General features: G+C 41.0%; 2 protein-coding genes across 4 annotated transcripts in view; one reads left to right on the top strand and one right to left on the bottom strand.

The window, feature by feature from the left end:
• Positions 1-17,622: 17,622 nt before the first annotated feature.
• Positions 17,623-72,142, bottom strand: tasp1.S (taspase 1 S homeolog). 3 transcript variants are annotated; one of them, XM_041564181.1, is made up of 14 exons: positions 71,988-72,142; positions 67,750-67,938; positions 65,147-65,214; positions 63,419-63,487; positions 60,802-60,922; positions 57,342-57,426; positions 55,134-55,213; positions 52,281-52,387; positions 45,135-45,254; positions 40,356-40,434; positions 34,431-34,541; positions 31,368-31,478; positions 31,158-31,231; positions 17,623-19,355 (listed from the first exon to the last, which is right to left on the bottom strand). In XM_041564181.1, the coding sequence occupies exons 2-14, from the start codon at positions 67,892-67,894 to the stop codon at positions 19,248-19,250; spliced, it is 1,278 nt and encodes a 425-aa protein (XP_041420115.1). In that variant the 5' UTR covers positions 67,895-67,938; positions 71,988-72,142; the 3' UTR covers positions 17,623-19,247. The 3 variants fall into 3 exon arrangements, with proteins under 3 accessions (XP_041420115.1, XP_041420117.1, XP_041420116.1); XM_041564182.1 differs by lacking the exon at positions 17,623-19,355 and adding an exon at positions 30,225-30,368; XM_041564183.1 differs by lacking the exon at positions 34,431-34,541 and having other exon boundaries at positions 18,878-19,355.
• Positions 72,143-113,513: 41,371 nt separating this feature from the next.
• The window catches only part of LOC108717374 (ADP-ribose glycohydrolase MACROD2), a 1,335,613-nt gene continuing 1,320,300 nt past the window's right edge, over positions 113,514-128,826 (top strand). Inside the window, exons 1-2 of the mRNA XM_041564180.1 lie at positions 113,514-113,808; positions 118,462-118,575. Of these exons, the coding sequence (XP_041420114.1) occupies positions 113,763-113,808; positions 118,462-118,575 (160 nt within the window). The 5' untranslated portion in view covers positions 113,514-113,762. The remainder of the gene's footprint in view (positions 113,809-118,461; positions 118,576-128,826) is intronic.

Genomic DNA, 128,826 nt, shown 5'->3' with positions numbered 1-128,826 from the left:
GTCTGTATTTTATTTATCTGTATAGCTGTGTGTGTGTGCCTGTTCTTGCTATTCAGTACATGCAAAGAAGCAGAATCTAACGGTTTAACACATTATGGAGACTAGTAATTAATCCCTAAGTACAGGGCTCTGTTGTAACTGAGCGGGAACGATCGGAAAATTAGAATTTAATATAAGCTTCCTCATACTGAAATAAGAAACTTTCTAAATACAATCAATTAAATATTCTGCATTGTTTCTGAAATAATCAAGTTTATCTTCACTATTCCTCTCTCAGCATCTGTTTCTCTTCATTCTCTCTTCATGCAGCAGTTGGGTGTCAGTTATTCATTGACAGTTAGATCCAATATATCTTATAGGGGGGCTCCTTTTGCCTAGAAGGTGTATTAGAGGTCACTCTATTAAAATCACCAGACCTCATGTCTCTCTACATGCAGGATTTGTGCAAAAGACAGTTATTTTGTTAGATTTTGTTTGTACAGGAATCAGTTATTTGGGTGAGCTCTTATACATCTTCTAGGCAAAAGGAGTCCCCCCCCCCCTAACAAAATAACTGCCTTTACACAAAGTCTGCATGTAGAGAGACAGGATTTCTGTGAGCTCTAATACATCTGCTAGGAAAGGAAACCCCCCTATAAGATATATTGGATCTAACTGTCAGTGAATATCTGACACCCAACTGCTGCATGAAGACAGAATGAAGAGAAAGAGATGATGGGCGAATCTCGCTTCGCAGAGAAATTTTGCAAAACTCCGAATTTTTTTTCGAAACAACGAAAAATTTGTTCTTAGATCTACCAGGCAGCTGTTATCTTGTGTTAGGGAGCTGCTATCTGGTTACCTGACCATTGTTTTGTTGTTTGGCTGCTGGGGGGAAAGGGAGGGGGGTGATATCACTCCAACTTGCAGTACAGCAGTAAAGAGTGACTGAAGTTTTCAGAGCACAAGTCACATGACCAGGGGCAGCTGGGAAACTGACAATATGTCTAGCCCTGTGTCAGATTTAAAAATGAAATATAAAAAAATCTGTTTGCTCTTTTGAGAAACGGATTTCAGTGCAGAATTCTGCTGGAGCAGCACTATTAACTGATGCGTTTTGGAAAAAAAACATGTTTTCCCATGACAGTATCCCTTTAAACCAAGGGGCCCCTATAGGGCAAATTTCTTCTGTATACTGCCCTGAAAAAAGACCACGGGCAAGAAGAATGCGCTCGCTATGGGGGGATATGAGTTTTGCCACTGTGTGTGTGTTTAATTTTGTGCCTTACTACTTTACATACACAGTATTTAGTGAAGGTGTGTTATACTTTTTATTTTCCCTTTCTTTCATCTGATGTGACTCATATATAGAACTAATAAAAGGACCAGTAATATCTGAATAAAAACACCAACACATTTTATTAATGAATGATTTGCTTCTCCTGTTTCGCATATAAACGCAGGCAGAAATAACAGCCCGGTGTAGCCTTAGTACTGCACAATGTATAAACTAGTACATGGAAATGGCTTCAAAAGAAAAATTTTCTCATGGTCGAGTGGAGATGTTACGGGGGTTATTTATCAAGCTCCAAATATCCGAACCTTCAATAATTCGTAGTTTTCTGAGCAAAAAAAAAAAACGACGAATTATTCAATTTGTATTAAAGTCCGATGGTCTAAAAACTCAGAATCCGAAACCCCGGCATCGAAAAGCTCTCAAGGTTCTGTATAAGTCAATGGGGAAGGTCTCAGTGTCTGTGCTGATGCTCATACCGATATCAGGAATTCGATGTAAAAAACTCTGACAAAATCATCGTTTTTGCGGAAAACTCCAAACAATTCAGAGTTTTTGGGGAAAGCTCCGGGGTTTTGGACGACCTTCTTTTTCGGGGCTTTTTTCTCCAAAAATAAGGTCCATTCGGGAATTCTGAGTTGCTCGAAGTTGGATATGAGATAAACTCGGACCTTCATAAAGAACCCCCTGCGAGTCTGTATATTCATTCATGTTACTGGTCCTTTAAAGATTATAGCGTCTCTGTGGCCATTGACTTTGGTTTCCACTGAAACCTACAGCTGCTCAAAGTCACCGCACCTCTATGTGAAAGTGGATTTTTGTTGCTATTTCTTTTATGTTTCCAACACTATCACTGAGAGCCTTTATATGCAGAATAAAACAGAGAAGGTCTGGTCTTCCCAATAGAACATGCAAACTGGGGCCACGGCACAACACTCAGGGAGAACAGAAATAAACCAAGTGCCATTTAAAGGGGACCCGTCACCCAAAAAAATTATTCCAAATCCTATTTTATCACATTAGTCAAGCAAAATGAACTTTAATTACACAATATAAATTATTTGAATCTTGTTTCCTTCAGTCTGGGAATTCATAATTATAACAAGCAGGCAGGATCCATATTGTGGGACACTGTTATTAAGACAAGTCTTGTATCATCTCAAAGTCTTGTTTGTGCACCAGAATGGGGGACCTGATGTCCATCCCCATGTCCTGGTTACACAATTAAATGGTGAAGAGAACGGGGGAATGTGGGGAGAGCAGTGACATGTAGGAAGTGCTGAATGGAAAGTGAAAGTAATTGCCTAAGGCATAGAGGAGGGGCAGACAATATTTGATTGACAGCTGAGATTTTTAAATGAGCTTACAACAGCTATGAATGCTTTAATAAAAAATAGAAATTATATTTCATGTTTAATTTGTAAAGGACTTTTATTATACAGATTTTTGTGTCTGGGTGACAGGTCCACTTTAACTGAATAGGAAATGTGCTGCCCAACATGATTCTTCATGTAAACCATAGTCTCGTGCTCTGAAATATACATGTACATAAAGTAATGTTATATAAGTATATGGTGATATTATATTATATTCACATTCATGAACCAACAGACTTTGCCTTTCCTGTAGCCGTATGAACAAATTCTGATGGAAACTGTCCTGTTGCTTCATTTAGGCTCCATTCAAAGATGATCACGGGCTTTGTGTGTCCTACCCCGGAAGTTATTGTTGCTTTGCACCGAGACTCGTTTATCTACGAAGGTCACTTGCTGTGAAGCTTTATAAACTGCTTTATTTTTCTCAAATGATTCTTTTTCAGTGTAGAGTGTGTTTTAATCCGTTACTAAGCAATTGAACCACTAATTCAGTTGATCCGTTTACAGAATGTTGTGGTTGGCTATCTCTTAAAGGAGAAGGAAAGTCGGTTTGCACTTGGGGGTGCCAAATGGTAGGCACCCCAAGGGATTGTATTGATTTACCTGAAACCCCGGGCCAGTGCTTCTATCAGCAGAAAACTGCACCGGCCCAGGGTTATACCAGTGAGCACCACAAAGCGATCCTCTTCCGGCTTCTTCTTTCTTCTAATTTCCCAGGGCGAACGCATGCGCAGTTGAATGAAATAGCGACTTTTTAGTTCAAGTTGGGCTTCTCGTTCTACTGAGCATGTGCAGCCGCAAGAAGGAAGAGGATCACTCCGTGGTGCTCACTAGTATAACCCCGGGCTGGTGCAGTTTTCTGCTGATAAGAGCACCGGCCCCGGGTTCTTCTAGTGAGCACCACTGAGCGATCCCCTTCCTTCTTCCTCTTTCTTCTTGCGGCTGCTTCTGCGCAGTAATACAAAAAACTGAACTGAACTTTTAGTTCTACTGCACATGCGTCTCAGGTAAGTCAATACAATCACTTGGGGGTGCCTAACAGGCACCCCCAAGTGCAAGAACACTTTCCTTATCCTTTAAATCAGTGCCAATGTCTCCATGCAACAGCTTAGATATCCATTATATCATGTATTGGGGGGTGTACGATAATAACATGATGATGTCCTACATCCAAGGCACTGAACTCTTGACTTGACAGGAGGCCATAAAAGTCTCTTGATGGATCAATGTCTAGACCTCCAGTTGTATAACCTTGCCCTAAATCTTAGATCTTTTCTGAAATTTCAGAACATTTTAAGAAATTCGTAAATTTTTGGCACTGGAACATTACAGAGAGTGTCAAGTTTTTTTAGCTGATTCTAAGAATTGGGCTTATAGTAGGAGAATAGTAGAAGAATAGTTGGGGAATAGTAGCTACTATTTGCAGATGACTAGAAATATGTTCTGTTGTTTCCTACAGGGGCAGAACCGGTGACCTACAGATAGGGCCTTATTTCTATTTAGGCACAAAGGGTCTTTATCTATAATAATTGATTATTAGATACTCTTTTTTGCCTATGAATAAAAATCTCCCGCCAGAGACTTTCTGTGTAAATCCAGTGGTGGAGTTGGGGGGGAGGAGTTAAGGGGTTACCTGGCGATGTTTTTTTGCAGAAGTGATGCCATTTTGGTCTTGTGTCTTTTTAGGGCAGAGACACACGATCAGATTTGGGGAGATTAGTTGCCCGGCTATAAATCTCCTCTTCTTAAGGGCAACTAATCGTGCGGCCAGAATGTAAATCTAGAATATAAAAGTCCTCCGAGTGCCATCTTGTCGCGATTCACAGGAGGGGAAGGCAGTTCGGTGAGATTAGTCGCCCTGAAGAAGAAGAGCCAAGCAACTGAGCTCCTCGAATCTGACCGTCTGTCTCTGCTCTTAAAGGGGGTTGTTCACCTTCCAAACACTTTTTTTCAGTTCACTTGATTTCAGATTGTTCACCAGATATAAAGTTTTTTTTCAATGACTTTGCATGTTTTATTTTTGACTGCTTTTCCTAGCATATAAACATTAGCCTTCATTTTTTTTCATTCTTTATGGTGTTTGAAGTATTTTAAACCTCATCAGTTTGAAATGAAAACGTTTTAGCAGGTTGCTAGGTTTCCTGACCCTGACATTTGTTTGAAGGCCAAATAGAAGGATGAATCAGAAGGACCTGAATAAAAAGTAATAAAATATAACATTAAAATATCTATGATCACAATCCAAATGACAATGGGTAAATAACTAACGTTCCACCAATGAATAACAAACCAGAATGTAAAGTCCTGCACGGGTCCATTTTTTGAAATCCGTACCCGACCCGAACCTGCAACTTGAAATTTGACCCGCATGTTCCCGATACCCACAATAGGTCAACTAACCTTCCAACCCGGGGGACACATGAAACCGGAAGTGATGTCACATTTGCCCGGATGTGACATCATTCTAATGTCGAAACTTCCCAAAACAATTTGGAAGAACCACAAGGGTGGGTGTGCCAAGGAATTGGGGACTTTTTGCCCGAAACCCGACCACTTTGCGAGTATTCTGAGGGTACCAGACCTGATGCAGGACTCTACCAGAAGGTTGTGGAAACCCTCTCCAGATGTCTTCATCCTAACTCTATCAGCAATTTGTTTTGTAGGTCTCGAGGGTTGTGAGTTCAGCAATAAATGATGAATACTGTATGTGCCAAGTTTTTGTCGGTTTTATGAATTTCAGATGTGCCCTGTTATATTGCACATATGTAAATAGGATATGCTTTTAAAAATTTGTATTACAATGTTTCAAATTAATAAAGATACTGATTGATTTCCAGCTTGCTGCGTGTGGCTGCTACAAGAACTTCTCAGGTACTGATTATTCACTGCACTGTGTCCAGACATGCATTAATTAATGAACTAAATTACCACTCTGGGTCCAAACGTTGAGCATTTATACGGTTTGCTGGTGAAAACCAAGTTAACCGGTGATGGATGGGCCATACTTTACTGCTGATCTGGTTGACTTGCTCAACAATGCAATCTGACTCTGATCTCTGTGTGAATCCAAAGTGCACAATATGATGATAAGTAACTTACCTTTAATACATACTTACGACCAACTATTATATTGGTTCATTGCTATTATAATGTTTTTTTCATAGGTTTAAAGGAGAAGGAAAGCTGCTGAGGCAGTTTATTGCCAATAGATTAGCCACAATAGTACAAGCTATAACACTTTATTTATTTTGTAGAATACTTTACCATACCTGAGAAGCTCTCTGTTTGTTTAGAATAGCAGCTGCCATATTTGCTTGGTGTGACATCACTTCCTGCCTGAGCAGGAGGGGGAGAGAGGAGCAGCTGAGCATGCTCAAGCCCTAGCCCTGGAGGTTTAAGCTGAAAACAGGAAGTCTGATACAGAAGCCCATGAGTACACAATAGAAGGAAAGAAATGTGCTGTTTCTTTTGACAGAGGACTCAGAGCAACATTACTTTGAGGGGTTACTGGTGTATTTATATAGACCTTTCTGATAAATCTTACTTAATTTTCCTTAAGGCAGGGTGCTCCATATCTCAGAAACATGTTTTATCCAGAAACACCCAGGTCCCAAGCATTAGGACTAAAAGATATCATAGCAAAATCACATACTGTACCTCCCAACATTTTGGAAATAGAAAGAGGGACAAAAAGATTTGCCGCCCTCCACCCCCTAATAACGATATCCATTTTACAAAATTTGGCAGGTTATGAAAGTTTGAACACATTTCTGTGGTGTTTATGTGTTTTTCTAATGAAGGCGAATTTCCCTTTAAGCTGCAAGTCAGTTTCCCCAAGAGACCTGCTTATCTTAAACTGTTACAAAATTATTTAAGTATCTAGTCTGGGCTCTCTGCCAAAAAACTTTGGGACTGCGGGTTGAGCTGTCAAAATCGCGAAAAAAGGGACAGTTGGGAGGTATGAAACCATCAATGGAACTATTCATTTTTAGGTCTTTTAGTGGTCCTAAATACAGGGAATTGCCATAGAACCTTTCCCCTGGTGACAAATCGAGGCTTATCAAATTAAAATGTAATTTACTACCATATCGATAATATACATATATTTATTATTAGATGGACTTGCACTCCCAGATTGCTAGCATATGAACTAGAAATAAGCGTGTGGTTCCAATGTCATGGAAACAGAGATAAAGGGACAAGTGTGGCCTTGCTCCGAGTGCCTGGATGTTTGTTGCATTTTTTTTTCGCTCAAGCTTGTAGAAAATGTGTGGCTAAATGTCAGTTGACCTTGGTGTTATATTGAAAATGTTGTTGTGTCTGGGTTGGGTTTTTGGCCTTGAGTATTGAGTATAATCCAGAAAGCTCCAAATTACAGAAAGGCTGTCTCCCATAATTTAAATAATCTAAATTACAAATAAAATCTATTATACAGGTCCCGAGCATTCTGGATCCCATACCTGTACTATAACTCCTGGTAGGGCTTACCCCGTCTCATCAACTAGCGATGCACTGACTCCAGGATTTGGCTCAGGATTCAGCCAACTCCCAAAACAGTGGATTAGGTGCATCCCTACTCCTAACAGTGTCTAAAGGTGACCATAAACTGGCCAAGACTTAATGCAGAGTCTGAAGAAGCAGTGTCTTAATGTGACCATATACTGGCCAAGACTGAAAAAGCAGTGTCTTAATGTGACCATAAACTGGCCGAGACTTAATGCCAAGTCTGAAGAAGCAGTGTCTAAAGTAAACTGGCCGAGACTTAATGCAGAGTCTGAAGAAGCAGTGTCTTAATGTGACCATAAACTGGCCAAGTCTGAAAAAGCAGTGTCTTAATGTGACCATAAACTGGCCGAGACTTAATGCCAAGTCTGAAGAAGCAGTGTCTAAAGTTGACCATAAACAGGCCAAGACTTAATGCCAAGTCTGAAGAAGCAGTGTCTAAAGTTGACCATAAACTGGCCAAGATTTAATGCCAAGTCTGAAGAAGCAGTGTCTAAAGGTGACCATAAACTGGTCAAGACTTAATGCCAAGTCTGAAGAAGCAGTGTCTAAAGGTGACCATAAACTGGTCAAGACTTAATGCCAAGTCTGAAGAAGCAGTGTCTAACGGTGACCATAAACGGGCCAAGACTCAATGCCAATTCTGAAGAAGCAGTGTAGAACGGTGACCATAAACTGGCCAAGACTGAATGCCAAGTCTAAAGAAGCAGTGTCTAAAGGTGACCATCAACTGGCCAAGACTTAATGCCAAGTCTGAAGAAGCAGTGTCTAAAGGTGACCATAAACTGGCCAAGACTTAATGCCAAGTCTGAAGAAGCTAGGATGTTAATTGAGGAGACCACCAAATGTAGGATTCACAGTGGGATTTGGCAGAGATTTAGCATTTCTTGTTTGATGTAGGTAAATATTACATGGCCAGTGTATTAGCCACCGGCCAGTGGTAGAATAATTGATGCATGGCCCTGCACTTGTCCCCATCTGTCCCCTCAACTGCCATTGAATCTGAACCCGTAAAAGTAATTTAAGGTGAACCCCCAAAGCTTTTAAAGGTTGGGACGACAGAAAGCAACAATTGAAATAAGCAAATGAGGTTCCAACTCAGTGTTCAGCCAAATCGTCAATCCATAAGATGACAGTTTCAGTGCATCCCTCATTATTGACCTGTGTATGAGACCAAAAGAAAAGCCTCCATGTGGGTCTGTGGCCAAGTCTTGGGCCACCCTGTGATCCATGTAACCCTTGGCTTTGGGGTCCCAAACTCGTTTAACTCATGAGCCACAGTCAAATGTAAAAAGAGTTGGGAAGCAACACAAACATGAAAAAAGTTCCCAGGGGGACAATATAACTTATATTGTATGTGATTGGCTGCTTGGTAGGATTAACAGCTTACGATTGGGCAATACACCTGGTTCAATGTAACCAAAACTTGCCTCCAAGCCTGGAATTCAAAAATAAGCGCTGAGGCTACTGCAGAAATACAATGTACAATAACATAGTCCTGCCGACCTCCTGTTTCTATGGCAGTTCATTAGGTGCTTCATGAATTTGCAGCTGTTCGTTTGTATTAATTGAATGGGAAGTATCAGTGTGTGTCGAGTCTGCTCTTGTGATGTGGGGGGTGACCTGAAAACCAGGGTTTTATTTTACAGAGTTGTGACATTTGGATTGATATAAGGCTCATGGAAACATTCATTGATGGAGTAGGAAGATTTGATTCAAGAAGTATATAATCCCTGATGTATTTTTGCAACATTGTGGGTTCTCATTAATTTGAGGACGTTCAGCGGTTTCTTTATTATGAAAGTAGCCAATGGATGGCGCTGTATAGAGATAGTATATAAATGTGTTCACTTCATACATTTAGGAGCTTGAGGAAAGGTTGTTGTCGGCCTGAAACGTCGCTGTATTTCTGTCCTACTAAAGCCCTTTTGCCAATAAAGGATTTTTAAGCAAATTGACCGGATGTGTGACGTTGTCTACCTGGCACAATAGAGTTTAGTATTCAGGTGGAAGTGGCTGCCTGAGACGCGCACCCCAACTGCAAGAGTTTGCTGACTCCTACTACACTCTGAAAACAAGAGTGGCCGGGGGTTGTCCAACAATTAGGAGGGTTGAAATGTGGCCAATCATTGAGGGTTAGAATTGGGTCGGACTGGGGAGGTTCACTCGTCCTTTGCCCCAAATGATTTTGTCTCTTGAAGACATGGGAGTAGTTTACAGAGTGTGATGTTTGGGTCAGGTGTTGGTGCTACAATCAACAACATTTTGTGGGTTAGTCGGGAGTGGGTCAAGGTTTTACGGGTTAAGGTCCGGTGCGGATTAAGGTTTATGGGTAAGGGTTGGGTGTGGGTTAAGCTTTATGGAGTGTCGGACTGGCCCATAGGGAAATCAGGAAAACTCCCGGTGGATCAGGTGTCAGTGGCCCCTCCTGCTGCTAAACATTTGGCCTATTTCATGGTCTTTCCTTATTTCCTTAATAAAGAGACTAAATAGATGGAATAATAGATTATAGTCTGCAAAGAAAAGAGACTCGGAGAATAGAGGAGGAGTGAGGAAGAATAATAATAATAATCCTGAGAGTGGGGCCTCTTGTCTAAGGTTTTTTGGTGGGTCTCTGGTGTCCCAGTCCAACACTGGGTTTCTGGGTGTGGGTTGAGGTTTCTGGGTTAGAGTTGGGTTGAGGTTGTTCCTGAGGAGAGATCTGGCTGGTACACATACTTCCCAACTGTCCCTTTTTCGGAGGGACAGTCCCTCTTTTGACAGCTCAACCCGCAGTCCCTCATTTGTACTGGAAAGTCCCTCTTTTCTCTGCACTGAACAGCCAGAAAAAGAAACAAAGTTTCTCACTTAATTGGCTTTTAGCAGAGAGCCCAGAACAGCTAACAGGTGCAAATAAGATACTTTGTAACAATTTTGAGACACAAAAACACAGTTTAGATAAGGAGAAATATTTTCAAACTTTCATAACCTGCCAAATTTTGTAAAACAAACATGGTAATTAGGGGGTGTGGCCACAGAAATGGGTGTGGTCAAAAAATTGCTGCGCTACGTGCGGGAAATAATTTTTGTCCCTCTTTTTACTTCCAAAATGTTGGGAGGTATGTGGTAGTGCAGTGATGTCGGTAGAAGAGAGTAAAGTCTGTATTGAGACATGTGAGGAGGAGCTGAGACCAGAGGTTCCTGCACATTCAGACTGAGAGAAAGCTCAGGACAAGCTCATATGAAGCTGCTGGACAGTGGCGTAACTAGTTGTTACTGGGCCCCATAGCAAATTCAATTTAGGGCCCCAAAATATTTATAAGTTGGCCTATTTTACCAAGATATATTAAAATTGCTAATTAATTAGGGTCTCACTGGGCCCCTACACTCCTGGGCCCCCCTGCAACCGCAGGGTCTGCTTCCTCTGTAGTTACGCCCCTGCTGCTGGAAATGACAAATATCCCCAGTAGTTTCCTTGGGAACAGAAAGAGGGAATGACGTCGGAGCCCCGGGGCTGATGGGTAATTACGTGTCACGTGTAGGGAGAGAAGTTTGTGGCAGAGAATGTTGGCGGGGCTGACTGACTATAAGAAGTGACTCGCGGTGATTAGAGGGGGAGGCGGAGCCAAGGGGACACACAAGGGTACTGGGGGCGTGGCTATTCCTCTCGGGTTGGGGGAGGAGTATGACAGCGGGAGATGCGGAGGAGACACATAATGTTACACTAACTCTTCCCACGTGAGACTCTGGGGTAGGACTGAGACAAGTGCGGGGGGGCGCCGGGACAATAAACCGGTGACCAATGGACTGACCCCGCCCCCCCGTACTTTGGTTCAGTCCCACAGGTGCTGCTGCTGGTCAGTTACTGAGGCTCCTCCGCACAAGTCTCTCCTCTGGACCCGGAGACCGGGGGTTTCAGTCCCAGTGACCCGAGCGGGCGGGAGATTAAAGGCGGAAGTGTCCGGACGATGTTGCGACTGACGGCGGAGCTGCTCGTGGGTCTCTTACTCCTCCCTCTGTATCTCACTGTCACCCGACCCAGTCCTGACCCTCCTCCTCCTCCTGATAATGTCACTCACAGACAAGCGCAGCTCAGTCTCACCTTTACACTCACTTCCCCTCCTTTCTACTAACTGTCACTTCCCCCCCTTCCACTAACTGTCACTTCCCCTGCCTCTGCTTAACCAGCTCATCTGCCTCTTCTGCTCTGTATTTGTGTTCCGCCTGCTGTTGGTTATTCAGCATTCACTGGAAGGCTACAGTGCTCCGCAATATGTTGGCGCTATATAAATACATGTTAATAATAATAAAGGCTTTGCCAATGGAGTGATTGCAGCACTGCAGTAAAGCAGCCCTTAAAGGACCAGTATCATCAAATTTTTATTTTCAAAAATTGGTTAGTACACAACGAAAAAATAACACCAGCACAAATTAAAATTTTAAACAGCAAAGCCTTTATTAGGAAATAACTTACAGAAACTGCATTGTCATTCAGCTTGTTGGAGGATTTTTGGGCTGCACGCTGCTCCAGGGGCTGCCGGGCTTAGTCCTGAAGTCAGACGCGTCTGCAAGTCTGAATCGGGGGGTGGGAATTCCACACAGAGGAACTTTCAGGGGCCCCCCTGGCGAACAACTTTTGGTGCCCTCTCCATTTATATTAATTAGTGGAAATGCCAATAATAAATATACACTTTTTCTTTTTGAAGTAAGAATAACCTATATATGGAATATATGGAAAAGTATAAAACTTGTCCTACCCATGTGCAGTTCTATTTATCATAATAAAAGAGAATCACTGCCAGAGGGAAAAGGGAGGTGGCAGAAGGGACAAAGAAAAATTATGAGAACACAAAAGAAAAACATAGACAAGCATACAATAGGGAAGCAATTCCATGTATAATACCCCCCACAATTCATATTAGAATGGCACAGAGGCAATTCCATGTATAATACCTCCCGAAATCATGGTAGAATGGCACAGAGGCAATTCCATGTATAATACCCCCCCGAAATCATGGTAGAATGGCACAGAGGCAATTCCATGTATAATACCTCCCGAAATCATGGTAGAACGGCACAGAGGCAATTCCATGTATAATACCCCCCCGAAATCATGGTAGAATGGCACAGAGGCAATTCCATGTATAATACCCCCCGAAATCATGGTAGAATGGCACAGAGGCAATTCCATGTATAATACCCCCCCTGAAATCATGGTAGAATGGCACAGAGGCAATTCCATGTATAATACCCCCCGAAATCATGGTAGAATGGCACAGAGGCAATTCCATGTATAATACCCCCCGAAATCATGGTAGAATGGCACAGAGGCAATTCCATGTATAATACCCCCCGAAATCATGGTAGAATGGCACAGAGGCAATTCCATGTATAATGCCCCCCGAAATCATGGTAGAATGGCACAGAGGAAATTCCATGTATAATGCCCCCCGAAATCATGGTAGAATGGCACAGAGGCAATTCCATGTATAATACCCCCCGAAATCATGGTAGAATGGCACAGAGGCAATTCCATGTATAATACCCCCCGAAATCATGGTAGAACGGGCACAGAGGCAATTCCATGTATAATACCCCCCGAAATCATGGTAGAATGGCACAGAGGCAATTCCATGTATAATACCCCCGAAATCATGGTAGAATGGCACAGAGGCAATTCCATGTATAATACCCCCCGAAATCATGGTAGAATGGCACAGAGGCAATTCCATGTATAATGCCCCCCGAAATCATGGTAGAATGGCACAGAGGCAATTCCATGTATAATGCCCCCCGAAATCATGGTAGAATGGCACAGAGGCAATTCCATGTATAATGCCCCCCGAAATCATGGTAGAATGGCACAGAGACAATTCCATGTATAATACCCCCGAAATCATTGTAGAATGGCACAGAGGCAATTCCATGTATAATACCCCCCGAAATCATGGTAGAATGGCACAGAGACAATTCCATGTATAATACCCCCCGAAATCATGGTAGAATGGCACAGAGGCAATTCCATGTATAATGCCCCCCGAAATCATGGTAGAATGGCACAGAGGCAATTCCATGTATAATGCCCCCCGAAATCATGGTAGAATGGCACAGAGGCAATTCCATGTATAATGCCCCCCGAAATCATGGTAGAATGGCACAGAGACAATTCCATGTATAATACCCCCGAAATCATTGTAGAATGGCACAGAGGCAATTCCATGTATAATACCCCCCGAAATCATGGTAGAATGGCACAGAGGCAATTCCATTTATAATACCCCCCGAAATCATGGTAGAATGGCACAGAGGCAATTCCATGTATAATGCCCCCCGAAATCATGGTAGAATGGCACAGAGGCAATTCCATGTATAATACCCCCCAGAAACAATAGTAGAATGGCACAGAGGCAATTCCATGTATAATACCCCCCCGAAATCATGGTAGAATGGCACAGAGGCAATTCCATGTATAATACCCCCCGAAATCATGGTAGAATGGCACAGAGGCAATTCCATGTATAATACCCCCCGAAATCATGGTAGAATGGCACAGAGGCAATTCCATGTATAATACCCCCCGAAATCATGGTAGAATGGCACAGAGGCAATTCCATGTATAATGCCCCCCGAAATCATGGTAGAATGGCACAGAGGCAATTCCATGTATAATGCCCCCCGAAATCATGGTAGAATGGCACAGAGGCAATTCCATGTATAATACCCCCCGAAATCATGGTAGAATGGCACAGAGGCAATTCCATGTATAATACCCCCCGAAATCATGGTAGAACGGGCACAGAGGCAATTCCATGTATAATACCCCCCAGTATTCATAGTAGAATGGAACAGAGGCAATTCCATGTATAATACCCCCCGAAATCATGGTAGAATGGCACAGAGGCAATTCCATGTATAATACCCCCCGAAATCATGGTAGAATGGCACAGAGGCAATTCCATGTATAATACCCCCCGAAATCATGGTAGAATGGCACAGAGGCAATTCCATGTATAATGCCCCCCGAAATCATGGTAGAATGGCACAGAGGCAATTACATGTATAATGCCCCCCGAAATCATGGTAGAATGGCACAGAGGCAATTCCATGTATAATGCCCCCGAAATCATGGTAGAATGGCACAGAGACAATTCCATGTATAATACCCCCCGAAATCATGGTAGAATGGCACAGAGGCAATTCCATGTATAATACCCCCCGAAATCATGGTAGAATGGCACAGAGGCAATTCCATGTATAATACCCCCCGAAATCATGGTAGAATGGCACAGAGGCAATTCCATGTATAATGCCCCCCGAAATCATGGTAGAATGGCACAGAGGCAATTCCATGTATAATGCCCCCCGAAATCATGGTAGAATGGCACAGAGGCAATTCCATGTATAATGCCCCCCGAAATCATGGTAGAATGGCACAGAGACAATTCCATGTATAATACCCCCCGAAATCATTGTAGAATGGCACAGAGGCAATTCCATGTATAATGCCCCCCGAAATCATGGTAGAATGGCACAGAGGCAATTCCATGTATAATACCCCCCAGAAACAATAGTAGAATGGCATAGTGGCAGATTCATAAATGATACCCACTGAACACTTTTTTTTTATGTACAACAGCCTTCCCTACAGTTGCCCAAAAGCACAGGGAGCATGTGCTGGGCCACGGACACTTCTAACAAAATCCAAGATGGTGACCCCCAGTGCATAACTTTGAAGGCCTGGATCTTTACTTGTTTAGAGATGCCGATGAAGTACATTCTGTATATAAAATGTGGCTTCGGTTTTTTTGGTTTTAGGGTTTAGTTCTCCTTTAACATAGCCTCTGCTTTTCTATCTGTAGGGTTTTTAAGCCCAAGTTATAGTTATCTTCTAAGGCAATGGTAGAGCACCACTGGGGAATTAACATTAGACAGGGAATCCCAACTTTTATCATGAGTAGGATAAAAATAAAAACAATCTTTCAGGGTTGAAGAACTTTCTTCCTACCTCAAGTAATCTTGATGTAATATAGTTCCATTCCATATACAATATAGCTAACGACCACAATCTTCTATTGAACACCGTGAGATATCTGTCTGGATATGTCATTTTAACTCTAATTTCCGTACGCCATTTCCTAGCAACCTGTGTGGGGGCGGCTGCGCGCCCTCCAATTCGTCCAATTGCATCCAATCGGAGCGTTCGGTGACGTCATGTGGCGCGATTGGTCTGTTTGACGGCGTTCTCGATTTAACCTGGTAATGAATGAATGGAGTGTTTGTATTATGCTGCCTGAGTTTGGTTCGTTTCCGCGTCCGGGATGCTGACTGGGGGTGTAGAGTGGGTTATATAAGGACAGTGTTGAATGCCCAGCGGTCTGTATAATTAACGGCCAGCACCATCCACAGTCGGAACTGGCTGCGCATTCTACTGAGGAAGCCCCCTGTACCCCTGTACCCCCCGCGACTGCGGGGTCTGCTTCCTCGGTAGTTACGCCACTTGAAATGCCTTACTGGTTCTTTTGGCAAGAAAAAGTCTTAGGGGCCGATTCACAAAGGGTCGAATATCGAGGGTTAATTAACCCTCGATATTCGACTGGGAATTAAAATCCTTAGACTTCGAATATCGAAGTCGAAGGATTTTAGCGCAAATAGTGAGATCGAACGATCGAAGGATTATTCCTTCGATCGAACGATTCGAAGGATTTTAATCCAACGATCGAAGGAATAATCCTTCGATCAAAAAAACTTAGGAAAGCCTATGGGGACCTTCCTAACATTGAGTTCGGTAGCTTTTATCTGCCGAACTAGGGAGTCGAAGTTTTTTCTTAAAGAGACAGTACTTCGACTATCGAATGGTCGAACGATTTTTAGTTCGAATAGTTCGATTCGAAGTCGTAGTAGCCCATTCGATGGTCGAAGTAGCCCAAAAAACACTTCGAAATTCGAAATTTTTTTACTTCGAATCCTTCACTCGAAGTTAGTGAATCGGCCCCTAAATCTCACCTGGCTTTACTCCCGGTGACCCCGCACAATATTGTTTTTCCTGCCTAAAATGTAAACGTCAGTGGTCATTTTTCACCACCATCTCTGCCATTTTGTCTTAACATTTCTGAATGTGATTTGCTGTCATTACATTTCTGTAGTCACCGATCAGGCCAATTCTAGATTTAATCCTTCCTTCCTTCTAAAGTTCTGTCTTGTATAAAAAAGGACATTAACTCAAGGGATGAAACATAATTCTGTCTCTTTATAGGTCCCTGGTGAGGCCTCATCTGGAGTATGGGGGCAGTTTTGGACTCCAGTCCTTAAAGGGCATGTAAAGTGTAAAATAGAATAAGGTTAGAAATGCTGTATTTTGTATACTAAACATAAACATGAACTTACTGCACCACAAGCCTAATCAAACAAATGATTTATGCTTTCAAAGTTGGCTACAGGGGGTCACCATCTTGTAACTTTGTTATACATATTTGCAAGACCAAGACTGTGCACATGCTCAGTGTGGTCTGGGCTGCTTAGGGATCATCATAAACAAAGCTGCTTGAGTTCTGCATGGCTGGGAAGTAAGGCGGGGGCTCCCCCTGCTGTACATAAGTATGATTGTTTCCCTGCAGAGCAGTTAGGGACCGTCTGACAATTCCTATCCACAGCAGTAAATGAAGGGACAATTTCACTGCATACAGTCAGGTTTCTTATAAAAACGGTACACATTTTTTAATTAAAGTATATTGGAGATAGGTTTCTTTTTCATTAAAGAAAGTAAAAATGGTATTTTATTTTTTTGCCTTTACATGCCCTTTAAGAGGGATATAAATGAGGTGGAGAGAGTGCAGAGACTAAGTGCAACTAAACTGGTTAGAGGGAGGGAAGAGTTAAATTATGAGGGGAGACTGACAAGGTTGGGGTTGTTTTCTCTTGAAAAAAAGAGGTGCAGTTTTCTGCTGATAGGAGCACCGGCCCGGGGTTTCAGGTAAGTCGATACAATCACTTGGGGGTGCCTAATATTTGGCACCCCCAAATGCAGGATTCCATTCTTCTCCTTTAAGTATGTAACTATGTAAGTCTGGACAAAGATTCAAGCACACAGAGAGCCAAGCAGCTTCAATAAACAGCATTTTAGTATTTCCATAAACCATAGTATTTCACCAAACAGGTCTAAATATTTCCAGAACACAAAGAGGCTTGACTACATATATATATATTTTGGCTACAATATACAGAATGATTGTCCCTTCCAATAGCAGAAACATCTATTCCACGTGGAAGGGGTCAGATATACATTTACAAATACTAATTCATGTTTTGCCCAGGGCCCCCCAAGCACAAAAGCCAGTCCTGTTCTCAGCTCATATTTAATGTATCTGTCCATATGTATTCAGCATCAGTCAAGGCAGGGGCACAACTGAGGGGGATCATTTGACAGACGTTTCTATATAGTTCATACATAAATTCAGCTTATTAACTCCGCGGCACTTGAGAAAAACCATAACATATGTTAACAGTCCTCTTTATTTAGACTTTTAGAAAATATCTTTCAACGGAACAGAAGGATTATACGGAGTTTACAGTACATAAGCTTTGATATATTTTATACCGTCATACTATAGTATTTTTACTTACTTTTGTCTCTTACAGAAAGATAACAGTGAACGGGTTAAAATACAGGGAAATTAAAGTGACTGCTCATAAGTATCTATGCAAGCAAATATATTTGTAGGCCACACGGAGGGTTCGATTGGAAGCCCATGCTACGATAAACAAAGTCATATATTTATATATATATATATAAATGTAAATTCAAGTACATAATAAGAGTTGATTTCATAGGTAAAATTATATAATATCGATTAATGCCACAAAAACAAGAAGCACCTTATTTCAATTCTAATTAAAGGGGTTGTTCAGCTTTAAATTAACTTTTTGTATGTTGTAGACTAGAGAGGGATATTATGAGATAATCTACAATTGTTTATTATTTGTGGTTTTTGAGTATTTTTTTATAAAGCAGCTCGCCATTTCAGCAATCTGGTCGCTATGACCCGGGTTACCCTAGCAACCACGCGTTGATGGGAATAAGAGACTGGAATATATATAGGAGAGGATTGAATAGCAAGATGAATAATCTCCTACAAGGAAGGCAGGAGGAAAAATCGTGCGTCACACGATGGATCTTCGCCCTGTCGCCGTTTCAGAAGAGGAGCGCAAGCGGAGAATCGGTAAGATATTTCTTCATAAATTTAAAGAATTTAAAGTTAAATGGGTCTTGGTGTTTTTTTATGTAGAAACGATTTTTTTTAAAAAATATTTTTTTACGTTACCGGTCATTTAACAATTAATTTAAAGGTGAACCACCCCTTTAAAAAGCACTAAATACAGAGAAAATTCTACTCATCTACAAGTCCTGCTGGAGGGTTCAGACCATGCACAAAACAAAGCAACTTATAATTGTATATTTTACACCTCCAGAAGACAATCTTTGCAGAGAAAATGATAAAGCATAGTAAAAATAGTGGGAAAGAAACTGAAATATAAGTCAGTTAGGGATGTACGGAATCCAGGATTCGGTTCTGGATTTAGCCAGGATTCCGATTCGGCCAAATCCTTCTGCCCAGCTGAACCAAATCCTAATTTGCATATGCAAATTAGGGGCGGGGAGGGAAATTGCGTGACGTTTTGTCACAAAACAAGGTAAAAGGTAAAGTAAAAAATGTTATCGCCATCCCACCCGGATTCGGATTTGGTTCGGTATTCGGCCTAATCTTTCACGAAGGATTCGGGGGTTGAGCCGAATCCAAAATAGTGGGTTCGGTGCATCCCTAAAGGCAGTAACTATCCATAACTTAAAATATACAGTGGAAGGAAAGATTAAAATGGGTTAATTCACGTTGTATTGCACTGGTCACTGACAGTTATACAGTCTATTGTAATTACGCATATTATAAATAAAGCCATTATTGTGTAACGATGAAGGGGTGTGGCCTTACAGCTAGCATGCTGATTAGCTTTCACAAGTGCCTATTGTATCGCTGGGTTTTGCTAGAACAGAACAACCAACTGTTTTCGGAACTGCAGCAAGATTTGCGAAATAACTAAACCTATTTCCTAGTAGAGTGCGTTCAGGGAAGCGGTGTGGTTGGATTAGGGTTCCCCAGTCTGCAGACCCCGCCTTCAATGGCGACTGATTGGCCAGCGACAGCACCTGGAGGTAGCCTAGAAATGTGCGTCTGTGGAGGAAGGAAATAAGAGTATTAATAAGTATCTTACATTCAGCATGTTTTATCACTGACTGCAGTTACACCCTCAATATTGCCATTAAAGATGTTGACTATCTCCCCGAACTGCCTTCCCGCTGGCTAGAATGTAAATCGCCGGGAGAATGGCGCTCAGAGCGATTCGTTTTCTGAAGTGGCCCAAAGATTCCTTGTGAGGCAACTTCAGACAACTTCGGAAAACTAAGCGCTCCAAGTGCCATCCCACTGGCGATTTACATTCTAGCTGGTGGGAAGGGGAGATTAGTCACCCCGAAGAAGAAGAGGAGATTTGGTGCCGAGCGACTAATCTCCCCAAATCTGACCAGGTGTCTCTACCCAAAATCAGTGTTTGGGCTACTCAGCTCAAATAATAAAAATCCTGAAATTTTGCACATGAAAAAAAAGGCATTCTAAGCAATACATATTAAATAAAAATGTTCAGTTATTCTAAATATTTTTTCCTCTTAAAATCAGAATCTGCCCTGCCATTTGGCTTCTCAACTGAAAAAAATGGACCAGCTCCAAATTAAGACTCCAAATCCCACAATGCCTTGCATGTTTCTTCACAGGTCTGTCGATTACAGAACAAGCAAGGCATTTTGGGAACTGGAGTGCTGATTGGAGGAGAGCTGGCTTCTGCTAAATCATTTAAAAGGGATTGAACCAGGTGGACAATATCCCCACGTACTTCACACTTAAAGGAGAAGGAAACCCTTTTGCAAAAAACTTCTCCTTTAAGGGAGCCATGGATGCACAGATAGTATCACACAAAACTTTGTTTTGTTTACTTTGGTGCGTTTATGGCAGGAGACGAGCCGAAGACTCAGATTTCGGTCGGCTCGTCGATCAGGTTTAAACATTTTGATCGGGCACCTTTGGTCGCAGGAAAGATCATAATTGTAATGTCTATGGCTATCATTAGACCTCAAACATCTAAATTAGAGTTGCCACCTTACCAGCCGATGATGTAGGTGGCGGCACAGAGTTGGGTTGTGATGTTTCAGTGGAGGGGTAATCATCACGTTCCAGGGGCTGGTTTGGCCAAGTAAAGGCTGCTACACTTTGGCTTAGGTGAGTAGGCAGGTTTTGGGAGAGCAGGGATAGGGTTTTTGGGCAGAGAGGAATTATATATTTATGGGCAAATGCACTGCTGCTAAATTGGCTATACCGCCCCGGTAGTGATGTCTGGGCTGGCCCAATACCCGTGGGACAGGACCCGCTGGTTTAGCCGCAGGTTGGTCAGGTTCAGGCCGACCTCGCACCCCAATTTGCGGGTGGCTCTTCCTTCTGCCTTACACTGCCTGCTTCCGACTTCCGGTTTTATAGCCACACACCTGCTCACTCTGCCACTTTTGTGGCATCATCGTGGGGCAGGACGGTGCAGGTCTATAAAAGGAACCCAGAAGTCAAGATCAGGCAGGCGCGGGTGGACGGAGGCCAGGTCGGGTGCGGGTTTTACCCGAACCGCACATGACTACGCTCCGGCCTTGGCTGGTATCTTAACAACTAGGGGCAACCCTATTAAGGATGACGTATACTCCATCTTGTAGCTATCCTGCAGGGTGTGCAAACCCCAGAATGCACTGAAAGGTGAGTTTGCTGCTCTTTAGATCCCACTATCAGACTATGCCTATGAACTATAAATTTGGTATGCAGGGAGCCCTGCTTCAGTTTCTTGAACTAAGCAGGCAAGGAACTGATCATTTGGGGACCTTGTGATCCTCTTGCAAACAGTGTATTTGCCATGCGACTATGCACAAATCTCAACAATGCCCAGGAGTAAAAGGTGACAAATCTTCTAAATGTTAATATTTCAGAAGGAACCGAGGGTATTTCAGTATTTATGTTCCATGCCAGTGGTAAAGATTCCTCAACTGCTTCCTAGCGGCTCAGCAGCCTTTTGGGTGTAGGTCTCCATGTCAGCAGGGCTCCTCAGATGCCTGGTGTTGCAGATCTCATTTCCAACTTAAAAGCAGAAAGGCAACATAACCACTCTTGTCTTGAGTTGTGTGCTGTGGGTCAGCCAAATCATTTCTGGCACTGCAGCCGTTTGCAGGCCTACAGATGTATATCACACAGCATTCGCTTTCCAGATTGTGTGAGAATTCCAAAGGGACATCTATGAACAAGGGGACTCGGAGCATATGACCCCCCATTGGGGAGAGCAGAGTTAAGAGGTTTATTTATGTGAGACCACTAATCTGAGTATGTTCAGTGGCAGAGAGTTAGAAAATCAGCAGCCAGAACAAATCACATGAAACTGGAGGAATGTGACCATTATACACCAGCTATAATAGGCAAATACTCTTCCAAAACTCAAACCCTTGACCTAAAAACATGCAATCAAAGTCAAATAGTCACAATGTGCCAAAAATAGACAAAAGTCAGGTTTCTGTGGCACATAAACACAATTAAAATGAGGACTCTGAGCACAAAGTGTCTATCCTACTAATTGGACATACAAGTTACTGCACATCTCTGTTCTAAATTCTAAATAAAATAGCAGTTCCTCCAAAATAGGACTGAAGAACTGGAGGGCCATAGGGCATTGAAAATTGAATATAATCCAGCCGATGAACATGCGGCATATTGTATAATTAGGCAGTTTCTTGGACAGCACTGCTGTAAAACAAAACATAGTTTATTCCATACAATCTGAGCGATGACAACATGAGTTTACAGCCTGATGACAGAAATCAGAGGCACAGCCAGTGTCACGTGACTGATTTCTGTAGCTCTTACAAGAAACAATTTACAATGTACGTATGCGCCAAAACTATTTTGGGATTCATCGGAACAACAAATCCCTTGTGGAAGATTCAGCCCTTCTGAATCCAATCCCTAATTTACATATGCAAATTAGGGCCAGGAAGGGTGAAAGAGAACGACGTGTGCAGCGTGGTTAAAATAGTTTTTACTTCCTTGTTTGTGTGACGAAAAGTCAAGCGATTTTAAGGATTTGGATTCGGTTACATTGGGCACTTGAATTCGGCCAAATCTGATAAAAAAGGCCAGATCTCCGAATCGTATCTTGGATTTGGTGCATTCCTAACTCAATGGCTACAGCAGACCAATGTTACTCAACATGGGAGTTTTAAAGGTGACCATGCATGCACCGATATTATGGTACAAAAACTAGGTTTCGTACGATATTTAGTGCGTGCATGGTGGGAGACCAGGTGATTCATATTGGCAAAAGTCTTGGATAACCGTTGTCTCACTAATTGGACAAATTGCTAAATTTTATTTGGGTGCATTGAAGGCACCCGGACATCAGTAAAACATTACTGCTGAATTGTCTGATAGAATTCTTTTGTTTCTACTTGCATATTTGAGGATAATGTAAGTAGAGAAATCGAATGATCGATGGTTTCGGGAAAGATCATAGTTGTAACATGTATGGTCGCTTTAAGGGTGAAAACAAACTAGATTAGTCGCCCCGCCTCTTCTAGCAGCTCCTCTGAATGAATTCCTCCCCAGCGGTTAACATGTGAATCACCACTTGGGAAGCATCGAGAAGATAGGGTAGAGGTAGGGCTGAAGTGAGGGTCACTCGAGGAGTGAGAGATATGATTTGGGTCAATAGTGCAACTAGAAGAGAGCAGAAAGGCTTAACACTGTACATGTCCCACGCCAGGGTAGTGGATAAAGAGATCTCAGGGATCCCCCCATTAAATTTGCATTCCCCTTTCCTTTGACGCAAAGAATAGTTAAGCATGTCTGCTCAGGAAAGTGTCCTGCGAGTAACAGCCCATCAAACACTGTTGTTCTGACTTCCTTAGAAGGTTAACAGCCCATGTTGTCAGGACTGTAGGATACAATGATAGTCTTGTTCTGCTCTACAAAAATGAATGCAAGCATTATAACAGATCACCAACCTCAGACAGACACTTTGCACACATTTCCATATATTGGTCTCCTGTGTTCACCACTACAAAGTTCCCCTGTTCTGAATTACTCGATTAAGATAAAGGCCCCTAGAGAGGCTGCTTGAAAGGAGAAATGCTCAGCACGTCAATGAATTCTGACACAAATGAAAAACAGCAATAGAAAAGTCAATACATAAAGCAGGAATGTTTGGCGGGTGGATTCTGTATTAAGACAAAATCATTTTGATACTCCTTTTAAGCCAAAGCTGTTGCTAAATTCCCAGGAGAGGCCTCCAATCCATTGACCTTACTAGGTAAGCAAAGGATATTTCATAACCAGAATCCACACTAGGTTCAACACTATGTCCTACAGGCCAGATTTTTCAACAATGCATTTAAATTAGAACCTACAGAAGAATTTCAATCGGCAAATCCAGTTTTTCCATAAAGGCTGACAAATGATTTACTGTGGGCCTCCAGGAACAGAAGAGGGATTCAGATGTTAATGCTACACAGTTGGATAAAAAAACAAACATTACTTTGTCAGATTTTGGCTTCATGAAATTGTATGTCAAATGAGAGGTCCCTGACTTATTTCACACTCTTTCTATTGTTTAAAGCTGTTGGGCCCATCGTCTTACAGTTGATCATGATGGCACACCTATTCAGGGCAATGATCACATCAATACCTAACCGCAATCATCTGGATGACTTCCAAAGACTGCATCTGATCCATTATTGACCAATCTGGTCCACTTTGTGTATTGTCAAAATGATCTGGGGTCTGTGGCTTGTATCCGGCTAATCCCAAGTTCCATTTTTAGCTTTCAGACCATATGTCCCTTTCAGCATTCACAGAATGCATTCTGAATCTTCCTCTGGCATTATTGAGCCCAAACACAAAATAAACTTTCATTATTGTGAGAACAGGCAGAAAATCTGTTAACGCAGGGGGAGAAGAGACTGCAAACGTGTCCCAGTTGCTTTGAAAACAGTGAACTAGAGAAGTCGGTCACAAAGGTCACAGTCAGGCACAATGACTTACTTTGGTATGAAATCCAGTTGCATACTGCAGCCTCAAAACTTGAGATATATTTGCCCCTTGCTACTTGGAAAACCCGATTCTATTTTCAGCCCAGCGCCCTCCTTGCTTTCCTCCACTACACCAAAAATTCCGCCTTTCATGACATTATATATTATGCCGTTAATCAATAGAAAGCATCAGCCAGGGCAATGGCGGGTTTACACTTTAAACAGCTTCGGCTCAAAGAAAGAATAGATTGTAAGGGATTAACCATCTTCAAGGAAGGTCAAAAACATGATATTAAAAGTGGATGGAGTGGAGCAGCTGTTTCCGTCATCCCGGTCAAGATTATCAGCTGGAGAATTTACTAGCAATAAGGTGCACCAGATGTCGAAAGATAAAACTAGGAATCTCACAAATTCAAGACCTGTAGCCTGTAAGCTGATGCATTGCTATAGCTGAAGGCACAAACTCGCAATATCTGTAGGAATATGTTTACCAACAGAACTGCCTTAAAAGCTAACATCACACAAGTCAGTGTCTCCTCCAGAAGAATAAAAACAACTTAAAAAAAACCATTTCTCCTCCCAATAACTACCTCACACAGCATGGTAATATCTTAAATGCCAAAATCCACATGTACTAATGTTGCCAGAGGCTTCTATAAAGTCAATGGTTGAAGGAATGGGTGGCAAAAACTCAGGGCAACTGAAAGCATTCCACATGACAATCTATTATTTAAAAAAGGCTGTCCAGAGTTTAGGGTTACCACCTAACCGGATTTCACACGGACAGCCAAGCTTTTGGAAGGAAGGAAGTTTTTGGAAGTTCTTGTCTGGATTTCCAAATTAGGAAATCGGAGAGGACATTGAAGTGAATGACATGGCGATCAGCCAATCACTTATCCACGTCAGCAGTCCCGCCCCTGACATCACAAGCCCGCCCCCTGACATCACAAGCCCGCCCCCTGACATCAGCCTGCTCCCAGCGGCCTGCCCCCACCCTGCCCGTTTTCTCAAAAAGTGGAAACCCTACCAGAGTTCAATTCTTCAATAAAGCCAATTGGGGTCACCAGAACTCCAAGGAGTTCTAGAGCAGTTGCTAGACTGCAGTCCAAAAATTATTAGGTGTGACTCTACAATTCTTCCTGTTGATGGGTCATACCATCGAATTGTTCATGATATCTCTTGAAGAATCAGGAATGTTAAGTTCGACTCATTAAGAATATTGAGCTCAACCAAAGTATCTAACCTCTCATTCTCACACACGTATTCTGCATTGTTGTGCCTTCCTATTGTCTCCTTTGGGTGCTACTGGCACAAGTTCTGCTTAGTGGAGAAAGTAAATAATTAATAATTAACTGTAACAAACAGGAGACATGAGTGAGAAGAAGATATTGGAATATGCACAGGGCTGCGTGTTCCTCACATGGGCATTTTGGTGCTTTTAAGACTGAGGTCTTTATTAAGGTTTTCCCTTTCGTGTGATCACTTTTGTATTATCCCTTTCATAAGATTCAATTGACATCAACACGAGTCAGTGGGTAGCATGGTGCATTGATGGAGACCATTACTTAAAATCACAGTGTTTCATTGTACAGGTATAGGATCCCTTATCCGGAACCCCAATATCCAGATAGCTCCGAATTACGGAATGGCTGTCTCCCATAGACTCCATTTTATCTAAATAATCCAAATGTTTAAAAATGATTTCCCTTTTCTCTATAATAATAAAACAGTCGCTTGTACTTGATCCCAACTAAGATATAATTAATCATTATTGGAAGCAGAACCAGCCTATTGGGTTTATTTAATGTTTTAATTAATTTCTAGTAGACTTAAGGCATGAAGACCAAATAACAGAAAGATCCGTTATCCGGAAAACCCCAGGTCCCGAGCATTCTGTATAACAGGTCCCATACCTGTATAACTTTATTTCCAATCAGGTACCCGACTGGGAGCCTTGTATTAGTGTTGCATGAATGTTCTGCCCACTGCTTTTTTGTATTAAGGCATTGACCCTCAGTGATATAATAATAATAATAATGATAAAGCCATGTGTGGGAACCCAACTGCAAAATGTTTAAAATTGATTTCTGCAACGTGGTGATGGGGGTGGGAAAGGGTGTTTAGCAGGGCTGGGGTCCGTAGCTATCCCACAAAACATGGGAACATTTTTGGATTGTTACATTTCCTTGAGATAAATACATGTTTAATAAATATTTAGCATTTCTTTTCACTCCATTTGGGCTTGAAATCGCCGTGCATTTACACGAAATAGATTTGTTTTATGGCAATTCATGGTAAATGTCAGTTTACAGTAGAACAAATATTATGACAGCCAGAATAGCTTTTAAAGGGGTAGTAAACCCCTTGTGAAAAATTGACATTTTGCATGATGAATAGTGGAATGCAATCACATTGGGGCCCATTCACTAAGCTCAAGTGAAGGAATAGAGGAAAATAAATGAAAAATAGTTCGAATTTCTAATGTTTTTTTTGGCTACTTCGACCATCGAATTGGCTACTTCGAACTTCGAATCTAACGATTCGAAGTAAAAATCGTTTGACTATTCGACCATTCGATAATCGAAGTACTGTCTCTTTAAAAAAAACTTTGACTCCCTAGTTCGCCACCTAAAACCTACCAAGGCCAATGTTAGCCTATGGGGAAGGTCCCCAAAGTCGAAGGATTTCAATTAGGCAGTCGAATATCGAGGTTCAATTAACCCTTGATATTCGACCCTAGGTAAATGTGCCCCATTGTGATGATTCAAGTTGTTTTGTAAACATGTTAGTAATTGAGAAAAAAAAAGAGACCGAGTTAATAGCAATACGTATACAATTAACCTAAAAACCTTGGAACATTTGTAATGAATGTATATTGCAAAGGTGCTGAGCATTGTTTTTTTTATGAGGCAAAATTATATATTTTGGGTTATGATTTCCTTTAAAAGAGAATTAATGGTACACAAAGATTCAGGGGCATAATAAAAAGCCCGGTCAATAAAGGTAAATCCCTTGTACTCACAGACTTTTTAGACTGCAGGGCTGATTACAATTCAAGATCACTTTTTTTTTTTTACATTTGTGTTTTTGCAGCAAAAAAAAAAAAAAATATAGGTGGGATTAAAAAACTCAAATGAACAAATTTAGCATCTAAAAGTGGCAGAGCAGCTGTAAAATTTCCAAGTTCTAGCTATTTTAAAATTTGAGTTTTCAAAAAAAAAAAAGATATAAATAAATAAAGTAAATTTTGCAAAACGAATAGTAGAATGCAATCAAGTTTTGTTGATACAAGTTGTTCCGTAAACATGCTAGTAATATACCAGATCCTCGCGTTATCATTTCTACCCATACATGTTCAACAGGCAAGTAAGTGCTAAGCAATTAAAAATATGTAATTTTATGAAAATTCGGTAAGAGAAAACTTCCCAGCATGAGCAGCGCCGGATTTCATTTTCGGCCGCCCCTAGGCCACGCGGCCGCACGGTCCTAGCGCCCACCTTCCCAGCTGGTGTAGTTGAACGGGGACGCGAACGTCCCCATAATGCGGCTGGGCGGCATGCCGCCCCTATTTTTTGCCGCCCTAGGCCCAGGCCTTTGCGGCCTTGCCGCAAATCCGGGCCTGAGCATGAGCTAAAAAGAGGGGCAGGTGCGTAACTATAGAGGAATCAGACCCAGCGGCTGCAGGGGGCCGTAGGAGGTATGGGGGCTCCACGAGGCCCTGATTTATACATAGTTTCAATAAAAATTGGTAACACAAGTCAACCTCTAAACATTTTAGGGGCCTGAAAAATAATTTTCTGTGGGAGCATTGCAGCGGAATATAAACAAGATGCTTAAACAATACTGTAAAATAAAGAGATTTACCATCAATGCCACTTCTTTTACTGGTAGTCAATTCATTTTAATGCTTTATTATTAAAAGGAAACAAAAGCAAAATATGTATAAATTAGGTTTATCTGCAGCGCTGCAAAGTGTGAAATTCATCACCTACAGCATCTGGTCTTAATTCCATTTTTATATTAGAAAGATATTCAGTGCTTTGCAGGCTGGATACGAAAAGCAATTTGACCTAGAAAGACTTATAAAAAAATACGTTTTTTTTACCATAGTTAATTCTCTTGGAATAACAACCCCAGGCCCACCTCAGAGCCACTTGGACAGAGAATAAATGCAATATGGAAATACATTATTATATACATCGATCTCTTTATTTATTCACTCACACTTCTAGTTCAGACTCCCCAAAATAACATCAACAGCTACCTTGGAAGCCAGCGAGTGAACTTGGCCCTCACTATACAGTAATGATGGAGAAACAGCTATGGTAATAGTAACATATAACTTTGAGCAAAGTCAGCAGTAACTAAAGTTTAAACTTTGGGGTTCACATCTATGAGCCTACAGCGCATGCCTAAATGTGCACACCCTTAACTCTTGGGGGATTTCTGGCACATAGCCAAGCAATAAGTGCAGTTTTTCAGCATCCAAAATGTGCTGAAAAAGTCTACCTCGGCTTATACTCGAGTCAGCGGTCAGTAGCTGAGATTGCAGTCACTTTTAATCATTCCTATACCAACAGTTCGCTTGGGGAGAGACTGCAATATCACACAGCGCCCTCTGTTGATTATATGAAAGAATAACAGTGACTGCAATATCACACAGCGCCCTCTGTTGGTTATATGAAAGAATAACAGTGACTGCAATATCACACAGCACCCTCTGTTGGTTATATGAAAGAATAACAGTGCGCCCTCTGTTGGATATATGAAAGAATAACTTAGACATCAAAAAAGAAGGACGGCACTCCGGTACATGGAATATGCTTTTTATTCCAGGTTCATACAAGGATCCAACGCCCTACGCGTTTCGGGAATCACTCCCTTAATCATAGAAAGAATAACAGTGACTGCAATATCACACAGCGCCCTCTGTTGGTTATATGAAAGAATAACAGTGACTGCAATATCACACACCACCCTCTGTTGGTTGTATTAAAGAATAACAGTGACTGCAATATCACACAGCACCCTCTGTTGGTTATATGAAAGAATAACAGTGACTGCAATATCACACAGTGCCCTCTGTTGGTTGTATTAAAGAATAACAGTGACTGCAATATCACACAGCACCCTCTGTTGGTTATATGAAAGAATAACAGTGACTGCAATATCACACAGCACCCTCTGTTGGTTGTATTAAAGAATAACAGTGACTGCAATATCACACAGCACCCTCTGTTGGTTATATGAAAGAATAACAGTGACTGCAATATCACACAGCGCCCTCTGTTGGTTATATGAAAGAATAACAGTGACTGCAATATCACACAGCGCCCTCTGTTGATTATATTAAAGAATAACAGTGACTGCAATATCATACAGCGCCCTCTGTTGGTTATATGAAGGATTAACAGTGATGGCAATATCACACACCACCCTCTGTTGGTTGTATTAAAGAATAACAGTGACTGCAATATCACACAGCACCCTCTGTTGGTTATATGAAAGAATAACAGTGACTGCAATATCACACAGTGCCCTCTGTTGGTTGTATTAAAGAATAACAGTGACTGCAATATCACACAGCACCCTCTGTTGGTTATATGAAAGAATAACAGTGACTGCAATATCACACAGCACCCTCTGTTGGTTGTATTAAAGAATAACAGTGACTGCAATATCACACAGCACCCTCTGTTGGTTATATGAAAGAATAACAGTGACTGCAATATCACACAGCGCCCTCTGTTGGTTATACGAAAGATTAACAGTGATGGCAATATCACACAGCGCCCTCTGTTGGTTATACGAAAGATTAACACTGATGGCAATATCACACAGCACCCTCTGCACATGGTAGTGGGACAATGCACACAGTAATCCGTTTGGCAATTCTCTGTCACCATCAACTTTGCAAAGAAGTCCGGTTGATCGCTGGGGGGTCGCTTTGGCAGAATGTGCGCTGCTGAATGTGCGCTGCTGTGGATTCTATTGGCAAAATAAGACATCAAACTAATGATAGATTGGACAAGTCTTCTTGCAGTCTGAGATGAGGCCTTCTGATTTATTGATCGCTTTGGGAGAGCTAAATGAAACCAGAAATATCAGCTCGATACTGTAATTTAACATGAGTATCACGAAGAGCTTCTCTTATGCCCAATAAAATATTCTCAAGGAACAGGACCTACTACCTCATATTGTCCTGTCCTTGCCATGCTGTTTTGGAAAGATGGAATGGGGATGTCTGACTGCTTTAAACACTTAAGATTGGAACAAATCCAGCATTCCATCTACAGCTAACTGATCTACAGAGATTTTCCCAATCAAGGGCAACAACTCTCAAGAGGATAGTAGCAAGAAGTAAGATAAACCTGCCAACCACAATGATTCAGGTAAAAAAAATCCAAATGATATTGCACTGAGCCTTCCCCGATGTCCTCTCCCAACAGGTGTCCATGAGTCCCTACACTATCCAGCTGTTGGCCCAGTAGGCTTTTTATTGTCAGCTTTGGCGCATACAATGTGAGTTTTCAATAACACTGGGTTTCTCAACACAAAGTCTTTGATACTCAATACAGTCATAAGTTGCCCTAAATTATTTATTTTTGATGTCACATCAAATTCTCTGCTCTGCTTGTATTTCCCACAAAAACCCTTGTATTTTTACAATTCAATGGCCACAGGACATTCCATGTTGGTGTTTTTTTTTTTGCTGGTGCAGAGATGCCTAAATCCTGCCACTGGCCTTCAGTCAGAAAACACTCAAATGTAAGCTTTCTGGGTAAAATAACTATTTCAAATAAAGGCAGGTTAAGTTTGGGTACTTTACCACATGTATATATATATATATATACAGTATATTCAGTATTCTTACCTTGGCTTTGCCATCCTGCGCTGACATGTAACCAACACACATACTCTCTGTTGTATGACTCCATAGAAATTCCACTGTAAAAATAACATCACAACAAAGTATGTTATATTTAAGCACCAGTGCAAAATGCTAGTTACATCTAGAATAGAATTATTTCCCAAGTCTGATACAAACATCATGACCTCCATGTAAGAAACAGACACCATTTACCTAGCAATGCCTGCTTTTCATCTGCAGAGCTGGGTTTTGTGGAACACCTGCATGATCGAAGTACAATAACTCCACCAAGAATGCTCTCTTCATTTGCTAGGAACGGTGAACCTAAAGAGAACAAAAATATGTCTTATATCAAAAGTGCTTCAGACAAATGGAAAGTTTGGTTGTGTCTTAAACTGTGTGTTGGTTTATATGCAGCCTGGATATCTGCATTATTAATTAGCACCTAGGAAATGGGTGAGTGCGTATTATTAATTTCTTGAGTTTTCAGTTAATATTTTACCATGTTAATTTTTTTTGCTTCTATGGCATTCTTGAATTTCAGCCTTTATTATAGCAAAAAAAATAAATTAAGGTTTAAAAAGTATTGACCTAGACCCAGCATATAGTACACTTCCCAATCCCTAATGGGGCTTCTTGAGATTTTCTTGGGTGTCTTCTTCTCCAGGTAGGCCCTTCAAGGTAACCATCATCTATTTTATAAATGCATGATATATACTGGGAATTCAGATACAACAAAAACAAATTGCTGCTGGGGAGAATCCAGTGTTTGGATGAACAGCACTCAAGATACCCACAAGTCACATGAGAACATTGCACAACTTTTTTTCAGGGAAGATCTGTGTTTCCAAAGATGCCCCAGTAGCTCCACATCTTCTTTTCTGCTGATTGACTGCACATGCTCTGTGCTGCTGTCACTTACTGAGCTTAGGAACCCACTCGCTGAATATTAAATAATTCAGATTATTGGTACATGGCAGCACAGGAACCACTGCAAATAGCATCAGAATTTAATAATAAGCCCGGTAGCAAAACCTCATTTTCTGCTGGATAATTAGTGATGAGCCCTAAGCTTAGCTTCTCAACAGCCAATCAGAGCCCACTGAGCATGTGAGTGTCACAGACACTTTCCAAGATGGTGACCCCCTGTGACAAGTTTGAAGTCCTGGATCATTGCTGCTATTGACAAGCTGAAACTTAGGTTCAGTATCAAAAAAAATTGATTTTTAGGGTTTAGTTTTACCTTTAAAGGTATAATTTGTTTAAGATACGGCGTGACGTCACCACACAGTGCAAAATTCGAAAATTGGTGCCAAATCTCCTTTTTAAGCCCTGCTCTTCCTGGTAACAGTGATCCTGCCTAAGTTTTATATATTATTGTGTTTGAATTCCTGTTTTTTTTACTCCTGCCTGATTTTTGACTCCGATTCCTGCCACCTGCCTTGACCCTTTTGCCTGATCTTCAACTACGTCTTGCCTAATCCTTGCCAGTACTTTGTTTTGAACTTGTTACTGTTTCTGCAGTACTCCTTGTAGATTTCGCAGCAGAAAGCCCAGGGCCCCAAAAGGGCGTTGGAGAACACCAGAATCCACAGGGGTGCCCCTGTGCATCCGAGTGTACCCACAGCTTCTAAGGTTCCTATCAGATGAGTATGTTACACCTATCTTCTGCCTGCAAATGAAAAAGCCTTTTAGTTGCCAAAAAGAAAACACACATGGCAACTAAGGCAATGAAGGTACAAGACAAAAGTTTACACTGACCCCTAACGCTTTCATCTATTCTAAATGGATTTAAAACACAGTGGAATCAGAATGATAAGTTTAGCTGAACCTTAGTGATTTCCAGGACATAGGCTGCCAAGAAATTTGAAAAGCTCAGCCTTACAAAAGACGGAAGGAAACGGTCTTATGAGATGTGGTGTAAATACATGTGTGGAGGGATCTCAATAATATGGCTCTGTTCATCTGGTTTCTCCTCCACAGCACAGGACAAGCCAAAACTATGGATCTCATAGGCAGGAAAATGCCAAGGGATAATCCATAATACCCTTAAAAAAAATACTGTAAGATCCATTGGATTCGGGGGATCAACTTTTTATATCCAAGATGGGGAACTTATTTGTTCACAACAGCTTAGTAGACAAAGAAGGGAGAACTATATGAATAACATACATGCACAGAGCTGTCAACTTGCGAAGATTTTTTTCTGAAGACCCCAAAGTGATGTCACGGAACCGTCAGCCCCCCTCTCCAATCGCTCCCCCCCCCACAAATCACATGCACAAATCTCTCTTGGTGCCGCAAATCTCTATCCGCACTTTCTCTAAAACACATGCTGAATATTTACTGAGCATTTGCATTCGGATTTTAAAGAGAATCTGCATGAAAAATCAGGGGAATGCTTAAAATTTGGGAGAACGTGGTAGGATGACCGGGGGAGAGGGTCAAAATCGGGTAACTCCCAAAAAATAAGGGGGGGGGGTTTGACAGCTCTTTATGCATATGTACAAACATGAACATCAATCAGGAACAAATTGGGGTACAATACGTGTGTTTTATCCTACAGAAAGGTCATCTCCCAAGGAGTCTATTGTAAGTAGTGATGAGTGAATCTGTCCCATTTCGCTTTGTCGAAAAAACTGAAAAAAATTGCGAAATTTTGCGAAACACATTGAAGTCTTATGGCAACTTTTTTTGTCCTAAGTCAATGGGCGTTTTTTCTTATGGCGACTTTTTTTGTCCTAATGCATTAAAGCATTAAAGTCAGTAAGTGTTTTTTTCTTATGGCAACTTTTTTTCCCAAATGCAATAAAGCCAATGTGTGTTTTTTCTTATGGCCTTTTTTGCGGCGGATTCTCGCTGCAGTTTCGTGGAAAAATTCCCAAATGGCGAAATTTGGTGTTTTGCTGTGAATCCATGGCTGGTGAATAAATTCGCTCATCACTAATTGTAAGCAAATAATTATATTATTTTAGTAATCTATATTGCTGGCAAAACAATCCTACTTGGTTTAATTCATGTTTATATGATTTTTAGTAGACAATTTATGAGGATCCAAACTGCTTCTTATCCCAAATACCAAACATTTTGGATAACAGATCCCACACCAGTACAGGCTGACAAATGTATTATTTCTTATTCTTATCTATTTTTCAGGAATTCTTTTTCGAGTATTTTTCCCCCCTACAAAAATCTTCTTACAAAATGTTATTAGGCAAAAGGATATATTGATTTTTTTTTTTTTTTTACAAGCAGACAGTTGTATCTTGCTCTTACCAATGAATTTATTTTGCATAGACTCTAGCAAAGCTTGGTGAGCATCTTCAGCCTGCAATGCAAGCGAACATTCTCTGGCCAATATGGTCCGTACAAGGTGCTCTCCACAGCCTACAACATAAAATGTCCTACAGGTTAAGAATAATACTTTCATGCACAGAATAATTTATACAAAATGCCATAATAAGATCATTTCTATACGCACTGTAACACATAAATTAGAACCATCCATCCATTAAGTATGCATTTCTATTTTTTATACAGCTCTTCTTGCATAAGCAGCACAAGATATTTTAAAGTACAAAACTGGGAGCATAAATATTGCAATAAATAAATATACACACTGTCACAAAAATGTGCAATGTGCTATGAGAAAAATAAAAAAAATAGATCAACTAATGTATTACCGTATATACTCGAGTATAAGCCGAGGTACCTAATTTTACCTCCAAAAACTGGGAAAGCTTATTGACTCGAGTATAAGCCGAGGGTGAGAAATGCAGCAGCTTCTGGTAAGTTTCAATCAAAAAATTGTGGGTTTCTGCTCCCATTGGAGGTGCCGGCGTCTCGTTTTTGGATGCCGGCGAATATTCTTGGAGACTATTCTTGGACGCCGCCAACTATTCTTGGACGCAGGCGACTATTCTTGGACGCCGGCGACCATTTTTGCGCTTGACCCGAGTATAAGCCGAGGTAGAGTTTTTCAGCATATTTTGGGTGCTGAAAAACTGGGCTTATACTTAGAGTATATACGGTAGTTTAGAACACCCGGAGTTGTTTCAGAAAAACATAAGAAGGTGAAGGTAGAAATAATTGGAAGAAGTTTTTATTTCTGGGGAACAATCTGAAACCAACTGAACTGTAAAAAGTGTTTGAAGGTGAACAACATCTTTAATATTTATGAACACGTGATAAAGTTGCTACAAATCCTATTCATTGAGTTGACATAGGTGTACACTGTCCCCCTACTTATTGATTTGTGTTCTTTATAAAAGAAGGCTTCTTCAGTGATGTAATATAAGAAATCCAGGCTTTCATAACTCAGTGCCTACTTTGCACCAAGGTCCATTGTCACAATGGTGATTATACCTCAAGAAAAAAAAAGTAAAAACTTCTAGGAACCCTAAACCTTCTTCCTTGTACCAAGACATCATTCCACATTGACGCAATATATTTAATGGTAAAAAAAAAAATAAGCACCTGCTTTGAGAGCCACTGGTTGGTGATCACTGCTCAAAAGTATATTTTAAAAAAATGTTGTGTGGCTTAAAAAATGTTGCACGGAAAATCGTCCATTGACTTCAATGAATTTTTTTCCATTTCGCAAATTCTTTGGTGAAGCGAAACGGGTCAGATTCACTCGTTACTACTCACCAGAAATCATTAGCAGAAAGTGAATGGACAGCAGTAGAGACATGGGAGGCTACTGGGGGCCTTTTCAGAGGAACAGATCTTCAATGCTAGTGTTAGACTTGGTTTAGTACACAACATAAAGAGGCCAATTTCTTTTCAATTTCTTTCTTTTCAATTTCTTTCAGCATTAGCAATTTCTAAGGAAGCTCTGTGTCAGTAATCAGGCAGGGTTTCATGCCAATGGACCTCAGCAATCTATGTTATTTTATCCAAATGGCCTTTTGAAACAAAGAAAAACTTAAAACACCTAAAAGCTGCTGAAGTCTTTCTCCATTTCAAAACTGGTTTGCATGTTTTACAGACTAGGAAAGCAAAAATAATAGAGAAATGGATTAAAATGTGTTTCCATTTTGATGACTCAACGGCTAATCGCAGTCACTGATAATGTATATATGATTCAGAAGACTTTTACTCAAGAGATGGATAAATCATGCGTCATCGGCCACTGCCCGTTCGGTGTCCTATGTAACGTAGAGTGCGACACCCTATCTTCAAGACACCCTGACACTGCCTGTTTTGAAGATAGGGTGTTGCACACCTGTGGGCTGGGCTGTCAAAATCAAGACTCTCCCAGGGAAAATGGGACAGTTGGGAGGTATGTAATAGCCCTTTGGCATTGTGACCCAATTATACCCCTTATACAGGTATGGGACCCATTATCCAGAATGCTCGGGACCTGGGGCTGGTGAACTACTAAGGTTCCAAGTGGAGAAGAAGGCTGTTTCTTAACCACAATTGGATTTCAACAGCTTAATTTGTACATATTAATGAAGAAAAAAAAAAAAAGACTACTTTTCAGGGCAGAGCCATATGGTCACCTGGCGACAAATCTCCTCTTCTTTGGTGCGACTAATCTCCCCGAACTGTCTTCCCCTTGACTAGAATGCAAATTGCCGGCGGGATGGCACTCGGAGTGACTCAGTGACTAATCACCCCTGAATCTGACCGCGTGTCTCTGCCCTAAACTGGAACATTACTAAATATTCTCTGGCAAGGGAACAACATGTACTTTTGGTTATAATTCAAAGATCCACAGACAGAACAAGGGAGTCACAGAGACAGTCACAGAGGCCACTTGTCATCTTAATGAAAGCAATTAAACTAGCCAGTCATACACAACATCAAAAGGTAATGACTCTGGAGAGACAATCTTTCTCTATTTACATCAATATTGATCAATGATTCAGAGAAAACAAGTGTCTACAGACAAAATTAAAGATTGAGTCTTGACCTTGTAGCAATGCGTCATGATAAACTGAAAGCCCTGACCCTTCTTAGGCTTGCAGATTAGAGGGCTGGATAATAGTAATTCAAATACAAGTATGGGATGTGTTATCCGGAAACCCATTATCTAGAGAGTTCCGAATTACAGAAAGGTCATCACCCATAGACTCCATTTTATCCAAATAATCCAAACTTTTAAAAATAATTTCCTTTTTCTATGTAACAATAAAACAGTAACTGATCCCAACTAAGATATAATTAATCCTTATTGGAGGCAAAACCAGCCTATTGGGTTTATTTCATGTTTACATGATTTTCTAATAAATTTAAGATATGAAGATCCAAATTACAGAAAGATCCATTATCAGGAAAACCCCAGGTCCCGAGCATTCTGGATAACAGGTCCCATACCTGTATAAGGGGTATAATTGGATCACAATGCCAAAGGGCTATTACATACCTCCCAACTGTCCCATTTTCCCTGGGAGAGTCTTGATTTTGACAGCCCAGCCCACAGATATAATTAATTCTACTTGATATAATTAATCCTTATTGGAGGCAAAACCAGCCTATTGGGTTTATTTATGTTTATATGATTTTCTAGTAGACTTAAGGTATGAAGATCCGAAATACTGAAAGATCCGTTATCCGGAAACCCCCAGGTCCCAAGCATTCTGGATAACAGGTCCCATACCCTGCGTGAAGACAGAAGTACCGTAGCTTTCTTCATGGTGCAAACTCCTACAGGCCCTGGGTTTTTGGTAAGTCGCTACAATCACTTGGGGATGCCAAACGTTTGGCACCCCCAAGTGTCTCCAGCCTTTCTTTCTCCTTTAAAGCCTCCATTTTGTGTTAGGAGCCGTGTACCATGCCTAATTACTGTTGCCCCTGTATGGCGCACACTATCTCTTCACTGATGGATATACATAGCTAGACTGAGGCACCATAAATATGTGTAATGTGTGTGTACAAGAGACTTCAACCCTTTCTCCATTGCTGACAAACTGCCTTGGCTTAGACTTGTGAAATGTACCAGTTTTCTTTAACCCACTCACCCTAGGCTTATACTCGAGTCGATACATTTTCCCAGTTTTTGTAGGTAAAATTAGGTACCTCGGCTTATACTCGAGTATATACGGTAATGCTGCTCTGAGTCCTCTGTCAAAAGAAACAGCACATTTCTTTCCTTCTATTGTGTACTCATGGGCTTCTGTATCAGACTTCCTGTTTTCAGCTTAAACCTCCAGGGCTAGGGCTTGAGCATGCTCAGTTTGCTCCTCTCCTCCCTGCTGTAATCTGAGCCCAGGGCTATGAGCAAGCAGGGAGAGACTCAAGCAGGAAGTGATGTCACAACAAGCTAATATGGCAGCTGCTATCCTAAACAAACAGACAGGGTCTAGAGCTGTTTACTCAGGTATAGTAAAGCATTCTGCAGAATAAATATAGTGTTATAGCTTGCATTATTGTGGCTAAACTATTGGCAATATACTGCTTTCAGGTGTGTGAATAGCAGGAGAGCACCAATGCTAGAACGTAGGTACTACTTATTGTGACATTTTTTCTGCTGTGCATTTCATTGACTGTGTAAGGATATTTTCTTTGGCAGTAAGACATGGGCAAAATTGTAGTTCTTTTCTTCAGGTTGTTGTTAATGATGGCGGGGGATTAATAAACAGAACAATTGGACAGCTATAGTGATGTAGGTATACAGTCAGCATAGCATTGGGTCTTATATTGTTTGAGATAATGCAGCAGAAGGTACCACTAAAACATCTAGTACCTGGTTAGTTAAAGGGATGCTGTTACAGAAAAATTTATATATTTTTTTTTTAAAAAAAACATCAGTTAATAATCATTCTTCAGCAACAGTCTGCACTGCAATCCAGTTTTCAAAATAGCAAACAGATTGTTTTATATTTTACTTTGAAATATAACATGGGGCTAGACATGCTGTTAGTTTCCCAGGTGTACTCAGTCATATGACTTGTGCTATGGTAAACTTCAGTCACTCTTTACTGCTGTACTGCATATCACCCTCAAACCTCCCCCCCAGCAGCCTAACAACAGAACAATGGAAAGGTAAGCAGATAGCAGCTCCCTAACTCAAAATAACAGCTACCTGCCACCTGCACTGCCAAAAATTGGCCCATGCCCCACCTAGTGGTAGATATAAGAATATCACTTGAAAGTAGGGATGCACTAAATACACTATTTTGGATTCGGCCTCGAATCCTTCGCAAAAGATTTGACCCAATACTGAACCGAATCCAGGGGAGGGAAGGAGAAAACATTTTTTACTTCCTTGTTTTGTGACAAAGTCACACGATTTCCCTCCTCATCCCTAATTTGCATATGCAAATTAGGATTAACATTCGGTTCGGCCGGCAGAAGGATTCGGCGGAATCAGAATCCTGGCTGAATTGCGAACCAAATCCTGGATTCGTGCATCCCTACTCGAAAGTAAAAATTCAATTCCCACTGCGACTTTTCCAGTTACACTGAACAATAGCCTGTCTGAAAGCGGTTCCATTGTGAAGAGCTGGCTCTGTCTGAAAGCACAGAAACAGGCAAAATGACTTGAGATAGCCGTCTACTTGCCAATTATACAACTAAAAAAATATACTTGTTTGCGTCAGGAATAAAATGTTATATTGTAGCGTGAATTATTTGAAATGTAAACAGTGCGCGTTAGAAATAAAACAACATCATAAAAATCATGACAGAATCCCTTTAATGCACAGATTTACCCCGCTATACGACGCTGATCAAAGGAATCACAAGAGACGTTTGAGCTCAATTTCCTTGCGACTTTATTTGGCACAGACCCTGACAAAGTGCCAGGAGAGAAGGCACGAAACGCGTAGGTTTCCTCACCAACCCACTGCCACAAGTTCACTAGATGTGCCAAATAAAGCCGCAAGGAAATTGAGCTCAAACGTCTTGTGATTCCTTCGATCAGCGCCGTATAGCGGGGTAAATCTGTGCACTATAGTTACCTCCTGAACGAGGTGAGGAGGATCCCGCGAGAGCTGCTACCGAGGGGAGAGACGCTGCGCTATCAAGAAGGGTGAGCTCCGATACATTTTCTATACTTAACTTTGTGCAGAATCCCTTTAAGCAAGCATTATAATACTGTATCAATAGATAATTGTATATAGTGCATTTGTGGATATAGTCACAATACAGTAATCATACATAAACATAAATAACAGACGTGGGCAGATTTTATTTCACTTGTACATCACTGAGGTTTAAGTAAATGTTGAATGGAAGAATGGAAGAATATACCTGAAGTACTCACAGCTGTAGAATAAGGATTGTGAACTCCAGTGTTTTCAGCCCAGCAGCCACATCCATAGAGAGCGGCCTATAAACAAGATGCAACAAGGGCAGCAGTTAGACTACCGGCTAAAAACAATGGCACATTCTCTAGCGAAACATTGACAAAAGAGAGACAAGCTAAATATTTGGATATTAAACTATATGTAAGTATTCCCTTGTAAATCTTCTCATCTGAAACATACAATCACCTATTATAGGCTCACATTCTGAAAGCATCATAAGGGAGACTGTTGCCTATCAAGCAAATTACCCCCAGAAGTAATAAAAGGCATGAAGTTTGCCAAGGTGAAGTGACCTACCAATAAGATATTTCCATTTTAAACAGGTGACCAATAGATTCCTTCTGTTGATCGGGCCCTATGGGTCACTGTACCTAGGCAGACTTATTGGCGTTCATTTATAAACACTGGTCAAATTTGCACCTGGGCAATAACCTATAACAACCAATCAGTGACTGGGAAAGAAGACAATGGATTGGTGACCATTGGTTACTGCCCAGATGCAAATTTGCCCAGTGTTTAAAAATGACCTCTAGTGTTTTTAATTAAATAATTTCATAAATTCTTTATGTCTGGTGGGATGATATTTCAAGGCATTCAAGCCCGAGCCCTATGGAATGCTTACCCACGGTGCTCGGACCCTAGGAAGTCAGCAGTTCCTCAACACAGTCAAGAACAAAGGAAACCGGTACCGGCACACAGGGCGAATTCAAGAAGGGGACTAGCCCCTTACGTGTTTATTAGTCAACACAACGTTTCAGGGGCAGTTCCCCCTTCGTCAGGTGATGAAGGGGGAACTGCCCCTGAAACGTTGTGTTGACTAATAAACATGTAAGGGGCTAGTCCCCTTCTTGAATTCGCCCTGTGTGCCGGTACCTGTATCCTTTGTTCCATGATATTTCAAGGCCACAGCCGCCAAGAACATCTACTGAGATGATGATTGCTGATCTCTTGCTATAACTTGCCTGCCAACTTGACAACAGAATACATATGAGGAGCGATCATATCCTTACACCTCTAAAGTAGAAATCTGAAGGACACAATGAATTAAACATTACCTCTCAACCCATCAAAGTATCTGTGAGTGGCATGTGATACCACTCCGTGAAATGTAGGTTGTCCACATAGGCCAGTCAATTGTAGTGAACACCATGAAAAGACCAAGTTCACTTGGTGAAGTTCAGAAGCAACTCAGAAAGAAGAGAGAAGAAACCCTAAAAACAGATTACAGAACTCTAGCCTTAATGGAGAACCAAACCCTTAATTTAAAAAAAAAAACCCCTAACCCCCTACCCTACATAGACCCCCCTGCCCCTAATTGTTTACTTACTCCTTGGTGCGGGTACAGGGCATCGGAGTTCACAGCAGCCATTTACCTCTCTTCAGTAACCTTTGGGTCTTCTTTCGGCACTTCTGCAATTTCCGCGACTTTCTTCGCATGCACAGTTGTCACGAAACAGAAGACTGCTCCAACTGCGCATGCACCAATATCTCTTCCCAAAGATTACCGAAGAGAAGAAGATGGCACCCGTGAACTCCAATGCCTTGAATCTGCACGAGGGGTAAGGTAAGAGTTAGGGGCATTTACCAGGGGTAACAGCTAGGCTGGGGGAGCATAGAGGAGGGTCTATGTAGGGTAGGGTTTTTTTTAATTAAGGGTTTCGTTTTAACTGCCACACAAGGAAAATAAAGGCAACAGTCCTATCTCAAAGCAGTTGAAAGGCACGCTAAGCAACTTTCTAAATTGAATTTTGTATAAGCAGAACACAGGCATATTAGAGTGGTTTAAACCCAAAGGCCAAAAGTGCATCCCCTCAACAACTCCTTGGTGTTTAAATGTTTGACAAAACAAAACAAATATAACATCAATCAGAAGAAAGAGAAGTTGAGCAGCGCTGACATGAGAGCAATGGTGGCCATAGACTCAAAGATCCGCTCGTTTGGCGACATCGCCAAACGAGCGGATCTTTCCCTGATATGCCACTAACGGCATGGCTATATCGGCCGTATGGCCGAACGATCGAATTACGATGCGCCAAGGGGCTCCGACGGGTCGGTCGGTTAAAAATCAAACCTTCCCGATCGATATCGTGGTGGCCAGATATCGATCGGGAAGACCCGTCAGAAGCCCCCATACACGGGCAGATAAGCTGTCAAATCGGTCCAAACGACCAATATCAGCAGCTTTATCTGCCCGTGTATGGCCACCTTAAGTATGTGTTCACATATCCATTACTATTCTACAGATTTCTCTTTTATCCTGCACAGGTGGGAAGCCATTAAAGTAAGAGATCATCAATAATGAGTAAAAACCACACAACACTGCTTGAACGTCAAAAACAACGGCATACTTGTATCCAAAACCACTCACTTTCTGAGCTCCTTCTGTGCTCTGCAAGGTTTTACCACTTCTTGACAGAGTGAGCAACACACGTACAGCATTACTTGTAGTATACACATGCATTTTATTCTTATTATATTTAGCCATTTTTTTTCTGTAATTTGGATCTTTATACCTTAAGTCCTCTAAAAAGAAATCATGCAAACATTAAATAAACCCAATAAGCTGGTTTTGCTTCCAATAAGTATACATTATATGTTAGTTTTGATCAAGTACAAGCTACTGTTTTATTGTAACAGAGAAAAATGAAATAGTTTATACAAGTCTGGATTATATGGATAAAATGGAGTCATTCGGAGATAGCCTTCCGAAAATTCAGAACTTTCTGGATAAAGGGTTTCCGGATAACTGATCCCATACCAGTACCTTTTCTAACTTAACCCCCAACAACTTCCTTATGCCCACTTTTTTGGCTGCTTTTTCTTCTGACTTGTGCTTTATCTCCGTTTTGCGATTACCCCTATTCTGTTTTCCACTTTTGGCTCCCATTTCACTTTATTTTGAGCTTATTTACTGCTTCTGATCTCCCGCTGTTACAGTCAGGCCAACGCACTCGTCTCTGACTAATGTTTCTCTGAACTCGTAGGTGTGGCAGCGATCTAGAGGTATGTCCTTTATCTGGTTAAATATGAACTTTTCAGAGAGAAACCTGTCATATGGCAAAGAAGAAAGCCAGGACTTGACCTTTTCAAATCTAGTTCAGTAATTCGAATTAGTGATTTTTTATTTGGGAAAAGTTCCGCTCACATTAAAATCATAAATTATATTATATCATTATATAAAATCATTATCATTTCTGCCTTTGGCTCTCTCATTTCTCCAACATGTCAGGCAGAATAGGAGCGTGGGCTGCACTTCTACACTGCCTCTGGGAAGGACATAGCTTTAAAGGAAAACTATGCCCCCGACAAATGTCAGTTTCCATGAAAATATATTGCATAAAACACCCTATGTATACAACCCTGCTTCATCTAAATAAACCATTTTCAGAAAAATGTGTTTTTTTCAGTATGTGCCATTGGGTAACCCTAAATAGAAAATTGTCATTTTAAATACTAAGGATGGCCCCCTGGGATTATGATTCACAGTGCACATGAATCAACCAAGGGCATGCATACATGTTAGGTCACATGAGCCAATGAACAGACAAAGCTCTGTATTTTACTCCTACACTTCCTCCTGTTACAGATAGAGCTGCAGTATTTCTGGTCAGGTGATCACTGAGGAAACACACAGACCATTCCTAAACGGTGGCTTAAAGGAGAAGGAAAGTCATCTTGCACTTGGGGGTGCCAAATATTAGTCACCCCCAAGGGATTGTATTGACTTACATGAAACCCCAGGCCGGTGCTCCTATCAGCAGAAAACTGCACCGGCCCGGAGTTATACCAGTGAGCACCACAGAGCAATCTTCTTCCAGGTTCTTCTTTCTTCAAATTTCCCAGGGCAAACGCATGCGCAGTAGAATGAAATAGTCGACTTTTTAGTTTGGCTTTTCGTTCTACTGCACATGAGTAGCCGCCGAAGAAAGAGGTCGCTCTGTGGTGCTCACTGGTATAACCCCGGGCCGGTGCAGTTCTGCTGATAGGAGCACTGGCCTGGGGTTCCGGGTAAGTCAATACAATCACTTGGGGTGCCTAACATTTGGCACCCCCGAGTGCAAACAGGCTTTCCTTCTCTTTTAAAGTTAATGATGTAAAAGGGCAATATTTACTGATTTAAATCTGAAGATATAGTTTTCCTTTACGAGGACAATAATCACAGTTGTCCGACACGTTCCTATAAAAATCATATCTAGGAGCTGCTGCAAGCAGAATAATTTCAACTAAAAGCTCCCCCAAAGCCGCCACCAGCCCCGCGAACCTTCGTTGACCCGACCCTCTGACACTGCTAAATTATCTTCTCTGTTGAGCGATCCTTCCATAGGCTGATGTCCTGTTTTAATTTGTAATTAGCCTATGGAAGGGTCGCGCGTCACTGAAACAAAAGAGAAGATCATTTAGCAGTGTCAGAGGGTCGGGTCAACAACCGTTCCTGGGGTGGCTTTGGGGAAGCTTTTATTTGAAAATATTCTGCGTGCTGCAGCTTATAGATATGGACACGTTCCTATGATTTTAATAGGAACGAGTCGGTATCGCATTAACGTCAGAAGTGCCCTGTCGTCTACTTTATATAATATTATGGAGAGGACTCATCCAACAAAAACCCTGTATATGTAGGGGCAGGAGCCCCATTCTTGGTAATTCAAAGATGCCATTTGCATCTTCAGTTCATAAAGTGAAGCATGAGATGATGTAGGCTTTAATAAAGAATATATTCATTCACCTGGCCAACTCTCCCGGGATGCTTCATGGCTAATCCTCCACTGGAAACAGCAGCAGCGACATTCCCATCCTGATCTACAACAATTGCTCCAACAGTGTCCAAAGTCCTTGAGTCATTCTCCTGTGGAGTAATAACAACCGGTGTTTATAAAAGAACATTAACAAGGAAAGTCAGCCTGAGCAGAAACGTATGCATTTCATTTTCTGCTGGCAAAATCAAAAGTACCGTATATATACTCGAGTATAAGCCAAGTTTTTCAGCCCCCAAAATATGCGTCCAAGAATAGCCGCCGGCATCCAAGAATATTCGCAATGGGAGCAGAAACCCTCAATTTATTGATTGAAACTTACCAGAAGCTGCTGCATTTCTCACCCTAGGCTTATACTCGAGTCAATAAGCTTTCCCAGTTTTTGGAGGTAAAATTAGAAACCTCGGGACGGCTTACACTCGAGTATATACGGTATGTCATATTTTTGCATTGTTTATCTTGGTATATAATAGATAGCCCAGCTCACGTGATAAATACTTTTCATAGCTGCATTTTCACAATTTATAGAATACACATCATTATGCTGTGACATTTTAAGTTCATAGCTTTTTCAGAGAAATGTGATGCTTAACATCCCAACAGTTAGAGCTTGGCAATACATACCTCCCGACAATTTGGAAATAAAAAGAGGGACAAAAAGATTTGGTGGGCGGAGAAGGAGGCGATTTTCGACCACTCCCATTTTTGTGGCCACACCCACTAATTCCCATCTGTTGCAGGTTACGTAAGTTTGAACAACATTTTTCTAATGAAGGTGAATTGCCCTTTAAGCTGCAAGTCACAGTTTCCCCAAGAGGCCTGCTTATCTTAAATTGTTACAATTGTTTCTTTGCTTATCTTAAAGGGTTACAAAAGTATCACCTGCCACATATTCTGGGCTCTCTGCCAAAAGCCAATTAAGTTTTAGAAACTTTGTATCTTTTTCTGGCTGTTCAGTGCAGGAGATCAAAGAGAAAGTTATGACTATTCAGTAACATTTCGGGAATAAGGGATGAGCGGTCAAAATCGGACCAGTCCCTGGCACTCCGAAGACGTGAATCCCTGGTGCACAGTGAAAGAGGTATTGGCCACCTCACAACCAACATGGGAAAGGGATCAAAGTCACCGGCAAACAGGGAATAACGCTAGCAGGGTGAACCCTTGCAAGAATTATTGCGGGATGCAAAGTTTTGGGGGAAAAACTCCTTTGTCAAGCATGGGTTTTTGCTCCGAAACATTGCATTGCGCAATAATTCTTGCAAGGGTTCGCCCTGCTAGCGTTATTCCCTGTGTGCCGGTGACTTTGATCCCTTTCCCAATATACCTAGGACATGGATACATACCTCAGTGCCTCTGCTCCTGTTTACTGCAACATTTCATTTCCTCTTGAGTAACTTATATAAGGAGGCGCCGCACTACTCACTTCAATGAATACAGAATATGAGAAATGTGTTTGACAATCCTATACTTTTTTTCATGGAAACATATGGGTGCAGATTTACTAATCTCAATTGAAGGATTCGGACAATAAAAAATTCGAATTTCGAAGTTTTTTTTTGGGTACTTCGACCATTGAATGGGTCAAATTCGATCGAATCGAATGATTCGAGCGATTCAAAGTAAAAATCGTTTGACTATTCGACCATTCGATCCGACCCTTAGTAAATCTGCTCCCTGGTGTTGTTAAGCCAAACATCCAGGGAACCCGAGTGCAAAGCAGCAGAACTGAAGGAGGATCACAAGTGCTGGTGAGAACCCTTTTTATGCATTAATCAACCACTGCACATATCTTCACTCAAGGGTCAAGTAGGGCTCCTTCTATCCATGAGAGAGGTTGGAGAGATTACACACAGACTCAACCATGCTTCTAAATGCAATCCTGCCTTATTCTCTCCAATTCAGTTAAACTGATTCAATAACAGTGGAATAGAGAAGTCACCAGAGTCAAGGTAGAGTAAACCACGGAGAGGTGGCCAGTTTAGTCATTTGCCAAACTGGCCGTCCCAGTGATTATCTGTCCTCTGATTGAATTACATGGGGTGTTCCTATTCCATCCAGACCAAAAACAAATCTGCTATAATCACAACATTTTTGTACACATGTACCCACAACCTACAATGAACAAATACAAAAACCTAAGGTTGACACTGATGTTGGCTTATGTATTGGTGTGAACCAACTAGAGTTTGATATTATTTTTAGCGGAAAAAGGAACTAAAATATTCTGAAAGCTTGCTATGATTATCTTAGTTAGCCAATGATGGTATCACCTTTATACCATTTTCGTTGTTTTTTTTTGTTTTTTTTCAAATGGGTAACCCTGTAACATTTTGACGGTACGACAAGTTTACCTGTCTGCTGCCCTAATCACTCATATCAGCAACGTTGTTCAACCCATTTAATTGCATATTAAAGGAAAACTAAAAAATACGTGTGCCCTTGGTTTGTGTGTAAGCACAGTTTATTGTATGAGCAGGGGGAGGACCTTTGTACTAAAAATGGCAGTTTTCCTAGTTTGTGTTATCGAACGGCACATACCGTATATACTCGAGTATAAGCCGACCCGAGTATAAGCTGAGGTACCTAATTTTACCTACGAAAACTGGGAAAACTTATTGACTCGAGTATAAGCCTAGACACAACTACAGCCCTGTCTCCCAGCAGCGCACATTCTGCCAAAGCGACCCCCCAGCGATCAACCGGACTTCTTTGCAAAGTTGATGGTGACAGAGAATTGCCAAACGGATTACTGTGTGCATTGTCCCACTGTCCCACTACCATGTGCAGAGGGCGCTGTGTGATATTGTCATCACTGTTAATCCTTCATATAACCAACAGAGGGCGCTGTGTGATATTGCAGTCACTGTTAATCCTTCATATAACCAACAGAGGGCGCTGTGTGATATTGCCATCACTGTTAATCTTTCATATAACCAACAGAGGGTGCTGTGTGATATTGCAGTCACTGTTATTCTTTCATATAACCAACAGAGGGTGATGTGTGATATTGCAGTCACTGTTATTCTTTCATATAACCAACAGAGGGCGCTGTGTGATATTGCAGTCACTGTTATTCTTTCATATAACCAACAGAGGGCGCTGTGTGATATTGCAGTCACTGTTATTCTTTCATATAACCAACAGAGGGCGCTGTGTGATATTGCAGTCGTTATTCTTTCATATAACCAACAGAGGGTGCTCTGTGATATTGCAGTCACTGTTATTCTTTCATATAACCAACAGATGGTGCTGTGTGATATTGCAGTCACTGTTATTCTTTCATATAACCAACAGCTGGCGCTGTGTGATATTGCAGTCACTGTTATTCTTTCATATAACCAACAGAGGGCGCTGTGTGATATTGCAGTCACTGTTATTCTTTCATATAACCAACAGAGGGCGCACTGTTATTCTTTCATATAACCAACAGAGGGCGCTCTATTCTTTTATATAACCAACAGAGGGCGCTGTTTGATATTGCAGTCTCTCCCCAAGCGAAATTTTGGTATAGGAATGATTAAAAGTGACTGCAATCTCAGCTACTGCCCTCTGATTTGAGTATAAGCCGAGGTAGACTTTTTCAGCACATTTTGGACGCTGAAAAACTCAGCTTATACTCAAGTATATACGGTACTACAACAAAAGTATATTTATTTAAAAATGATAATTTAGACTAGGAAACAGTGTTTTACATATACAATATATGTTTTATGTTCAGGGTTATTGTTTCCCTTTAAGCACTGCTTTCTGATCATGACTATTAAAGTAACATTTGATAATCTGCCATCCAATGACAAGGCCACATTTTCATCTTATGATAAGAACTACAACATAAACCAGGGGTAGGAAACCTTCATTGCTTTCGAGATGGTGAAAATTTACAATTACGGGTATGGGATCTGTTATCCAGAACGTTCGGGATCAGGTTTTTTTCTGATTAAGGGATCTTTCTGTAATTTGAATCGCCGTACCTTAAATCTACTAAAAAAAAATTATTTAAACATTATGTGGGTTATTTATCAAAATCCATTTTTTTCTGATTTTTTAAAATAAAGAAGTCAGACCAAACTAGAATCCACGACGTGACCTTATTTATTATTAAAAAAGCACAATATAAACCAATCAGGGACAAACTCAATAAAATCAAGCGAAAACCCAGAACGCAACATTTTTTCCTGAAAAGCCCGAATTTTTCGGATTTTTGCCCAAAAAGTCAGATTTTCTGGCTAATTTCAGCGCAGACAAAAGAAACTTCCAAATAGGACAGGGACCTCTGTGGATTATGAAGCTACAGCCCAACTTTCACCAGTTGAGGGGCAAGGAAAAATCATTCAGTGGTCTAGACACAGAGATCTTGACATATACAAGGACTTCTGCTGATGACCAATGTATAGTTCTCCATAACATTATTTCTCTGGCCTTTAGGACATTCATTTTGAATGAAAGCCATACCTAAAGAACTGGGACACTATTATTTGCATGGCGAAGCTAAAGAACAACACTATAGCCCAACTTTCACCAGTTCCCGGGAAAGGAGAAAACATTTAATGGTCTAGACACAGAGATCTTGACATATACAAAGGCGCCTGCTGATGATACAGCAAAGCTGAGTTCACAGCTTACATGGCCAATGCTGACACAACTGTGTAGTTCACTTCCTATAAAGTAAAGTTATATAACAACTAGGGTTGTAATACATGTGATTTTTTTAAATTTGACTTGTAACCAAAACTATTGGCAAAATTAAGTCATCTGTATAAATATGTTCCACCTTAATGTCCATTTTTACCTTGTGGATTTTACCAAAATTCCTAGATTTGGTGCAACCCTGGCACCTAACTATACATTCACAAAGGGCACCACCACAAGTTACCTCTTATAATTGAGATAAATCTGTTTTCTCCTGCAGGAATCATTTACTCTATAAATCTCATATTAACACAAGCATGCATTTAAACTCTCTTTACATGTGTACTTGCTTCTATACACACTCCTCTATACCTGTGCCAAAATGATCTGCCACTGCTTTTCTATATAAGCTGGCCATAGACTCAAAGATCCGCTCGTTTGGCGACATCGCCAAACGAGCGGATCTTTCTCTGATATGGCTATATCGGGGGCAATTTGAACGTTCGGTCGTATGGCTGAACGATCAAATTACGATACGCCAAGGGTCAACGACGGGTTGGTCGGTTAAAAATCAAACCTTCCCGATCGATATCATGGCCAGATATCGATCGGGAAGACCCGTCGGAAGCCCCCCATACACGGACAGATAAGCTGTCAAATTGGTCCAAACGACCAATATTGGCAGCTTTATCTGCCGTGTACGGCCACCTTAAAGGAGAAGGAAAGGTTAAAACTAAGTAAGCCTTATCAGAAAGGTCCATCTAAATATACCAGTAAACCCTCAAAGTAATGCTGCTCTGAGTCCCCTGTCAAAAGAAACATCACATTTCTTTCCTTCTATTGTGTACTCATGGGCTTCTGTATCAGACTTCCTGCCTTCAGTTTAAACCTCCTTGCCCTGGGCAAGAGCATGCTCAGTTTGCTCCTCTCCCCCCACCCCTCCCTTCTCTACTGTAATCTGAGCCCAGAGCAGGGAGAGACTCAGGCAGGAAGTGATGTCACACCATGTTAATACTGCAGCTCCTATCCTAAACAAACAGAGAGTTTCTAGAGCTGTTAACTCAGGTATGGTAAAACATTCTACAGAATAAATATAGCATTCTAGCTTGCACTATTGCAGCTAATCTATTGGCAATAAAATCCCTCCGTAGGTTTCCTTCTCCTTTAAGATGTAAGGTGCAAAGAACAGAGCAGTCATTGAGGACAATCATTGTTCTTCACACTCCTTACTGTTGTCATTACTTTTATTTCTGTTGTCTGCTCATTAGGAGATGGTGATACAAAAAGATGTGGAGACTAGGTAAAACAAGTTTGGTTTAATTGTCATAATCATTAGTTTATTATCCTAAGATAAGGCAGTGGAAGTTGAACAACCTGTGGCATGTCAGCTTTATGCAAAAACCAAAATGAGCCTTCTATGCACTTAACTGCAACCTCTTTTTCTGCCAGAGACGCCTGTAAAACATCACAGGGGTTTGTTGCCAAAACATTGGAAGTAAAGTAGATGAGGATCTGCTAACAATGTTTCTTAGCATTGCTCCAACATGCAAAATGGAGATTCTGAATTTAGTTCCTAGTTACTACTCTAACATGACTCAGTTGGACGCAGATTTTTCATGATCTACTTTGTCATGTTGCATAAAATGATCTGGAATATATATCCAGCCATTTCATTGATGGCTTTAGTACAGAAAATAGGATTTAATAAGAGCAGAGAAGCAACATAACAAACGCTGATTATTTTTTCTGAAAATAAAATGTGTTTCCAAGGAAGTCACCAGTTACATCAGGTTATGCTCCAACATTACGAATCCAGGATTCGGTTTGGGATTCAGCCTTTTTCTGCAGGATTCGGACGAATCCTTCTGCCAGACCGAACCAAATCCTATTTGCATATGCAAATTAGGGGCGGGGAGGGAAACTGCGTGAATTTTTGTAACAGAACAAGGAAGTGAAAAATTTTCCCCTTCCCACCCCTATTTTGCATATGATTCGGGGGGTTCGGCTGAATCCAAAATAGTGGATTTGGTGCATCCCTAATTTTGATATATGTTTTCCTAAATAGTACAAAACAGTGGAAATGAAAGAGTTTGAGAGTTAAATAGCATCAATGTGTCTTCAAAGAAAATGAACCAACAAATTTTATATCCTAATATAAGGCCTAAAAAAAATGTAATCAAATTTATATATATGTTTTACAATGAGCCACCGTTGTGATGCTTTGTGTGCTCACTGAGTAAACACTTGAAAGCAATGAGCAAAGAAAAAAAAAAAGTGTGCAAATAATTGTGTGTAAGTAAATTTTTTAAAAACAGGCTTTATTTATATGATAAAACATTTTACATGCGGCCTGTTTCATATGATGTATTTCTTATAGAGAACTGCCATAATTAATGAGAATAATAATAACAATAGTGGGCATTTTGATCACCACTACCTATTGCCATGGTCAAAATGCCTGCAGAGACTCTTTTTGCAAAAACACCAACCTTTTCACTTGATTGTCTTCTTTTTTTGTACTGAATAAAATCCGTCTCCACCTTTTCAGCAAGCTCCAGTTTTCGTTTGTTACGCTTGAATGCTGCCAAACTTAACTCTTCACAAGAACAACAACAACAAAAAAAAAATATTAGCGAATTAGAGGCTATTTGTGTTTTAAAAAGAAAATTAACTAACACTTAGGGGCTGATTCCCTAACTTCGAGTGAAGGATTCGAAGTAAAAAAACTTCGAATTTCGAAGTAATTTTTGGGCTACTTTGACCTTCGACTTCGAATCGAAGGATTCGAAGTAAAAATCGTTCGACTATTCGACCATTCGATAGTCGAAGTACTGTCTCTTTAAAAAAAAACTTTGACCCCCCTGGTTCGCCATCTAAAAGCTACCGAAGTCAATGTTAGCCTAAGGGGAAGGTCCTCATAGGCTTGGCTAAGTTTTTTTGATCGAAGGATATTCCTTCGATCGTTGGATTAAAATCCTTCGAGTCGTTTGATTCGAAGGATTTAATCGTTCGATCGAAGGAATAATCCTTCGATCGTACGATCGCACTATTTGCGCTAAATCCTTCGACTTCGATATTCGAAGTCGAAGGATTTCAATTCCCAGTCGAATATCGAGGGTTAATTAACCCTCGATATTCGACCCTTAGTGAATCAGCCCCATAGACAATGAACCTCATATTAGACAATTTAATTTAAACAAGGAGAATAAATGCTCATGAGTAAATATAGTTCATACAGAACATAAGATGTATAAGAACAAATTATTAAAGCTCAGAGAAAGAGGTGGTCCAATATATTAGATTCAATGTTGTTTATCTTTTGTGAAATGTTGTTATTTTATCTATAATGTATAAGAAATAATGTCATTGGTGTGCCTTTGCTTTTAGACACGCCAATGCATAAAATTCTCCAATTTACACAAATATGTGTAGGGTTCGATGACTTAAGAATCAAGAAAAAAAAGGGATACATAATATAAACGTAAATAGAATATAGTGAAAATCAGAAATGATATTTAGGCCAAAAAAATTAAAAGAAATAAATCAGAAATAAAAACAGAACAGTAAACAGTCAAAGGCAAATGTGGAGGAAAAGGAACATGCAACAAAAAGCAAACCTTCTACAGAAACTGAACGAAAAGACTGGAAATAAAACAAAAAAATCAAGCAGGATAAAAAACGGAGAAGAAAGGGAGAAAGGCAACAATATTTAAAGGCAAAATAATGAAATAGAAAGGATTCCGAAAATGGCCAATGTAAGAATGAAAACTAAAACATTACAAAAGCCATGGTCATGTTTTGTTAACATATTATCTGTCCAATGATAGTTTTTTACAAGTCATACTGCAACACAACAGATTTTGTCACATGAAAAGACTGATTTTGGGATGATCCGATAAACCCATCTACTTATTCTTAATGAGGTTCTTTCTGAAACTGACAATATGTCTAGCCCCATGTCAGATTTCAAAATTGAATATAAAAAAATCTGTTTGCTCTTTTGAGAAATGGATTTCAGTGCAGAATTCTGCTGGAGCAGCTCTATTAACTGATGTGTTTTGAAAAAAACATGTTTTCCCATGACAGGATCCCTTTAAAAAGAGGGAGGGGGACACCAAAGACCAGAACTGAATCTAGAGGGCTTGCTTACAAAAGTTTATTTTTGACTGTGAGCTTATTTCCAAGGACAAAATACAAATACCTAATACAGCTCTTTCCTAAAACAGAGCTTTTTTCAGATGAAATGTGGCAGCCAACTCTACGGGGCAGATTCACTAACCTGCGAAAAGTCGCCAGCGACCACATCGCGCCCATCGTCACACTTCTCCAGGTGAAAGTTCGCTCAGACAACACTAATTCACTAAAATGTGGAGTTTCGGCATGGGCGCCGAACGCTGGCGACATTTCACTATCGTTACTTCGGCAATGCGAGCAATTCAAAACGAAGATCCGCTAGCGTTCATTTCTGCCTCCCTAGAGGTCTTGCGCTCAGGTTAATTTGCATACAGCAGGAAATTTAAAGTTGTATGGACGTCTTTATTATATATGTTGCTGCAATTACTTAACATTTCCACTGTTAATTACACAACCTTAATAAAGACATTAGAGTAAATATATTGCCCTACACATAGTTAATGTTCCATATGTTAGAAAATGTATGGGGGAACCCAGTTACCCAAAAATAAATTTTAAAGGACCTTTGCAGGCTGATTATCACTCTGAAAAAAAGAAAAGACGCCAGCGTTTTTTGGAAGCTTTTTCCACTAAAAAATATGATGTAAGTAACAGAAGATTGAGGAAGATCTATACACTCTATTGCACTTCTCCTGGTCTAAGCTGGCGAAGGTAAGTTGGGCGAAAGAGCTAACGTTCAGTAAAATCTGTATCTGCAGAGTAACGTCCATTTGCCAGAGCAAATTGTCGCCTGGCGATACAGTGCGAATGAGCGCTAGCGTCTATCTCTTTCGCTAGCGAATTGGCGCCTGCGCCCATTAGTAAATTGGCAATGTCCCTGCAGGCGGTAACGTTGGTGAATTGTTGTCAATTGCCGCCGAGCTATAAGGCACTTGTTGATATAAGCAATAGGCTTGTGAATGTGATGAGCAGCGTATAAATATGAGTCCCAGGACAAAAAAAAGTCAATTATAAGACTTTATTTGAGCCATAATAATGATGTCACAATGACATCATAATCATCTGGATAAACACCTCCTCAAAGTACTAATACCTCCATACAAGAACTGTGTTTGCCATTACTTACAGTGGCTGGGCTCTTGTTAATTCAAGAAAACATTAAAACACTGATACAGAATATTTACATTCATCTCTATAGAAAAACTCACTTGTGGCCATTATGTCTTGGGGGCATGTTGGTATCCCGTGGTCTACGGCCCATTTAAATGCTCCGTCTCCAACCAGAAAGCTGCAAATAGAAAGAACAATTGTTCTGTTTGTAAAGAAGCCTTTTTGCATTAACAGACAGAGATGTACATGACATTATCTTGATGAAATAAATGGCTGTATACGCTATACAATTGCCAGCATACTGATCACTATAAGCAATCTCTTTATTAAATTGGCGTAATTAATGTAGTTCTATGAAAATAACATGGCACGGGTATCTGTTGTCATTCCAATTTAAGCTGGGCATACACATTAAAGGGGAACTATCATGATTTAATATAAGCTTCCTTTATTGAAATAAGAAACTTTCTAAATACAATCAATTAAATATTCTGCATTGTTTCGGAAATAATCAAGTTTATCTTCGTTATCCCTCTCTCAGCATCTGTTTCTCTTCATTCTCTCTTCATGCAGCAGTTGGGTGTCAGATATTCATTGACAGTTAGATCCAATATATCTTATAGGGGGGCACCTTTTGCTTAACAGATGTATTAGAGCTCACTCAAATAACTGATTCCAGTGCAAACAAAATAACTGCCTTTTTTGCACAAATTCTGCATGTAGAGAGACATGATGTCTGGTGAGTTTAATAGAGTGAGCTCTAATACATCTTCTAGGCAAAAGGAGCCTCCCCTATAAGATATATTGGATCTAACTGTCAATAAATATCTGACACCCAACTGCTGCATGAAGACAGAATGAAGAGAAACAGATGCTGATAATGAAGATACAGTAAACCTGATAATTTTGGAAACAGTACAGAATTTTTAATGGTTTATATTTAGAAAGTGTCTTATTTCAGTATGCCAAAGCTTATATTAAATTATCATTTTCACGATAGTTCCCCTTTAAAGACAGTGGCATAGCTACCAGGTGTCCGATCACACCGAGGACTTTGGCCACCTACATTCTGGACCAAGTTGGCGTAATCCAAATGTTTGGTCCCCAGGCCAACGATCGGATCTTATTTGGCACCTATACAGGCCCATCGGGAGAGTGCCGCATTAATGTGCGAATGACGTCCATGGCCAATGGGATTTCCAAAACTGCCCAATTGATATCTTAATATTTTCAGCTTGATATCTATGGGGAATACAGTGCATAAGAGCCCATACACTGGAGACACCTGCTGAGTAGCTTAAAGGAGAACGAAACCCCCCCCAATTACAAAAGCCCCCTTAACAGCTTGCCATCACCCCACTTCTCTCTCCATTCCCACCCTGTCCATTATTAAAAAAGACACCCCTGAAAAAAAACCTGACCCTAAAATGCAAAGCAGCGAAGTGGAGTTCCTGGGCACCATCTTCTGGTCGTTCACATTCTCTTCTGTTCTCAACAAAAAACGGGCAGAAGATGATGCCCAGGAACTGCGCTGCTTTGCATTTTAGGGTCAGGTATTTCTTCAGTTGCTTCTTACTGACTAATGCACTGTGGACGGAGAGAGAAGTTCTCCTTTAAATTGGCTTGTTTCACCTGCATGGAGAGCTCCTTTGACCGTATGTTGTCCACATACAGCACCCCCCCCCCTCAAATCAACTCCAGGGCTTTTATCTGCTTCATTGATAATGACATAACAAAGGAATTGCCCCCACCTGCCCATGAAATAGCCTTTGACTCAATGTTTCCAACTACTTTTGAGCCCCTGAAATGAAGTGATTGTGTTAAAAAAAGGCTTTAGTTCCTCACATTTTTATACAATCTTTTTGTTCAACCCACCGAATTAAAGCTGAAAGTCTGCAGTTCAACTGCATCTGAGTTGATTCATTTAAAATTCATTGTGGTCATGTACAGAACCAAAATTAGTAAAAAGTTGTCTCTGTCCAAAAATTTATGGACGTAACTGTATTTTATTGTTTTAATGTAGTATGCCGACAGAATCCTTTATTGCCCAATACTTTTACTTTTTGTGTCAAAGTCATCTGTTAGGAAAAAAATGCTTTTGAAATTGGGATTATCAAAAACATCCATCCTAGCATCAATGGGAAAGCAATTAATAGTTCTCACATGAGCCAGAGGACAAGAGGTTCCAAGGCCAATCTATACTCACACTTGGGCTATTTTAAGATCCGACCAGTGTTTAATAACAACGTATTATACAAATCACGTGTATTAAATGGGAAAAAAATTAGATTATACAATGGTATTACCAAGGGGGAATCCTGCCAGCTGAAAGTTTTCCTTTCTGTCCTTCACAAAGCAACTTGTTTGCTGCCAAAACAGGATTTTTGATTCCTTTAAGAAAGAATGTGGAGTTAATATAACACATTAAAGGGATACTGTCATGGGAAAAAAAAATAATTTCAAAATGAATCAGTTAATAGTGCTGCTCCAGCAGAATTCTGCACTGAAATCCATTTCTCAAAAGAGCAAACAGATTTTTTTATATTCAATTTTGAAATCTGACATGGGGCTGGACATTTTGTCAATTTCCCAGCTGCCCCAAGTCATGTGACTTGTGCTCTGATAAACTTCAACCACTCTTTACTGCTGTACTGCAAGTTGGAGTGATATCACCCCCCCCCCAGCAGCCAAACAAAAGAACAATGGGAAGGTAACCAGATAGCAGCTCCCTAACACAAGATAACAGCTGCCTGGTAGATCTAAGAACAGCACTCAATAGTAAAATCCAGGTCCCACTGAGACACATTCAGTTACACTGAGAAGGAAAAACAGCAGCCTGCCAGAAAGCATTTCTCTCCTAAAGTGCAGGCACAAGTCACATGACCAGGGGCAGCTGGGAAACTGACAATATGTCTAGCCCCATGTCAGATTTCAAAACTGAATATAAAAAAATCTGTTTGCTCTTTTGAGAAATGGATTTCAGTGCAGAATTCTGCTGGAGTAACACTATTAACTGATGCATTTTGAAAAAAAACATGTTTTCCAATGACAGGATCCCTTTAAATATGACATCATAATCCTGAAAATCATAAACATAACTTCAGCTGTGGTTGAGTTTGGGGTATGTGCTACTGCTTATGCACTATCCACAGAAAGGTATACAGGTAGGGATCCATTATCCGGAAACCCAGAATGACATCAATTATGGGAAGGCCACCTTCCGTAGACTCCATTTAAATCAAATAATTCAAATCATTAGATTTAATAATGTAATAATGTACTAATAAAACAGTACATTGTAGTTGATCCTAACTAGGATATAATTAATCCATATTGGAGGCAAAACAATTCTATTGGATTTATTAAGGTTCGAATGGTAAATTCGATTCGAAATTTTTGTTGGTCAAAACTCACAAATTTGAATTGTAAATCACCAACTTGAATTTGATTGTGAGATTTATTACATCTTGACCCTGGAAACAGTTCTAATTGACTATTCTCCACCTAACACCTGCTGAGTTCATTTACAAGTTACAATGTTAATTGCCTTCCTGACATTCAAGTTTTTTTTTTTTGGAGGAAAACTCGATTCAAGTTTGTTTTGAATTTTCAGGTTGATTCACATAACTTAGAAATTCGACCTTTCCTAAATCTGCCCCTTATTATTTAAATTATTTTTAGTGTTTTTTCATTTAGAAATACCTGAGTATTCTGTATAACAGGGCCCATACCTGTATATGAATACATTAAAGGGGACATTCTATCCTTAGAAATAATTTCAATTTGTTAAAAAAAATTATTTTATTAAACGTTTGTGAAGATCCAGGTCATGGTATATCTGTAGAAATAAGTCACATCAACTGGACCGGCTGTGTTTTTCTTGAAGACATTTCACCCGTAACCCAACTGGCTTTCTCAATTTTGGAATGAGAAATTGTGAATTTTTTATGTCTGAGCGACGTGTACCCTTTAAATAAAACCATGTCCAAATTCAATGAGAAATGCCTTCTCACATTTAGGGGAAGATTTATCAAGGGTCAAATTGGAAAATCGAATTCAAAATGTAAAATTTTTATTCCCAAAACTTGCAAAATCAACTAGGGAGTTATCCAAATTTGATTTGCGATTTCAAGAAATTTGACTTTGATTTTCAAGATTTATCACACTCAGGCTATTTAATAACTCAAATTCGACTTTTCACCACCTAAAACCTCCAGAATTGCTGTTAAAAGTCAATGGGAGACGTCCAGGGATCAATTCTGAGTTGTTTGCAAACTTTCAGTTTCGGAAAAAAACTTGAATCGAGTTTTTAAAACTCGTTTCAAAGTCAATTCAAATTCGATTTGAGTTTTTTCGGGTCGATTTCGAGTTTTCAGGGTGATTAGAAATTTAATTTTAATAATAAATTTCGCTAAGTGAGATTTTGAGTTTATGGGAGTTTTAAAAAAACTCAAATAAATTCACACTTCAACCCTTGATAAATTTACCCCTTAACTTCGCAAATGGACTAAGGGGGGGGGGATAATTAAGAAAAATCACAAAGATTGCTCTAATAACTCATATCAAACAAACAGATGGCTAGTTAACATTATTATTCGACAACACTCCTGTAGCCGCCTCCAATAGATCATAATATTCACTGTGTGTCAGAGATTTCAAAGTTGAAACCTATAGTACATGCACTCATCCAGCGTTCTGTGGCCCAGCTGATACAGGCATAGACTAGGCTGTCTAAAGATTTCTGGTACACATAAGAATGGTGGGACAAGTAAGGAATGCTGTACACTATACAGCATATTAGATGTGGGTCTTACTAGCATTTTAATATTTAAAGGACATGTACACCCCCTCCACAAAAATGTAACCAGTGAACAGCCTCTTTGAAAGCTTTAGATAAGTGCACTCTGGTTGTTAAAAGGTTAACAGTAAGGCTGCAGCATCCCCTTTATCACTTAAAAATCTTTCTCCTCCTCTAACCCACTCGTTCCCCTCCCTCTGGAATTTGCTTTGGCTGTTGACTTATGAGCATGCTCAGTTCTACTCAGCTCAGATTTCTAAACACACCCTCCAGTCTAACAGCCAATGAGGAGTTAGCATTGCTGCTCTAGCTGTCTGGTCCTATTTTTTTCTCCTAACCACCTCACCTGAGCTCACCTTAACCATTACAGTGCTCAACCCCAGCAGAACTTTGTATCAAAGTATGTTGTGCCTGTGTAACCTGCAATCTATGAACTCTACAGCCTACATGTCTCAATGTTACTGATGATGTGTTAGAGGGAAAATGGCCACCGAGTGAAAGCTGCTATCTGTTTTAGGAAAATGTGATGGCGCTGGTAAATGGAGGGGGTATATGTAGTACAAATGATGTGGTTTGGGTGGGGAAGATGTGCCCAACTTATATACATGGTAGGAAAATGTAGACTTTACATGCCCTTTAAAATGAATCCAAAGGAAAATCTTACAACAAATCTTACACTTGCACTTGTATATAATACACAATGAATACCCTGTAAATGATTTCCTTATAAACAGTGCTTAGGGATGTCAGTTATAATCGCTGTGATGGTGTCATATGAAACATATTATAACAAATAATCCTCCTCCTACTGTGAAATATGAGGAAATGAGAAGTTCCACGACCTGTATAAAAGCAACCAGCCTTGACATGGCCAGGGAACTCCTCGGTAGCTTACAACATCCTAATATTTTACAATATGACCCACAACTTTCCATAGATATAAATATTATTGTATTTTTAAGTCATACCACTTAGGGACCCCACTGCTCCAAAACTTAGAGATTTGCCATCCATTATACTTGCGTCGCATTCTATTTTGCCAAGTAGATTCAAGTTTGAGCCCATTCCTGCATTTGTAAATGGCGAGTCCTGCAAGCAGAAATACAGTATAGGAATCAATACAAACAGGTTCTCATTTCAGGACATTTATATAGTTAACACTAGGGATGCACCGAATTCGGATTCTTGTCTCTGGCCGAACCGAATCTGAATCCAAATTTCAATCTGTAAATTAGGGGCGGGAAATGAATCACATGACTTGTCATCATAAAACAAGGAAGTGAAAAAACGTTCACACTTTTTCCTTTCCCACCCCTAATTTGCATATGCTAATTAGGATTTGGATTCCATTCGGTATTCGGCCGAATCTTTCAGAAAGGATTCTGGGATTTGGCCTAATCCCAAATAGTGGATTCAAATACTTCAATGTTCTCTTAACCTGCTGAACCAAGATGCAGTCTTTTGGCCTAGAACATGAATTACAGGTATGGGATCTGTTATCTGGAAACCCGTTATTCAGAAAGCTCCGAATTATGGGACATTTTTTAAAATGATTTCTGTTTTTCCTGTAATAATAAAAAAGAACATTGTATTTGGCCCAAACAAAATATAATTAAACCTTCCTGGAGGAAAAACAATCTTATTGGGTTTAATAAACGTTCAAATTGTTTTTTAATAGACTTAAGATACGGAGATCCAAATTATGGAAAGATTCCTTATCTGGAAAACCCATGGTCCCTAACATTCTGGATAACAGTTACTGTAGTTTTATAATAAACATTTCACTATTTTGTATTACAGTATTTGGATGAACTAATGCAAAGGAGTTTTTTGGCCAAACTTCAGAGGATTTGAACAATGAAATACTGTATAAATATCACTACCTTTATTCATTTATTTTATATAGAGCTACAGTTTATGGGGTAAGTTTACTAAGTGGTGAAAATTCGCCAGTGATAGCTTTGCACCCATCGCTACACGTCGCCAGGTTACATTCGCACAGACAACACTAATTTACTTAAGTGTGAAGTTGGGTCCAGGGCGCCGAACGCTTCGGCAATCAAAGCGAAGATGCACTAGCGTTTAATTATGCCTAGTACAGCATTAGAGATCAGCCTTATATTGTGACATTTCTATTCTATGTGTACTGTATATTGTGAGTGGCTCCCTAAGCTCAGTAAGTGACAGCAGCACAGAGCATGTGCAGTGAATCAGCAGAAAAGAAGATGGGGAGCTACTGGGGCATCTTTGGAGACACAGATCTTTACTGCTAAAGGGCTGTGGTTGCCTTGGGCTGGTACAGAAGCTCAAAACATCATGTACAATATTTCTACCTACTTCTTTAGTTTAACTTTCCTTGTCCTTTAGGGAAACTGTCTTAGGGGCAAATTTACTTACCTTCGAAGTTGCACCAGCGTTGACTTCGCCAGGTGTAGATTCGCCAGTGCTGTGCAAAGTCACGAAGAACCGATCGTTTGCGAAGTTGCGCTAGCGATGTTACGATCATCGGTTCGAAGTTACGCTAGCGATCGGAAATTTGCATACAGCGCGAAATAGAAGTTTGAATGGCCGTATTTGCTTCAGCAAATAAATAACACTACACAAGTCCAGGGAAACTTAATAAAATTATATAGAGGTGTTCTAATGCCCTACACGTGTGCCCACGGTATAGTTTAGGTGCCATATGTTAACAAAAGTAGGGGGGAAGGAGGGTACCCCCAAAAAAAATGTCAATCTTTTTCAGCCTATCACCCTATAAAAAGTAAAAAACTTCAGAGTTTTTTGGGACTTAGAAAAATTTAAAATTTTTTTTTTTTTTTTTTTTTTTTTACAAACTCCTATCTACTCTATTGCACTTCGCCTGGTCTGACCTGAGGTAACGTTCTGAAAAAAAAAAAATGTAGTAAATTTGCGTAGTTTCGCCCCTTCGCCAGAGTGCAACTTCGTCTGGTCTATCTACTTCGCTAGCGAATTTTTGCCAGGGAAACTTTTAGTAAATTGACAAAGTAGCAAAATGACGTAACGCTGGTGAATTTTCGCTAGCGTTAGCCACTTCGCCAGTTAATGAATTTGCCCCTTAGATGGCGCATAACTTTTATTTGTAAGGAATATGTTTTCAATAAACAGTGCATTCGATTGTTAACTCCGACCAACTTGCTTTCAAAATTACTCAAAAGAGTAGTTGGTGTAAATGATCAGTGATATGGTTTACCGATACAATAAATCATATCTCCAGAAATGCAATTGTTATAGTTTCATAGTACCTGTTATCCAGAATACTCGGGACCTGGGGTTTACCGGATAAGAGGTCTTTAAGTAATTTGGATCACCATATCTTAAGTCTACTAAAAAATTATTTCAACGTTAAATAAACCCAATAGGCTGGTTTTGCTTCCAATAAGGATTAATTATATCTTAGTTGGGATCAAGTACAAGGTACTGTTTTATTATTACACAGAAAAAGGAAATTATTTTTAAATATTTGATTAAAATTGAGTCTATTTGCGTAATTTGGAGTTTCAGGATTACAGGTTTCTGGATAGCAGATCCCATACTCGTATACAGTGCATAACCAGTGGCACTTACCTCCAACTCAACCAGAGCTGCAGTTACCGCATCAGTTGCAAGGTCACCAGCCTGTAACTTTTCAATAGCCTGTTTAAGAGAAATAATAGGAAGGCAGATGTGAGAGAAATAGGGCAAGTAAAATAAAGAGGTCGTTTATACCTGAGCAACAAACACAAAATGCAGCAGTGATGTTGATTCCTGGTGTGAGAATTTTGTAAAATAATAGCATACCCTTACTGACAGCAAATATACAGTGTAGATTATACAACAATAACCTACATGCTACAAGCAGTAAAATACATTCATAGAATGGGATCAATGTTATTGTTACAAGCATCATGGAAACATGTGCCCTTTGAGAAATCATGGACCTCCTAATATCACGTATGAGCATACAAGAATCACAGCTACCTGCCCTTATATGGCCACATAACCCAAGGCAAATTCTAAGATCCTTACATTTAAAAAAACGATGTATTATTCTATATATTTACATAACAGTCCCATTTTATACATAAATTTAAAGCACTAAAATAATTGCAAACTTCTTGTATAGTACCTGTAAATACTATGGCTTCATTAGAAATGGGACACTTCCCCCTACTGCAGACAAAGTATAAGAAAGCAGTATGTCATTTATGAATGGGATCCCTTAACCAGAAAGCTCCAAATTCTGGGAAGCCCATAGAGTCCATTTTAAAGGGGGTCACCATCTTGGAAAGTGTCTGTGACACTCACATGCTCAGTGGGCTCTGATTGGCTGTTGAGAAGCTAAGCTTAGGGCTCGTCACTAATTATCCAGCAGAAAATGAGCTTTCCTGGCTGTAATATAAGCTGATGCTACAGGTTTGCTGATTATTCAATTCTGATGCTAATTGCACTGGTTTCTGTGCTGCCATGTAGTAATTATCTGTATTAATTACTAATCAGCCTTATATTGTGACATTTCTATTCTATGTGTACTGTATATTGTGAGTGGGTCCCTAAGCTCAGTAAGTGCAGAGCATGTGCAGTGAATCAGCAGAAAAGAAAATGGGGAGCTACTGGGGCATCTTTGGAGACACAGATATTTACTGCTATGTTAATACATGGACCAGTCAATGATGAATTCTCCCCAAGCCAAAATTAGTATATATGCCTGGGTGCAGAAACATCAAATTTTCTCAATACCTCCAGAAGTATCAGAACTCTTAGGCCTTATAAATGAATAAAATTGATCTTTATTTACAGAACTTCAGTCTGACGTTTTGGCCCCATCCAAGGCCTTTTCTCTCTGACATTGAGAAAGGCCTTGGAAATAAAGATCAATTTTATTCAATATATATATATATATATAATCCAGTAAATGGACCCGCACTCATTCATATTAGTGAAATAAATGTGTTTTTATTCACAGGTTCATTTCCAACGTTTCGGTCCTCTCTGGGACCTTTTTCAAGGAGAGGACCGAAACGTTGGAAATGAACCTGTGAATAAAAACACATTTATTTCACTAATATGAACGAGTGCGGGTCCATTTACTGGATTATAACATTAAGCTTTGACCAACGCACCACCATCGACAGAATTATACCCGGGAGGAGTGTGTTCACTATACCGACATATTATATATATATATATATATATATTTATATATATTTAAAAAATACAATGCTCAAACAAAGCTGCAAATCATAATATGAAATGGTTTACACATTTTTTGCCGTTAGCAGATAGGCAGAAAACAAAGGAAGAATAAAACACTACCTTTTTACACGCACGCTTACAGACATGTTTATACTCTTTTGCCTTTGATTCCGAGTGATAACCTGCACCTAGGTGAGAGGAAACAAGTAATTAAAAGTACAGCTTATACAAGGTATTATGTAATGGCACTGTACTAGCAAATGAAATCTTCAAGATCATCACTCACTCTGCATAACGTTCCTCTCCAAAGCTTGTGGGTCCTTTGCAAACTATCAGCAACACATTGGTTGAGTTTGGTGTTTTTTTAGCTCACGCCTTTTTAGCCAAAATGTTGCCCTAAAAATGGTCTCCAGAAGTAATGTCAGCACAAGAACTTATTGTGGGCAGCAGGGCAGCCATCAGGGGGGGACAGGGGGAGAGTTGTAGGGGGCCCTAGGGTAAGGGGGGCCCCGGCCACGGCACACTTACTTGATTAGCCGGGCCCCCATCTTTCTGAGAGCTGCTGACTTTGGGAAGGCATGGACGTTTAAGGGGCCCTGGCCACCAATTTTCTTATAATGTGGGGGGGGGCCTGGCCACCAATTTTTTTTTCTCATGTGGGGTCCTAGCCACCAATATTTTGTAATGGGGGGGTCCTGGCCACAAATGTTTTTTTTTATGGGGGGCCCTGACCACCAATATCTTTTATTTTTTATTAACATGTGTGAACCCTAGCCACCAATATTTGTGGTGGGGGGTGGACCTGTGGGGTGGGGAGGGCAGACCTGTAGGTGGGGCTTGCGGTGGGCGCAGCCCAGGGGGCCCAGGAAATGTTGTCGTATGGGGGCCTGTGATTTCTGATGGCGGCCCTGGTGGGCAGCATAGGGTTTTTATGGGTGATCAGAGGCAATCAAACCGAACATTACCATGAGCTAGTGATGCGCATATTGACCCAAAACCCATGATGACCCGCAATTTGACTACTGGTTGGGCGTGCTTGTGTTTCTGAAGCAAACACATCACTTCTACCAGTGCAGGGCAACACCGCATTATATTTTTATTAATTGAAATCACTTGCATTTGTCGATGTTACTGTTCCTTTAGGCAAAATCTAGATGATTTTAATAGTTACTGGAGACAAAACAATTGTGGTGAACAAAGCATTGCACTCACTCTGTTTATCTTATGTGGACATGCATGGCTTGTAGGTCTTATACTTAACACACAAGTGATCAATTTGGGAGTTTTACTTTGAAAGCAGCAAGTAAGTTGCAGGTAAAACTTAGTCCCTGTGTAAAATGTATAATGAAGCAATAGAATTCTTAATGAATCAGATAAAATTGAGCGTAGGACTGGCCAGATATGGGATGACTGTGACGTAGTTGTTCAGCTTAAATATATTGTAATATATGGACAAACAATCCCTGTGTTGTTTAAAGGGTAAGGCATTTTTCAGTAGCAGTAGCACAAAATGTCTCTGTCTTAAATATATTGATAATGGGTTGAGTGCCGAGTGCTGTATTTGTTTATAAAGGTAATTTAGCTCCTCGTGACTGTAGAGTATTAATGAAGGATGCAAAATAGCGACATTATTTTCCAGTAAATAAGTACTTTATTCTTCTACCCTCAGCTCAGATTATAGACTCTCCTTCGCAAGGGCTGAACTGTAACATTTAATACTGATTAAGCTGTCATTGAACACTGCTGTGGAAAATAAAGGTAATTACAATGATACTTAATAACCCGTTATCTTGCTTTTGCATCTGTATGCCTCAACATTAATATCCAGTTCTACTTAAACATGCAGCTGGAGGACAACTAAACATACAGGGGAAACAAAGCAGAAATTAGTGGTTTTAATCTATCCAAATTGAAAGTTGTGGTTCAACTGCAGCTCCCACCAATCTCAGAATTCTGCTGGAAGGCCACTGATAACAGAGCATCATTTAAATAATTTATTTCTCTGCATTTGTAATTACTATTTGTTTGCTTTAGAAGTGCTAACGCTCTTTAAATTAATTTTTTTATTTTTTATTGGTGGAGGCAAACTTCGGGCGACTTCGGAAAGCCGAAGTGATCCGAGTGCCGACATTCTAGCCGGTGGGAAGGTATTTCAGTGAGATTAGTTGCCCTAGAGTCCTGCGTGGAACCAATTGTTAAACCCCAACCACAATGGCAACCCCCGTACTTAGCAGAATGGATCAGACCCGCAAGTACCTTATCCGCAACCCGATCCACAACACGCTGACCATCAGGAAACAGGAAGTGCTGTCGTTGTAAACCGGAAGTGGCATCATTGGAAGTAGCCGTGATCAGAAAAAGGATTAAAACTTGGTATTGAAAAGACCCGCGAACCCGGAGAACCGTCGACCCAGGTCTATACTCGCTCCCGAAACTTCCATCTGAAACCCGCAGGGTTCCGTAGGTTTTTGCTGGTAACCCGCAGGTACCTGACCCGCTGCAGGCCTCTAATTTGCCTGAAGAAGAGGAGATTTGTCACTGGGCAACTAATCTCCCCGGAATCGTCACGTCTGCCTTACACAGCATTGCAGGGCCATAAAGGGAAATTAAATCCCCTGATTTCCCCCAAATGTAACGGAGATGTAGCCCAGTCCTATACTAGACTGATAAAAAGGTCTACCTATACTTGGCTAAATAAGTCATTACAACGGGAGCCAATTTACCTGCATGCACCAATACGAAGCCAACCCGTTTTTCCCATTGTGTTTTGCTGCTGTCGGTCTCTTTGGATGGTTCCACCTCCTTGCGGCTCACAATCGGAGATGATTTAGAAGGCGATATTTCTGATGAATTCAGTGCCTTCTCCATGATGTTCTAGCAAAGTTACCATTGCTTTTTTGGGAATGAACCTCCTAAAAGGCAAAACATGTAAATATTAACCAATTAGGACATAAGATGAAAATAATTTCACTCCAATGTACTTGAAATATTAAGTGAAACCGGTATGGGATCTGTTATCCAAAATGCTAGGGACCTGGGGTTTTCCAAATAAGCGATATTTGTCTTAAGTCTACTAAAAAAAATAATTTAAACATTAAATAAACTCTACAGGACTATTTTGATTCCATTAAGTATTAATTATATCTTGGAATCAAGTACAGGGTACTTTATTCTAATTTTCACGTATTTGATTAAACTGGAGTCTATGGGAGAGGATCTTCCTGTAATTCAGAGCTTTTTGGATAATGGATCCTATACTGTAATATAATATTTCAGTCCAGCAGATACATTTATTTTACATTTATTAAAGGAGATATATAGGATAAATGAAAAACATACACTGATTTGAATAAGAAACTGGAAGATGAATAGGAGAGGCCTGAACAGAAAGAAGAGTAATAAAAATGAGCAATAACAATACATTTGTAGCCTTACAGAGCATTTGTTATTTAGATGGGGTCAGCCCCAGACAACCACAACCCTTTAGCAGTAAAGATCTGTTTCTCCAAAGATGCCCCAGTAGCTCCCCATCTTCTTTTCTGCTGATTCACTGATTCACATGCTCTGTGTTGCTGTCACTTACTGAGCTTAGGGAGCCACTCACAATATACAGTACACATAGAATAGAAATGTCACAATATAAGGCTGATTAGTAATTAATACACATAATTACTACATGGCAGCACAGAAACCAGTGCAATTAGCATCAGAATTGAATAATCAGCAAACCTGTAGCATCAGCTTATATTACAGCCAGGGAAGCTCATTTTCTGCTGGATAATTAGTGACGAGCCCTAAGCTTAGCTTCTCAACAGCCAATAAGAGCCCACTGAGCATGTGAGTGTCACAGACACTTTCCAAGATGGTGACCCCCTGTGACAAGTTTGAAGTCCTGGATCATTGCTGCTATTGACAAGCTCAAACTTTAGACTGGTGCAATAAGTTCACTAAATAAAATATGACGTTTTTAACCACATTCATTTTTAGGGTTTAGTTCTCCTTTAATTTTTCCACTTTTTCCTTTCCTGCCTCTAATTTGCATATGCAAATTAGGATTTGGATTCGGTTCACCAAGGATTCGGCAGAATCCCAAATAGTGTATTAGGTGAATCCCCTTTTTCTGGTCGACTAATTTCCCCAAATTGCCTTACCCCCCGGCTAGAATCTAAATCGCCAGCGGGATGGCAACTTCAGGCGATTTCGGAAACTGAAACTCTCAGAGTGTCATCCCGCCAGCGATTTCGATTCTAGCCGGTGGGAAGGCAGTTCAGAGAGATTAGTGGACCGGAAGAAGAGACACGATTTCGTGCTTGGGCGACTAATCTCCCCGAATCTCCAAGTGTATCTCGGCCTTTAAGAGGGATGGGAGACTTCGGTAACACCCGACTTCTACATAAGTCAGCCCCATTGCCTGCTGGGTATTGTAGTCTTACATTAAACTAGGCAGTCGGGAAATTGTTAAACAAAAACTACATTACCCAACATGCACTGGGAGACGTAGGCTTGGTACTGTATACAGTCCAGTGATGTCACTGATGTACGCTAAACAGGGTCGGACTGGAGTCTTGGGGGCCCACCAGGGCTGCAAAAAGAAGGGCCCTCACCCTGACACTAAACCCAATGTGGCATGAGGAGCTTGTATCTGCGCACATCCACATCCAACAGTAGCCTAGAAGGGGGCCTGTGAAGATGTAGCCTAGGGGCCCCAAATAGTATTAACCCACCAGTGATATCAGTTGAAGTTATTGTAGTTATTTATTTTAGTGGGAATGTAGGGATGAGACTAGGGATGCACCGAATCCAGGATTCGGGATTCGGCCTTTTTCAGCAGGATTCGGATTCGGCCGAATCCTTCTATCCGGCCGAACTGAATCCTAATTTGCATATGCAAATTAGGGGCGGAGAGGTAAATTGTGTGACTTTTTGTCTCAAAACAAGGAAGTAAAACATGTTTTCCCCTTCGTACCCCTAATTTGCATATGCAAATTAGGATTCGGTATTCGGCTGAATCCTTCATAAAGGATTCGGGGGTTCGGCTGAATCCAAAATAGTGGATTTGGTGCATCCCTAGATGAGACATATAGGATAAATGAAAAAACTCTAATTGTGTAGGCAATTATAAGTAATATATGGTGTTGCTTTTACATGGTGCTAAACATTAATATTATCTTTAAAAATAGCCCCTTTATTGGAGCTCCCTATAGATGTTCTCTGGTCCCTATTTCAAATGATGGGTGGGCGTGTCCTAACGGTCCCTGCCAGAAGCACAGTAGGAGGGAGACAGCCAATCACAGCCCTGCAGTCACACAAGCACAGACAGGCTTCAGTTCCCTATCAGGTCCTGCTAGCTGCTGATTGGTTCCTGTCCTACAGTGCAGTGAGCTGAGTGCACGGCCTGGGAATTCAGGAAACAGGAAGTGGAAGGGAGGGATTATTAGGGTTTTTTCAGAAATATCCAATAAATTAGCCTGAAACACTATGGGGCCGATTCACTAAGGGTCGAATATCGAGGGTTAATTAACCCTCGATATTCGACTAGGAACTAAAATCCTTCGACTTCGAATATCGAAGGATTTAGGGCAGATAGTACGATCGAAGGATTATTCCTTTGATCGAACGATAAAATCGAAGGATTTTAATCCAACGATCGAAGGAATATCCTTCGATCAAAAAAAGTTAGCCAACCTTCCCCATAGGCTAACATTGACTTCGGTAGCTTTTAGATGGCGAACTAGGGGGTCGAAGTTTTTTTTAAAGAGACAGTACTTCGACTATCGAATGGTTGAATAGTCAAACGATTTTTACTTCGAATCCTTCGATTCGAAGTCGAAGTAGCCCATCCGATGGTTGAAGTAGCCCAAAAAAAACTTTGAAATTCGAAGTTTTTTAACTTCGAATCCTTCACTCGAAGTTAGTGAATCGGCCCCTACTTGTTTAAAGGGATACTGTCATGGGGAGAAAAAAAATTTCAAAATGAATCAGTTAATAGTGCTGCTCCAGCAGAATTCTGCACTGAAATCCATTTCTCAAAAGAGCAAACAGATTTTTTTTATATTCAATTTTGAAATCTGACATGGGGCTAGACATTTTGTCAATTTCCCAGCTGCCCCAAGTCATGTGACTTGTACTCTGATAAACTTCAATCACTCTTTACTGCTGTACTGCAAGTTGGAGTGATATCACCCCCCTCCCTTTCATCAGCAGCAGCCAAACAAAAGAACAATGGGAAGGTAACCAGATAACAGCTCCCTAACACAAGATAACAGCTGCCTGGTAGATCTAAGAACAAACTCAATAGTAAAATCCAGGTCCCACTGAGACACATTCAGTTACATTGAGAAGGAAAAACAGCAGCCTGCCAGAAAGCATTTCTCTCCTAAAGTGCTGGAACAAGTCACATGACCAGGGGCAGCTGGGAAATTGACAATATGTCTAGCCCCATGTCAGATTTCAAAATTGAATATAAAAAAATCTGTTTGCTCTTTTGAGAAATGGATTCCAGTGCAGAATTCTGCTGGAGCAGCACTATTAACTGATGTGTTTTGAAAAACAGGATGACAGGATCCCTTTAAGCCCAATTGATGTAAATGAGTGTAAGGCACTGGTTTGTTCTCATAGTCACACAGAATGTCTGGTGTAAGATAGAGAGACAATGAGCATCAGTGAGTCAGTGATACAGGGGTGTGAGTGACAGCAGAGGTTTAGGTTTATCTCTAATTAATTCATTTAATGTGACAGCGCAGATTGGGGGCCTCCCTTTAATGATCAATATGAAGCGCAGTTAAAGGGACAAATGTGGTGAATAAGAAATTGCTCAGGCGCTGACACGGGAGTCTGTGTGTCCCAAGCGTTGGACCAGTCATTGCCGTTCATCTAATAAGGAATTTGCGACTAATTCTGACAGGAATTGTCTGATAACGACACGAGCACGTGACTCAGCCCGGACACCCCTGTCACATACCGGCCGACACTGACGCTTCTCTCAGCACAGCCCCCGCACTCCCGGACCGCTCTTTAAATGTCCCGCAACGCCTTTTTTTAAAAGTCCAGTTCCTCTGCTGCTGCCGGCAAGCGATTCCTGACGTCACACGTCTCATCTCGCGGGACCTTGACGTCACGAAAACGCGCGTGAAAAAGCCCGCGAACTCCCTAGGGGGCGTGGCGAGACAAGACGCGGTACGCGAGTGTCATGGCGCCTGTTTCTGTCAGGAAAAGCTTAAAATTGCTTAAAACGGACCAGATGGGAGACAGCCTACCCGTAATTCAGAGCTTTCTGGGTGGCGGGTTCCTGGATAAGGGATACCTGTTTTTCGCTTTCTATTTTTCTACTCTTCTGTCAGTAACTTTGTTTCTTTTTCTGGCTGTTCAGTGCAGAGAAAAGAGGGACTTTCCAGTACAAATGAGGGACTGCGGGTTGAGCTGTCAAAAGAGGGACTGTCCCTCCGAAAAAGGGACAGTTGGGAGGTATGTCTCTGCACTGAACAGCCAGAAAAAGAAACAAAGTTTCTCACTTAATTGGCTTTTAGCAGAGAGCCCAGAACAGCTAACAGGTGCAAATAAGATACTTTGTAACCATTTTGAGACACAAAAACACAGTTTAGATAAGGAGAAATATTTTCAAACTTTCATAACCTGCCAAATTTTGTAAAACGAACATGGTAATTAGGGGGTGTGGCCACAGAAAGGGGTGTTGTCAAAAAATTGCTGCGCTACGTGGGGAAAAAGAAATTTTTGTCCCTCTTTTTACTTCCAAAATGTTGGGAGGTATGTCTATAATCCTGCTGAAAAAGGCACAATCCTGGATTCGGTGCATCCCTAGTCCGAATCATTCGTGAAATCGATGGAAAAGCCTGAATTGTTCGGATATCGTAGGAAACCCAGCACAGACAATAATATCTTCAAATTGTAAACAAGACTTCTGCCATTGACTTCTACAGGACCTCGACAGGTTGAAGATGGAGTATTTCCGGATTCTGAGTTCAGGGGTATAATAAATCTCAAATTTTTCCCAATAAAATATTTTATAGAAAAAAAAAACTCATATTTTTTGAGTTTTTAGCATCCAGACTTTAATAGATAACCCCATAAAAGTTAATTCAAAGTAGAAAAAAAAGCTTTTATAGCAAGAATATGAAAAGCTTGGATACACATGCACTAGTGAGACACACTCATATGTATGTGATCCTGCCTTTATCTGAAAGATGATAGTGACACTCACTGGTGATTTTTGGAATGACACCTTTTTCTACAATGACCTTTATAAACCATGAAACACTGATGCAAAAAAAAAAAAAACGATGAATTTGGAAAACACCAAATAAGCAACGGTAGGTTAATATTATCCACAAAAATGGTACAAAACAAGAAGAAAGCTTTCTCAGGGAAGGTAACTGAATGTGAATGAAATATAGAATTTTTTTTAGATATCTATATACAAACCTGGAACCCATTTAATTTCCATCTCCATGTCACCGTCCTCCTTCTTTTTGTCCTTTTTGTTTATGCTTTTCACTGGCTCCTGTAACGGCTGTTTGCTCCTTTTCATCCTTTGAACTCTTCATTGACTTCCATATGTGAGCATGGATACAAGCAGAATAAGACAATAAAGTCTGAAAAAAGCATCAACGCTGGATGTGCCATTTTGGATGGAATACTAAGGGGGTTATTTACTAAACTCCAAATGCAAAAGTCACGAAAAATTAGAAAATCCGGCATCTCAGACCTGTCGAGGTTATGTATGTCAATGGGAGAAGTCCCAATGATTTTTTGATGTGTGCTGGGTTTCGTGCAATACCCCGAAGTTTTCAGGCAAAAATCTGAGTTTTCGGGTGAAAATTCTGAAAAAAATTGCGAAAATCGGATGAAAAATCTGGAAGAATCGTCCAAAAATGTTTTCAGGAAGCAAATTTTCGGGAAAATGTAATAATAAATAAATGTAAAAAACCCGAGCGGATTTTATTGGAGTTTAATATTATATATATATTAAACATAAAATATTGAGTTGAATTCGGACTTTGATAAATAACCCCCTAAATGTACTAAGTGCTGTTGAGCTGTTTATATAGAGAAGAGAAAGAAGCTTCCCATAAAAGATCTTTGTAATGTAATTACCAGTATGGGATCCGTTATCTGTGAACCCATTATCCAGAAAGCTCCAAATTACAGAAAGCCCGTCTCCCATAGACTGCATTTTATCCAAATAATCCAATTATTTTTTAAATGATTCCCTTTTTCTCTGTAATAATAAAACAGTAACTTGTACTTGATCCCAACTACATACCTCCCAATTGTCCCTTTTTCGGAGGGACAGTCCCTCTTTTGATAGCTCAACCCACAGTCCCTCATTTGTACTGGAAAGTCCCTCTTTTCTCTGCACTGAACAGCCAGAAAAAGAAACAACGTTTCTCACTCAATTGGCTTTTAGCAGAGAGCCCAGAACAGCTAACAGGTGCAAATAAGATACTTTGTAACAATTTTGAGACACAAAAACACAGTTTAGATAAGGAGAAATATTTTCAAACTTTCATAACCTGCCAAATTTTGTAAAATGAACATGGTAATTAGGGGGTGTGGTCACAGAAAGGGGTGTGGTCCAAAAAATTGCTGCGCTACGTGCTGAAAAAAATTTTTTGTCCCTCTTTTTACTTCCAAAATGTTGGGAGGTATGCAACTAATATATAATTAATCCTTATTGGAGGCAAAATCAGCCTATTGGGTTTATTTCATGTTTACATTACACTGCAGACACATTGAAGTTTTGTATATATATATATATATATATATATATTTATGAATAGTTTAAAATACAAACCAATGGCTTCCTATTTAACCTGACGTTCGAGACAGGCTGACACTAAGGGGGTTATTTACTAAAACTCAACTTTTTCATTACTCTAAAATATAGAGATGTACTGAATCCAGGATTTGGTTTGGGTCCCGGCCAGGATTCAGCCTTTTTCAGCAGGATTAGGCCAAATCCTTGTGCCTGGCCGAACGGATTCCTAATTTGCATATATAAATTAGGGGCGGGAAGGGAAATCACATGACTTTTCGTCACAAAAGAAGAATTTTTTAATTTTTTTCCTTTCCTGCCCCTAATTTGCATAAGCAAATTAGCAATCGGCTCAGTATTCGTCTGAATCTTTCACCAAGGATTCGGGGATTTGGCTGAATCCCAAATAGTGGATTCGGTGCATCCCTACTAAAAAATCAGATTGAGAATAAAAAAACTCAATAAAATGGAGCGTCAATTAGTTTCCTGCATCACTTTTCGATTTGATGCTCGAAAAACATGACTTTTTGGATTAGTGAATGAAAACCAGCCCAAAACCCTCAAAGATCTTGAAGGCATGAAACATCTTCCAATTGTAAAAGGCACATCTGCCATTGGCCTTTACACAGTGTTGACGCATAATAAATCCCGAAAAAAGTCTTGTTTTTTTTTTTCAGACGACTTTTACTTATTTTTTTCGACAAAAAGCCAGACCAGAAAAATTTGAGGTGATTGAGTGATTTCTACCTTTATACACATTGCAGTAAAACAAAAAATATATTTATGAATCCTTACACAGTCCCTTACCAGCTGCCCCGTTTTTCATGATGTCTTGTTCCCCGAAAAAAAACAAGATTTTTAGACGTGCTCGCGACCAGGGGGAGGAATGGTTTTGTGGTGCATACGCATTTAGTTAGCTGGTGCCATCTTTATTACATCACCCCAAAGAAAACGTTGGTTCAGAGAAATAGTGATACCTTCCAGAGTGCAGGAGACAGGAGTGTTTTTTTGGAGAAAATCATGTTAAAGGAACAGTAACACCAAAAAATGTAAGTGTTTTAAAGTAAAGAAAATATCATGTAGTGTTGCCCTCTGGTAAAACTGATCTGTTTGCTTCAGAAACACTACTATAGTTCATATAAACAAGCTGCTGTGGAGCAATGGCGGAAATTGAAAAATGGCTATATGGCACAGGTTAACTAATGGACAACAGATAACACCATTAGACAGACTTATCTTCTATCTGCTGTGTAACCTGAGACTTTTCTCCTTTGAATGGCTGCCCCCATGGCTACACAGCAGCTTATTTATATAAACTATAGTAGTGTTTCTGAAGCAAACACAGCAGTTTTACCAGTGCAGGGCAACACTGCATTATATTTTCATTACTTTAAAACACTTTTATTTTTTGATGTTACTGTTCCTTTAAAGATCAGGTACACGCTGGGGCCCCTCTATTGGATAAGGAGACTTTCCTTGTCCTTTAACACCATTTTATTTCATTAAAATGAGTGTATAGATTACTGTGGAATGGCCTTACCTTTACGGAGAATCATAAAGCCCCCTTTAAGATAGTTGTGCAAAAAGGGCACAATATTGTGAGTATTTCACCAGTGTTAGACTTGTGAAATGAAAACTCCAGGGAAAGTCTGTGTTGGGGCAGCTAGTAAAGCTGTGTAATTGTGTACCAGTTAGGGAAAGCTGGATAATGGGTCCCTGGAGTGAATGGAAGAGAGCAGGGTGGGCCCTCCATTCCTTGCTCCAGTAAGGGTCTCTGGATCGAAACGCGTTAGCGAGGGCTACTAAAGATGTTAAAGATTGCGGAAGCCTAATGTGGATATGCGCAGTGGACAGTAAAAGACACTGAAAAGTCGGAACAAGCAGACAAAGACTTTTTATATCTGATCGTACATGCGGTTTTTAACGAGAGCGTTTGTGAGCGTAATTTTTATTTGTTTATTAAACTTATAAAGGCGCTTCTGCACATGTCACTTTATTCTTGCCCAGAAAGGACGAAAGAAGTTTAAGAGAGGAGCAATCGTCGACTACATTCAAAGCTTGAAATTGCTCAAGTCTTGTGAGTAATAATATACCACTGGGAACAGTGGAGGTGCATCATATGGCGAATAATTTCCTATACTATGTTGGAAAACCTTCTATATTCTGCAGCACTTGTTACTCCCTAATGCACATTTTGAGGACAATTCGTATCAGCTGTTAGTTATAAACACAGTTTTATAGTGTGGGCCTGATCACAGCACTAAGCTCAATTCCAATCCCCCCCTTCCTCCACTTTCTAACCTTCTCCCTTTTTTTAGTTTTTTTCTTTTTTTGTGCACGGTTTTTACTTAAAGGGATCCTGTCATCGAAAAAAATGTTTTTTTCAAAACGCATCAGTTAATAGTGCTACTCCAGCAGAATTCTGCAGTGAAATCCATTTCTCAAAAGAGCAAACTGATTTTTTTATATTCAATTTTGAAATCTGACATGGGGCTAGACATATTGTCAATTTCCCAGCTGCCCCTGGTCATGTGACTTGGGCCTGCACTTTAGGAGAGAAATGCTTTCTGGCAGGCTGCTGTTTTTCCTTCTCAATGTAACTGAATGTGTCTCAGTGGGACCTGGATTTTACTATTGAGTGCTGTTCTTAGATCTACCAGGCAGCTGTTATCTTGTGTTAGGGAGCTGCTATCTGGTTACCTTCCCATTGTTCTTTTGTTTGGCTGCTGGGGGGGGAAAGGGAGGGGGTGATATCACTCCAACTTGCAGTACAGCAGTAAAGAGTGATTGAAGTTTACCAGAGCACAAGTCACATGACTTGGGGCAGCTGGGAAATTGACAATATGTCTAGCCCCATGTCAGATTTCAAAATTGAATATAAAAAAATCTGTTTGCTCTTTTGAGAAATGGATTTCAGTGCAGAATTCTACTGGAGCAGCACTATTAACTGATTCATTTTGAAAAAAAAAAAAAATTTTCCCATGACAGTATCCCTTTAATCTTTTATTTTTGTTTTTTTTTATTTTTACTGGTTCAAACAACTGTATTTGTAGAAATAATCACACATTTTGTTTGGAATAATTTTTTTTCGCGGAAATAATCACGAATTTGTTTGGAAATATTTTTTCACCAATAGCAAAAGTATGTAGTTGAACTACAGAAATAAGCCTTTGATAAGAACACTTAAGGTGCAACAATTAATATTCTGAAATACTGCGCTATATATTATTCCATTTTTCTGTATTGTTTCCCCCTCAAACAACCCACAGGTCTGAGGGATACAACAATCCAACTTTGGATTTTGTTTTTTTATGCACAGGCAGAGGAGAGGCTGAGAGGTCGCTGGACTTGGAAAATACCAATCCAGGGATTCAAAGGTACAAATTTGACATGTGTTTTTTGCTGTCTGAAGCTCACACCATTTACATAACCCCACTTATAGAAAACAAAACATTGCCAAATTAACATTATTAAAGGAGAACTAAAGCCTAACTAAAGACGTAGCTAGAAATGTTGTACATGATGTTTTGTGCTTCTGTACCAGCCCAAGGCAACCACAGCCCTTTAGCAGTAAAGATCTGTGTCTCCAAAGATGCCCCAGTAGCTCCCCATCTTCTTTTCTGCTGATTCACTGATTCACATGCTCTGTGCTGCTGTCACTTACTGAGCTTAGGGACGCACTCACAATATACAGTACACATAGAATAGAAATGTCACAATATAAGGCTGATTAGTAATTAATACACATAATTACTACATGGCAGCACAGAAACCAGTGCAATTAGCATCAGAATTGAATAATCAGCAAACCTGTAGCATCAGCTTATATTACAGCCAGGGAAGCTCATTTTCTGCTGGATAATTAGTGACGAGCCCTAAGCTTAGCTTCTCAACAGCCAATCAGAGCCCACTGAGCATGTGAGTGTCACAGACACTTTCCAAGATGGTGACCCCCTGTGACAAGTTTGAAGTCCTGGATCATTGCTGCTATTGACAAGCTCAAACTTTAGCCTCGTGCAATAAGTTCACTATATAAAAAAGGACATTTTTAGCCACGTTCATTTTTTCAGGGTTTAGTTCTCCGAAGCGTTTGCCATAGGGAGTAATAAGTCATGTACTTTTACAAGTGTCCACATGGTGTCACTGTGTTACTTTAAGATATAAATCCATTGCCAAACGTTTGTTACAGTCTTTCTTTTGATTCTCCTACATATGAATACAAGCAGTTACCATTTTTAGTATTAGTAATATTTAAATAGGGATGCACCGAATCCAGGATTCGGTTCGGCCAGGATTTGGCCTTTTTCAGCAGCATTCAGAACCGTATCTGAATCCTAATTTGCATATGCAAATTAGGGGCGGGAGGGAAATTGCGTGACAAAGAAGTAAAAAAGTTTTCCCCTTACCACCCCTAATTTGCATATGCAAATTAGGGTTTGGTTCAGTATTCGGCCGAATCTTTCACAAAGGATTCGGGGGTTCGGCCGATTCCAAAAAAAAAAGGATTCGGTGTATCCCTACATTTAAATAATTACAAAATTGTTACCTCTGCATATCTTTTTTTGCTTACCTAAACAATAACCACAAACCTTACCGGCCAATATGTTTGAATACTCACAATATGTTGCTCTAGCTCTACATAATCTTAATCGACATGTTTCCAGGCTACAATTGCTCGGCATATAATCAAGGCTTTAGACATGAGGGGAATTGAGCCAGGGAACATCTAGGGACCCAAGTTTAAAGGGATACTGTCATGGGGAAAAAAAATTTTGTACAAAATGAATCAGTTAATAGTGCTGCTCCAGCAGAATTCTGCACTGAAATCCATTTCTCAAAAGAGCAAACAGATTTTTTTATATTCAATTTTGAAATCTGACATGGGGCTAGACATTTTGTCAATTTCCCAGCTGCCCCCAGTCATGTGACTTGTGCTCTGATAAACTTCAATCACTCTTTACTGCTGTACTGCAAGTTGGAGTGATATCACCCCCTCCCTTTCCCCCCAGCAGCCAAACAAAAGAACAATGGGAAGGTAACCAGATAACAGCTCCCTAACACAAGATAACAGCTGCCTGGTAGATCTAAGAACAACACTCAATAGTAAAAACCCATATCCCACTGAGACACATTCAGTTACATTGAGAAGGAAAAACAGCAGCCTGCCAGAAAGCATTTCTCTCCTAAAGTGCAGGCACAAGTCACATGACCAGGGGCAGCTGGGAAATTGACAATATGTCTAGCCCCATGTCAGATTTCAAAATTGAATATAAAAAAAATCTGTTTGCTCTTTTGAGAAATGGATTTCAGTGCAGAATTCTGCTGGAGCAGCACTATTAACTGAATCATTTTGAAAAAATTTTTTTTTCCCATGACAGTATCCCTTTAAGAAGCAAAATCCTACTTTCTCAAACACAGGGATCCGTATTGCAGAGGGTTTAGTAGGCAGAAGATATCGGGTATTCTTCAGCTGAGTGATCATTACTGTTAATATAATGTGGGATTTGAAAAAAATAACAAAGTTGTTACTATAAAATTTCATAACAGGGATTCGTACAAAGTTCAGCCCATTGTCTCCCGATCATAGTCAATGTGTCAGACTAAAGGGGCCATAGACGTAACAATTAGGAGCTTTCTTGGAAAAGATGTTTCCAAGAAAGATCGTTTGTTTCAATACACACGTGTAGAGCTGAATGGTCAGATATACATATAGAAACAATAGAATTCTACCTGTATCTGATGATTCAACACTAACAATGGCCGATGTTTGGGTTCCTTCAAAGGCGCCCGATCAAAATTTTTCATCCAGCCCAATCGACGAGCGACCAATATCCAAGTCTTCTGCCGATATCAGTCAGTAGTGATGTGCACCAGACCCTAACTCGCCCTACATTAGTCCGCACGCGCCCGCATCCAACTATCGGGTTGCTTTTATAGACCTGCGACACCCCACCCATGGCGTCACAAAAGGGGCGGGGCGAGCAGGCGCATCGTCTATAAAAGACGAACCCAGAAGTCAGAAAGCCGGCATTTGACCCGCAAAGAAGAGTGCGGGGTCGGCCCGAACCTGCACATCAATATCGGTCAGCTCCTTTCCCATTATACACGCACCAATTATCGTACGAAATTCATTTCATACGATATTATCTGTGCGTCTATGGCCACCTTTACCCTGGCAATGCATCTTCTCACTGGTTTGTTAAAGGGGTTGTGCACCTTTAAATGAATGTATAGTATGATGTAGAGCAGTGGTCCCCAACCAGTAGCTCATGAGTAACATGTTGCTCTCCAACCCCTTGGATGTTGCTCCCAGTGGCCTCAAAGCAGGTGATTATTTTTGAATTCCAGGCTTGGAGGCAAGTTTTAGTTGTATAAAAACCAGGTGCCCTACAAAACAGAAGCTTCTGTAGGTTGCCAGTCCACATAGGGGCTACCAATAGTCAATCACAACCCTTACTTGGTACAAACCAGGAAATTGCTCCCCATCTCTTTTTACATCTGAATGTTGCTCACGGGTGGAAAAAGGTTGGGGACCCCTGATGTAGAGGGTGATATTCTGAGACAATTTGCAATTGGTTTTTGTTTTTTAATTTTTGTGGTTTTTGAGTTATTTAACTTTTTATTCAGCTGCTCTCCAGTTTGCAGTTTCAGCCATCTGAATTCCCTATTAACCATGCATTGATGTGAATAAGAGACAGGAATATGAATAGGAGAGACCTGAATGGAAAGAGGAGTAATAAAAAGTAACAATAACAATACACTTGTAGCCTTACAGAGCATTTGTTTTTTTAAATGGGTCAGTGACCCCTCCATTTGAAAGCTGGAAAAAGTCAAATCATTCAAAAACCATAAAAAATAAATAATGAAGACCAATCGAAAAGTTACCCAAAAATGTCGGCTCTTTAACATATTAAAAGTTAACGTGAAGGTGAACCAGCCCTAGTTTAACACAAACTCCACTAGACGTGTTCTGCAGAGCTAATTGCTGAGGACAGTTTTGTGAATACACAAGTGTCTGTACATTGTTGTGCAATTCAACACACCCAGCAGAGATGTGAGACTGTTCACTGGGCACAGGAAACACACAATTCATACGCTGAGAACTTTTAGCCTTTGAGAAATAGATAGAAAACATATAGAAATGCATTTATTTGTCGGAGATTGATAGTATACATCGACATCACTACCAACTACTGTAATTTATTGATATATTGGGGGCAGATTTATTAAGGGTCAAATTAGAAATTTTAATTTTTAGATTTTTTTTGTATGGTCAAAACCGTCAAATTTGACTAGGGAGTTTTTTTAAAAAAAAATTGAATTTGATTTTCGAGATTTATCATACTCTGGCTCTTTAAGAACTCAAATTCAACTATTCGCGACCTAAAACCTGCTGACTTGCTGTTTAAGTCAATGGGAGAGATCCAGGGATTAATTAGGAGCTGTTTGTTTGCAGCCTCCCGGACATTCAAGTTTTTTTCGGAGAAAAAACTTTGCATTTTGGGGGTCGTTTCAATAGCTGCCTTCTCTATATTCCCTGTATCTTTACCCGCAGCATCAAAGATCTTTCGGTCACAGTTTTAAAGGGTAACTTCAAGACACAACAGGAGCGGAAGGAGTGGGAATTCAAACGTTTAACAACCTAGAATGTTGCCTGAACAGAGGCAGGAGTTTTATGTCCAGATATGACTTTAACTAAGGGATTTGACACTTAGAAAAAAAACACAGCTAAGGACAATCTACATCTTAAAGGGCATGTAAAGGCAAAAAAATAAAATCCCATTTTTACTTTCTTTAATGAAAAATAAACCCATCTCCAATACACTTTAATTAAAAAATGTGCACCGTTTTTATAAGAAACCTGACTGTATGCAGTGAAATTCTCCCTTCATTTACTGCTGTGGATAGGAATTGTCAGACGGTCCCTAACTGCTCTGCAGGGAAACAATCATACTTATGAACAGCAGGGGGAGCCCCCGCCTTACTTCCCAGCCATGCAGAACTCAAGCAGCTTTGTTTATGATGATCCCTAAGCAGCCCAGACCACACTGAGCATGGGCACAGTCTTGGTCTTGCAAAGATGTATAACAAAGTTACAAGATGGTGACCCCCTGTAGCCAACTTTGAAAGCATAAATCATTTGTTTGATTAGGCTTGTGGTGCAGTAAGTTCATGTTTATATTTAGTATACAAAATACAGCATTTCTAGCCTTATTCTATTTAACACTTTATATGCCCTTTAAGGACCAGTAACAGCAAAAAAAATTACTAGCTGCAATGAAGTCAGTCAGATAATTAGTATAAATCTAACTGTACTAACCTTCTATTCTGCCAACACTGGAAGCTGCTCATTTTTATTTACACATCATGTGACATTTGTGAATGTTGTAAGAATTATCTTTCTACCAAAATTACAGGTTCCCAACACAGTCTGTCTTCCCACCTGATGGTTACATAATTAGCACAATTACCTTCACGTCACTGATATAATGCAGCTTTTATATTAGTCTCCTGAATTAACTTGTAACCACATTATCCATTTCACCAGCATGTTCTACTGTATCTATCAGAGCTCATTAATATCTATTAGGGATGCACCGTATCCACTATTTTGGATTCGGCCGAACCCCCGAATCCTTAGTTAAAAATTCGGCCGAATACAGAACCCTAATTTGCATATACAAATTAGGAGTGGGAAGGGGAAAACATTTTTTACTTCCTTGTTTTGTGGCAAGAAGTCACACGATTTCCCTCCCCACCCCTAATTTGCATATGCAAATTAGCATTTGGATTTGGTTCGGCCGGGCAGAAGGATTCAGAAGGACGAATCCTGGCCGACTCCCGAACTGAATCCTGGATTCGGTGCATCCCTAATATCTATTCACTGCCCATCAACCAACTCTACTGTATATCGGCTGATTGCAGCAAGTTTCTAATAAGTCGTTTCAAACTCTCAGAGCTGCTTCTTAAAAGTAGTCTCATACATAGTACAGTTACGGGATCCGTTACCCGGAAACCCATTATACAGAAAGTTCCGAGTTACGGAATGCCTGTCTCCCTTAGGGGCAAATTCACTAACATTCGTAGTTGCGCCAGGCGCAACTTCGCCGCGCTTCGCCACACTTCGCCAGGCGTAGTTTCGCCAGCGCTACGCAAATTCACTAAAATCCGAAGTTGCGCACAGGGGTAGCGTAAGATTGCGAAGTTGCGCTAACGTTGATTCGCTAAGTGAAGGGAAGTTACGCTAGCGAAGGCTAATTTGCATACGGCGCCAAATTCAAATTTCAATGGAGGAATATGTAGAATCACTACAAATGCCTAGAAAACCTTCAAATCAGCAAATAAATTTTTTATTTTGCCCTACACATGTGCCCACTGTATAGTTAAGTTGCCATGAGTTAGGAAATGTAGGGGGGAAGGAGGGGAGCCCCAAAAAAATGTTCGATCTTTTTCAGCCTATCACCCATAATGTAGAAAACACGCCAGCGTTTTTTGGGACTTAGAAAAAATTTTGCCTTTTTTTGGAAGCAATCCCTATCTACTCTATTGCGCTTCACCTGGTCTGAGGTGGCGAAGGAAGTCTGGCGTAAAAGGTAGCGTTCAGTACACTGCGCGCGTTAGTGAATTTGCATAGTTATGTCGCTAGCGAAAATTCGCCAGGCGTAAGGGTGCGAAGTAACACTAGCGAATCTAGGCCAGCGTTCATTAGTGAATTCGCGAAGTAACGAAAATGCGAATTAACGCTAGCGTTCGGCGCTTAGTGAATTTGCCCCATAGACTCCATTTTATCCAAATAATTAAAAATAATTTCCTATTTCTCTACAATAATTAAACAGTCGCTTGTACTTGATCCAAACTAAGATATAATTAATCCTTATTGGAAGCAAAACCAGCCTATTGGGTTTATTTAATGTTTATATGATTTTCTAGTAGAGCAAAATTACGGATGATCCGTTATCCAGGAAAACACCAGGTCCAGAGCATTCTGGATAACAGGTCCCATACCTGTACATGAGGCACCAGAGAGGCTTGAAACACCCCTGTTGAGGGCACAGAGTTAGGTTGCCCATTTGTTGGCAGATTTAAACTGCCAGTTCAGGTTTTTTAGACCAATTCAGCAGCTTTTCTCATGTATAGGACCTTCCAATGGTCCCACCTGAACAATATCTGGCCAAAACCTTTTTTTATTCTATTCCTTCACTCGAGCTTAGTAAATGGGCCCCCTGTTGTAAGATATAAACTGCTGCTCTCGGAGATTCCAAATGATCCACAAAGCATCGCTCTAGGCCTAAATGCCTCATCTTTATTAGTAATATCACTGCTAAATTGCTGCTGTAAACGTCTTTATTTCTCCGCGCATTGAGCAAACTGCCAATAATATGCTGAAATCATCTGACAATTTGTATCCCTGGTTCATGTTAAGTTGCATGGAAAGGCTCCAGTGATAGAGCAGCACAGGCAATAATACAAGCCCAAGGCACGAGTTATTACTAAAGTCCAAGCACAGACAAGTACTTACTCATTCTTCTTTGCTCCATAATGCCGATCCTTCTGTATCCGGAATAGCAGGCGCCTGTCCCTCGGCTTTTGTTTGCGGCTCCTTCTCTATTAACAGGAAAGATGAAGAAGGAGTAAATGGTTGGACACTAAGGGCAGGGCTTCCAAGAACATTTTTCAAAAGTTATAAAAGTAGAGTAAGATATCTTGGCTTTCAGCAGATAAATATATATATATATATAGATACTTATGTCTGGAGTATGAGTGAGGATGGAATAAGTCCGTAACAATTTGACAATAGGCAAAGAATAAAGTGCAGATGAGTTTGTTCTCCTTGTGGTTCTGATACCCAAGTCACATAAAACTTGTCTATACCTTGATTCCAGTTACAGTATTCCATCATGTCCTAGCAACGGAACTCAAGATTTAGCCGGTTTTGTATTAAAATCTCAATGCTAAAAACTTTTTTTTTTTACTATAAAACTTAAATTTTTCATGATTTATCATTTCCCGAGGCTGCAAAAAGTCAGAATCCGAAAATACTCCATCTTCAACCTGTTGAGGTCCTGTAGAAGTCAATGGCAGAGGTCCTAGTTGCAATTTGAAGATATTATTGTCTGGGCTGGGTTTTCTATGATAATCTGTACATTTGAGATTTTTTTGCGCGACAATCCGAAAAAGTTGCGGTTTTCGTGCAACAATCCAAAAATGTCAAGGTTTTTCCCGGTCCAATTTTTTTTTATTGATTAATAAGGACAAATTGTGGATTATAGTTTGGTCGGACTTTTTTTATTGAAAACATCAGATAAATTAGGATTTTGATAAATAACCCTGACCTACGGTAAGGCCATTACCTTGAATAACAAGAGAAACTGCACCCACATGCACTTAAAGGGGTTGGTCACCTTTAACTTTTATTATGCTATAGAATGGCCTGTTTTAACTTGTTAAATAGCCTTCATGTTTTCTTTTTTTATAGTTTTTTCATTATTTGCCTTTTTCTTCTGACTCTTTCCAACTTTCAAATGGGGGTCGTTGACCCCATCTAAAAGAAGAAATACTCTGTAAGGCTACACATATATTGTTATTGCTACTTCTTATCATCCATGTTTCTATTCAGGCCTCTCCTATTCATATTTCAGTCACTAATTCAAATTAATGCTGATCGCTAGAGTAATTTGGACAATAGCAACCAGACTGCTAAAATTGTAAACTGGAGAGCTGCTGAATAAAAAGATAAAAAAAACCACAAATAATAAAAAATAAAAACCACAATATCACTCTCTACATCATACTAAAAGTAAATTTAAAGGTGAATAACCCCTTTTAAAGGAGAAGGAAAGTGTAAAATAGAATAAGGCTAGAAATGCTGTATTTTGTATACTAAACATAAACATGAACTTACTGCATCACAAGTCTAATCAAACAAATGATTTATGCTTTTTAAAGTTGGCCCCAGGGGGTCACCATCTTGTAACTTTGTTATATATCTTTGCAAGACCAAGACTGTGCACATGCTCAGTGTGGTCTGGGCTGCTTAGGGATCGTCATAAATTATCAAAACAGCACAAGTCAAATAATATCTGCCAGAAGCCGATACAACAAGACTGATTAATAATCAGAATATACAGACTGCACTGGCTCCTGTGTTGTCATGTAATCTAATGTGGATTTTATAGTTTTTGTATTGTTTAATACAAACTTTCTCTAACTCTGCAGAACCAGTGGCTGCAGCAAAATAATCCTCCAAATAGAATCCCAGTTTATCTGTTTAAATCTGGCTCCATGATCTTTGTCCCTGCAGCTGGAGTTGGATTCACACAGATGGGTAGGCTCACACAGAGCTGGAACAGGTATCCACAGCAATGAAGTCCTTTAAGCTAGGCTCCTGCAGCTTGCTTTATCTTCAGGGTATTGCTCCCAGCACTGTCTATAGCGCGAGCACTCAGATATCCTCCTCTGCAGAACTACAGCTCCCAGCACTCTCCATAGCGCGAGCACACAAAATGTCCATCCAAGCTCCAAATCTGCATGGTTGAGCTTACCAGGCTTTGGAGTACCCTGCATCAGCCCACAGGGCTATCAAACTCCTTTTAGCCCCCTACATCTTTGCAGCAGTTCTGTCCACCCTCTCTCCATGAATGTGAAAGCAAGGAATCCTCCTGTGAGCACATGGCTCTCCTATACATTCAAAGGTGGTGCAGCAGCGACGACATCTTGTGACACCCTCCGGTATCTGCCAGACATGCTGTACTGGGACAAGGGCTCCAGCCATTCCCAAGACTCTAGGACAGGGCTGTCCAACTGGCGGCCCGCGGGTCACATGCGGCCTGCGACCCCCCCCCCCTCATGTGGCCCTCCACATCAAAGTCTTTCTGCTGTGTCTGTTTACCACATGTAAACTTTAAAAGTTATCACTACAGATTTAACTGGCCCCTGCATTGTCTAAACCTCAAATTCAGACTAATCCCCAGTATTGTTCACACCTGTGATCCCCCTGCATTGTTCACACTTGTGACACCTCTATTGTTCACTCCTCTAAAGCCCCTGTACTGTTCTACCTGAGACCCAGACTGAAACTGCCCATATTGTTCTCCTGTTCACACTTTATTCAAAATGCTAATGGGGCCCCAGCACTGTGTCACTGTATGTAGTACATATCAGACTGGTCCTGATTCCTGTCTCCTACTCTTTTCTGCCTTCCATATGCTCCCTGTGTGTGTCATACTTTGGTATTTGTTCTGGGGGTTTGTTAGTATTTGAAAATTATTGTTAGTGGCCCCTAAGGTGTTTAATCATATGCTGGGGTACTGTATTATACACAGGGGAGGGGGAGGCATATGGATTTATGGGTATGTCTTATATGACTTAGCTTTTTTCACATATGAGTGACATCCTTGCCAGGGCAGGAACAAGGTAGTTTGGCTCCCTAGGCAAGAGCTTCACTCAGTGCCCCCCTGTCCTGCATTACCATTTCCCTCCTTACCATGATGGTTTTTAAATAAAGAGAGCAAGTAAATGTACAACACTTTTTCATTTATATTACTGCCCCCTATACCTGTAACAGCAAGCTCAGCAGCCCTCCCCCAATCTTTACCTGTGTCAGCAGCAGCCAAAAATAAATCTGATCCCATCATATTGCCCCCAAGTATTTATGTACCTGTGCCAGCGCCCAGCAGCAACAGCAAATATATGGCCCCCAAATCTGTATGTGGCTGTGCCAGCAGGAAGCTTCACACTTTCACAGTTATAGAAAGAAAGTCTTCAGTTCAGTGTAACTGTGCAAGTCTGAGAGCAGCGAGAGTCACACCAAGCAGCCCCCCAGGTCTCTGCCTCTCTCTGTCATCACATCAGTGACATCATTAACGCATGTACGCACATCGCGGTGGACCGCACAGAAGGAGCTATTACTTGCCGGCAAGAGGGAGAAGGGGAAGGATATGGATTCCACCCAACTGGGTGACCATGAGTACTGAAACAAATTATTAAATAAACGCTTGAAAAAAGTGCGCCCCTCAATGATGGCGCCCTAGACAGCTGCCTACTCTGCCTACCCCTAGTTCCAGCCCTGATCCCTGCAGTGAGCACCAACCATTTGGTTTTTTGGTGTGCTATTAATGTGGACATGGTCTTGCGGTAACATGGGTGTGGTTTAAAGTGGGTGTGGTCTAAAAACAGGGAGTGGCTAACACTGGCTTCCGTTATCGGCCCTCCACCATGTAGATTGGAAAAATTTCGGCCCTCGGTACCATAGAAGTTGGACAGCACTGCTCTAGGAGACCCTGTAGCTGCACAGGCAGGGGATTTCCACCATGTGGTTCAAATTTTCAGGAATAGAGGGGAGTTAACCCTCTGTATCCCTACAAAAATTGTTATGTACAATGGTGCATCTTTGGCCTGGAAATGGTGCTGGAAAGGGAGCCACAATCCTTTGAACAAACTTTCCTATTTGTTTTCTTCCAAATACAAAGATTGCAGAACTAGATATCTTAAAGGTCCTTAGACCATCCATGAATATATTTTTTTTGTGATATCACAGGAGAGATCTCCAATAAACTTCGACTCAAAATCCTATGCACGCTATAAAATGTAACGTTATTTAACTGTGGCCACATGTAGGGCTGTACATATAGCCTGCAAGTACAAATGAGGGCACATGCAAGGAAATGACACTGATATCTAATGTGAGAGGCTACAATGACATTAAGCATGATCTTTATTTAGACTGTGCTTCAGCAACCAGAAATTAAAATGTGACATATCCAGGACAAATATTTCTAGTGCCTACACAGTAATACGCAATGAATAAAACACAGGTGCACTTGTAAATGGATAGGGGTGTCAGTAGAAGCTTCTATAAGGGGCAGCCTAACCCTATTTGTGCATTTTTAGATCCTGAGTGAAACCATATTGCAAGAAAGTGCCAGTTAAATACACCCTATCTGTCATTAGAGCAAAGAGCAAACAGATTTTTTTATATTCAATTTTGAATGACCAGGGGCAGCTGGGAAATTGACAATATGTCTAGCCCCATGTCAGATTTCAAAATTGAATATAAAAAAATCTGTTTGCTCTTTTGAGAAATGGATTTCAGTGCAGAATTCTGCCGGAGTAGCACTATTAACTGATTCATTTTGAAAAAAACATGTTTTCTGATGACAGGATCCCTTTAAGATAAGCAGATCTCTTGGGGAAACGGTGGCCAGCAGCTTAAAGGGCAATTCACCTTCCTTGGCAAAACTGTTATAACACATTGCACTAAAACTCCCAGAAATGTGTTCATTAAAAAAATGAAAAAATATAAGTGAACCGGAATTGTTTTTCTATTTATTTGTTTACATATCATAAAAGAAAAATACAATTACTTGCACTTGACCCCCTTTCCAGTAAGAAATTAAAGATATGATTATGAAGATTTTTATTCATCCAGGTCATGGTATATAGTATATGTAATTCTAAACTGGACTCGCTGAGTAATCAATGAAGACGTTTCACTACTCATCCGAGCAGCTTCTTCAGTTCAACTGACTGGTGTGGGAAATCCTTGGAATATAAACTCTTCCACTAATCCAATCTCAACGGCACATTGTAACTCTTCATAGAGGTGACATCTGAAACTCACAGAGGTGTTGATTCTGTAGGGTTACTGTGATAGGATTATCCAATGTGTCATGTGACTCCTAGATACAGGTGTTACTTGTGACAGTTGCATGAATGGATGTGTGAAGTGTTCTGAAACCGCCGGGGTACAGATTATTCAGCAAATCCAGTCGAATTACTTGTTTTAGACAATTAAAGATTTAATTTTTTACACCAAATAAATATTTGTTTACTACAGCGGAATTCCGACGTGTGTAAACTTGCAAAAAATACAATATCCTGAGCTCGATTACAAAATAAATGACCTGTCGCTAATTATTGTTTTATTTAATTTGCGTGGATGTGGATCTTGTCTCTTTGGGGTATAGTTTTACTGAATAAGCAAGCGTGTTATATCTTCAGAAAGAAACTATATCTATGGCGTATTTTCAGCAGAGAGAGCAGTGGGAGAAGAACTGAACGCAGAGCATGGAAAGCGCAGGTTTATTAGAGAGAAAAATAAATAGCTTGGTATAATGTTGACTATTGTGTTCACATTACACAGCTGTCAGGTATTGCTGGGATTCAAACCGGGGACCTTTGGGTTTCTGGCTCGATACCTTAACCATTTGGCCAGGTGAGCAGCCTGTAGTGTTACTCGCTATGTGTAACCTGGCTCTGCAGTCCCAGCCCAGCTGCTGCCTGATTGGCCTCTCCAGCCCCAGCTGCAGCCTGTTTGGCATCTACAGCCCCAACCCAGCTGCTGCCTAGTTTAATCAGCCAATCAGGGCTGACTCTTCCCTATTTAAGGGCAGCACTTAGACCACTCCTTGCCAGAGCATTGCATGGTTTTCCTAGTACTGCGGCAGCGCCCCTAACTAGGTAGTTCTAGCTCTTTTCCCTTATTATTCCGCCTTGCCTTGTCTGCCTGTCCTTTTCTTGCTTTACCTTATCTTGTACCTTCCCAGCCTTGACCTTGATCTGACCCTGCCTTGCTTGTTCCTGATTTCTGCTTCCTGTTCTACCTTGCCCTGACTTCACCTTGTACCGACCTTGTCTCGCCTGTTCCTGATTCTTGCTCCGGTCCTCTCTTGCTCCGGTCCTCTCTTGCTCCGGTCCTCTCTTGCTCCGGTCCTCTCTTGCTCCGGTCCTCTCTTGCTCTGGTCCTCTCTTGCTCCAGTCTCCTTCTGCTATCCACTCTAATCTCCTTCTGCTCCAGTCCTGTCTTGCTATCCGCTCCAGTCTCCCTCTCCCTCTGCACTGTCCCATCCAGTCTTCCGGTTCCACTCCTGCCCCGTCCAGTCTGTTCCTGTTGTGTCGTCGCCCTCTTCTTCCTTCCTAGTCCAGTCCTGATCTTCGCCCTCTCTGTCTGTTCTGCACATGATCCAGACTGACTCTTCGCCCTCATCAACCTGTTCCTGCTTTCCCTTCAAGTGTTCCCTAGGCACATACAGCTCCTGCCTCAAGGACTCGCCCTTTCCCTTCAGTCTCCACAGCGCCCCCTACCTAATCCTTGACAACAGCTAATCAACATTCACCCCATGATTCGCAGGGAACAACAAACAAAAGAAATCACCAGCGGTAACACCTTCCGAACTTCTGTCAATTAATGTAACATTCAGACATAGATAAAACCTCATACGGGTGTTTTGATACTGTGAGAAAAACAGATCATCATTTTGAATTTCAGAAATGTGTGTGTTATGGGTACGTACTGCTGTTCCCAAGACTCAGAGAAGATCACTAAATAACAATGGACTTTAGCTCCGGCTGCCCAGTAATGCCAAACTCTCTCAGCTCATTATTGACTTATATGGATCCCACTCTTCAGTTTTACATTGTCTTAAACCACTTTCCATTCCAGAGCTGTCTTTCAACACCTGAATTTATAGAGGCTAATCCTTAAACTACTAAATGTCTTCTACCTCATTTCCATACTTTAAATATTTATACAGACTTGGAAGCTTGAACGCCTTCTTATCATTTCTAATTTTTTTACAATTGTGTTGTTTATTTCAGCTGGATAGACATTATCATTCCCCTTGCATGTAAAATTCATGGTATTTCTACGAATGCACATTGCAAGTGTTTCTAAATATATGGACATCATCTATAGGCCCAAATTCCAAAAATTTTTCACACTGCTCTCAACTCAGCTATAGCACAGCACGATTTTGGAAAAACAGTGCTTGGGAAAATTTCAACAACATCCCAACTCTTAACTCTTAACAAAGATCGGTGTCAATGAATGACCATATAACAGTTCCACCTATACACAGGTATATGGACTTCCTTTGGTCCCTGTGACGTGGACCCTGTGTCAGTAGCCAGACCATGTTGCAGTATCTTCTGTCAGGGTCTGTGAAGCCCAACAGCCAGTAGGGGCCAACTTTATTTACTGGCCAATCAGAGGTGCTAATAAGGAGCAGTTGGTGACTGAGGGTTGCTTGGATTTTCCAGTGGGAGATTTCGGTTGAAGAGAGTTGCCTGAGCTTTTAAAAATAAAGAAGTTTGTTTTTGTTTTCATCCTGCAATTGTGTTTTGCTGGAGTTTATTCACGGTATCTCACGTGACAGAATTTGGTGGCAGCGGTGGGATCATTTTATGCAGAGACTTTTGCCAGAACCACATATAATGGAGTATGAATTGGCTGAGCTTCGTCTTCCTATTCTCAAAGGTCTGTGTAAGAATCGTGGAATCGAAAGTAATGGACTAACTAAAGCGCAGATGGCATCTCTTATTGCCCAACACACTAAGGTCACTCAGCCAGGACTGACAGATGTGGCAAGTTTATTGATGGAGCAGACAGAGGAGCAGGCAGGTCCTTCCTCAACCCAGATGACACATGTAAGTGGACTAGTCGCTACCATTACTGAACCAGAGGATGAGCTGTCAATGTATGGGGCAGCAGTGGGTCAGGTGGAGAATGACCCCACGATGGTGAGGTATCAGTCAAGGCTTACAGCTCTGGGGTCTGATCTCACTGGTTCAGAACGTCTTAAGCTGCTTGAATTGACTATTCAGGAAGAACAGATGAAGAGAGTTCCCATTTCTGCTGTGAACACAGTACAACTGCAGCATCCCAATACTGAGCATTTCAAACCTGTGGTCAAGCTCACCCATGCTGCCTTTCCCTCTTTTGATAACTACCAGGAAGGAATCGATAAGTACCTACACATCTTTGAGATTATGTGCGAGGATTACGCTGTACCTAAGGCAGAATGGACGAAGATACTTGCTGGTAAATTGGGAGGGAAAGCGAGTGATATCTATAGAGAGATCCCATATCTCCAGCGCACTGATTATGAGGAAGTGAAACGTGTATTGTTGAATCATTATGCCATCTCTCCAGAAACATATCGACAGTCATTTCGCGCTCTAAATAAAATAGCCTCTGATACATACTGGGATTTTGGGAACCAATTGCGGAGAGCCTTCGACCAATGGGTTAACACAAGCCAGGTTCAGACAATACAGGATCTTCGCCAATTGTGTCTACTAGAGCAGTTCATGGAAAAGTGCTTACCGGAAATTCGGGGATGGATATGGGATCGTTCTCCGAAAACTTTGGAGGAAGCAGCTCGGCTGGCTGACAAGTGCTTGGAAGGGCAGGCCCAAATCCGCCGTGGACGAAGTAATATTTCTCCCACAGCTCTCCCATCTGTTGGGATCCATTCGGGAACAAAACTACGGACAAGTTCTTCAACTCCTTGCCCTGTCTGGCCAGCACCACAACCACATCATACATTTAACAAGAGCTGTTTTCGCTGTGGTTCTACTACTCATCTTATTGCACAGTGTCCAAAGCCACCCAGAACCTCCAATAATGCAGTTGCTCGTCCAGTAACTGCTCTCAGACAGGAAGTGACCGCTGCTCAACAACAGGCTATTCAAGCAGTACAACAACACACCCATGGGCCACTTGTACCCAAGCCATTGGAGTATGTCGTTTTGGGCGTCCACTGGAATGACCAAATTTCTCGCACCAAACATATCCTCCCAGTAATGCTCAATGGTAAACCGGCTGAAGGATTTCTTGATTCTGGAGCCTACATTTCCCTAGTAGAACCCCATATGCTCTCTGCCTCTGATGTCCTCCCAGGACGTTCTGTTTGTATTATTCTACCTGGAGGTACTAAGAAGGAGATTCCAGTGGCTCAGGTCAGTTTGGATGTGGGTAATGGACCTATACAGCATACAGTTGGGATTCTTGATCATCTCCCTGCTCCAGTATTAGTGGGCAATGATGTTGGAGACATCTGCTGCAGTCTCACCCCAGGAGATGTGCAATGCATTTCCCCGACAACTTCAGGAATGTCATCCAGCAACACATCAGAACAGGACAAGTTGAACAAGATCAAAGCCAATGAAGCAAAATACGAGAATGAGCGGCGGCGTCTGAAAGAGGTACTGGACGCCTCTGAAAGCCGAAATACCAAAATGGAGCTGTCCCGCCGGGGGCTAAAGGGGGAACTTCAGCGACACAAACTGGTTCTTGCTGACCGGGAAGCAGAGATGCAGCAGTGCATGGAAGGACTGCAGAGACAGCTGTCGGACAGTGAGGGAAAGGTGAGCACCCTGCAGCTGTGTGTGGATCGGCTGACTGGCACCCTGGCCAAGGCTCAGGAGAGTGAGACGTCCCTGAAAGAGAAGGTGCAGAGTCTGACCGGGGCCCTGTCGGAGAGTAACTGCACCTCTGCCAGCTCCCATGACCAACTCAACCAGCTGCAAAAGGTGCTGACGGCCAGTGAGCATGAGAGGCGCATCTTACAGGAGCGCCTGGAAACCGCAGTGGCAAGCTACATGGCAATGCTGATGGCTTGTCTCGACAGGAGGATTGAGATGTACCCAATGCTGTTGTTCCAAGGTTTTACCCAACAATGGGTAAACCTGGTAACACCAATTCTGGGAAGGGGGAGTGATGTGACGTGGACCCTGTGTCAGTAGCCAGACCATGTTGCAGTATCTTCTGTCAGGGTCTGTGAAGCCCAACAGCCAGTAGGGGCCAACTTTATTTACTGGCCAATCAGAGGTGCTAATAAGGAGCAGTTGGTGACTGAGGGTTGCTTGGATTTTCCAGTGGGAGATTTCGGTTGAAGAGAGTTGCCTGAGCTTTTAAAAATAAAGAAGTTTGTTTTTGTTTTCATCCTGCAATTGTGTTTTGCTGGAGTTTATTCACGGTATCTCACGTGACAGTCCCCATTTTAGTACTCTGGGTACCTTTGGACAATGGATGTTGCTTGGCAGTGTGTGTGGTCTGTAGGCAATAGCAGCAAGTACATACAATTACTATGAACAGTGATCATCCTAGTAGTCACCATCATAGATTATTCCTGCTAGTGCACATTGTTATCTGAATATTTGGCATCACCAGCGCCTGGCTGTGCTCCACTTTTTTCGAAATAGCCCGGCCCCCCTTGACAGCGCCGAAGTCGTGCTGAACCACTGAAGTACCGAATAGCTGAAGTCCTGAAGCCGCCAACAGAGCTGAAGCCACAAAAGGAGCCAATATGGAAGACCCGAAGCCGAGATAAGACCCGAAGCTGGGAAAAGACCCAAAACCGCGAAAGGAGCCGTAGTTGAAGTCCAAAAGCCAAAGCTAAAGACCCAAAGTCACAAATTCATTTCTACTGAACACCAATGTGTGTTTTTTTTTTTTTAATTAAATCCGAAGCCACGAAAGGAAATGAAGTTGAAGTCCTGAAACCAGGGCCGGAACTAGGGTTAGGCAGAGTAGGCACGTGCTTAGGGAGCAAAGCTGGAAGGGCGCCAGGCACGCACCTTCTCTGCCTCTCTAACCCCTAGTCCGGTCCCCTCTCTGCCCGGCGTGTGTTAGTTTGCGCATGCGTGCTGTCCCTTTCGCGCAGCCCCATGTTTTCGCGCATGCGCGCACAACAGGTTCTTTTGCGCATGTGCGTGCACAAGCTGCTGGGGCACTCCAACCATCCGGGCTGCCTAGGGCATCTTCCCAGGCTGGCCCGGCACTGCCCGAAGCCACGAAAGGAGCTAAAGACCTGAAGCCACGAAAGGAGCTAAAGACCCGAAGCTACGAGTTCAGTTTTACTGAACACCAATGTAATTTTTTAAAAATTGTATTAAACCCCTGACCACCAATGTATTATTTATAGTTCTACAAGAATTTAGGCAGCGTCTCATCTCACTCAACTTTTTAGACTGGCTCGCCCGCCATTGCTTTACTGTCCACTGTTTAAAAACACAGAAACCTCACCAGGCTTTGCCTCGTTACATCACAACTGAATTGTCAGTTCTGTTTGCTGGCGTCTGCTAAACATTACTGTTGTGCAAGTTTTCCACTGCCAAAGCAATTGTAATGCAATGTACTTCTTATAAATAGTAAAGAAAATCTGGTGATTGTAGTGCAGAAGCAGGGGTTTAGTCAAGAGCTTGGGAGCAATACTAACTGAGAATGCTACTACTCTGGTCCACATTTAGTCCTTGAAATGATTATGATGAACGCCTCACCTGATTGTAGATCTCTGCTTCTTGTATGGAACACACAACATTTCTATTTAAGGTTAATGCTACAGTAGTATAACAAGGTGTAGATTAATTTAAAAGGGCAATGGCTTTAAAATGTTGATTTGCTTATTATATATTTCCCGTGGCATAATTACAACACAGTAGACCTTGTGGTTGTAGGGGACACAAGGGGACAAGTTAGCCTAGACCAGTGATCCCCAACCAGTAGCTCGTGAGTAACATGTTACTCTCCAACCCCTTGAAAGTTGCTCCCAGTGGCCTCAAAGCAGCTGCTTATTTTTGAATTCCAGGCTTGGAGGCAAGTTTTGGTTGTATAAAAAACAGATGTACTGCCAAACAGAGCCTCAATGTAGGTTGAGAATCCACATAGGAGGCTACCAAATGGCCAATCACAGCCCTTATTTGGCACCCCAAGAACATTTTTCATGCTTGTGTTGCTCCCCAACTCCTTTTACTTCTGAGTGTTGCTCACATGTTCAAACTGTTGGGGATCCCTGGCCTAGACTGATGGGACTGGTTTATTGTAGTTACTCCATTCCCCTCAGCATTGCAACAAAGTTTGCCTCTCACCAAAGTAAAAAAGAGGTGGGTGGAGTTGGCAGATGGTCTACCAGGGCCAGAAAGAGTGGCGGGGGGCACTGTGCATGTGGTTAGGACAAGCCCCTTGAAGATTTTTTTGCGGGGTGCAGTCAACCATTGTTACACCACTGTGTATTTCCATAGAATCAGCCTGACAATATCCCACCACTTGAATAAAAAAAAAAAATCACAGTTCCTTGCATAGCACAGCAGACTAAAAATTTTTTTACTTTACTTAACACGTGCACTAGAGGACATGGCCACCATCATAATGTAAAGGCAACGGAGATGAATTGGACTTGTACAAATGTGTAATACACAACATTGCCCTTCAATGGACTCCAGATAGGAAGCAGAGGAGAAGCTGGCCTAGAGTAACTTGCTGAAGTACAGTTGAAGCAGAACTTGCAACAAACCTGGGGCACAGTAACAAGATTGGCCAAAGACAGTGGAAATTCTTTCACGCCAGTGGGCACAATAAGGGGCCGATTCACTAACTTCGAGTGAAGGATTTGAAGTACAAAAAACTTCAAATTTCAAAGTGTTTTTTGGGCTACTTCGACCTTTGACTTCGACTTCGAATCGAAGGATTCGAACTAAAAATCGTTCGACTAGTCGAAGTACTGTCTCTTTAAGAAAAAACTTCGACCCCCTAGTTCGCCATCTAAAACCTACCGAACTCAATGTTAGCCTATGGGGAAGGTCCCCATAGGCTTTCCTAAGTTTTTTTGATCGAAGGATATTCCTTCGATCGTTGGATTAAAATCCTTCGAAACGTTCGATTCGAAGGATTTAACCGTTCGATCGAAGGATCTGCGCTAAAATCCTTCGACTTCGATATTCGAAGTCGAAGGATTTTAATTCCCAGTCGAATATCGAGGGTTAATTATCCCTCAATATTCGACCCTTGGGGGCAAATTCACTAGACGCGAAGCGCCGAACGCTAGCGTTAATTCGCTAGCGTTTGGCATTTTCGCTACTGCGCAAATTCACTAACGAACGCTGGCATAGTTTCGCTAGTGTTACTTCGCAACCTTACGCCAGGCGAATCTTCGCTAGCGACGAAACTATGCAAATTCACTAACTTGCGCAGTGTACTGAACGCTACCTTTTACGCTAGACTTCCTTCGCCACCTCAGACCTGGCGAAGCGCAATAGAGTAGATAGGGATTGTTTAAAAAAAAGTCATTTATTTTTTCTAACTCCCAAAAAACGCTGGCGTGTTTTCTACATGATGGCTGATAGGCTGAAAAAGATCGAAAATTTTTTGGGGCTCCCCTTCCTCCCCCCTACATTTCCTGACTCATGGCAACTTACCTAGACAGTGGGCACATGTGTAGGGCAAAATATAATTTTTATTTGCTGATTTGAAGGTTTTCTAGGCATTTGTAGTGCAGATACGTGTTCCTCCATTGAAATTTGAATTTCGCGCCGTATGCAAATTAGCCTTCGCTAGCGCAACTTCGCTTTATATAGCGAATCAACGCTAGCGCAACTTCGCAACCTTACGCTACCCCTGTGCGCAACTTCGGATTTTAGTGAATTTGCGGAGCCCTGGCGAAACTACGCCTGGCGAAGTGTGGCGAAGTGCGGCGAAGTTGCGCCTGGCGCAACTTCGCATCTTAGTGAATTTGCCCCTTGGTGAATCGGCCCCTAAGTGATGATGATGATGAGCAAAGACTGACCGCAAAAAGATGGCAGCACGGCTCTTGCTAGAATAGTACCCCATGCTGGTGCATTTGAATGAAGAGGACAAGGTCCTCTTCAAGGTCCAAGCAGGTATGAGGTTATAACGGAGGGGGAGTGTGACAAAATTGGAACCCACCCCCGCAAGTGATTAACCCTTATAGGCATAGTAGGACCAAGAAAGACAGGACTAGGGATGTCGCGGACTATTCGCCCGCAAAAACTTCGACCGTTCGCGTCCGCCGAATGTTCGCGAACGTTGCGCAACGTTCGCCAATTTGGGTTCGCCTTAGCTGGCGCTTTTTTTTGCCATTTCTCCCCCAGACCAGCAGATACATGGCAGCCAATCAGGAAGCTCTCCCTCCTGGACCACCCCCACACCCCCTGGACCACTCCCCTTCCATATATAAACTGAAGCCAAGCAGCGTTTTTTCATTCTGCCTGTGTGTGCTTGGAAGAGCTAGTGTAGGGAGAGAGCTGTTAGTGATTTGAGGGACAGTTGATAGTAACTTTGCTGGCTAGTAATCTACTTGATACTGCTCTGTATTGTAGGGACAGAACTCTGCAGGGATTTGAGGGACATTTTAGGTGAGGTAGCTTTGCTGGCTAGTAATGCCACCTAGCTGTGTGAGCTTGTTCACATTCTGTCTAAATAATAACAATAATAATTCCGTGTCCGTAAACACCACCTGAGTGACGTTTTTCAAGCAGCAATAATATATTCCGTACCCACTACTGTATACGTTGCCCTTGCAGGCATTGTTTGCCCAGTCTTTAACCAAGTGCCACCTAGCTGTGTGAGCTTTTTCACATTCCGTGTCCAGAAACATCACCTGAGTGACGTAGTGTGATTTCTGCCCTTTACAGCACAAAACGCAGCGCTGTGTCAACAATGTATTTTTCAGAAACATTTTTGCCCTTGATCCCCCTCTGGCATGCCACTGTCCAGGTCGTTGCACCCTTTAAACAACTTTAAAATCATTTTTCTGGCCAGAAATGTCTTTTCTAGTTTTTAAAATTCGCCTTCCCATTGAAGTCTATGGGGTTTGCAACGTTCGCGAACCGTTCGCATTTTTGTCCGGACGTTCGCGAACATGTTCGTGAACATTTTTTCCGACGTTCGCTACATCCCTAGACAGGACTGATTGGATAACTTCAGCCGCTGGATCCCAGGAGATGTACTATAGTAACAGTTAATGAGGCAGTGGATGCAGATCCATGTTTTAGAGCTGGGTTGGCATTGAAGAAAAATTATGAAAATAAAAATCAGTTGTCCATTGGATTCAAGAGGATATGACTGCAAGGGATTCTCATTCCCTTCAACACTAGGACCCTGACAGTTATATGTTTTATGTTTCAGCTCTTCATTCCTCCGAACACCTAAACTAAATACTTAAATGCAGCAAAATGTAGCTGACGGCCTTCAGGTTCTGTCAACTTTCCAGCAGTTTCTCCCCACGTTGTGTATAATATATTCAGCTGGAGGGGAATGAAGAGGAAAGCTAATTGGAAAAAAAATGAAATTATACAATACCTGTTCTTTAAAAAAAAAAAAAACTCTGGAGATGAAATTGTCTGACAAAAGCTGCAGCATGCATGAGCTCCTTTCCTTTAACCGTCTAATAGAAAAGCTTTGAATGAGATACCGAGTGAGCTTGTTTAATATGAATGGGGAAATTTCTAAAGCAAGAGAGAATTCATCAACTCCAGCATTATCAACTGGATCGCCGGAGGCTCACAGCTCACCCACTTGCTTTATGGTGATACATTACTCTGGATACTTGTCAAAATTGAATATTAGCCAGTAGGCAGAAAATGTATTTATTTTAATTAGATACGGTTATTCTATGTGCTAATTGCTGCAGGCGTCAGTACCAACAGATCCATCGAAAGGGCTAAGAGGCAGCAAATAACATCCATCAGATGAACTGAATAAACATGAAGAACAAAAAATCTGATAGACGCCTTCATAGCTGGGCTACAGCCGGCCATAGATGTTGAGATTTTTAAAAGATCAGATCCTCATCGTGAGACCACGATCTTCTCGGAACGATCGTACGAATTGACCATCAACTAAAAAGACCAATTTGCCAGGAAAACAAAGGGGAGCTGCTTGGCCCTGCAAACATAGATACATTGCACTGGGGCCGACAAAGATTTTTTGACTTGGCCGATCAATTTCCTGACAGATGTCGGCCGAAAAATCGTAAGATGTACGATCGTTCGAATCCCACTAACCGCACGATAATTTCGAGGGATTGGTCGGACTTCCCTAAAATCGGTCGTTCGGCAAGAAGAATCGTCGCGTCTATGGGGAGCTTAAGATTGCATTTTGTTAGTTTGGTCCTGAACACGGTCCTCTCTGCCTATGTCCCCTCTGGTCTATTCTACTTTTACAAACCAAAAAACATACTGGAAGTGATATTGGGTGATGTTGACCCTAGAGTGCTGTAGATATGTGTGAATGGGATAGAGAATAAATATTGATATTTTTTTTCTTGAAAATTATTTCCTGGCCTCCATGATGAGTATTTATTATGCTATAATGTTGAGGCTTTTTTTTAGTATATTTACACCTAGGTCTTTACACAAAATTGCAAAAATTCTGATTCAGATCTACAAATAATTTGTCGAGAAAATTTAAAACTAAGTAGGACGATATATTTGTGTAAGTCTAGTTCAAAGTTTTGTTAAATGCAAATGAAGGTCAAAAAATTGCCTTGCATACATTTGCCACGTAGACACTAGTAAGTGCATTTAGAAGGGGCTGATTTACTAAAGGATGCACTTCATCCGTTTTTATGAACTGTATTTCTCAGCTCTAATTTACTGTAAATCAATATTTAGTTGGGAATCCACATCTGATTTCTGTATATCCTCCATTAAGCCAAAGGGACTTGCCCCAGTTCCATAGGCAATCAGCAAACAATAGATTATATCCAAAGATATATGTCCCAAGGCTTTTCATTAGTTAAAACAAAGTATTTATTTAGGTTATATTAAAATTATGATACATACTGACCCCACCTGGGCCATGTGGGGTCAGTATGTTTCATCATTTTAATGTAACCTAAATAAATACTTTGTTTTAACTATAAATAAGGGGACATAAAAGCCTTGGGACATATATCTTTGGATATATCTTTGGATATAATCTATTGTTTGCTAATTTACTGTAAACCATGAAGAATTTGTAATTTATTTTACGGAAAAAACATGAAAAACACTAATACAAAACTTGGCCTAAAAGCTGTCAAGGTAAAGTTAGAAGTCAGTGGGGATTTGTCCTTATTCATAGTGGGCTAATTTAATAAAGAACTTGGCATTCATGGTTTTAGAGAAAATTAGTTTTTTCGTGGATTCTAAAATCTCTAAAACCGATAAAATCAGAATGTTGATGAATGGCACTCCATGTGTGAGAATTCACTCAACTGACAGTGGTATTGATACCTTTCAAAATTTCGTTCAAGGAAAGCAGCAACACACTTGGGGGCAAATTCACTAAGCGCCGAAGCGCCTAACGCTAGCGTCAATTCGCTAGCGTTGGGCATTTTTGTTACTTCGCAAATTCACTAACGGACGCTGGCGTAAATTCGCTAGTGTTACTTCGCACCCTTACGCCTGGCGAATTTGCGCAACGGACATAACTACGCAAATTCACTAACTTGCGCAGTGTACTGAACGCTACCTTTTACGCTAGACTTCCTTCGCCACCTCAGACCAGGCGAAGCGCAATAGAGTAGATAGGGATTGCTTCAAAAAAAGTCAAATTTTTTTTTAAGTCCCAAAAAACGCTAGCGTTTTTTCTATATTATGGGTGATAGGCTGTAAAAGATCGAAACATTTTTTGGGACTCCCCTCCTTCCCCCCTACATTTCCTAACACATGGCACCTTAACTATACAGTGGGCACATGTGTAGGGCAAAATAAAAATTTTATTTGATGTTTTGAAGGTTTCCCAGGCATTTGTAGTGCTGATACGTATTCCTCCACTAAAATTTGAATTTGGCGCCATATGCAAATTAACCAATCGCTAGCGTAACTTCGCTTCGCTTAGCAAATCAACGCTAGCGCAACTTCGCAACCTTACGCAACTTCGGATTTTAGTGAATTTGCGGAGCGCTGGCAAAACTACGCCTGGCGAAGTGCGGCGAAGTTACGCCTGGCGCAGCTACGAATCTTAGTGAATTTGCCGCTTGGTGATTTCAAATAGGTACCTGCCTGTGTTTTATTCACTACATAAGGCACCATCAATGTTAAAGTTCTTTCTTCTGTAACCAGGACAGACTGGTTCACCAACAGTTTTCATGTATTTATATATAGAGAGGAAATCTGCTCTTGGATTGTGTCTCAACCGCAAATTAATCCTGAAAAATGACTCATTCTCTTTTAACTAGGGATGCACCGAATCCCCGAATCCATCTTGGAAGATTCAGCCAAATACCGAACCGAATCCTAATTTGCATATGCAAATTAGGGGCGGGATAGGAAAAAGTGGAAAAAAATGGTTTACTTCCTTGTTTTGTAACAAAAAGTCACGTGAAATCCCGCTCTCCCCACAATTTACGTATGCAAATTAGGATTTAGATTTGGTTCGGCCAGGCAGAAGGATTCGACCGATTCCGAACTCTGCTGAAAAAGCCAAATCTTGGCCGAATCCCGAACCAAATCCTGGCTTTGGTGCATCCCTACTTTTAACATTTCTCCTCTGCTCTTTTAAAAGCCGCACAAGCTGATTACTAACGTCCCGTCTGCTACTTCCTCAACAAAAAGCTCCTGTCTTAGCCCTACAACTAGTGGCTAATTATACCTCCCAATATTCTCAGTTATAGACCTATAAGGGGATGGGAGAAATAACTGTATAGCCTCATGCTGCACAGTCATAAACATCTCTGATATGAGAACAATTAGGCTTGAAGAGCTCATTGATTGCCACGTTATCATTTATTTTGCTAATAAAAAGCCCAGTAGTATAATATGATTTTATCTCTCTGATGTTTATTGTATGAAATGTTCCTCGGCTTTCTAGTAAATCTTCTTGTGTATTCTGCTTAGCATTTGATGCTTGGGTTTCTGACATTAATTAATTCCGCTGTATTGTTGCATTTCTCCCTGAAAATGGCAATGAACTGTCCAGGTGCTTTCCATTTATTCTCGATGTTCCCCTTGATCGCAGAAACGATGAGCTTTGTATTCAGCCATTAAGGTGATTTTGTTCATTATTTGTTTTAGTAATTAGTTTCAATTCTGCCACTGAGATTTAAGCAATGCCTACTGCCTCTATTTCTACTGTATGTTTATTATTATTATTATTATTTTTCAGCTGATGAAAATAACCTTGCACATTAGTTTGAAGGTAGTAGGTAGCCTGCGGCCTAGTTCAGTTCCATTCCATGAGATAATATTACAGATTTACATGGTGGGGGGGATGGTCTCGGGTAGACAGCATGGATCCTAGTACCTGTGAAGCAAGTGTAACCAGTGGCATAGAACTGGAGTTGAAAGTGGCAATTAATATAACACATAAACAAAAACCCCAAGATGTCCCACATACCCACCCTACCCATTCCCCAAACTCAGGTGGATCTAGTACCGGTAACAAAAGACAATGATGCCTGTGTATGGGGGCATTTGACGGGACTTCCCGGTCAATATCTGCCCACGTTATCGATCGGGAAGGTTTAATTTTTCTGGTGACCGACCCGTTGGAGCCCATTGCTCTTTCTTGTAATTCAATTGTTCCGCCCTACGGCCGAATGTTCGGATTACCTCTCTATAGCCCTGCCATTGGTGGGCATATCGGGGAAAGATCCACTCGTTTGGCTATGTCACCAGATGAGTGTATCTCTTCGTATATGGCCAACTTAAACCTCCCTTGCTCTGGCAGATTGCTGTAATAACCTACATTTCATATGCAGCGCCTCTGAACAAGTATGTCACTTACCATTTCGTTGTAGGTGCCGTGTTTCCCCTGTACACATAATTAATATGGATGCCAAAAAGTATATGCACATGGGTGAAAATAAGCCCACCGGCTGACCCTTGTACCTGCATGTGAGTTAAGGAAGGAGCCACAGAGTAAAAAGGATCAAGGCCACAAACATCTCACTGTGCATAAGGAGCAGGACCGCCATCAGAAATCGCAGGGCCCCATACGACAAAATTTCCTGGGCCCCCTAGGCTACGCCCACCACAAGCCCCACCTACAGGTCCGCCCTCCCCATCACACAGTAAAAAAACAAAAAAAATATTGGTGGCTAGGTTTCCCACATTTTAATAAAAAATAAAAAGATATTGGTGGCCAGGGCCCCTCCATTAAAAAATATTGGTGGCTAGGACCCCACATGAGAAAAAAAATTGGTGGCCAATATTGGCCAGTCCCCCCCCCACATTATAAGAAAATTAGTGGCCAGGGCCCCCTTAAACGTCCATGCCTTCCCAAAGTCAGCAGCTCTCAGAAAGATGGGGGGCCCGGCTAAGTAAGTGTGGCGTGGCCGGGCCCCCCTTACCCTCGGGGCCCCCTACAACTCTCCCCCCTGTCCCCCCTGATGTCTGCCCTGATAAGGAGTATATTGAAATTTCTTGACAATCGAGTGTTGATGTTGATCTTGTCATGGCGTGTCACTATAGCAAGCATTGCTATTGGTTGGTGCAGAATACAGGGCTGCCATATTAAGTGAGCGCTCATGTAAGAAAAATAGTGAGCGTGTACACAGAAGTGGTTTATGTACAGTTCATGCTACGGGTATTGTCTTTTAGAAGGAGAGTTTAAAATGGATAAAAGGCTGGAAACTTATGTGAATTAAAATCACTGTAAAAGAGATTTAAGGTAAGACTTTCACTGGAGCTAAACTTGCATCTACACTTTCCTTGTCCTTGAAGTGGTCAGTAAAAAAAACCAAACAAGAACGTGGTTAACTTTGGTATTTATGGGGTCACAAGCCCCATCCTATCCAGTTGTACTACAGACTACTGGTCTGCAGGAGAAGAGCTCAGACCGTTTACTGTGACTTTGTATGCCCGCACAGTTGGGTGTTAGTGGGGTATCCCGGCATGTTAACAGAGATGTCCCACCTAGAGTCTCTCTCTCTCTCTCTCTCTCTCTCTCATTCCCATTACTAAAAAACACCTGCTTGCAATAATTATCATGTTGCTTTAAGCAGTCTCAGCTAGAGTCCTGCAGCGGGTCGGGTACCCGCGGGTTACCCGCAAAAACCTGCAGTACCATGCAGGTTTTTCGTTGAAGTTCAAGGTGCGGGTATACCCGCGGGTCGGCGGTTTTGCGGGTTGCGGGTCGGGCTGCGGGTCTTCTCAATATAAATATTTGCTCCTTTTTTCTGGTCACGCCCACTTCCGATGATGTCATTTCCGGTACACAATGACAGCACTTCCGGTTTTACTCCCTTTTTTCTGATCATATCTACTTCTGATGATGTCACTTCCGGTTTATAATGACAGCACTTCCTGATTCTTGATGGTCAGCGGGTCGTGGGTCCGGGTTGCAGAGTAGGTACTTGCGGGTCGGGTCGGGTTGCGGGTCCAAGCGGGTAAGAATGCGGGTTGCAGGTGCGGGTTGCGGATTGCAGGTTGTGGGTACGGGTCGGGTTCGGGTCCCAAAAAATGGACCCGCACAGGACTCTAGTCTCAGCTACTAAAGGGGGCGGGTAATGAAAGTATCCTAAATGAATCTTTGATTTGTAACACTCTTAGGGGTGTTAATGTCACGCTAGAGAACCTTTGATTCACTAGGGATTTAGATGTTCATCAGCCAATATGGCCTGTTTTAGGGGATCCTTTAGTTTTCAAAATTATTTTTTATCTTTACAAAGGCAGTGATAATAGATCCTCTACAAGTTTTCACATTGGCAAAATTCGGAAAAAAAAATTACTAGTGGATTTTAATTTTCCATTTAAAAAATTCAGTATCCACCTGGTAAACTCCCATAATGCTAATTTACTAACTAGACAAATCTAAATCACATGCAGTCATAGCAACTGGAGAAAGAACATTCACTACTACTGTAAATGAGTAATATCATCTTACTGACACACTTGAGAATATGTGCCATGTACAATATTTACAGCTGCTAAAAAACCCTCTACAAAGTATTTATTCATGTAATCTATTCGCTTACTATATTATACTTACTATACCGATAAGTTCAGTGAGAAATACACATAAAATATAGATGTTAAAGACCTAACGCCGTATATATTGACTTACAGAAGCTGCAGATATTCTCTGATGTCTTATTCAGGGTTGGTAAGTTCTTCAATCAAAAGGGAGACAGTTAAACATGTAATTTAGGCTTTTCAAAAAACGAAATAAACGAAACCTGTGGAAAGCATAAAAAATACAAAATGTGACCAATGGGAAAGCCAACAGTGAGTAATCTGCCCTGTGGATCAAAATCAAATCTGAGTTATGACAGTGATTCTTTGCCTTGTAGATCATCACTCAATCCAATGGCAACAGAAAGATCAGAAAAAGGAACCTTTCTACATTCCCTGTCTTTCCTGTAGAAGACACTTTCCTTTGTCGTTATAGTATCTTCTCCACTGGGGAATTGAAAGTTTGAACCAAAGAGATGACCTGGCTTAAAATCCATGGGGTATATTTATCAAAGAGTGAAGTTAATAGTGAAGTTCCGCCACTAGAGTGAAATTCCGCCACTCTCCATTCATTTCTATGGGATTTTTATAGGCGTATTTATCAAAGGGTGAACTTTCACCCAATGATAAATACGCCTTTCAAAATCCCATAGAAATGAGCTGTGGAATTTCTCTAGTGGCGGAACTTCACTCTTTGATAAATTTATCCCCATGTCACAAGGACTCACACATCCCCCCAGGGTGTCCACCCCAGATGCAAAGACACCTCAGCTCCCCCCCACACCCGCAACCCCCCTCCATCGGAGCTTACATTTTCCCTGCTTGCAGCTGCTACCAGGGCCATGGAGAAGGTCAGGTGTCGGCTGGGTCCACGAGGGCTGGTGGCCTACCGGGTTTTTTCCCGGTGTCCCTCCAGCCGTCTTGCCCTGACCAGAGTTCATACAATAGAACCCAGATTTTATGTTTCCTAGAGGATGGTGTCAAAATGGCGTAAATTCAAGGAAAACGTAAAATCCTTGCATGGCAGGACCATTTCTGCAAACAAAACGCTACAATTAGTAAGATGCAGCAACTTACTATAAAAACACGGCACATTATATTCTTCATTCACTCCATCTGGTCACATAGTAAGTTAGGCTGAAAAAAAGACACAACCTTTTAATGGAAAACGATACCTCTCAAACAATGTAGGTCTCTATAAAAAAATATTGTATATAACAGCTGATATGTAAAACCCTGCCTCATGTAAATAAACCATTTTCATAATAATATACTTTTTTAGTAGTATGTGCAATTGGGTAATCCTAAATAGAAAATTGTCATTTTAAAAAATAAGGGCCATCCCCTTGGATCGCACGATTTACGGTGCACACAAACAAACCAAACAAGTTAGGTCACATGAGCCAATTAACAGACAGAGTTGTGTCTTTTGCTTCCACACTTCTTCCTGTTACAGTTAGAGCTGCAGTATTTCTGGTCAGGCGATCTCTTCCTGTTACAGTTAGAGCTGCAGTATTTCTGGTCAGGTGATCTCTTCCTGTTACAGTTAGAGCTGCAGTATTTCTGGTCAGGTGATCTCTTCCTGTTACAGTTAGAGCTGCAGTTTTTCTGGTCAGGTGATCTCTTCCTGTTACAGTTAGAGCTGCAGTATTTCTGGTCAGGTGATCTCTTCCTGTTACAGTTAGAGCTGCAGTATTTCTGGTCAGGTGATCTCTTCCTGTTACAGTTAGAGCTGCAGTATTTCTGGTCAGGTGATCTCTTCCTGTTACAGTTAGAGCTGCAGTTTTTCTGGTCAGGTGATCTCTTCCTGTTACAGTTAGAGCTGCGGTATTTCTGGTCAGGTGATCTCTTCCTGTTACAGTTAGAGCTGCAGTATTTCTGGTCAGGTGATCTCTTCCTGTTAGAGTTAGAGCTGTAGTATTTCTGGTCAGGTGATCTCTGAGGCAGCACATAGACCATCACAAATCGGTGGTCAAATGGAAAAAGATGTAAAAGTGCAATATCTACTTAAATATATAGACCCATTTGGTAAGATTCTTTAATATGTCACTTAGTTTGATATAAAATCTGTTGCTTAAGTATTCATTTTGGGAGTCAAATTTCCTTTAAGTCTATAAATAACCGCTAGTTGATCCAGAGGAAGGCAAAAAAACATAACCAGATTTCCCATACCTTTTACCAGCTTAGTTGCCCTTCTCTGTACCTTTTCTAATACAATAATGTCCTGTTTGAGTGATGGAGACCAAAACTGTACTGCATATTCTAGATGGGGCCTTACCAGTGCTCTAGACAGTGGAAGAATGACCCCTCCTCCTGTGAATCAATGGCCCTTTTAATTAGGGATGCCCCGAATCCACTATTTGGGATTTGGCCGAATCCCCGAAATCCTTGGTCAAAGATTCGGCCGAATACAGAACCGAATCCGAATTTGCATATGCAAATTCGGATTCGGCCGAATACAGAACCGAATCCGAATTTGCATATGCAAATTAGGGGCAGGAAAGGAAAAAGTGGAAAAAAATTAGGATTCGGATTTAGTTCGGCCATGCACAAATCCGAATCCTGCTGAAAGAGCCTGAATCCTGGCTGAATCCTGGATTCGGTGCATTCCTACTTTTAATACAGCTCAAGACCTTATTTGCCCTTGATGCTGCTGACTGGCATTGCTTGCTACAGCCAAGTTTATCATCTACAAGGACTCCAAGGTCCTTTTCCATAATGGATTTGCCTAGTGCAGTCCCATTAAAGGTATAAGTGGATATTTCTACATCCCAGGTACATGACTTTACATTTATCAACATTAATTAATCTCACCTACAGTTAGCCCCATAAATCTTTTTTCTAATTTTGCTTCTGTATATTACCACAATGAATTTTAAATGAAACAACTCAGATGCAGTTGAAATGCAGACTTTCAGCTTTAATTCAGTGGGTTGAACAAAAAGATTGTATAAAAATGTGAGGAACTAAAGCCTTTTTTTAACATTCAAGAATGTATTTCAGCACAAAGATGCCCCGAAACAATCTCTAAATCATCCTCCAAAACAGTCCCAAATTTGGATTATGTGAAAAGTGCTAAATATGTCTTTTTACAATGTCATATATTATATAGCAGAAGAGTTCTTTTGTAAGCAAGCTGGCAGGCTACAGGCAAAACTTTAGGCCAACATTTGGCACCAAGACCTAAATGATTGCTTGTTATGCACAAACGCCTATCCTCCAATTCATCCCAATCTGCTGCAAATAATTATTAAGCAATATAAAGAAAATAGTGATAATCAAAGGTTTAATACATACAATTTTGTTTATTTTGAGCTAATTTCAAATCAGTTCTGATTACCGTTTCAAAGAAAATATTCTCCATGTGTAAGTTCATCATCAGTGGTCAGCACATACAAAACCAGACAAGTGAATTCATACAAAAAGCACTTTAGTGGGCAGATTTATCAAGGGTCAAACTGAAAATTCTAATTTGAAATTCAAATTTTTGAGATTTTTTATGACTAAAACTTTCAAATTCGACTAGGGAATTATTCAAATTTGAGTTGAATTTTTAAAAAAATTCTAATTTGATTTTCAAGATTTATCATACTGTCAATGGGAGACAATCTTGATCTTGGGATCAATTTTGAGTAGGGATACACCGAATCCAGCATATGCAAATTAGGGGCGGGGAGGGAAATCAGGTGACTTTTTGTCACAAAACAAGGAAGTAAAAAATGTTTCCCCTTCCCACCCCTAATTTGCATATGCAAATTAGGATTTGATTCGGTTAGGTATTCTGCCGCGGTGAAAAGGGAGGGGTGATATCACTCCAACTTGCAGTACACCAGTAAAGAGTGACTGAAGTTTATCAGAGCACAAGTCACGTGACTAAGCACAGCTGGGTTTACAATGACAGCACTTCCTGATTCTTGATGGTCAGCGGGTCGCGGGAAGGGTTGCCACCCGGCCGGAATTTTACCGGCCTAGCCGGTAAAACACCTGCCATGGCCGGTATTACAAATTTACCGGCACGTAGCTGCCGGTAAATTTGTAATATCCCTAACTAAAGCCCTTGGCCCGGCCCAATCTGCTCAAAACATACCTTTTTTTCGCCGCCTGGCCAACCACGCGCCATGGCCACGCCCCCTTTGATGTCACACCTGCCCCTTTGACATCACATCCCGCCCCCTTTCCCGTCAAGCCCCACCCTTTTTCATGGGTCCAGGTTGCCGATAAGGTACTTGTGGGTCGGGTAGCGGGTCCAAGTGGGTAAGAATGTGGGTTGCTGGTCCGGGCTGAGAATTGCAGATTGCGGGTCCAAAAAATGGACCCGTGCAGGACTCTAACACAAGTAGAAAACACCAAGCACTACGGAAAGCATTTTAGGACTTGATCAGGAGAACACATGCTCCTGCACGCGCTGTGATGCCCGGGGCAGATTACCCGCTAGGCGCCCTAGGCTCCTGCCTTGGGCCCGCCTAGCTCTAGGGGCCCGGCCAGGAAAAAATTACCTAAGACATCTTCCAGGTTCTTGGCCCCCCTAACGGCGACGGATGGTGAGGTTGCGGCATGACGTCATGGTGAAATTTTTTTAAAAGAATTGTTTAGTATATTTTTGAAGAGGGGAGGGGGGGCAGTCAGGCCAGACTGTTCTGTAGCCATTTGAAAGTGATCTGGGGTAAAATTGAAAAGGGTCTGTGGGGGGAAAAGGGTGTGAGACTGTTGAACTGTTGCAGGGAGTGAGGGAGGGGGGCAGACAGAACTGAGGGGAAAAAAAACTACAAAAACACCCAAAAAACTACAAAAATCAAAAAGAAATGAAAAAAAACCCCCCAAAAAACAAAAACCCAAAAAAGTACAAAAAAACAGCAAAACCCCCTACAAAACTACAAACCCCCAAAAAAACTACAAAAAAACCCTACAAAAAACCCAAATATTAAAAAAAAACTACAAAAAACCCCCCCAAAAATTAAAAAAAAAACTACAAAAACCCCCCGAAAACTACCATAAACCCCAAAAATACCTACAAAAAAAAAACCTACAAAAAATGTATTTGGGGGCAAAGTATTGCAAAACTGGAATAACTGGAAAAAAAAAACAAAATATGATCAAACTTTCATAACCTGCCAAATTTTGTAAAATGAACACGGTAATTAGGGGGTGTGGCCACATAAATAGGCCAAATAAAATGTACCGGCCTACGCGGGGCTCTTTCTGTTTGCAAGACGTCGGAAGGTAAGTGCCAGCACAGCACAGCTTCTTGTACAACTATAAGTTTAGGGCAGAAGCACTACTTGCCCAGGGCCCTGTTTAGTCTTAATCAGACTCCGGTGCTGACACATTTGCTATTTCAATCTCCCCCCTCGTGGCTCATTCCTCAGCTCTCTCTCCTCAGCCCTATCTTCTCATCTCTCCTCAGCCCTCTCTCTCCTCAGCCCTCTCTCTCCTCAGCTCTCTCTCTCCTCAGCCCACTCTCTCCTCAGCTGTCTCTCCTCAGCTCTCTCTCTCCTCAGCCCTCTCTCTCTTCAGCTCTCCCTCCTCAGCCCTCTCTCCTCAGCTCTCGCTCTCTCTGCTCAGCCCTCTCTCTCCTCAGCTCTCTCCTCAGCTCTCTCTCCTCAGTCCTCTCTCCTTGGCTCTCTCTCCTCAGCACTCTCTCCTCAGCCCTCTCTCCTCGGCTCCCTCTCCTCAGCACTCTCTCCTCAGCCCTCTCTCCTCAGCCCTCTCTCCTCGGCTCTCTCTCCTCAGCCCTCTCTCTCTCCTCAGCTCTCTCTCTCCTCAGCCCTCTCTCTCCTCAGCTGTCTCTCCTCAGCTGTCTCTCCTCAGCTCTCTCTCTCCTCAGCCCTCTCTCTCCTCAGCTGTCTCTCCTCAGCTCTCTCTCTGCTCAGCTCTCTGCTCAGCTCTCTCTCCTCAGCCCTCTCTCCTCGGCTCTCTCTCCTCAGCCCTCTCTCCTCATCCCTCTCTCTCCTCAGCTCTCTCTCTCTCTCCCCCCAGCCCTCTCTCTCCCCAGCCCCCTCTCTCCTCGGGTCTCTCTCTCCTCAGCACTCTCTCCTCAGACCTCAGCTCATCAGCCAGACTAAGAGGTATTACACAGCCCTGACCGCTGCTCTGCCTATATAAACACACACCAACACTCTCCCCTCACACGACATCACTGCTTCCCGGGCGCATGCGCGCTGCATCCCATTTCCTCCAATCCTAAAGCTCTCCGGCGCGCCCCAATGGGAGAGCGTGCCAGGCAGCCGCGGGGCGTGTCTTTAGGGTGTAGTGGGAGGAGTGAGAAGTGTGACAGGCGGAGGCGGGACGTTGGCGGGACATTGTGTAGGTGCTGAGGGAGGTCGGTGCGCATGATCCCTATAGACAAACACATGAGGTTCTGCGGCGGCTGCTTCCTCAGGAATATCTTGTAGTTTGTGTCTGCGGTGAAACTCGTGCTCTCCCGTCTCTCCCTTTCTCCTCTGACTTCTTTAAAGAGAATTTCCCGTGAGCCTGGGGAACTTGCAGCCCAAATCCAACAGGCAGAGCAGCATGTACCAAAGCAACAAGAAGAAAAGGCAATGGAAGGAGGAGAAAGGTAGCGAGAGCTTCTTGTTGTCACTCATTAATGATGGACACTCACCCCTCCCCCCCCTCTCATTCTTCATCTCCTCAATCACAACCTGGGGCTCCCGGGGCATGCTGGGAGTTGTAGTCCAGCCTCAGCTTCTCAGGCTCATTTCATTTGATCACCAGCATCATAGGAGTCTCATGGGGGTAGAGGGAATAGTAACAATTGAGAGATCATTTCATTATATACTATATATATATATATATATATATACATCAATACAACCCGCTGCCGACCAACTGCAACTTGTCACTTGTTCCGCCAGAGCTGGAGACTTGTGGGATGGACTTTACTCCTTTCTCTAACTCTCCATTCCCATATTGAGGTGCCCGAGATTCCCTATAATGCCAGGGGCAGATTTAGATTGTAAGCTCTGCTGTACAGGATACACTTTATTTCTTCTAAGTGGCATCTGATTGTTGGTATTTGATCTATAATCCATCAGTAATGCAAGTAAGGAAATAGACATTACACACACTCATTCCATGAACGTCTCATTCACAAAAAGACTGTTGCTGAACTACATCTCCCAGCATCCCTGGCGTGGGCAAAAGACTGGCAGTGTAACAACAGTACTGGGGCCCCGCAAGACTTGATTGATTTATTACAGACATGAGGGAGCAACAATATATATGTGTGACCTCTGTTACCCCTTGTACTGTGGCTTCTGCCAGCAGTGTGTGTATGTGACAGTTATATAGTGAATAAAGTGCCCCCTCTTGTAAATTATAAGGATATTATAAGTCACCGACGAGTTTCATGACCATATATATATAAAGAAAAAAAAAATTATTTATACAGGTCATGAGATGACTTCTAATATCCTCATATTTTGCAACTGGGGGTACTTTATTTATTATAATACACAAGTTTCAGTGAGTCATGTGACAGAAATGACATCAGATTATGACACCGTTTATAACTGATGACATCAGAACTCACCGCTTATAAGGACATAATATACAAGATATTCATGGCTTTTGTGTATTTTATATATATGTGTATGTGCCACATGTTCCTTTCCTGTATTTGTTCCCTGGAAACCCTCCATTGTAATCTTTATAAACTGTCAGCAGTACACAGGTATGGGACCTGTTATCCAGAATGCTCGGGACCTGGGGTTTTCCACAAAACGGATCTTTACGTAATATTTGGATCTTCACACCATAAAGGAGAACTAAACCCTAAAAATGAATACACCTAAAAATGGCATATTATATAAACTGAACTTATTGCACCAGCCTAAAGTGTCAGCTTGTCAATAGCAGCAATGATCCAGGACTTCAAACTTGTCACAGGGGGTCACCATCTTGGAAAGTGTCTGTGACACTCACATGCTCAGTGGGCTCTGATTGGCTGTTGAGAAGCTAAGCTTAGGGCTCGTCACTAATTATCCAGCAGAAAATGAGCTTCCCTGGCTGTAATATAAGCTGATGCTACAGGTTTGCTGATTATTCAATTCTGATGCTAATTGCACTGGTTTCTGTGTTGCCATGTAGTAATTATCTGTATTAATTACTAATCAGCCTTATATTGTGACATTTCTATTCTATGTGTACTGTATATTGTGAGTGGCTCCCTAAGCTCAGTAAGTGACAGCAGCACAGAGCATGTGCAGTGAATCAGCAGAAAAGAAGATGGGGAGCTACTGGGGCATCTTTGGAGACCACCTGTGTGCATATCGATAAAGTGAACTCCTGATTGGATCAAAAGTGACCAAGGCTGCTTCAATTGCTTTGCACCCACTACAATATGATTTTTACATTTCAGTTTGTTTTTTAAATAATGAACCACAAATTGTAGGAGTGGAGCATAATCTTACAGGTGCAACGTTTGATCAAGTCCTGGTTTTTTTTACCCATAATAACCAACTATCAGTCAGCTTTCACTGGTCTGTTGCAGTTACAGCAATGAAAGCAAACACATGATTGTTGGCTGTTAGTGGATATGGTAAAACGAATACAACCTCAATGCATTGTTCATAAAACTTATGTTTGTGGTGGGAGAAAACTACATAAGGCGGCATCTCTGTGGTTGCTGGGGGCTAGGAGGGCACTGGTTTATAAGTAGATTCATCAAAATAACTTGTTCCTGAGGTTTGGGGTGTGTGTGGGGGGCTAAAATCATTTTTCACTGGCCCAGAGGTTGATGACAAGTTCCTGCCACACTTCAGTATAGGGCTGGGCAGAGAGTGGAGCTTCCTCTTTCCCCTGTCACTCCAGAAGGGAGTGGATGCACTGGGAGCCTGAAGCTTAGGCCTCAGTAAAGGGAAGGCCTTGGTGAAGTTGGGGATACAGGGACCCGTGAATGAGGAGTAGACAGGACAGGGTAGTTCTCTGTAAAGCATTTTCTTGGAAAGTGAGGCAGGTGGAACTAGTGAGCAAGAGCAGCCTGTGCTCCAAATAGGAGGGATAACAAGGGGGTAGCTCTCCTCTCAGGCAAGACTGGTCTGTAGTGTAGAGATCACAGCCTGATAGGGATTTAGGTCTAGAGATTTCCTTGATCCAACATGTGGGGATCCAGTTTACGTTACAGATATGCTGAGGGTGCATCTATCTATGTGGTACCCTATCTCCACAGGAATGTCACAAGGCTCTGAAATGCTGTGATGTTACCTGACATGTATGTGATAAACCTCAAAGCATTGTGGGTATAAAACCATGATTTTTGCTATAAGAATAAAGCCTGTTGCTAGTTGTTTGGTTCAAGAACCTACTGCGTCCAATTCTTTTACTTAGTAATGCAGCACAAGTGAGGTGTAGTTGCACAATACCATTCCTTTACCCTTTCATGTAGCAAAGGCCCATCCTGTGGAGAGAGGGTCAAATGTAACTGGTGCTCTGCCTGTTTCCTAGCCGGGCAAGATCTAGCTTAGCCCAGATGGGGTTACATTAGCTTTAGAGGACTTTGCCCAGTGTTCTCGCCCTTATAGAACTGAACTAGGGTAATATCCTTCCCTTTTGAGTAACATTGATTGGAACTTGCTCTAGAACATTATCAAGGAGATCCAATGCCTCACAGGGCTATCTAGTGACTGGAAATATCAATAACCCGTATAACATACTATTTTAGCCCCTTGCAGACTTCTTTGAATATTTTAGTTAAAGCCAGTAAAAAAATTGCCATTTGGGCTTTGTTTATTTCTTAAGTTGTGTCTAAATTATGTCATTATTAGCCATCATGTCCTCACCTATTTTATCTAAGACGTGTGTTTAAGCACAGAAACATCCCCTTATAATAAAATCACTCTCCGAAGTAAAATAGGTGCCCCTGCCCCAGGCCCTCAGCTCAGGGGAGCAGATAATCCGTATGCAAGGTAAGAAAGGTTTAGGGCACTCTGGAAAACCACATGTAGGTCAGACCGAAAAACGTTGGTTAAAAAAGTAGAAAAAATCTTTATTCAAACAATCATCTCCAACCTGACGCATTTTGTATCCCCTTAAAGGGATACTGTCATGGGAAAAAATTTTTTTTCCAAAATGAATCAGTTAATAGTGCTGCTCCAGCAGAATTCTGCACTGAAATCCATTTCTCAAAAGAGCAAACAGATTTTTTTATATTCAATTTTGAAATTTGACATGGGGCTAGACATATTGTCAATCTCCCAGCTGCCCCTGGTCATGTGACTTGTGCTCTGATAAACTTCAGTCACTCTTTACTGCTGTACTGCAATTTGGAATGATATCACCCCCCCCCCCCCAGCAGCCTAACAACAGAACAATGGGAAGGTAACCAGATAGCAGCTCCCTAACACAAGATAACAGCTGCCTGGTAGATCTAAGAACAGCACTCAATAGTAAAATCCAGGTCCCACTGAGACACATTCAGTTACATTGAGAAGGAAAAACAGCAGCCTGCCAGAAAGCATTTCTCTCCTAAAGTGCAGGCACAAGTCACATGACTGGGGGCAGCTGGGAAATTGACAAAAAATGTCTAGCCCCATGTCAGATTTCAAAATTGAATATAAAAAAATCTGTTTGCTCTTTTGAGAAATGGATTTCAGTGCAGAATTCTGCTGGAGCAGCACTATTTACTGATGCGTTTTTAAAAAAAATCATGTTTTCCGATGACAGGATCCCTTTAATCATAGGCTTTCGGCTCAGGGGAGCGGATAATCCGTATGCAATGTAATAAAGGTTTAGGGCACTCTGGAAAACCACATGTAGATCAGACCAAAAAACGTTGGTTTAAAAAGTAGAAAAGATCTTTATTCAAACAATCGTCTCCAGCCTGACGCATTTTGTGTCCCCAAGACACTTAATCATAGGCTTTTTCCTATTCTTAATGAGGAAGATAAGTCTACTTTTTTCCTATATCTTTACACTACTGATAATTTTGTGGGAGTTTCTGTGCTATATTTATCCTTTTTTTTTTTATTGTTAAATTGCATCAGCCAGAACTAATTAAATAGTTGGAACACATATCTGGCTAAATTATTCGATGGCATTTTCATAAAAAACAAGTTCCTGTCATACTTTTATTAAAATTGGATGAAATAGATTAAAACCAAAGTTTTAGAGCTTCTTTCATAAATCAGCTGCTCTGCTTTATATTAAATTCTCAACTTACTGTATAATGGGAAGAACCTCTGAAATATATCATTCTTTTTCCCGTTAACAGAACGGCTGTTAAATATGACGCGGGAAGAAAGACGCAAGGAATACAGAGAATATGTTTCACTGGATAATATTCCATCGCTAATGGAAGAGCTGAAGAGAAAAGCATCAAGTAATGGTAAGATCCATATTTAATATTCATGGTTTGGTTGGCGTTTAAGTAGCAAAATCTCCTTGAAGATTAAAAGGTTTTTCTTAATGGTTATAATGTTATATTTCATTGCATGGAAAGTGACATTGATATTGCATTTTATCTTCTGGCTTTCTGCTTGCCAAGCTACTGTCCATGCTGTCTTACAATTGTGATAGTGTATATCTATCTATCTATCTATCTATATATATATATATATATATATACATGAAACACGATTGCTTAGATTGAGAAAAATGCTCAGCCTCTGACTCGCAGAAACCATTTCTCCACCCACATTTGGCTGGCAGAGTCATTTAACTTCTACCTCCCTCTGAATGGATTTGATTCTGGGACAAACAACAGAGGGGCTTTAAAGGAGAACTAACCCTGGCCTCCCTTCATCCCCCTCCACTGCCTGCTCCATTGCCCCCTCCCCAAGCTCCCTACCCGCAGCTAGAGTCCTGCGCGGAACCAATTTGTTAAACCCAACCCGGACCTGCAACCAGCATACTAACCAGCTTGGACCCGCTACCCAACCCGCAAGTACCTTATCTGCAACTCGATCCATGACCCGCTAAGTTAGGACGGGCAATGGAGTGGCAGTGGAGGGGGTCAAGGGTTTATTTCTCCTTTACCTACTGTGTATCCTGTGCTTGAATGGCTTCCCCCATGGCTACACAGCCAAGGATACACAGTAGATAACAGATAAGTACTACTATAGTTTATACAAACAAGCTGCTGTGTAGCCATGGGGGCAGCCATTCAAGCACAGGACACACAGTAGATAACAGATAAGTACTACTATTGTTTATATAAACAAGCTGCTGTGTAGCCATGGGGGCAGCCATTCAAGCACATGATACACAGTAGATAACAGATAAGTACTACTATAGTTTATATAAACAAGCTGCTGTGTAGCCATGGGGGCAGCCATTCAAGCACAGGATACACAGTAGATAACAGATAAGTACTACTATAGTTTATATAAACAAGCTGCTGTGTAGCCATGGGGACAGCCATTCAAGCACAGGATACACAGTAGATAACAGATAAGTACTACCATTGTTTATATAAACAAGCTGCTGTGTAGCCATGGGGGCAGCCATTCAAGCACAGGATACACAGTAGATAACAGATAAGTACTACTATAGTTTATATAAACAAGCTGCTGTGTAGCCACGGGGGCAGCCACTCAAGCACAGGATACACAGTAGATAACAGATAAGTACTACTTTAGTTTATATAGACAAGCTGCTGTGTAGCCATGGGGGCAGCCATTCAAGCACAGGATACACAGTAGATAACAGATAAGTACTACTATAGTTTATATAAACAAGCTGCTGTGTAGCCATGGGGGCAGCCATTCAAGCACAGGATACACAGTAGATAACAGATAAGTACTACTATAGTTTATATAAACAAGCTGCTGTGTAGCCATGGGGGCAGCCATTCAAGCACAGGATACACAGTAGATAACAGATAAGTACTACTATAGTTTAAATAAAGCTGCTGCGTACACAATGTAAATTGTATGGTATTTATATAAAACCACCTAAAGTTAGTAGAATTTTATAGTGTGATTTTGTAACTAAATGTTGAATATCTGTAATACTTAAAATTTCCATTTTCTGCTACAGAGAAAATGTTGTGTTGGTGAAATACACATACAATTGTTGGCAGGAAAATGAAGTGAGAAAAATACAACACACCAAATCAAACCATTATTTTTATTTTATGCTCTTAGATTGGCCTATGCTAAATAGAAAACTCTGGTACCTGCAATACCAAGACTTTCTATAGATGTCAGTGTATTACCGACTCACTTGAATTTTCAGCCTTCCATTGTGATTGGTTCATTATAACCATATAATACACAAAAGCCATGAATAGCCTGTAAATTATATCCTTATAAACGGTGAGTAGTGATGTGATCAGTTATAAAGGGTGAGTAGTGATGCAATTTCTGTCACATGACTCACTAAAATTTGTGTATTATAATTAATAAAGTACCCCCAGTTGTAAAATATGAGGATATTAGAAGTTACCTCGGAGTTCCATGACCTGTATAAAAACACTCGGCCTTCGGCCTCTTGTTTTTATATGGTCATGAAACTCCTCGGTAACTTATAATATCCTTATATTTTACAAGAGGGGGTACTTTATTCACTATATCTCCTCCCTTAGCTACCATATAGAGGCACGTTTGTCAAAGTTCGAATTTCAAATTCATGCGAATTTAAAATTTGAAATTTGACTAGTCTTAGGGGCACATTTACCTAGGGTCGAATATCGAGGGTTAATTAACCCTCGATATTCGACTGCTGAATTGAAATCCTTCGACTTCAAAGGAATATCGAAGTCGAAGGATTTAGCGCAATTCGTTCGATTTTAATCCATCGATCGAAGGATTATCCTTCGATCAGAAAAACCTTGTAAAGCCTATGGGGACCTTCCCCATAGGCTAACATTGGCCTCGGTAGGTTTTAGGTGGCGAACTAGGGGGTCGAAGTTTTTTTTAAAGAGACAGTACTTCGATTATCGAATGGTTGAATATTCGAACAATTTCTAGTTCGAATCATTCGATTCGAAGGTCGTAGTCACAGGTCGAAGTAGTCAAAAAAACCCATTGAAATTCGAACTATTTTTCCTCTATTTTCCTCTATTCCTTCACTCGAGCTTAGTGAATGGGCCCCTAAATATATTGATAAAATTGAATGAATAAAACTCGAACTAATTTAAATGACCCGAAATCTCAAATCGAATTCAAATCTAATTCGATCAAACTCGATTCGAGTTTTTTCTCCGACGTATGATGTAGAGAGTGATATTATGAGACAATTTGCAATTGGATTCATGTTTTATTCTTTGTGATTTTTGAGTTATTTAGCTTTTTATTCAGCCGATCTACAGTTTGCAATTTAGGCAATCTGATGATACATGGGGTCAATTTGAGAGTTTTGACCATAAAAAATAATCCAGAAACAGGTTTGTCTTAGCAGCCAGTGTGAATACTTTCTTGAAGTAGATATGGATGAAAATAGCTGGTAACTAGAAGCAACAAGAATAAAAATCACATATGCTCATTGTCTCTACACAAAAATCGATTAAAATTAAAGCATCAGAGGTATGATCTGTACTAAACACAAATGTAAAGGTTAAAACAATTTAGGACAATGTTACTTTATATGAAGGAGCTTAGAGACCATGTATGTCTGTAGGTAGCAGCCCAGACTACACAAATTTATTGACCAATAGCAGATAAGTCATAATTATACATAAGGTATATAGAGTAGGGATATAGAGTTGGGATGCACAGAATCCAGGATCCACAAATCCTAATTTGCATATGTAAATTAGGGGCGGGTAGGGAAATCACATGACTTTTCGTCACAAAAGAAGATTTTTTTCCACTTTTTCCTTTCCTACCCCTAATTTACATATGCAAATTAGGGTTCTGATTCGGTTCGGTATTCGGCCGAATCTTTCACAAAGGATTCGGGGATTCGGCCGAATCCCAAATAGTGGATTTGGTGCATCCCTAATATACAGTGAATAAAGTACTCCCTATTGTAAAATATAAGGATATTATAAGTTACCGAGGAATTTTATGACCTAATAAAAACACGAGGCCAAAGGCCGAGTGCTTTTATACAGGTCATGGAGCTCCGAGGGAACTTTTAATATCCTCATATTATTTATTATAATACACAAGTTTTAGTGAGTCATGTGCCAGAAATGACATCACTACTCACTGTTAATAACTGATGACATCACTAGTCACTGTTTATATAGTGAAAAAAGTACCCCCCTCTTGTAAAATATAAGGATATTATAAGTTACCGAGGAGTTTCATGACCATATAAAAGTACGAGGCCGAAGGCTGAGTTATACAGGTCATGGAACTCCGAGGTAACTTCTAATATCCTCATATTTTGCAACTGGGGGTACTTTATTTATTATAATACACAAGTTTCAGTGAGTCATGTGATGGAAATGACATCAGAACTCACCGTTTATAACTGATGACATCAGAACTCACCGTTTATAAGGATATAATTTACAAGAGATTCATGGCTTTTGTGTATTATAATCCCTTAAACACACAGTTTGTTATGAGAATTACTTTCTAAAGCTGGTGTTACCGTTAGTCTACTAGAAAATCATATAAACTAAAGCCAATAGTCTGGTTTTGCCTCCAATAAGGATTAATTAGATCTTAGTTGGGATCAAGAACAAGCAACTGTTTTATTATTACACAGAAAAAAAATAAATCATTTTTAAAAGTGTGGATTATTTGATTATAATAGAATCTACACGAGACAGCCTTTTCGTAATTCTGAGCTTTCTGGATAACAGGTTTCCGGATAACTGATCCAATACCAGTACCCCATTGTTCAGTGTAAGTCTACTGGTTTATTTCACAAGAGAACATGTTTTGCAACAGATGTGTAGCTTTTTAAATTAATTTGCCCATACAGTATACATCTTAACCCACCGTGCTGTAGTTTTAAGAAAGACGGGGCCAGAGTAGGAAGTCTGGGACCCAAATCTGTGAGGAAAAAACAAATTGGGGATGTTCAAGCTGCAACAAGTTCTGGTTGAAAACCCAGGACCCTCAACAACCTTCACTGACAGCCATCCCTTATGTATATAAATGTGTAACAGGTATGGGATCAGTTATCGGGAATCCGTTATCCAAAAAGTTCCAAATTACCGAAAGTCCATCTCCCATAGACTCAATTTTATTTCCCAATTTATTTTCCCAATATTCTTTTTTCTCTGTGATAGTAAAACAGTATCTTATACTTGATCCCAACTAAGATATAATTAATCTTTATTGGAGGCAAAACCAGCCTATTGGGTTTATTTCATGATTTTCTAGTAGACTATGGGGCGGATTTATCAAGGGTTGAAATTCGACCATCAAATTAAAATACTTCGACTTCGAATATCGAAGTCAAAGGATTTTTTACCGAATTTGGCCATCGAACAATCAAAGTAAAATCGTTCGATTGTACGATTAAATCGCTCGATTCGATGTAGAAGGTCCCCATAGGCTAACATAGCACTTCGGCAGGTTTAATTTGGCGAAGTATTGAAGTCAAAGTTTTTTTTAAAGAGACAGTACTTCGATTATCAAATGGTCGAATATTCAAACAATTTTTACTTTGAATCAAAGTCGAAGTAAATTCGAAGTCGTAGTATACTATTCGATGGTCGAAGTATCCAAAAAATTACTTTGAATTTCAACTTTTTTTACTTCGAAAATCCCCTCGAATTCACGGCAACCCTTGATAAATCTACCCCTTAAGGTATGAAGATCCAAATTATGGATAGATTGGTTATTCTGAAAACCCCAAATCCCGAGCATTCTGAATAACAGGTCCCATACCTGTACTATAAGGGCAGAGACATTCAGGAAGATTTGGGGAGATTTAGTCGTCCTGCTACTAATCACTAATCATCTTCGGGCGACTAATCTGCCCAAAAAGCTTTCCCGTCTGCAAGAATCTAAATCACCGGCGGGATGGCACTTGAAGCACTTCGTTTTCCGTAATTGCCCAAAGTTTCCTCGTCAGGCAACTTCGGGCGACTTCAGAAAACGAAGCGCTCCGAGTAGCATCCTGCTGGTGATTTAGATTCTAGCCGGCGGGAGGGCTTTTCGGGGAGATTAGTTGCGCGAAGGAGAGGTGATTAGTAATCCATACTAATGAGGATGTCCGCATTAAAGTACCGTATTACCTAAGACAAGCAAATGCTAAAACAATTCAGGGTGTACCTGTATATAAATATTGTCCTGTTTATACAGGAGCGAGAACACAATGAAGGTCAGCAGACCAGGTAGTCACTACTTTCTGTAATTATTTTCAAAATCTTCTATAGAAGAACTTTTACTCACTGCTTTCGGTATGTAAAGGTCATTGAGCATATTTGTCTTATAAACCTGCAATCCCATTCAGACACGTAGCGCTTTGCTTTGCTTTCAGAACAGATGGCTTAGTGAAATTTGTATGCTAGGAATAAGGAGCCATCATCTGAGTTTGCCTTTATCTTCCCTTATAGCTGTCAGATTTGAGTTTAGAGATCTCCAACTGCCACATGAAAAACAAAGTTAAGTAAGAAGTACAAACGCTTCCAGGGATAGCAGAGTTTGCACAGGCAGCATTTCTGTGAAATCCAGCAGAGATTATTTCGTTGGCCGTCTCCATTGTTATGAAGTTTGCTTGAGTTTCCTCTCCTGCAGAGGCCGTAGTGCGTGATGAAAGATATATAGACGGTTATGTCTGCACAATTGATCCTTAAGGTGTGTGCTCATAGTTATGTCTACAGGTTATGACACCACTGCATTCACTATTTAGCCAAAAGTATGTGGACACACACACAATGGGTTGTTCATCTTTGAGTTAACCTCTAGTATGGTGTAGAGAGTGATATTCAGAGACAATTTGCAATTGGTTTTCATTTTTTGTAGATTTTGAGATATTTAACTTTTTATTCAGTTTGCAATTTTAGCATATTTTAAGGTGACCATACACGGCCGATAAAAGCTGCAGACAGACCAAGTCGGCAGCTTATTGGCCCGTGTATGGGGCCCCCCGACGGGCTTCCCCGATCGAGACAAAAAATCCAGTTGGATCGCGACCGCATCTGTTCGTTGATGCAGTCCCGTGATCCGACCCCCATTCGTTAGGATCCTATCGTTGGGCCTTAGGGCCCACGATCGGATCAGCCCGATATTGCCCACCTCAAGGTGGGCATATCGGAGACATATCCGCTCGTTTGGCGACATCGCCAAACGAGCGGATCTCTCCGTGTATGGCCACCTTTACCCGAGCAACCGTGCACTGATACTGGAATATGGGTAAGAAAGGGCCTGAATAAAAAAAACTACTACTAATAAAAAGTAGCACTAACTATACATTTGTAGCCTTACAGAGCATTCGTTTTTTAAGATGGGATCAGTGACCCGACATAAGAAGAAGGCAAATAATTGAAAATTATTTTAAAAAAAAGTTTGAAGTCCAATTGAGAAGTTGCTTAGAATTAGCCGTTCTGTAACATACTAAAAATTTACATAAAGGTAAACCACCTATTTAATAGGCTTGGCTGTTTTAGCCAGGGCCGTTAATTACAGGTGAGTAAAAGCAAGTATACAGCCATGCAATCTTCTTAGACCAGTGGTAGTTGATGTTTTTGGTTTAAAGCCTCTTGGAGGACTGATCATTATTCAGGGCCCCCCTTGGTTCATAATAGGGATGCACCGAATCCACAATTTTGGATTCGGCCGAATCACCAAATCCTTTATGAAAGATTCTGAATCCGAACCCTAATTTGCATATGCAAATTTGGGCTGGGAAGGGGAATTTTTTTTTTTACTTCCTTGCTTTTTGACAAAAAGTCACGCGATTTCCCTCCCCACCCCTAATTTGCATATGCAAATTAGGATTTAGATTCGGTTCGGCTGGGCAGAAGGATTCAACCGAATCCTGCTGAAAAAGGCCGAATCCTGGCTGAATCCTGAACCGAATCCTGGATTCGGTGCATCCCTAGTTCATAACAAGATTCCAATAATCCTATGACAGCAAATAAGCTTTTATATAAATTTCTTGGACTGAGACACACCTTTCCAAGTCACTAGGCCCCTGTGGGCGAGCCCCACAATTTGGGAACCCCTTCTTTAGGCAGACATTTGCAGTGAATGGGTTGTGCTGGAGAACTTAGTGACTTTCATCATGCCAACTCTTCAACAAATCACTTTGTCAAGTTCTGCTCAGGTTTGTGCTGTCTTTGTGAAGTAGGAATGTTTGGACTAGGCCACACAAGCTCACAGAACAAGGACCAAAGTATGTGGCATCTAAAATTAATCTGTGCTTGGTACCACTAACTATTAAAGGGCATGTAAAAGCAAAAAAAAAATAAAATCCCATTTTTACTTTCTTTAATGAAAAAGAAACCTATCTCCAATATACTTTAATTAAAAAATGTGTACAGTTTTTATAAGAAACCTGACTGTATGCAGTGAAATTCTCCCTTCATTTACTGCTGTGGATATGTATTGTCAGATGGTCCCTAACTGCTCTGCAGGGAAACAATCATACTTATGAACAGCAGGGGGAGCCCCCACCTTACTTCGCAGCCATGCAGAACTCAAGCAGCTTTGTTTATGACGATCCCTAAGCAGCCCAGACCACACTGAGCATGTGCACAGACTTGGTCTTGCAAAGATGTATAACAAAGTTACAAGATGGTGACCCCCTGTGGTCAAATTTGAAAGCATAAATAATTTGTTTGATTAGGCTTGTGGTGCAGTAAGTTAGTATACAAAATACAGCATTTCTAGCCTTATTCTATTTTAGACTTTATATGCCCTTTAAGTTCCAAACTGTATCTGGAAGCAATCTCAGGACAAGAGCTCTTCATTGTGTTTGTGTGTGTGGGGGTGTGTGTGGGGGTGTCAATGCAGTGAATAGGATGCTACCTAGATAAACTTTTGCCAAAGTGTGGTTAAATACCTGATAAAAGCATCACTATAAGGCAAGAGACAACAGTAGCTACCTTTTGAGAAGCTGAGAATGGGCAAGCAGAGGCTTCCAAAGCAAATCTCCAGCTGTGTTGGCCTAACTAAGATGGCAGCGAGGACTCTGACCCGGTAGATCCAAAAGTCTACTCGGCTTCCAGCTCACCAGGGCAAAGAGACCAGCAGCAAACAGAACCGCAATCACAACTAGCTCCTGGAATGGGACACCATTCCTTACAGAGCAATGGTCCTGTAGCAGCGTAGATACTTTCTCTTTTAAACACTTGTATGCACCATATGCTCAGCTCATAAAAATATACAGGTTGATATGACTAATCTAATGCAGAGAGAACAGACCATTTTGAAACTGAAGTAGATGAACTAATACAGAGACATTATATGCTAAAAGAAGAAATTAAAACCCAACCCCAACAAGAAGAGCTATCCTTACTCATGTCACAAACTAAAGACATGGAGAATAGGATAGGGGTTCTCAGAGTAGATAGGTCTACTAGACATCAGGTCCTTGTGCTTTCTTTTCTTCATCTTTAACTCCCCACAGGAAACTGGTGGTTTGATAGAACTTATGTAGGCCTCGGCGCTGGTCAACACTTCAACACCTAGAGACACAATAGTATGTCTATACATACATTATTTTGATCGCTAAAACCGGTAACACCACACATACTGAACATTAAGGCTAGAAAATCTTCAAAGATCTCTCCCTTATAACACTCAATAAAAGGAGATAACTACACCCAGTGACCAAAAAACTGGTGGAGTTACCGTATAAGCTCTCGAGGCTAAAGGGTTATCATCAATATATTCTCCAAGAACCATCATAGGCACCTCAGTTTCTCAAGGGTATTAATCTCCAACCTGTGCATCAATAACAGGCTTCACCTAACCCTAAAAAAACACCAGAAAGAGAAACTGGTATCTACCTGGGAAAAATCTGATTTGAAGAACCTGACCTGAGATAAGGTTTTGTTACTCAAATGGTCTCTTAACCTTGGTATGGGTACCCAGAACCCAAACAGGTTGGACTTGCCTCTCAAACTCAAAATAATTCAACCTAGTTGAGGCAAACTCCACATCTGAACTTGCCTTAGACTGAGACATGGCTACACTAACACTTACACCTGGAATTGTGTCCTGCCATAGTCTGCAAATGTTGTTCCTTTTTTATTATTTATACCATTTTCTATATTGTTTACTATCTTTAACAAGTGCTCAGTTTCTGAATACTGAGTATTCAGTTACTAAGCAACAAACCTATTATCACTTGTTAAAGATATGTTATCTATCTGAATTTGCATGGATACTAGGTTTAACTGTTTAACCAGTATTTATTGAATACCTAAAAGAAAGGAACTGCTAGAAGAGTTATTTATGTCGCACATCCAAATATTAACCAAGATTTACCTGAGCATGAGAGTAGACCTCCAGCTTTCTAAAGGCACACATATTAAACTACTGTTTTAACTACGACGGTGGAAATGTTAACAATAAGGGCCTTATTTATTTAAATTCGAATTTTTCTTATTTTAAAAAGTCCAACCAAACTAGAATCCACGATTGGACCTTATTTATTAAAAAAAAAATTATGATTTAATAGAATCGGGAACAAACATGAAAAAAACTGTACATTTTTCTCCGATTTTTTTTCCCGAATACCTTGATTTTTCCTGAAAGCCCAAATTTTTGGGATTTTTGCC

This window comes from Xenopus laevis, chromosome 5S (genome assembly GCF_017654675.1).
Source record: "Xenopus laevis strain J_2021 chromosome 5S, Xenopus_laevis_v10.1, whole genome shotgun sequence".
NCBI lineage: Eukaryota > Metazoa > Chordata > Amphibia > Anura > Pipidae > Xenopus > Xenopus laevis.
Note: the sequence above shows the minus strand (reverse complement) of the source record. Positions and strands in the feature narration are given on the sequence as shown.

Coding starts and splice junctions, on each gene's coding strand:
- tasp1.S (XM_041564181.1), bottom strand. CDS start 67,894: ATGGAGAAGGCACTGAATTCATCAGAAATATCGCCTTCTAAATCATCT. Junction 63,488..65,146: donor GTAAGCGTGCGTGTAAAAAG/GTAGTGTTTTAT, acceptor TCTCTTAAACAG/GCTATTGAAAAGTTACAGGC. Junction 34,542..40,355: donor TACAGCTGTGAGTACTTCAG/GTATATTCTTCC, acceptor TTTATGTTGTAG/GCTGTGGAGAGCACCTTGTA.